Source organism: Dipodomys merriami, unplaced genomic scaffold (genome assembly GCF_024711535.1).
Source record: "Dipodomys merriami isolate MVZ:Mamm:240054 unplaced genomic scaffold, mDipMer1.0.p SCAF_13, whole genome shotgun sequence".
Taxonomy (NCBI): Eukaryota; Metazoa; Chordata; class Mammalia; order Rodentia; family Heteromyidae; genus Dipodomys; species Dipodomys merriami.
This window is the reverse complement of record NW_027202604.1, coordinates 4,893,006-5,001,801: the sequence shown is the minus strand read 5'-3', so window position 1 is coordinate 5,001,801 and position 108,796 is coordinate 4,893,006. Positions and strand designations below refer to the sequence as shown.

General features: G+C 46.1%; 4 protein-coding genes across 5 annotated transcripts; 2 read left to right on the top strand and 2 right to left on the bottom strand.

The window, feature by feature from the left end:
• Window positions 1-618: 618 nt before the first annotated feature.
• Window positions 619-14,532, top strand: Itih1 (inter-alpha-trypsin inhibitor heavy chain 1). Its single transcript, XM_070018543.1, has 22 exons — window positions 619-778; window positions 1,028-1,048; window positions 1,354-1,520; window positions 1,971-2,075; window positions 2,430-2,592; window positions 3,211-3,324; window positions 4,334-4,459; window positions 4,540-4,656; window positions 5,913-6,081; window positions 6,166-6,291; window positions 7,341-7,522; window positions 7,796-7,981; window positions 8,953-9,092; window positions 10,148-10,302; window positions 10,390-10,404; window positions 10,771-10,791; window positions 11,181-11,261; window positions 11,402-11,515; window positions 12,538-12,739; window positions 13,252-13,424; window positions 13,989-14,100; window positions 14,262-14,532. Exons 1-22 carry the CDS (start codon window positions 665-667, stop codon window positions 14,389-14,391), a joined length of 2,733 nt encoding a protein of 910 aa, XP_069874644.1. The 5' UTR covers window positions 619-664; the 3' UTR covers window positions 14,392-14,532.
• Window positions 14,533-17,190: 2,658 nt separating this feature from the next.
• Window positions 17,191-31,300, top strand: Itih3 (inter-alpha-trypsin inhibitor heavy chain 3). The gene is made up of 21 exons (XM_070018542.1): window positions 17,191-17,283; window positions 17,853-17,873; window positions 18,743-18,909; window positions 18,986-19,090; window positions 19,333-19,495; window positions 20,017-20,130; window positions 20,797-20,922; window positions 21,417-21,533; window positions 22,039-22,207; window positions 22,454-22,579; window positions 22,862-23,043; window positions 24,481-24,666; window positions 24,811-24,950; window positions 25,461-25,615; window positions 27,490-27,522; window positions 27,774-27,809; window positions 27,961-28,074; window positions 28,548-28,752; window positions 29,923-30,095; window positions 30,260-30,371; window positions 31,051-31,300. Exons 1-21 carry the CDS (start codon window positions 17,191-17,193, stop codon window positions 31,178-31,180), a joined length of 2,667 nt encoding a protein of 888 aa, XP_069874643.1. The 3' UTR covers window positions 31,181-31,300.
• Window positions 31,301-36,787: 5,487 nt separating this feature from the next.
• On the bottom strand, window positions 36,788-57,097 carry Itih4 (inter-alpha-trypsin inhibitor heavy chain 4). The gene is made up of 24 exons (XM_070018541.1): window positions 56,975-57,097; window positions 55,453-55,613; window positions 53,192-53,296; window positions 52,899-53,061; window positions 52,704-52,814; window positions 51,888-52,016; window positions 51,142-51,258; window positions 50,748-50,916; window positions 50,542-50,667; window positions 50,179-50,360; window positions 49,912-50,097; window positions 46,864-47,003; window positions 46,478-46,635; window positions 46,164-46,193; window positions 45,854-45,907; window positions 45,652-45,702; window positions 45,328-45,438; window positions 44,224-44,310; window positions 44,015-44,041; window positions 43,566-43,682; window positions 42,224-42,398; window positions 37,719-37,873; window positions 37,510-37,606; window positions 36,788-37,059 (listed from the first exon to the last, which is right to left on the bottom strand). Exons 1-24 carry the CDS (start codon window positions 57,062-57,064, stop codon window positions 36,990-36,992), a joined length of 2,811 nt encoding a protein of 936 aa, XP_069874642.1. The 5' UTR covers window positions 57,065-57,097; the 3' UTR covers window positions 36,788-36,989.
• Window positions 57,098-59,892: 2,795 nt separating this feature from the next.
• On the bottom strand, window positions 59,893-108,554 carry Mustn1 (musculoskeletal, embryonic nuclear protein 1). 2 transcript variants are annotated; one of them, XM_070018540.1, is made up of 10 exons: window positions 108,256-108,554; window positions 81,748-81,796; window positions 78,470-78,565; window positions 76,379-76,500; window positions 71,120-71,232; window positions 69,924-70,001; window positions 69,032-69,181; window positions 66,968-67,078; window positions 60,407-60,539; window positions 59,893-60,189 (listed from the first exon to the last, which is right to left on the bottom strand). In XM_070018540.1, exons 1-10 carry the CDS (start codon window positions 108,413-108,415, stop codon window positions 60,083-60,085), a joined length of 1,119 nt encoding a protein of 372 aa, XP_069874641.1. In that variant the 5' UTR covers window positions 108,416-108,554; the 3' UTR covers window positions 59,893-60,082. The 2 variants fall into 2 exon arrangements, with proteins under 2 accessions (XP_069874641.1, XP_069874640.1); XM_070018539.1 differs by lacking the exons at window positions 66,968-67,078; window positions 69,032-69,181; window positions 69,924-70,001; ... (3 more) ...; window positions 81,748-81,796; window positions 108,256-108,554 and adding an exon at window positions 61,830-61,961.
• Between the last annotated feature and the right edge of the window lie 242 nt (window positions 108,555-108,796).

The window sequence follows — 108,796 nt, the reverse complement described above, 5'->3', positions numbered from 1 at the left end:
TAAACCACCATGTCTGCCTCACTGGCCAGAGTATGGCCAAAAGGCTTAAAGAGTCTTGAAAGTAAAGCTTAATGGTTTACAAATCTACTTTTAACTGATTTCTTCCAAATGTGCACTGTATGACTGGTGCTAGACCCAGGACGGGATGAGCTGTTGGGAGTCTTCATAAAGTGCAGTTCTATATTTAAGGGCATAGTTTGGAGGGTAGTATAAACCTAGTACAGCCCAGAGTCAGGAGGTCCAGAGCCCCGCCCCGCACCCCCCTTTCCCGCTCCAGGAAGAAAACTTTTCTTGCCATTTTTTGTATGTGTGTGCCGTTCTTGGGGCTTGAACTCAGGGCTTGGGGACTGTCCCTGAGCTTTTTTGCCCAAGGTTGGTCCTCTACTACTTGTGCCACAGCTCTATTTCCAACTTTTAGGGGTGGTTAATTGGAGATAAAAGTCTCACAGACGTTCCTGCCCAGGCTGGCTTAAAACTATAGTCAGCCTCCTGAGTAGCTAGGACTATAAGTGTGAGCCACCAGTGCCTGGCTTCTTGCCCATTTTTTGATTCTTCTAATTGTACTGTTTGCCTTCACTGTGTCTAATGTTTAATCCATGTTTTTCCAGCACAGTATTGACTAATGGTCAGAGGGAAGTGACAGGACAGTGGGAGTCTGAAGACCATGGATGGTGCCATGGGGCTTCGAGTGCTGTTGTGCGTGTACCTGATGTCCCTCCTTGCCCTGCAAGCCATTCCCACTCTGGGCCTGGAGACTCGCAGGCCCAAGGGCAGTGAGGTACGTGGCTAAGTCCTCAGGGAAGAGACAGGAAACTGTGCTTTGGCAGGGCCCTGGGGAGACACAAGGCCACTACTTCAGGGTCTTGGGCTATCTCCCATTGGCCAGACCACCCTTGGAAGTGGTGACCTCCAAGCAGCAGGGAGTGAGATTGGGGGGTAGAGGACTGAGGCTGTACCTCCTCCCTTAATAGACGGGCCACGGTTCCCAGCATTCCTACTCTCACTTAGTCCTGGCTTTGTTTTGCAGAAACGGCAGGCTGTGGACACAGTGAGTAAGATCTTGGCAAAAGGGTCTGTATGGGGCCCTAATTACAGGTTTGTTCTCTACCACCCCTCAGGAGTAAAAACCCTCTTGTCAGTGCTGGTGGAGGTGGGCAGCTTCCAGCTCCCAGAAATGGGAGATCGTTTCCACCTTACCGTGTGTTCGACTGCACAATCTCAAGAAAATATATCCTTCTGTTCTTCCTGCCTCTGGACATCCTGTATCAGAGCTGGGTGCAATGAGGTCTCTTACTGGTTTAGAGGCTCCTGTCCCAGCTTATATCACCTCTCTTTCTCCCCTTCTTATTTCAGACAGTCAATGGTGTGATCATCCGGAGTTTGAAAGTCAACTGTAAAGTCACCTCTCGCTTTGCCCACTATGTCATCACCAGCCAGGTGATCAACACTGCTAATGAAGCCAGAGAAGTGGCCTTCGATGTGGAAATCCCCAAGACCGCCTTCATCAGTGACTTTGCCATGTGTGTGTCCTGTGTGACTCCCAACACCTCATTCCAGTGGTGTTCATTCACTAGAACCAGCCTAAGGCCAGAGAGGGCAGGCAGTGCAGGCCATTTCCTCACTTCTGGAAGGGCGATGGCCAGCCCTTGCTCTGAGGGGAGAGGGGAAAAAGCCCTTTAGGGCTAATCTTAGCTTCCACCTTAGAACGCAAAGTGAGGACTCTTGGGATCTTAGGCTCCAAGGAGCAAAGGCTAGCATCTGAGCCAGCCTCTGTGACTGTGGCTTTCCACTACACTGCTATGGGTCTCCTGGACAGTGGGCAGTGGAAGGTGAGTTGGGAGATACTCCTACAAGGGTTCACATGGACAGGGCCTTCTCAGGCTCTAGGCTCAGTACATCGCCAATATAATGGACCTATGTGGTCAAGGATTGGTCCCTCCCGTCCTGAGGAACTACTTCTTTCCCTGCAGCACAACAGATGGGAAGGCATTCATTGGGAACATAAAGGACAAAGTGACTGCATGGAAGCAGTACCGGAAAGCAGCCATCTTGGGAGAGAATGCTGGTCTTGTCAGGTAAACTCTGAGCCCTGCTGGGCTAGCTCCTGGTTGGCAAGGACAACCAGGGCAGAGCAGAGGACTACCAGGTAGAAGGAAGAGTGAGGAAAACACCTAATATGGGCACACTGGGCGAGGCTAGGTTGCCCTTGCTCTTTTCCCAGATCTGCCTCCAGGAAGAAGTGAGAAGTCATCTTTGATCCTTGACCTTGGGTGGCCAAGCTAAGCCAAGTGTGAGAGTTAAGGAACCTTGGGATCAGAGTGGAAAAAGAGAAATTGATTCTAAAGTCTATGTTTTAGTTGACAATGACTTGTATATCACTTGTTCTCTGTCTGCTTGTGGTTGCCTGTTGCCTATTATGGCATGTCCAGGGCCTTAGGGAGAAACATGGAGCAGTTCACCATCCACATCACCATCGGTCCCCAGAGCAAGGCCACATTTCGGCTGACATATGAGGAAGTGCTGAAGCGAACACTTACACAGTACAACATTGACATCAAAGTCAGGCCCAAGCAGCTGGTGCATCATTTTGAGGTGGGTTGCAGGCCAATGCGGAGCTTCTCCCTCTCTCTTTCTCTTTCTTTCCTTCTCTTTTTTTCTCCCCCTCCCTTCCTCCCCCTCCCTCCCCTCTCCCTTCCCCTCCTCACCATGTCTACCAACACTGGCTCAACATACACCATCTGCCAACCTAGGCCTGAGAACATTAGCAAGGGGACTGACACTCCAATATGGGCCCCATTGGAGCTCCCCAGATCTTATAGGGGAGGGTGCGCCCTCGATCCTATCACTCCTTCCTTGTTTCGGAGCCTTTGCTTATCTGCTAAATAGGGGTTCCTGCATTTCTCAGGACTAACAGACAGATCACCAAAGATATTAAATATTCAGGTCACTGGTAAGCCAAAAATTCCTGGGAATCCCTAGGGGCTGCAGCTATTGCTGGCACCTAAATAGTAGCAGAGTTGAGGGGTTTGGGTCTGCACATCTTCATTTGATAGACATTTTTGGACTGCCTATGATGATGTTCCAGGCCTCATGTTAAGGTCTGGATGGGCAATGCACACAGTAGGTAGTCAGATCACACATTGGCTCTTGGCTGAGTCTTGATGCTGTCCTAAATGAGGATTTGGTACCTAACTGGCTTCAATGGTGCAGATTGATGTGGACATCTTTGAGCCCCAAGGGATCAGTAAGCTGGACGCTCAGGCCCCTTTCCTCTCCACGGAACTGGCAACTCAAACTATCAAGAAGTCTTTCTCCGGGAAAAAGGTAGGTGAGATGGCTGGGGATGGGGATGTCCCTGAGGGATCACTCATTAGGAATATCCAGGCTTAGCACCCTCACAATGGCTGCCTGCTTCCCTCAGAATGAGAGTATTAGACTTTTCATCATTGTGACAAATCCCTGAGAGGAACAATTTAAAGGAGGAAGAATTCATTTTAGCCCAAAGTTTCAGAGGTCTCAGTATACCATCATGGAGCTCTAGTGTTTACGTGCTATGATGAGACAGAACCCCAGGAAGGAACAAAGTTGCTCCCCTCCTGGCAGCCATGCAGCAGAGAGAAAGACAGATGAAGGGAGTTGGAGAAAAATACTTTTTTGGGGGTTGTGGGATTTGAACTCAGGGCCTGGGCACTGTCCCTGAGCCTCTTTGTGCTCAGGGCTAGCACTCTACCACTTGAGCCACAACACCACTTCCAGTTTTTGAGTGATTAATTGGATATAAGAGTCTTATGGAGGCTTTTCTGCCAGGGCTGGCTTTGAACTGCGATCCTCAGATCTCAGCCTCCTGTGTAGCTAGGATTACAGGTTTAAGTCACTGTCGCCTGTCTAGGGAAAAATACTATTCAAAAATGCATGCTCATGATCAACTTCCTCCAACTAGGTCCCACCTTTCATAGTTCTACCACCTTCCAATAGCCTATTCAATCAATTTTGAATTCATCAGTATATTAATCTTGTTTGAGCCAATCATCTTCCCAAACCCTCTGAATACAGCCTACATTAGGGAATATGCCTTCACTGCACAGAACCATATAAGATGTAACAGCAAAAGAGTAATAAAGGAGGAAGATTTTATTTTGGCTGACAGTTTCGGAGGGGTTGGTATCCCAGAGTAGTACAATTTCCTTCTTCACACAGCAATTTAGTAAAGTCTGTGTCCTGGAGTGAAGAACTCCAGATCCACCATTCATGAGCTGCCCGATCTAGGTTGAATTACTGGCTTGCTTGAGCCTCAATTTCCTCCTTGCCTACCTCATACTTTCTATGGCTCTAGGGTCATGTACTCTTCCGCCCCACTGTGGGCCAGCAGCAGACCTGTCCCACATGTTCTACATCCTTGCTGAATGGGGACTTCAAGGTGACCTATGATGTCAATAGGGGCAAACTCTGTGACCTCCTGGTAAGCCTAAGGCCCTGGCCCAAGCCCCAGAACACAGGCAAGGATACTCGAGAAGATTCACTTGTTCTCTTCTGTTTCAGGTGGCCAATAACTACTTTGCCCACTTCTTTGCCCCACAAAATCTGACAAGCCTGAGCAAGAACCTGGTTTTTGTGATTGACATCAGTGACTCCATGGAAGGCCAGAAAGTGAAGCAGGTATACTACAGCCTTGAGCAGCTCATCTAGCAGAAGCTTTTTGTCCCCCAGTGCTGGGGTTGAACTAACCACCTAGTGCATGATAGGCAAACACAATAGCACTGAGCTACATCCTCAGGCCCAGAAGAAGCTTCTTCTACCCCTTTAATTTTCTTAGAAACATAATTAATTTGGAGCCAGGCTGTCCTGTGAAGTGGCGATCTCCTTGTTACTGGAGGTGATTGACATTGGAATCCTAACCATTGGAAATGCTATTGGGGGCAGAAAGACTCAAGGTGAAAGACCGGTCTAAACAGCCTATTTGTCTGCCATAGTAGTTAGAACTTACGCTCTTCATTGAAAGCAGGGTGATTTATCTGGGAATCTCAATGGTTAGAGGCTGTGGGATCAGCCATCACTTCCTCACTGTGAAACATGACTGAGTACATTCACTTCTCTACAGTGTGAAAACTAAGCCTAATAGTAGCCAAGGGCTCATGGAGTTTCCTGACAGAGAAGAAGAAACCTAGGCATAGCCAGGGTGCCAGTAGCTCACATCTGTAATCCTAGCTACTCAGGGAGCTCAGATCTGAGGGTTGTATTTCAAAGGCAGCCCAGTCAGGAGACTCCTTGAAATTCTTATCTCCAATTAACCAGCAAAATGCCAGAACTAGAGCTGTGACTCAAGTGGTAGAGCCTTAGCCCTGAGCAAAAACATTCAGAGACAGAATTCAAGCCCTGAGTTCAAGCCCCAGTAATGGCAAAGAAACAACAAGAAGAAGCAGCAACTTAAGCATGACAAGTAGTGCTGGGAGTAATTAAAGTTAGTCTGTGGGGAAGTGACTTGTAGCAGGGCCCAGCCTTCAGCATGTACTCGGAGTATAATGAAACCATGGCCTCTAATTACTGAGATTCCCAGCTAAATCACTCTGCCTCCAACCAAAAATATAAGTACTAAACCACTATGGCAGATAAACAGGATGTTTAGACCAGTGTTGGACTTCACCTTGAGTCTTTCAATGGCATCTCCAGTGTCACCTTCAATGTCAACTTAGCCTCCAGTAACATTTAGTCATTTCTCCCATGCTGGTCCCTTTACTATCATGCCCTTCATCCGCCGGGGCCTAACAGGATGCTCCTCTCTTAGGGTCTTCTGGATGTCCAGACTGTCCCTCTGCTTTATGGATCTCTGAAATGGCTATCTGAAGTCGGCAGGAAGCACTATCCTGCAGTTATTCTGAAATCATGCTGCTCCACTAACTGTCCTGTCCTTACAGACCAAAGAGGCACTCCTTAAAATCCTGGAGGACATACGGCCAGAAGACTACTTTGACCTGGTTCTCTTTGGGTCTCAAGTGAAATCATGGAAAGGTTCACTGGTGCAAGCATCGGAGGCCAATCTGCAAGCAGCTCGAGAATTTGTGAAGCGCTTCTTCCTGGCTGGGGGTAAGGATGAGTATCACCGGACACTGAATTCACCTCTTTTTCCTTAACACGAGCAAACATTGGTTTGATTAATTTCCTACACAGCTACCAACCTGAATGGAGGTTTGCTTCGGGGAATTGAGATTTTGAACAAAGCTCAGGAAAGCCTCCCAGAAGTCAGCAACCATGCCTTGATTCTCATCATGTTGACAGATGGGGAGCCCACTGAAGGTAAGCACCTCGTAGGCTGCCCTGGGAGGTGATGATGTGTTACTGAGGTGGTTAAGTTGACATTGGAAACTCAACCACTGCAGATGCCAGTAGGGCGAAAAGACTCAAGCTGAAGTCAAACGCTGATCTAAAAATACAATTCAGATCATAAAATCCGTGGGAGTTTTAAAGTGTACCTCTGTCTTATGAGTTGGGAACTGGGGTTGTTTCTGCATGACATAGGGCTGAACAGGCTCCTGGAGGATCCAAAGGATCTGTAAGTCAAGTTTAATCAACTATTTTCTTTTCTTTTTTGGGTGGGGGTCTGGTTGTGGGCTTGAACTCTGGGCCTGGGCGCTGTCCCTCAGCTCTTCAGCTCAAGGCTAGCACTCTACCACTTGAGCCACAGTACCACTTCCGGCCTTTTTTTTTTCTGCTTATGTGGTGCTGAGGAATCGAACCCAGGTCCTCATGCATGCAAGGCAAGCGCTCTACCACTCAGCCACCTTTCCAGCCCACCCAACTATTTTCTTAGTATCTACTTCATGCCAAACCTAGGATGAGGGATTGAGAAAAAAATACCAAGAGAATGAGATGTTTCTCTGCCCTCAAGAAGCACAGGGCTCACCGGGGAAGGAGACCCAACAACAGAGGCTCTGGCAAGGGCCCAGAAGGAAAAACATGCTACTGGGTTGTAAGAAACCAAACAAGGGGCACTTCCCGGATGAGATCTGGGAGGAGGTAAGACAGTATCTCTGACAGAGGGGGCAGCTAGAGACAAAAAAAGTGCTGCAGAGCCTGCCCTGGAATTATAGGGGGCATATATAGAATTGGGTAAAATGAGGATGGAAAGGTTGGCAGGGCCCCTCACAGGCCACAACAAAGAGCCAGAATCAGATCTGTCTAGAATGAAGCCATATGGATGGGTGGAGTCTCTGAAGAGGTCTATTTCCAGCTGTTGCCATGGACAATGTGAATAAGGGCTGGAGGAGGTCTGAGATGGGAGACTTGACCACCCCAGACAGTGCTCTGCAAAGTCTCCAGTCCCTTGTCTGGATGTGTGGCTGCAGGGGAAACGGATCGTTCCCAGATCCTCAAGAACGTTCGCAACGCCATTCGGGGCAGGTTCCCGCTGTATAACCTGGGCTTTGGTCACAACCTGGACTTTAGCTTCCTGGACGTCATGTCCAGGGAGAACAACGGATGGGCCCAGAGAATCTATGAAGACCATGATGCCAGCCAGCAGCTACAGGTTTCTCCTTACCTCCCTTTATCTCTTACAGCATGCCATAGGGAGGGCGGTATTCCTGGCCATTTGGCCATTCACCTAGAGGAGAAGATAAAGCTCTGATACAGAGTTCAAATCAGTTGTATGGCCTTGAGCCAGTTATTGACACTCTCTGGGCCTCAGAGTCTGCTCTGAGTGAACTCCTCTAAAATGGGGACCACAATACTCCATTTTGTTAGCCAACTTCCTAAGATACCAGGTACTCAGTACTGAGGCTTCTACCCCTTATTCCTGCAGGGTTTCTACAAGCAGGTAGCCAGCCCCCTGCTGACAGATGTGGAGTTGCAGTACCCTCAGGATGCCATCGTGGCTCTGACCCAGCACCGACATAAGCAGTACTATGATGGCTCAGAGATCGTGGTAGCTGGACGTATTGCTGACAACAAACTGAGCAGTTTCAAGGCTGATGTGCGGGCCCATGGGGTAAGTGATGGGCAGAGTAGGGTGGGACAGGACAGAAAGCATTACAACTGTACTATTCTCCACTATATCCATTCCCAGGATCCTGGTTTTTTTCCCCCAGAATAATGTCCCCACCCCCACAACAGGTTAAGCCTGGAGCTGCATGGGCTGGAATGGGACCAACATAACCTTAGTTAGTAGCGATCCCTTGGTCTTAAATGGATCATGTGTTACTCCTCATATCATTCCCCTCAGGGTATTTGAGAACAAGAGATCAAACTCTTGTTCTTACTTGATACCCACTTCCTGGACACCTCATGTGTGCCAGGCTTGGTGCCATAGTGCAATGTGTGCACATATGTTGTACAGTGTGTGTATAGACTCAAGACCACAGTGGGGTTAAGGGCTCAGAACCAGGACTTTGAGTGAGGAGAGCTGAGCCAGATCTTGTCTCTGGCTTGACCAAATGACTGGCCTTGGGCAAACAGGTCCTGCTCTCTGCATTTCGGTACCATGTGGCTAACTCTGCCTTCAAGTGTTGAGTGAGGTACATGCAATAATCCATATGATGCCCTGATAGTTCCTGGTGCATAGAATGAATACCTTGGGGGAAAAGGACCCATTCATGTGCTATGGCAAGCTAAATGGCACCTGGTAGAACTTGGTGGGCATTTGGACAAATAGATAACAGTAGAAACAGCTGGGTGATTGATGGCTTTCCTAGAGACAGTAATTCCATGAAGGTAGGGCCTGGTCCTCCATTCCAAAAGATCTGGATCCAGGATTTAGGAGCCCAGCTCACAGGGCATACTGGGCCAGCATCTGTAGATTGAATGAATGAATGAGGATGAGGAAAACGGGCTTGGAAAAGAAGTGATGCTGAAAATGCACGACAAAGACCAAATAATACTGGGGCTCCTTAGGGCCTCGGACACAAGCCAAAATTATGCTCTTCATGGGGCATCGCTTTTTCTCCTTATCTCCAATCTCAGGGGGGACAAGAATTCAAGGCAACCTGCCTTGTGGATGAGGAAGAGATGAAGAAGCTGCTCCAAGAACGTGGCCACATGTTGGAGAACCATGTGGAACGCCTCTGGGCATACCTCACCATCCAGGAGCTGCTGGCCAAACGGTAGGGTGCTGCCTATAGATGCCAGGAATGAGCACCTCAGAGTCCCTTATCCATGGGAGATGAACAGAAAGGGGTGATGATTCTGGGCCTTTGTGGTTGTGAGGGAATCAATTCTTCTGCTTTGCTCACAGAGTTCATAGGAACCAGTTGGTCAACAGCATGGATGGCATCCATTGGGGAGAGGGCAACCTCCTATTTGCCCCTCTGAGCATCCATGGCAGAAGCTGCCATTTGCTGTAGGGATACTGCATCTTTTTCTTTTTGACTAGTCCTGGGGCTTGAACTCAGGGCCTAGGCACTGTCCCTGAGCTTCTTTTTTTGCTCAAGGCTCTACCACTTGAGACAGCACCATTTCCAGCCTTTTATGTTTATGTGATACTGAGGAATCGAACCCAGGGCTTCATGCATGCTGGGCAAGCACTCTACCACTAAGCCACATTCCCAGTCCGAGGAATACTCCATCTTAACATACTCATTTAGTTCTCCCAATGTGTGGGAAGATTCCTTATTGTCTCCCATTTAACGGAGAGCAATCTGCGGTTCAGAAAAGTTAGACTACATATCCTAGATCTCACAGTTGTTATTTTTGCTGTGTATTTCTAAAATATACCCTCTCAACCCTGCCAAATCTCTGCAGACATTCATGAAAACTTGAGGACTCTGAGACTATTGCTGTTGAGCAGGGTACCTGGTTCAGTGTGTATCGAATGAGCAAGTGAGTAAGAATTGCATTGGTGGCTCATGCCTGTAATCCTAGCTACTCAGCAGGCTAGGATCTGAGGATCACAGTTCAAAGCCAGCCGAGGCAGGAAAGTCCATGAGACTCTTATTTCCAATTATCCACCAAAAAGCCAGAAGTGGAGAAGTGCTCAAGTGGTAGAGTGCCAGCCTTGAGTACAAAAGCTAAGGAGCAGCACTCAGGCTCTGAGTTCAAGCCCCAGTTCTGGCACAAAAAAAAAAAAATAGAGAAAAAGAATTGATTGGAAGATGAGGGAAAATAAATTCATCTCTACCTGAGTTAAAGTCTTAGAGCAGTATCTGTCACACATACACAGGATGAACATGGAGGGGGAGGAGAAGGCCAACCTGTCGTCCCAGATCCTGAAGATGTCACTTGCCTATCAGTTCGTGACCCCTTTGACCTCCATGACCATCAGGGGCATGACAGATGAGGATGGGCTGGAGCCTACCATTGACAAGCCCCCAGAGGGTATGGGCAGCAGGGGTCTGCCGAGGGGAAGGATGTGGATCAAAAACCTTCTGGGCTTTAATTCTCTTCCTCTTTTCTCCCTTCCAGATTCTCAGCCCTTGGGTGAGTTTTAAATTATGCTGATTTAATATGGGACTTCTGGTGGTCATGCAGATAGCACATGCTCCAGAACCTAGGCACACAACTCCTCATTTCCATATCTGCCCTAACTCCTGTCCTTCCCACATTTCTTCCTTTCCGACTGTACTTCACACTACAAAGCACTGCTTTGTGCTATGAGAGTCTTTGCACATCCTGACCCCTCCACCCTCTCCTTGGGCTTGGCTGGGTCCAAATGTGTCAGTGAGGGGGTCAGAGGCCCCCTGAGGAGACCCTCCAGGAACCAGTATATGGATGGGGCCATATGCCTTGTGGGTAAGAGGTGGGCAGGGAAGGTGCCATGGTAACACTGTGCTTTGTCTTCTACAGAGATGGTGGGACCCAGAAGGAGTAAGTGGCAGCCATCCTGGGAGCGCTCATGTCCGCTCCTCTCTACTCACACTACTGGCCCTCCATAGGAGCCCTCAGCCCTAACCCAAGCCCTGGATCACCACCAGTTCCAGCCCTCTTCCTTGCCGCCCTAGAAGTGTTTAGAACCATTCCCTCACTAGGGCTTGTCCATCTGAACTTGGATCTCCATGGCAGGAGGCAGAGGGGACCAGTCAACCACACAGAACCAAATCTAAGTCCCACTATCCTGAGGGGAAATTGAGAGCGTGTGATCCTCTATAGACCTTGACCCCTACTCCTGCAGCCGCAGGCCAGCTTACTGGGTACAAGGGCATCTCCAGAAAGGCCTAGCCATCTCCCTCTTCAATGCCATTCACTCTTACCCACAGCGTTCGTGCTGTCTGCATCACAGCCTTCTCCTACTAGTAACAGCCTCATTAGTTCTCATCTGCCAAACCAAGTGACAGGTGGTAAGTCCTTGAGAAGGGTTGAGGATGCCCCTGCTTGGCACCCACCTTGCCTGTCCCACTTGTCTCTGGGATCTGCCTCATTGAACACTTGCCCCAGCTGCACAATGCCTAATCTAATGGATTCCATGTTGTGCTCCCAGTGGACACTGATCCCCACTTCATCATCCATGTGCCCCAGAAAGAGGATGCCCTGTGCTTCAACATCAACGAGAAGCCTGGTGCCATCTTGAACCTAGTCCAGGACCCTGACACAGGTATGATGGTATCATGCCCTGCGCCAGACAGAGCAGGATACGGCCTCTTTCACCTTCTATGTTCAGCCAAGGTCAGGACTATGGTGTAGTCTCCACTGCCCACTGTTCACTTTGCTGGGGTCCCCTTACCTTCTTCTCTGTGACCCAGGCTGCCCTATTCAAGGCCCATCTAGTCTCACGAATGTGTGACTCACGGACGTATCGGACCTACATTTAAGGGCCTCATAATTAGTTTAAAGCTCAGCTCTTGCTTTTTTTTTTTTTTTGGTACTGATTATGAGACTTGAACTCAGTGCCTGAGCACTATCCTTGAGCTTTTGTGCTCAAGTCTACCACTCTGCCACTTGAGCCACAGCTCTGCTTCTGGCTTTTTTAGTGATTAATTGGAGACAGACTTTCTGCCTGGGGGTGGGGACTTCAAACTATATTCCTCAGATCTCAGCTTCCTAAGTAGCTAGGATTACAGGCATGAATCACCAGTGGCTGGCTTTCCTTACCATTTTAAAAGCGATTCTTATTTCCATCTACTAAGAATGTAGTATTCTATGGGGGTCCTGCCCCATCTTCCCTACTGCATGGCTGTACAGAGCCTCAAAGTACAGCTCTTTAGGAGAGCCTGGGGCAAGGAACACATCTCCTGCTCTCTCTAGTCCATGTGAGATATGTCATGTTGGGAAAGTGAGGCTATGGATGTGGCTCTTGGTTGTTCCATGAAGAGACTTCAAACAAACACTTCTAGCACTGTGAGTCTGCCCTGTGAGAAGGAGCAAGTCCTCTGTCCTGACCTCAAAAAGTCTAGACCACTGTCAAAGCTCAGAAGGGAGGGCTAAGTAGGGAATGTCTAGCATATCCAGGAGAGGTAGACAGGGAGGCAGGAAGGAAAGAGAGGTGCTCTTGTGAGCAGGACCAGTTTTGAAGGTCAGGTACCCAATAGGGCCCTCCCAGAAAATTGGCACAGCATGAGCAAAGTATTTTGGCTCCCTCCCTCTCCCCCAACTGGATGGATCTTCATCCTACCACAGGCTTCTCAGTGAATGGGCAGCTCATCAGCAGCAAGGCCAAAAGCGCTGGGCAGCATGAGAGCACCTACTTGGGACGGCTAGGGATTGCAAACCCTGCAACAGATTTCCAGCTGGAAGTTACTCCTCAGAACATTACACTGAACCCCAGCTCTGGTGGGCCTGTGTTTTCCTGGAAGGACCAGGCTGTTCTGCGACAAGATGGGTAACTAGGCCCAAGCAGGGAAGGGAGGTGGGAGAGGTGTGTTAAAGCCCAAAGCTCCTAGTGCCAGCTCTGCTGTCTGAACCTATAAAATCCACATCCCCCAAGCAATGTCAGGGGGGTGATGCCCACGGGGCCTGTGCACACAAGTCAGAATCAGGGACCATCCCATCTCATTTTCTACGTTGATGGGCCTGCGTGCGCTCCCAGGACACCCTCACCCTGAATTCCACTGCATCCCTGCCACTCTTTTGCTCTTTTGGCATCTGTCCCCGTTTACCCTGTCCTATGCTGTTCCTTCCTTTGTTCATTCATTTATTCAATAAATGCTGATGAGCACCACTGCATGATTCTGAGCAGCAGAACCATGTGAAAGGGGTATAGATAAGTAACACTCAGCCCTGTGGAGGTGAAGGCCTTCAAGGCAAGGTCGTAAGAGCTGTGTTGAAAAGATGAGCTGAACAGAAAGGGATGCAGTGCAGTTACTCATACCTAATAACCACTTGGCCTTGCAGAATTGTGGTGACCATCAACAAGAAGAGAAACTTGATGGTGGCTGTGGATGACAGGGCCACCTTTGAGGTTGTCCTGCACCAGACGTGGAAGGGGAGTGCAGTCCATCAAGACTTCCTGGGCTTCTACGTGTTGGATAGTCATGGGATGTCAGCTCGGACACATGGGCTGCTGGGTATGGCTGGCCAGAGCTATGGGTTTGAGTATTCATGAGTCTTGAGACAGTTATACAAGCCAATCTTTAACATAGTCTCCAAGACTCAGACCTCTGAAGATGAGCTGTCTTGATCTGAATCTTGCCCTCTACAAAACTGTGATCAAACATGCAATAGAACAAAACCTCAGTGAGCTTGCAGGTGTGATGTGAGCAAAGGCTTGATTAGCAAGCAGAAGGGTTTGGTGGCTCCAGCACCTCGTGAGTGGAGTCGGGTATCGGCCTCTCTGTTCCTGTGTGACCTCTCTGTTGGTCCTGCTCTCTAAGGGCACATGTACCTCTAACCTCTCTCCCAGCCAGATCCCTCTGGAACTGGATTTAAAAAAAAACAACAGGAGTCAGGACCACCTGGGACTATACCTGTTTCTCTACAGAAAGAATTAAGGTCGCTTTTGATGGATAGCAAGACTTCTCAGAAATATGCCCTTGAGAAAAATTCAAACAATTCGCTCAGCTCCTCCAGGACAAGTACAAGGTAAGAAAAAGTCTCTAGCAGTAACTGTTGCCTGTGATCTCTCTTTTCAGGACAATTCTTCCATCCCTTTGAATTTGAAGTAACTGATATCCACCCAGGTTCTGACTCTACAAAGCCAAAGGCCACGCTGGCATTAAAGAACCGCTGGTTAACAGTTACCAAGTAAGTGGGCTATTCTCCTGCACTTCTGCCCCGGCTGCTTTTTTGTTTCCTGTCATTGGTTTGGGCCTTCCTGCAGGTATTACTATGGTGGGGGTGAGTTTAGTGGGAGTTGCAGCCTTATCAGGCCCAAGGAGTGATTCTAGCTGATTTGTTTGTCCCAGGGGCTTGCAAAAAGACTACAGCAAGGACTCCCGACATGGAGCGGAGGTGTCCTGTTGGTTTGTCCACAACAATGGAGCTGGACTGATAGATGGCATTTACACTGACTATATCGTCCCCGATATCTTCTGAGCATCAGCTGGCATCCAGGAGCTCTCTTGAGACACTGCAGAGAAGGACAACATCCTGACCCACTATACCTCCCTGTCTGCACTGGTCCCTTGTGATAAAGCATTCTGTAACTTCCATTAAAGAGAAGCTGTGTCTATACCAGAGCTGGGTGGGTGTTTTAGGGGAGGGAGGATGTCAGGGAACAATCCAACACGTTGCCCTTCTGGGTTACTCTGGGATCAGGAGACCCAGAAATGAGAGGGCAACTCATCAGTCCTGCCCCACGTTCCCTGAAGCTGCCGGGTCTCCATGTCCTCTGTATAAAGCCCCCCTGAAGGCCAGGGACCTGTGGGGTATCTGGCAACGGTGAAAGTCACAACTGATCCAGAGTTTCCTAAAGGCAGGTACAAAATGCTTTCCTTGTATCCCCTAAATGTATGCTCCTTGCAGCCCTTTGGTATACTCTTACCAAGGCTATTCACAGTGGAGGTATCCAAAGCCACTCAGCTTACCAGTGGCAGAACTGGGATTTGGTCCCTTGCTGCTTGTCAAACTTCAATAATATGTGAATATTCCACTCCGCTGAAGGCGAATGGTTCAAGCTTGTTGGAACTCAGTTTTACATAACTTAAAATATGAAAATGCCTATTTCCAGGTAGACTTAGGGTCCAGAAAAGGTTCTACCAAAAACAGGAGGCTGTCCTGTTGAAGTCAAGGCCTCTACTTCAGTCTCATTTCCCGACATTCAGGCTGGTACTTCCCAAAAGCAGAGAGACAGCCATTGCTCAAGCCTGGGATTTCAGGTGTCCAGGTTTCGTCACCCTTTGTCTCTTTACACTGATGTCTAGAACTGTTGGCCTTTGGACCTGGTGGAAATGCAACATCACAAAGTACAAGGCAATGGAGCCAATGGTTTTAGAAGCCATTGACACTTCATGTAAAAGGGGATGGGTCTCTAACCACAAAGAGTTTCTGCTTTTTCCTCTGCTGGCTTCTGTCCAGTATCCACTACAACTGAGGCCTATGAGGACCCAGATAGGACAAGAACTAGTCTTGAAGGCCCAGATGAATAACATAAACACTGAGCTCAAAGGTTGTCCTGGGTCTAGGAACACAAAGCCCCTTAGCAGCAGGCAGTGGGAAGCCTCACCATCTAAAGCATCCCGGCCTTCTCCAGGAAGAATGTGGGCTACCAGATGGCTAAGCTGGTCTGGGCAATGCTTTGTCCAACTTGGGCCTCATTTTCTCCTCCTGTAGAATAAGTTCACCCTGAAGATATTTGAGTCCATGTAGTTCTAATTCTGCACAATGACTATAGTTAGCTCCACATTCCTGAGCATCCCTCATAAGTAGCCACAGAATCCATATTTCAAGTTCTTCCTAAATCTCCAAGTGTCTGGGGATGAAGCAATGGTTCAGATAAAAGAGGCAGGAAAAGCTCCACAGGCAGCCATGAGGCCATGAGGAGGAGCCATTGGACCACATGGCAGAATCAAAGCCCTTTCCTTGCCCCAGCCATCTAATAGTAATCACAAGTAGGAAAAATGGCCATGTGAACCAGATGTCCCCAGAGATAGCAAAGAGGCCCAGCCGTAGTTCTGAGGGGTCCTCCCTCCACTCCAGGTATTAGCACACCCTGGGCTTGGTCTCTGTTAGTATCTATTGGTAGCTTCTGCTACCAACGAACTCAGAACTCAGGAGGCCTTAGAACAGGTCCATCCAGCTGGGCCTAGGCAGTTGCTTATCAACAGTGACATCTGTCACTTCATTTTTGCTGACTTATCAACTCTATTATTGCTGTGTGGCTCTTGCCACTTCCAGCCATTAGGCCAAATCCTGTGGAAATACTGCCTTACAAGTTCTGCTTTCTACAACCAACTCTCTGAACATCTCAAGAGTTGGGCTGAGAGTTTTCAGCCCCACACACGGCACCATCCACAACCATGGGCATATCACAGCTGCTCAGAAGCCACCAAGAATTAACAGGGTCCAGATTTGGCTCAAGAGGCCTCAATCCCTATTGGGAGGCACTTTTAATCATTAAGGTTTAGGTCCTTCTCTAAAGTTGCCACTGCCCTGGGCACTGGAGCACCATTGTTACTAGAAACATTTAGGGGAATTACTCCCCAAGAGGCCGAGGCCTGGGAGCACAGAGGGAGCCCTGGGAGTGGTATTGCCTCCAGGAACTCTAGGTCTAGAAGAGTCCGTCAGACCTGAGGACAGAAAGCTCAACATAAAGTAATGACCAGGTAGGCTGACAGCGGAAGGACGAGGTGCCACATGTAGCCAGAGGAGAATAAACCCAGAAAAAAGCAAGTTGGAGCCAAAACCCAGAGAGAGCTGGGCTGCAGGACTTGCTCATGGGGCCCTGCCAGCTCTAGCAGGGTAATGAGGATGAGGCTCAACCATGAGCAAAAGATCCAACCTGAAGATGAGGGTCTAGCTCTGTGCCCTGGATACCTTTAGTAGGCAGGGGCGGGGCTGTGATCTAGGGGCAAGAGGCAATGATGCAGAGATGCCTTTCACTCTAAACACAACTCACCTCCAACTCACAACCCCTACCCCCACCAGGGAGCCTAGGGTCCACTTGTTGGCATAGTTTCTACTTTCCTCCATGTCCCTGGCCTGTCAGGAGTGAAGCCTCAACATTGTTAATACTCACAGGGGCTTCTCCATACACACATACCCAGGCTGTTATTCTACCTCCACTCAGCTTCCCACCTCCACTGCTCCAGCCCCATGCTGCAGGTCATTGACCCTGCTTGGAAAACACTGGGCTGGCTCATATAAGGAGAGTGAGCCAGGCCTCTGTGTTCAGCAATGGCGTTAGCTTTGTGGTCCTGTCTTGCGTTGGCTCTGCTACCTAATTTGGCAGCCTCCAGCTTTCCAAGAAGTCCCTTCCGGCTACTTGGGGTAAGTCTGTCCCCCATTTTGCTATCAGGAACCTGGGGGTAAATGGGCAGAAGGCACCAATCTGGGCAAGTCCTCTGAGTGGGGTGAAGGCAGACTAGGACCTATACTATACCTTCTAAGACCTCCTGGACCCCAGTTTCCCCCATCTATCCAATTGTTTCACCATGAATTTCTTGTCTCACTGAGGGCTATGAAGGTTCAAGTCTCAGACAGGTGCAGAGGCCTCTATAAAATGCTGAGCTGAGTCATTATGGTAGTAGGGGGCAGGGGTATTCTAAAAGTCTAAGGGTACAAGGAAAGTCAGAAGGAGAAGGGTTTGTAAGTCATGGAGAGAGCTCTGAGTCCTGTTTTTCCTGCCTTAATTCCTGGGTAACCTGGAGACCTGACCAACTGGACCACAGTGTCCCCAATTATTCAGTCTTTCCTACTCTGACATGTGTCTGGAGACCCCTAGGAGTGTGTACATGGCAAGGCCCCTCACTCTGAGTTCTGGCTGCAGCCCAGAACCTGCTCTCAGGTTATACTGGCCTTGCTCGCCACTTGAACTCTGCTTTTCTTTGTTTTTGCAGAAACGGAGCCTCCCGGAAGGGGTGAGAACTTTCACTGGAGTCCGGGCCAAGGGAGTAGGGAAAAATGAAGATGGTTACCTAATCACTAAACATGGGAGCCATAATGGCAGGTGTCCCACAGCTGCCAGGCCCCATGGCCTGCCAGACTCTCCTATGACACAAGATCCACAGGAAAGAACACCATGAAATCATGTAGGAAGTAGCTCAGGAGTGCTCCAATCAGTCATCCTTACTTTCCACAACACTGGCCAAGTACCAGCAGGTATTTGGCCCTGTGTGTGAAGCTAAGAACACAATGAAGTGCCCCCTGTCACTACCCCTGCTTAATCTAGTTGTCTCTATCATCCCTGTTGGATACAGACTCCAGAGGTGTCCAAAGACTCCCTTTGGCTCAAGAAGTACTTGTCTCTTGTAGGACAGTTACAAAGGACAAAGGAAGTAGCCGAGTAGGTAGGGAAAGAGGTTGTGGCAAGAACGATGCCCAGGAAGAGCTGGGCAAGGCCTTGGGCCTGGCTAGAGCTCAGGCTGAAGAAACAGGACTTTCCTGGAAGATCTTGGAGCTGAGGAAGATTGTTCTGGGGGCTATGTGGGAATGGTGGGAGGGCTTTACTTGGGAGAGGGGTCAGGATCAGATCCAGGCTTTTTATGATATATCATTGGCTGCAGCTATGTATAAACATATTCATGTTAAGGAGGCAGAATAAACATCAGGAGCAATGTTGGAGATCATTGGAATGTGGGAACTGGGGACATTGCCCAGGCTTCTAATATAAGTTACCAGGAGGTCTAAGGGACCCTGACTTCAGAACCTGTCAGGTTGGAGAGCTGGCTGTCCAGGATCAGAGTCCAGCTGGTCACCACCCAATGATCCCTGCCCACCTTTCTCACAGGTGGTTGATGACATTGAGATCTACAGTACTACGATCAGTTGCAAGGTGACCTCTCGCTTTGCTCACAATGTTGTCACCACAAGGGCCGTGAACCGTGCAGATAAAGCCAAAGAAGTTTCCTTTGATGTGGAGCTGCCCAAGACAGCCTTTATCACCAATTTCACCTTGTAGGTACCACCATAGCTACTGGCTCTGAGCTTGGGAGCGGAGGGCTGGCCCAATGTGACAAGTCTTTCCTCGCAGGACCATTGATGGTGTCACCTACCCTGGGAATGTCAAGGAGAAGGAAGCAGCCAAGAAGCAGTATGAAAAGGCTGTGTCCCAGGGAAAGACTGCTGGTTTGGTGAAGTAAGTGTAGACCTCAGGTCTGTGGAGAACTCTGGGATGCAAAGATCTTCAGAGAGGCAAACAATAGCTGTTATGATTAACATAGCAAAATGGTTGCATTTTCTCATTTGGAAGTTGAGGCAACTGAGACTCAGAATGCTGAGGGAACTCACTAACTATAGAACTAGAACTTGAACCCAGGGTTGAAGAAGGGTGAGTTCCTGCAGTCTTTGGGGGCAGACACTGACTTAAACACCATCCAGGGCCTCGGGGCGGAAGCTGGAGAAATTCACGGTCTCCGTTAATGTGGCAGCAGGCAGCAAAGTCACCTTTGAGCTAACCTATGAGGAGCTGCTGAAGAGGCACAAGGGCAAGTACGAGATGTTCCTCAAGATCCAGCCCAAGCAACTAGTCACGCACTTTGAGGTAACCAATCACTCCTGCCACTACTGCAGCCCCTGCTGAAACTGTAGAGGGGCCCAGGGAAGGACCTATGTCGCAGAGCTCAGAGCAAGGCCTGGGATCTAAAAGTTCTGGCCTTACCACTTCTTTGAGGGGGCTTGGGGGTGATTACAATGCCTTTAGCCACAGCATCTGGGGGCCAAGGACAGGAGGCTGAACTGGACTCAGCCGACCACTGGGCCCTTAGGGCAATACCATTAAAGTACCTCTAATGTTTTATAACTAAGTCATAGGCATTTTACCTCTGCCAAAGCTGCAAGGCAAAGGGAATGTTGTAATGGTTGAACTTAGGACACGTGGCAGATGGTGGAAACACTTTGGGAAGAATGTCTCTGTGGTCACTTTCCTAGTGGGTGGCAGCAGGCTTGGCCCCCAGCATTGTTCAAGGGGGTCCCTGAGTAATCACGAGCCCATATGTCTTTATCCCAGAGCCTCTGAACTCTCCCTGAGTGACAAAAACCTTCTCCTTGTTTTGACCTTTTCAGATTGATGCACACATCTTTGAACCTCAGGGTATTAGCACGCTGGATGCCACAGCCTCGTTTATCACCAATGACCTCCTGGGCAGTGCCCTCACCAAGTCTTTCTCAGGGAAAAAGGTGGTATAGATGCCTCAGGGACCTGGGGGTATGGGATAAGGGCATTGGCTGCAACAGGACAGGCTTACAGGTATGGGGCTGAGGGACTCAGGTTCCACCTGACACTTTTGAATTTGGCCACCAGAGTCAGCAGTGAGGATGATGAAGACAGGGAATGCTGATGGCCTGCTAAAGGATTTAAAGGTTTTATATACTGTATAGGAAGGAACAGATAGAGCCCAGTAGATAGGGCAGAGGTTGCTGTTCCTGTTCATAAAGGAGACTGAACTCAGATCCAGACTGAGCTCCAGCATGGAGCACACACTACAAGCTACTGACTTCTACAGGGCAGCAACCCTACACTAGGGTCCCTACCACTCCCACCCTTCTCCCTTCTGACACCAGTACTCCAGTTTGCAAAAGCCCAATGTGAAGTTTGCTTACATGAGGCAAGGATCACTTCTCTAAGTAGCTTCCAGTGCTGAGCTAGAAGATCATGATCATGCAGGATAAAAGATGTTCAGAAAGAGAGAACATGATGAGCAGGTATGTCCACCAGGCTCTGACATCCTACAGCATAGTGGGCCAGGCTCTGTGTACTTAAGTGCTCCTCAATGTGAGGACTTTCTAGGACTGTCTGCCAGTGGGCAGCCAAACTGAACAAGGTCTCCAATCTCCATTCCTCAGGGCCATGTATCCTTCAAACCCAGCTTAGACCAACAACGCTCATGCCCATCTTGTACAGATTCCCTTCTCAATGGAGATTTCACCATCACCTATGATGTGAACAGAGAGTCTCCAGCCAATGTGCAGGTAACCACCAATGGTAAAGACAGACAAATCACCACCATTAGTGGGAAGCAGGATGGTGTCTGAAGGGGCTACAGCTGTACCTTGTACTACCCTCCTCAATCTTCAACCCAAGCTGTTTCTCTACTTTTGCACAGCACCTTGTTGTGTGTTAAATAAATGTCTAAGTCAGGCGCTGGTGGCCCACACCTGTAATCCTAGCTACTCAGGAGGCTCAGACCTGAGGATCATGATTTGAAACCAGTGAAGACAGAAAAGTCATGAGATGCTTATATCCAATTAACCAGCCAAAAGCCAGATGTGAAGGGTGGCTCAAGTGGTAGAAAGTCACTTGAGTGGAAAAAGCCAAGTGAGAGAGAGTAAAGCCCTGGGTTCAAGTCTCAGTATGGCACAAAATGAATGAATGAATGAATGAATGTGTGGCTTCTCCCTGAAAGAGAAGCCCACCTGGTATTGCTAAAGAGACCATGGTCCCCATCTCTCTCCTCCCTTTGCAGGTGGTCAATGGCTACTTTGTGCACTTCTTTGCACCTGAAGGCCTTCCAGTGGTGCCAAAGAATGTGGTCTTTGTGATTGATGTCAGTGGCTCCATGTATGGTCGAAAATTAACACAGGTAGCTTTGTGGGGGTTGGGGACTGTGGGGAGGAGGGGATTTTCTTTTTTTGTTAGTTGTGGGGCTTGAACTCTGGGCCTGGGTGCTGTCCCTCAGCTCTTCAGCTCAAGGCTAGCACTCTTACCACTTGAGCCACAGTGCCACTTCCAGTTTTCTGAGTGGCTAATTGGAGATGAGAGTCTCACGGCCTGTCCTGCCTGGGCTGGCTTTGAACCTCGACCCTTAGATCTCAGCCTCCTGAGTAGCTAGGATTGCAGACGTGAGCCACCATGCCTGGCATGGATTTTTTTTTCCCCACACTGAAAATGCTGGTATTTCTGGTGAAAGAGGAGGAAGCGAACAAGGCATCAGAAGGATCAAAGTGTCTTCCCACTTTTGTAGAGAGTCTCAGGCAGCACTGGTCTGCTTGAGGAGACCAGCAGAGCCCCTGTTGCCAGCCTAGGTGGGAAAGAGACTTGACCTGCTGCTGCTTTGGCTCTCAGGTTCTTGTCCATATTATCCTTAGACCAAGGATGCCCTTCTCAAAATCTTAGAGGATATGAGAGAGGAAGACTTCTTGAATTTCATCCTGTTCAGTGGAGATGTGACCACTTGGAAAGACCACTTAATCCAAGCCACTCCAGAGAACCTGAAGGAGGCCAAGACATTTGTGAAGAACATTCGTGACCAGGGAAGTAAGAACAGAGGGAAGAGCAGACACTACCCTTCAGTCACCCCCTCTCCACAGGCAGCCTGTCTCCCTCCTTCTTTGGGACAGAGTGTACATCATTCAATTATGTGCCAGTTCTATACATATGTACACACTAGCAAATACAGGCAGATGGGGACTTAGGCACATGAGCAAGACCTGTTGTCTACTCTGGCATCCTTATATCCTGAGGACCCCCTCCCACAGTGCTGCCTTTCTGTCTCTGTCACAGTGACCAACATCAATGATGGACTGCTGAGAGGTATCAGTATGCTGAACACAGCCCAGGAAGAACACCTTGTCCCTGAGCGGAGCACCTCCATTCTCATCATGTTGACTGATGGTGATGCTAATGTCGGTGAGTGGGGAGGCAGTTCTGAACCACGCTGGGGGTCTGGTTGCTACCCTGGCTGCCTTCCTAGCTCTGAAGCTGGCTCACTGCAAGATTTCAAGCAGTTCTTCCCAGAGGGTCCTACTTCCTGTGAGCCCCTTCCGGACAGGGTCCTGCCCTCTGCCTCCACTAACAATCTGTACTATCTGCCCTGGCAAGAGCTTGGTGCCAACTCCACCAGCTGTGCATGTGCAGGAGTTGGACTTCCCTAGACAGTCCCCAGCACAAATACTCCCTGCTCTTCTGTAGGAGAGAGCAGACCTGAAAAGATCCAGGAGAATGTACGGAACGCTATTGGAGGCAAATTCCCCTTGTATAACCTGGGCTTTGGCAACAACTTGAACTATAATTTCCTGGAGAATATGGCCCTGGAGAACCGTGGACTTGCTCGGCGTATTTATGAAGACTCTGATGCCCACTTGCAGTTGCAGGTACACCTGGCCCTGTGCACTTCCAGGAATGAGGAGCTCGCTGCTTCTTCAGGCAGCTAGCCCATTGTGTAATAGCTTGAGGCATTAGAAAGATTTGGGGTTTCGAAAGACTTAGAGTGGAAATCTACCTCTGGCTGCCTCTTGTTATGATTTAGTCCTTGTACTACACAGAACAGACTTGTTTCCTCGGTAGGGTTGCCAGGGTTAAGTACATGACAGTTAGATAAATATGAAATCCTTATAAGCAATATTGCATAAGATATTGAATTAGTTTACGAATTCTGCCACATTACTGGGTGGGTTAAATAACAGGAATCACTGTCTCACAATTCTGGAGGTTGCAAGTCCAAGTTCAAGATCAAGATGTTGGTGGGTTCCCCTCTGAGGGTGGGGACCTTCTTGGCTTGTCCATGGCATCTTCTCCCTGCCGTCTGTCATTCCTCATTGTGTGACTGTATTCTTCCCTCTTATACAAGGCTACAAGTCATACTGGATCAGGGCTTACCTTAATGACCTCACTGGATTATCTTTGTAAAAATTCTATCTCCAAATAAGGTCACACTTGGAGGAACTGAGGATTAGGACAACAACAGACACTTTAGGAATGCAGTACACAATTCAGCCCATAACAGACATATTTATACTTAAAAAATTTTGTTTTTTTGGGGGGGGTGCCAGTGGCTCATGCTGTAATACTAGCTACTCAGGCGGCTGAGATCTGAGGACCATGGTTCAAAGCCAGCCCAGGCAGGAAAGTCTGTGAGACTCTTATCTCTAATTAACCACAGCTCAAGGGGTAGAGTGCTAGTCTTGAGCAAAAAGGAGTGCAGGACCAGCACCCAGGTCCAGATTCAAGCCTCAGGACAAAAAAAAAAAAAAAAAGCTTTTTAAAAAGCTGATATTAAAACTTAAATGTGCCTGTTCTTTTGATCTTTTTTTGGGGGGGAGGGGAGATCCGGTCGTGGGGCCTGAACTCTGGGTCTGAGTGCTGTCCCTCAGCTCTTCAGCTCAAGGCTAGCGCTCTACCACTGAGCCACCTTCCCAGCTCCTTCTTTTGATCTGTTTCCCTAGACAGGAAACAGTATCTCCACCTCTGCAAGTGGGCCCTTATGCCTTCCTCCTCTCTGTCCAACTCAGATCCCCAGGATTTTTATCCCTTTCTTTTCTTCTTCTTGTTACTTCAACAATCATTTCTCAAATATTTTTATAGAACTCTGCCAAGAACTCTGTCTTATTATAGTCTTCCTACAGAGATAGGTCAGGAAAAACTTCCCTAGAATGAAGGGCACAGTTAGGGCTGTGCTGAAGAGTCAGGACGAAGTACTACCCAGACCCGAGGGCTTTGGATGCTAGACTGTAGCCTTTGTGGGACTGACCCACTCTGGGCTTCTCCATGCTTGTCCTGGCAGATGACCAGATCTCTAATCTGAACTCTAGGGCTTCTATGATGAGGTGGCTAACCCACTGCTGACAGGCGTGGAGGTGGAATATCCTGAGAATGCCATACTGGACCTCACCCAGAACAGTTACCATCACTTCTATGATGGCTCTGAAATCGTGGTAGCTGGACGTCTGGTGGATGAGAATATTAACAGCTTTAAGGCAGATGTGAAGGGCCATGGGGTAAGAGAACTGGGCCTGGGGAATGAAAAGTCAGCCTAATAAGCCCTAACCTTCAGGCATCATGATGGTCCAGTAGTGGCAGCCCCTGATTCTGGCCCACCGAGACCCAGACTCTAACCATTGTCTGTCCCCACTTCTGCCTAGGCTATCAATGACCTGACCTTCACAGAGGAGGTGGATATGAAGGAGATGGAGGAGGCCTTGAAGGAACAAGACTACATTTTTGGGAACTACATTGAAAGGCTCTGGGCCTATCTCACCATTGAGCAGCTACTGGAGAAAAGGTAACCTGGCTCACCTCTTACATTGCAGGGCTTTACCCTGGGTACCTGGCTCTGCCAGCACCACACCTGTACCTGCCTTTGTGCTAGTGTGCTCTGAGGGAAGCCAAGGGGAATAAGGCTCGGCCACACCCAAGGGAAGGGAACCTCCACACCCATCCTTACTGCTCTACTATGTTCTTGGCTCAGCCAAAGAAATGTTTATCTGTATCCCAATACAGAAAAGCTCCCAGCATAGAATCTGGCACATGCTGGGCACCAGGCACACCAGATACTATCACAAACAATTGTTGAACATCCATTTCAAGCTCTTTATATTCTAGAGGTGGGGGAAATAAGGCCAGAGAGAAAACAGGGTTTATCTATATGTCCCAGGGAGCTGGTGGTGATCCAGTGGAGCCCCAGCAACAAGAAGCTACCGCTAGGGATCTTGTATTGTTTCAGAAGCCAGTACAGGGAGGGCAGGGCAGGGATGTTTTGTGTAAACTCTCTTTGAGCAGTCTATCCTCACAGCAAGAAGGCCCATGGTGATGAGAAGGAGAACCTCACAGCTCAGGCCCTGGAACTGTCTCTCAAGTACCACTTTGTGACTCCACTGACATCGATGGTGGTGACCAAGCCTGAGGACAATGAGGATCAGACAGCCATTGCAGACAAGCCTGGGGAAGGTGGGAATAGAGACACTGAGCCTTGGGTGCCCAGCAGAGCAGGTGGCCAGGCTGGGGAGACCACACCTCGGGAAGCGGGACATGTCCAAGAGCATTAGATGGAAAGTTGGCCAAAGGATAGGGAAGGGAGCGTGCCAGCAGTGAGACAGTCAGCAATGATTGGGGTGTAGGGTGAACAGGAACCTCTGGAGTCCCTCAGGGAAGATGGGCTCATATGGTACACTCTTGAAGGTCATTTTAAGGAAGTGATTTTAGTTGCAATATCAGAAGGGTTTTGTTAGGCAAGAAGAAGCACTTCCAACTGAAAGTTATGCCTGGAGAAGTCTACTGGGTACCTTGAGAGCTGGACACAGAGACCAAGTCTGTATAACCAGGCCTCCAGATTGTACTCAGCAAGGGGAGAGGGTCTCAATGCCTGGTTGTGCAGGGGGGGGGGTAGGGGGAGTTGGACACAAAGAGGCATGGGAGGTGAAGAACTGGTCCAGGCAGCAGGCTCTGAGCCCTGCTTGGGCCACTCTCATTGGCTACAATATTCCTGACTAGTGACCTATGTCTTCTAACCTACTTTTCCTCTTCCTTCCTTCCTTCCAGGTACAGAAGTTAAGCTGCAGAGAGAGGCCAACTGGGCATTGTGGGAGAACGATGGAACAGAACTGAGGGGGCATTTCCAAGCCTGCAGGGGTCACCAAAGTGGGGACAAGGGGAGCTCAACACATCTGGACTTGGGTCTAGCTCTGTTACTGCCCAAAATGGGCTACATGACTCTCTGAGCCTGAGTACTCATCAGTTGCTTGGAAGAGGTCTTTCCCTGTCCAAGGAGGGACAATCAGTATGACAGTATCCTTTGGCCTGCAAAAAGAAATGATTATCTGTGAGGCACTTATTTTGGGGGGTCCGGTAGTGGGGCCTGAACTCTGGGCCTGGGCGCTGTCCCTCAGCTCTTCAGCTCAAGGCTAGCGCTCTACCACTTGAGCCACAGCGCCACTTCTGGCTTTTTTTCTTATGTGGTGCTGAGGAATCGAACCCAGGGCCTCATGCAATGCAAGGCAAGCGCTCTACCACTGAGCCACCTTCTCAGCCCCATGTGAGGGCACTTATTTTAAACCCCACAGCAACCATCCAAGAGAGTCTTTTATGATTCCCATTTTACAGTGAGGGAACTGAGGCAGGAACAAGCTAAATCCATTTACTTAAGGACTCAGCAGGTAGTTGATTTGCGCTTAGGCCTAAGCAGCCTGGGCTAAGAACCTATCCTAGAAATCACTGGGATCAAAATGTTTGACACCAATCACCATAAAATTGTATCATTACCCACTGTCATCCAACTGCCACCAGGCAGGCTTCCCTGGCACCTGCCAGCCCATCCCACCTTCACCTACATGAGAAGCACATGTGAATTGGGCCAACCCTTTTCCCTCAGAACACCCCTTTCAAACGCAGTCAGTGGTGTGGGGTGTGTGTATGCACATATGTATTATATATGGGTTATGGGTGTTAGGTGTCTTACTACCAAAGAACAACAGGCAACTGTGGGCCTCAATCTAGCCTAAGTAAGGGGCTGGTGAGTCCAGAGATCTGAACATGTCTGCTGTGATCAATTCCCATGAAGGAGAAGCTAGTGACTGGATGGCTTAGTCACATCAAAATGTTGGGCTCCCAGCATCAACTAGATACACCGATTACCACTAGCCTTATAAAGGAGTTTCCTGGGCATGTCCCTCTTCTAAAGACTGAATCTTGGAGTCACATCCCAATATTTTGTGTCTCCAGTGTGAGAGCCCTCCTAGGACCAATGGCCTCAGGGCAAGCAGAAGGCACAGGGGGTAGAGGGACCTCCTAGACTCTCTAACCATAGCACTTTGGTTTCTTTTTAGCTACTTCAGTGACCTCCTCCAAGGCCTACCTGAGTAAGTACACAATGATTGCCACAACTCTCTTTGCCTCCTCTCTGGAGCTCGGTCCAGTCCCACCCTAGTTTGTGGTCTTTCCTGTGTCAGGCAGATGGATCTGGTGTCCTGAGAAGGCTGGGGGTTCTGGAGGCAGTATAAGGGTATGAGAGCAGTAGGAAGCAAGAAGGATCATGAGTCAAATCTGGGTGGAGGTCTCAGCCATCCCCAGAAGGGCTTGCTGGCTGAATTCTTCTCCCTTTACTCCACAGCCAGCTACCAGCCTCCTCAAAACACATACCACTATGGTAAGTCCATGGCTCCTCCCAGTTCAGGACTCAGGGCCCCAGGTACAGCACTGCCTGTCCAAGAGTTCCTCCTATAGGGCCAGGAGGCCAGGGGAAGTCCTTGGTACAGAAGAAGCTCTGAGTATCAGCCCCTTCTCTGATGTGCCCTCAGTGGATGGCGATCCCCACTTCATCATCCAAGTTCCAGAGAAAGGGGATGCCATCTGCTTCAACATTGATGAAGATCCAGGCACAGTGTTGCGCATCATTCAGGACCCAGTAACAGGTGTGAGCTGTGGCTAGGGGGCATTCTTGGGGGAACAGAAGTCCCTGGGAGGGTTCAGGGGTCTGGTGCTCCTCACTCTGTCCAGAAACAGATTCATCTCCATATGCAGAGCACTCTGTGGGCAGCAGTGGTGGGGTGGGGCACTGAGAGCCAGAATCACTATGTCCTGAGTGTTAGGAGAGGAGGGGAAGACTCAGAGGGCAGAGGGGAGGACCTAGCCTGTGTATGGAGCACTTTGTCTTCTGAGCGACACTCCTTGGCGCAGGCAGGGGGCAGGTCTACCATGCCCTAACATAACCCAACTATATCTAGGCCTGAAGTGTCTACAGCCAACAGGGCTGACACCTGGCTCTTTCCTTGGGACCCCATTTTGCTCCATACGGCAGGTGTGGATAAAAGGAAGGCAGATCTCTCAAGGAAGCCTAGACTCAGAGGACTTCATTGGTCTCTCTCCCCGCTCATCCCTCTGGCAGGTCTCACAGTTAATGGGCAGATCATTGGAGACAAGGGAAGCAGCACTGATTCCAAGACCAGGAAGACTTACTTTGGGAAACTGGGCATTACCAATACTCAGATGGATTTCCGGATGGAGGTGACCACAGAGAAGATTACGCTGTGGAATGGGGTGGCAGCAAGTATTTTCAGCTGGCTGGACACAGTCATGGTCACACAGGATGGGTAAGGTCCTTTGTGTCTCTAAAGGACATAGAAACTAGAAGGGCTTGAACTAATCCCAGCACAGAATATCTGCAGGTTTATAGGAGAGACTGGGAGTTTAATACCAGGGGAGGGTGATCACAGTAGGCCCCAGTCAAACTGGATCCCATTTCAAGAGCCAGACTTTAAACTGGGTGCTGGTGGCTCATGCCTATAAATCTAGCTACTCAGGAGGCTGAGATATGAAGCTCAAAGTTCAAAGCCAGTCAAGGTAGACATGCCTGAGAGACTCATCTCTAATTAGCCAGCAAAAAGGCAGAACTGGAGGCAGTGTGGCTCAGGTGATAGAGCTGTGAGTGAAAAAGCTGAAGCATAAAGCTTTTGAGTTCAAGCCCCAGTATTCACACACCCACACCCACACCCCCCCCCCCACACACACAGAGAGCCAGAATCTAAATGGGGATAAGGGATGGATCACACACACACACACACACACACACACACACACACACACACACACACACACACACACACACACACACACACACACACACACACACACACACACACACACACACACACACACACACACACACACAGCCAGAATCTAAATGGGGATAAGGGATGGATGATTCCATCCTATAATCTGTCCATTTGTGTTACTCAGCTTTCTGGACAGTTAATAGGAATCACTTTGAGGAGAGAGCTGAAAACATTAGATTGAAGCCAGATGTGGTGGCATCAAGCTGAACTTTCAGTACTCAGGAGGCCGAGGAGATCCCATAAATTGAAGGCTAACCTGGGAAATGAAGCAAGAAAGCATTCAGTGACAATAACAACTATCTTTCTACCTAAACTCCTCTGTTCTGAAACTCCCTAGCTCCTAGCTTTTCCTTTGTCTTTGGAATCCAAGAGGCAGAACAGGACTACTACTCCCACTGAGGTCCAAAATCTATCCGAGGTCATACAAAGTTAATGGCCTGGTCTTGGCCCCATGCCCTCTTTCCTTCTTAGAGGCAATTAGGTCCACTCGGTGGAGGGCATAAACAACCTACATGATTTGCCTTGTTTCCAACACTATTCCTCAGAAATCTGTGTGCTCTCAGGTGCCATATGCCCAGTAGGCTTTGCTAGAAGCCCTTAATCACAGTCCCTGGGACCCTACAGCCAATACGTCCTCTTTTCTTCTAGGCTGTCCGTATCAATCAACAGGAAGAAGGACATGGTAGTCTCCTTTGGAGAAGGAGTTACCTTTGTAGTCATCCTACACCAAGTATGGAAGAAACATCCAGTTCACCAAGACTTTCTAGGATTCTACATGGTGGACAGTCATCGGATGTCAGCACAGACGCATGGGCTTCTGGGTATGCAATGTTCAGACTGCAGGCTGTTTAGCTACAAAGCAGCATAGGAAACACACTCCTGCTCACATACGCAATGCAGCCTTTGCACAAACCCTGAAATCCTAGTGACCATGTTACTCATGGCAATAGGCAGGGGCTGACAGTGTGGATATTTTCATTCCCAGGGCAATTCTTTCACCCCCTTGACTTTGAAGTGTCTGACATCCGCCCAGGCTCCGACCCTACGAAGCCGGATGCCACAATGTTGGTGAAGAACCATAGGCTGACAGTCACAAGGTGAGGATGCACCTTTGTCCAGCAATTAGACAGGGAAAAAAAGCCCTCTCTGTTCTGGTACACTGCCTGGTGGGCTCTTCTTTTCTGTGAGGTATCCTTGTTTCTCTTTGAGGTTTTGTCCCTCCTAATCAAGGAAAAGCCCATACTTGGCTCTCTATAAGGAGCAATCATGTCACCTTATTCTTGACCTAAGAATTCTAGGCTTTTGAAATTTCCTGTTTCTGTAGCTGGGGTTACTGCTTAGTGGTAGGTTTTTATTCTTAGCACAAAAAGGAGAAAAGACGAATTTTCACTGGGTGCTGGTGGCTCATGCTTGTAATCCAAGCTACTCAGGAGGCTGTTTTGAGGATCATAGTTTGAAGCCAGTGTGGGCAGGAAAGTCCATCGGACTCTTACTTCCAGTAAACTACTCAGAAAAAGCTGGAAGTGATAGAGCACGAGCCTTGGGCATAAACTCAGGGACAGGTCCCGGGCCCAGAGTTCAAGAATTTCCAACTTCACCTTTCTTCAACCTTAAGCCCATGGCCACTGTAGCCATTCCCCCATCTTGATATTGGGGGATTAAACTCAAGGCCTAGCACCTGCTAGGCACTCTGCCAGTTGAGCCACAAACCCAGTCCCATTATAGCCATCTTGCTTGCCATGCACATTATAGTTTCTCTCTCTCTCTTTTTCTTAGGGGTTCCCAGAAAGACTACAGAATGGATGCCAGTGTTGGTACCAAGGTTATGTGCTGGTTTGTCCACAACAATGGGGAAGGATTGATTGATGGTGTCCACACTGACTATATTGTCCCCAGTTTGTTCTAAGCAAATATATCCGCTCCTGTTGAGACAGAAGGCCCAGTCCATGGGGCATCTGGAATAGGGGCACAGAATGGGGCCTATGGGAGGGACTGGGACAATAAAGCCTAATATGGAAACCAGATAGCTGCTAGCCTCTGCATGCCTTCATGAGCCACTGCTCCAAAGAACAGGCACAGTTTGGCAGCACTTCAAATGAGTGACAGCTGATAGGAAGGCAACTTCATAGGTGATACAGCTGATACAGCTGAGAGTGTGAGTTGGTTGGAGCAACACTTCAGAGTAAGATATATGACTTTTGAAAGGAAAAAATTCTACTATCAGCTCTGGAACAAGAAGCTCTGGAAAGTCAAGAAGGGTTGAGTGCATTTCAGAGTCCAGTAATGTCTTTTTTTTTTTTAAGTAAGGGGGCACAGCTCCTATCAGGACTGTCACAAGTAGAAAGTACTCCCTGGCAAACATAGTGTCATCTATCCCTCAACCTGTCCACCTATGTGAGTAAGCTTTTTGTTCCATAACAAGAAACAAGAAATATCAACTTAGAAAAGAGATTTATTTTGACTCATGACTTTAGGTTTAGTCTTAAACCTAAAATGGCTTGGTGCCATCACTTTAGGCTTATGATTGCACAGTACATCATGTTGAGACTGCATTGTGGAGGTTTGCTTCTGTTATTGTAGTGACCAAAAAGAAGCAAAAAGAATAAAAGGAAGGGCATGGTCTCCAGTGACTAACATCCTTCCTCTAGATCCCACCTCCTAAAGGACCAATCACTTCTCAGTAGTGCCATAGTCTGGCAACTAAGCTTTGAACACATGGCTTTTGAGGGCCATTCCAGATCCAAATTATCCATTCACTATCCTTCCAGCCATACATCTATTACCCATTCATCTATTCTACCACCAATCTGTGCCTCTTATCATTCCCCCCATTTACCACCTACCCAGTCACCCATCTATCCTTCCCTTGGGTTACCAAATTAACACAATATCGTAGGCCAGGATATGGGACACACAAATAGTAATCCAGTCCTTTTTTCATGGATCCCTGCCTTCAGCTGGGCCAGGTCTTCCTGGGATCCTCCCATCACTTCATGATGACCATTGGCTTCCCTACCAGTGAGCCTGGGGTGAGATAACAAGGCAGAGGGAGGTTCCTGGAGAAGCATTCTAGCTTGGATGGCTGCAGTTGCCTTACCTGGGTCTCATTGCCACCTCTCCTACCTCTCAGTGAGCTTCCCACAGAGCACCCTACGGGTGTCATCTCCTATTTATTGATCTTGGGATCAAGTCAAAAGGCCTTCTTTGACCTCTCCAGCTTCTTCTCATTCCTTTCCAGATGTTCCTCCTTGTTTTCTAGTCTCCAGACACACTGGCTGTTTCCAACTTCAAATGTGATATATTCTGTCCCAATCCTTTGCCTCTGCATAACTCTGCCTGAGGGGCTAGGAGCATGCTGGGAGGGGAGGGGGGAGACCCTACTGGAGGAGCAGTGGATTATTTGCTAAATCACAGAACATGGGGCACACAAAGGACGGAAGAGAATGGAATTAAATTGTAGAGCCCTCAATGTCAGTAGGGGTGGTCTCTATCAGTATCTCCCACTGCAAAGGGCTCATAGCCACTTCCTTCTGCTGGAGCCCAAACTAGGCTTTTCTAGAGCTCACACTGGTCTGGGACATGGAGAGGGGACTAAAGGGAAGGGAACTCCCAGGAGCCTGTGGGGCACTCTTGCAGTCTGATGGCTGTTTATGATCTAGAGAGGGGGCACTAGAGAGGGAACTAGAATGGCCCTCCCAATCTGATGGCCTTTCCTGGCTCTAGGATGAATGTAGCAGAGGTCTGGGTTAAATTGGCTAATAGGTCCAAACCTATGAAGGGATCCCTTAGAGAGAGCAGGCTGTGCAGCTCCATCTGGTCCTGAGTGGGTTGAGTGCTATAAGCTGTCAGCATGAGGTCCACATTTACATGTGTGCAATGGAGAGTTGTCCTGCCTAAGTGTGAAAAGGCATCTCCTAGCAGCAGAGCAGAGTGGGACTAAGAAAGGAGGAGGTGATCCCCAAACAAAATCCTGCCCAGAAGCCAGGTACTGGTGGTTCATGCCTGTAATCCTAGCTACTCAGGAGGCTGAGATCTGAGGATCACAGTTCAAAGCCAGCCTTGGCAGGAAAGTCCATAAAACATTTTTTTTTTGGTCGGTTGTGGGACTTGAACTCTGGGCCTTAGCGCTGTCCCTCAGCTCTTCAGCTCAAGGTGAGTACTCTACCACTTGAGCCACAGCACCACTTTTGGTTTCTGGTGGTTTATCAAAGGTAAGAATTTCACAGGCTCTTCTAGAGATTTTTGTCTGATGTTTCCTTGATTTTGATTGTTTTCTTCAGATTGTATTCTTCCCTTTAGTATTCTTTGTATGAATTCCATTAATTTTTGTTTGTCATGGAAGGCTTTAGTTTCACCACCAAATTTAAGTGATAGCTTCACTGGGTACACCAGTTTGGGTTGGCAGTTGTTGATCTTCATGGCTTGGATTGGGGATTTGTGTGGAGAGGACTGCAGAGATTCTGCCTTCTTTGAATTTTTTTTTTTTTGTTGGTCATGGGGCCTGAACTCTGGGCCTGGGCGCTGTCCCTCAGCTCTTCAGCTCAAGGCTAGCACTCTACCACTTGAGCCATAGCACTACTTCCGGCTTTTTTCTATTTATGTGGTGCTAAGGAATCGAACCCAGGGCCTCATGCATGCAAGGCAAGCGCTCTACCACTGAGCCACCTTCCCAGCCCTCCTTCTTTGATTTTGTAGTGTTTAAAATCAATTCCTTGCTATTCATGTCTAATGTTTTTACTATGATGTGTCTAGAACTGTTTCTTCTTGGATTTTGTCTACTAGGAGTTCTATATGCTTCTGTTAGGTGGGTAAGATTTTTTTCTTTTTAAAAAAAATTGTTTTTGGGGGGGTCTGGTCGTGGGGCCTGAACTCTGGGCCTGGGTGCTGTCCCTCAGCTCTTCAGCTCAAGGCTAGTGCTCTACCACTTGAGCCACAGTGCCACTCCTGGCTTTTTTTCTTTTTGCTTATGTGGTGCTGAGGAATCAAACCCAGGGCCTCAGGCATGCAAGGCAAGCACTCTACCAATAAGCCACCTTCCCAGCCCCACATTTTTCTTTCTTAAGATGGGGGAAATTTTCTGTTATTATTTTACTGAATAGGTTTTTCATGCCTCTGCTATTAAATCCTTCCCCCCTCACTGATCCCAATTATGCTTAGATTTGATTTCTTGGCTGAGCCTGTCAATCCTTGAATTTCCTTTGGTAAGTTCTGAGGGTTTTTCCCATACCTTGACTCTGTTCTAGCTCCTCTGTTTTATCCTCAACTCTTGATATTATATTTTCCATTTCACTTGTTCTGTTACCTATGACTCCCACGTGGGTTGCATTGTGGAAATTGAGCCTTTTATGCTTCTGATATCAGTTCTCAAAGTATTAATTTCATCTTTTTATGAAGTGTACAGTATGTCTATTTTTGTCTGCATCTCTCTTTTGGTCTTGGATTTCCTTTGTCATTTCTTCTTTGTACTCTTGAAGTTGCTTTTGCATTTCCTCTTTTGTCCTCCCTCTCTTCTTCACTTTCCTGGGGTTCTTCCCTGGGCTGTTGTTGACTTTTTTATTTGGTTTGTTAACTTGTCTATGAATCTTGTAATCTTTTGTTGTGAGTTGTCCATTTGGGTTCGGGATTGTCAGGATCATGGCCCGAGGTTGGCCTGTTTGCACCTGACTAGTGGCAGCCCTTCTTGGTCTGAGAAGGCTAGCCCACACTGGTTCCCAGGGCCAGCAAGTACCTGTGTACATGCTTAGCCCTGAGCTAGCTGAAAGCAGCTCAGTCCAGTCTGCAGAGGGGGCTGGGAAAGTTAAGATTCGGGCCTCCAGGATAGGCAAGGGCTTTGGAGGGTTGGGCTCCCCATGGGTGCACAGGATTTTGTTTGCACCTTGGCCCTGGGTTGATTATTTCCCAAAAGTGGCTGGTGGTTGGCCCACCACAGCTTGTGTGAGCGTGTGTGTATGCTTGGCAGCTCCAGGGATGCAGTCCACCAGCAGCTGTTTGATTGGAATGTCTGCTGTACAGTGCTGGGAGGAGCAGCTTCAGGTCTCCAGGATATAGCCATGAGGTTTCTGAAAGAGCAGGCCCTGCCAACAGCTGGTGTGTGCAAATGATTTATGGCTCATACTCATTTCTATGCTATTTATTTGTAAGCCATTGATTGTGTCCTTTTTTCCAGAAGCAGGTAAAGACCAGTGGCACTTGGTATATTTTTACAATTGGTTTCAGGAACTTTGAGGCTATCAAACCCCACAGATGCTCAAGTCCCTCCTATAAAATGGAATATTAAGCCGGGCTGTAATCCTAGCTACTCAGGAGGCTGAGATCTGAGGATCACGGTTCAAAGCCAGCCCGGGAAGGAAAGTTCGTGAAATTCTTATCTCCAATAAACCACCAGAAAACCGGAAGTGGAACAGTGGCTCAAGTGGTAGAGAGCTAGCCTTGAGCTGAAGAGCTTAGGACAGTGCTAAGGCCCAGAGTTCAAGCCCCATGCCTGACCAAAAAAAAAAAAGGAACAGTAGCACATGTAACCTGTTCCTATCCTCCTGTGTACTTCAAATTGTCTCTAGACTATTTGGCTAACCTTGGCAAAAAAAAAAAAAAAAAAAAAAGACTCTCTTTAAAAATAATGAAAGCAAAAGGGCTCAGGACATGGCTCAGGTGGTAGAATGCCTATACATCAGTGCCTATAGGGTCCTAAGTTCAAACACTAGTATCAACAACAAAAAAAAAAGTTTGAGAGTTGACCTATAAAGAACAAGCCAGAAAGGGGTAGCGTGGAGTCAAGGGAAAGGGTAGATGAATGAAGAGAAAAGGCGAAAAATAAAGTCAAGAACTCAAGATATATCCTACAAGATTAGGAAGAATGAGGGAAGGGATGAGGAGGAAAGGGACGGGAAAGGATGTTGAAAAGGGTGACACTGATCAAGATATATTGTATTTATAAACTCCTTTGTTAAAAGGCAACTCCTTTGAATCGCTACGTAAATAAAAAACAAAAAAAAACAACAACAAAAACCCAGGCCAAACAAGGGCATTGGTGTTTCATGTGTGTAACAGTATCTACCTAATGGCCTTTTCATCAACCTCTGCCTCCTTGCTCAGACCTCATAGAAACCCAGCTCATGTCCCACCTCTTTACAGTCTCCAAGTTACAAGGGAAGGCTGCGTCCCTCCCTGCTATATCTCAATAAACAGTCATTGCTTGTGGAAGATGAATCTGGCCTATTTCCTTCCTTTCTCCTCCATTTTCCAGACATAAGAAAAGAAAGAGAGAAAAGGTTAATCCCCACTTTTGGAGTCAAAACTGGTTTTTACCATCCAGGTAACAGTAAAGCAACCACAGTCTCTGTTCTAGGTGTAGGCCCCTGAGTGGAGGCTACATGAATTTTACACTCCTATTTCAAATGAGTGGTTTAGTCTTCATTTTCTTACTTTAAAAAATAAAGAAATAATGCTAAAAGTTCTTCATGGGCCTTCCTGGTCAAAGGAGATGAATAGTGAAAAGGTCTAAAGTTCCACAAGGCTAAGTGTTCAGGATGGGATCCTGAGTTTACTCATATAGAACCACAGACACATTCCCTGGGCTTACAGTACCTTTCTTTATTCAATGCATAGGATGCCCTCTCCCCATCATATCCAGGCCCTACCAGTGCCCCTCAGCCATAGACTGGAAGCTATCTTCCCATCACAAGATGTCATAGAGGGTACAGATACTCCCATCTGCACTACAGCTCCACCAACCAGCAGGAAATCTCTGTCCCTGGGGTCCCCTCTTGATAATCCAACTTGACCTCTCTGGCATGGAGAAAGAACAGACAGAGAGAGATAGTCAGCAAATCCGCAGGTGTGGTGGGAAGAGGTGGGATAGCTAGGGACAGGAGGTTTGGGAGTATTCAAGTCCCTCCAAAATTCCCTCTAGCACAGGCAAAGGAGGCCCAGTCATCACTGGGTTACCAAAGTGACCCAGTGTCTGTGGTCTTTATGGTCTAGGGCTCCGAGAATTGGTAACAGAGACAAGACTTTCCTACTGTCCCCAACCAATCCTAGTACTCTTGGGCCTGAGCTGATTGTCCTTTGTGGGGACATGGAGAGCTGGCTCAGGTATGTACCTAAGCTATTGGCCTTCCACTGTTTCTAGTTCCTGAGCCAGGAAAGAAAGAATGGGGTTCTGCAAGAGCCTAGCTGCTAGCCTCCGAGTTACCACCCTGTCCCTGGCTGGGCTCTGGCTTGCTTTTACTGCATCACCTGGTAGCAGAATAGTCTGTTCCCTGGACCCTCAATGTCCTTCTGCTGTCATCTTCTGTTTCTGGTGGGCTCCAAACTGGGTCCTTATAAAACTGGCCTGAGATATAGAGAGCAAATCATCAAGGAGAGACACACTGTGTGAGAGACTAGAAGAGGAGAGGGCGCTGCTTGTTCCCAAGCAGAGTAGTGTTTTAGGGCAGGTGGAATACCAAGGGTCCCGCTGATGAGGCTGGAGAAGCGGTCAGTGTCACGAAGAAGGAGCAGGAGCCCCTTCTCAGGGCCATGCCAGGACAATACACCAATGGTTGCTTTGTTTGGGCCACTGAGCAGTAGGAGGCCTTTCTTGTCCATGGTCATCTTCAGGCTGTGGAGAAACCCAACCCCCTGAGCAGGAAGGCAGAGAAATCTGCATGGAGCCTCAGATGGCCACATGGAATTGACTGGGGCTCCTCTCTTGTCTGGGAAGTCATAATGTAGCCTTGGGCAGGAAGTTACTTAAATCTGAGCTCAGCTTTCTTATTGGTAGAAAAGGACCAACATTAGATTAATGATATCGTTTCCCTGGCACTGAAGCAGGATAAATTGAGGGAAATGAGGCCTGATAAAGGCGACTCAGAAAAACAGAAGCAGTATCTTTGCTTCAGAGAGACAACAGGGTGCATTTCTCACCCCAAGAATTAATATCTTTTGGGGAGCATATATGCCTTCCTGAGAGAAAGGCTCCTCCCAAACCTACCATCTTACCCAAAATGTAGACAACAGGATGCCTTCCTTATCTCAAGAATAAGCATCTGTTTTTTGACCGGATGCATTCTTACATAAAAGAAATGCCCCCCAAACACCGAGGAACTGAGAAAGTATAAAACCAGGAATAATTAGAGCAAAGACAAAACATCTACCTTTGCATAACTTAAAGGCAGAACCCCTGCCTTTACAAAATTCCCTAACAGCCAAAGAGCTGTGTGTCTCTCTGTGTCTCTCTGTTAGAACACCCACACCATTAGTGTGTCTGCCTTTCTGTTTGCTCATTTGTCTGCATGCCTACTTGCTTAGTAAAGTTCTGCCAAGTTTTCTTCCTGTTAGCCCAGAAGAGGCTTCTGGGTTAACATGCGTAACATGCTCTTTCCCTAGGCAACACTAGGCCCATGTAGTAAAGGCAGCAAATGATTAGCCTTACCCCTATCCCTTTGGGATAGCTATGACCATAGAAGGCAGCCAAATTCCCCAAATCCCAGAGGTTATAAAAAGTCAGTCACCTGAGACAATAGCTGGCACTTCTTCTCACTTCCTCTCACCTGGTGAGAAGGGATCTTGCCAGTCCCTTTACTGGCATAAACCTTTCCTTTGTTCTTCGTACCTGGATGTCCGTGAGGTTTTCTGGCAGTCTAATTTACTCTAACACTTAACATCATGACTTATCTAGAGATTCTTATTCTGTGATAAAAGTCAAGAACCCTAAGTGAAGAGTCCCTACTTTTAGAGGGAAATGTCACAAGACTTCACCTGCATTAAGTGATAGCACTACTTAAAAACCTTCTGTTTTTAAACTTAGTTTGTCATGATTTTTTTTTCCAGTCCTGGGGCTTGAACTCAGGGCCTGGTTCTGTCTCTGAGCCTCTTTGCGCTCAAGGCTAGTGCTCTACCACTTGAGGCACAGCACTACTTCTAGCCTTTTCTGTTTATGTGGTACTGAGGAATCGAACCCAGGGCTTCATGCAGGCACTCTACCACTGAGCCATATTCCCAGCCCCTAGTCTGTCAGGAATTATGAGAGTATATGCTTTAGGAGCTGTAATAGTTAATGCTGATTATTAACTTGATTAGATTGGGAAGCACCCAGGACCTTATTACTAAAGCACATCTCTAGGTAAATCTGGGAGTTTATTTCCAGAAAAGATTAGGGGAAGGAAGGAAGATTAAAGGGGGAAGGCTTACCCTGAATATGGGTGTTACCATACCTCAGGCAGCAGGCTGGATGGAATAAAAAAGGAGAAAAAAGCTGGGCATAGGGACCCAAGCCTGTAATCCCAGCGACTAGGGTGGATCAGGGTTTGAGGCTAGCTCTGGCAAAATGTTATTTGCATCTCAACAAACTAACTAGGAGTAGTGAGTCACACTAGCAATCCCATCTACTTAGGAAGCATAGATAAGAGGATTGAGATCTGAAGATAGTCCCAGAAAAATGTGACAGACCTTATCTTAAAAAAAAAAAAAAAGGTGGGTACCTGGTAGCTCATGCCTGTAATCCTAGCTACTCAGGAGGCTGAGATCTGAAGATCATGGTTCAAAGCCAGCCCAGACAGGAAAGTCTGTGACACTCTTATCTCCAATAAACCACTAGAAAACCGGAAGCGGCACTATGGCTCTAGCAGTAGAGTGCTTGCCTTGAGCTGAAGAGCTCAGGGACAGCGCCCAAGCCCAGAGTTCAAGCCCCATGACCGACCAAACAAAAAACCTTCGGCTGAAGGACTGGTTTGGCTCTACTGGTAAAGTACTTGTGTATCAAATATGAGGCCCTGAGTTCAAGCACAAATACCACCAAAACAGCAACTTGTGGACAGGGATGGGAGGGGACAACTGGGGGAAAGCAGAGGAAGGGTTGATCTTTTCCTAAACAAGAACAATACTCATTACCTGACTTATGAAATGGTACAACACATTAACAATAAAATTATATTTTTTAAAAAGTGGGGAGGAGGGAGGGTAAAGAGAAAGCCAGAGTGCTGAGGCATTCTCTGTCCTTGCTTCCTGGCTATCATGATTGAGCTACTCTGTTCCACCACATCGCCATCATGTTGACTAAAATCTCTGAAACTGATTCAGAATAAATCTTCCTTCCCTTAAGTTGTTTCTCTCAGTATTTGGTCACAGAAATGAAAAAGTCTGATGAACAGTTTCTCTGATACACCTACTCTGTACCTTCTGTTTTTGTGTCTCATGCCACTTTCTTTTGATGATTAGTATTTAATAATGTGTTTTAATGGCTAGAGGGTAAGTCTCTTTTAAGTCCATACCTTCCTTTTTTTACTTAAAATAATCTTGAAATCCTTGTCCCTTTGTTTCTTTATGAATGTTAGGTTCCCTTAAACATGTGGAGTAAAACCCTGTTACTGTGAGGTGATGATGATGATGATGATGATTTTGTGCCAGTACTGGGGCTTGAGTTCAGGGCCTTGGTGCTGTCCCTTTGCTTTTTCACTCAAGGCTGGCATCCTATCACTTCAGCCATAGCTCTACTTCCAGAGTTGGAGTGGTGAATTAGAGATAAGACTCCCATGGGTTTTCTTGTCTGAACTAGCTTTGAATTGTGATCCTTAGCTCTCAGCCTCCTAAGTAGCTAGGAGTACAAGTGTGAGCCACTGGTGCCCAGTATCTTGAGGTTATTTCAAGTACAGTTGCTCCACATTTATATTACCCAGTGATTTAATCTAAAAGATGTACCTTAGGAATGTGGCTTAGTGCTAGAGTGTTTGCCTAGCATGCATGAAGCCCTCAATTTGATTCCACAATACCACATAAAAAGAAAAAGCAGGAAGTGGCACTGTGGCTCAAGTGGTACAGTGTTAGCCTTGAGCAAAAGAAGTTCAGGGACAGTGACCAAGCCCTGAGTTCAAGCCCCAGGACTGGCAAAAATAAAATAAAATATGTATCTTGACTTCTTTATGTGTATTTGGGCTATCACTACAACTGAACAGAAATTCTTGATTTCATTTTCTAGTGTGGGTTTCCAAGACACAGAAATGCAACTTATCTTTGTTTTTTTTGTTTTTTTTGGGTCCAGTCGTGGGGCCTGAACTCTGAGCCTGGGTGCTGTCCCTCAGCTCTTCAGCTCAAGGCTAGCGCTCTACCACTTGAGCCACAGCGCCACTTCCGGCTTTTTTCTTTTTGCTTATGTGGTGCTGAGGAATTGAACCCAGGGCTTCAGGCATGCAAGGCAAGCGCTCTACCACTGAGCCAACTTCCCAGCCCCTGCAACTTATCTTTGTGTATCTATCAGATAACAAAAAACTTGGAGATCTTTTATGAAATTGGAGGGTTTTCAAATGAAACTCCCTAATTTGTTGGGTATGCATTCATTTATCTGTGGGAATGAGACAAAATAAACCTTGCTTTCTTTTAGTTGTTTCTCTCAAGTGTTTGTCACACGGACAAAACTGTGACTAACATGGCACACTAAGGATAACATTCACATCCCCCATCCCAGAAGACAGTGATCTTGTATTTGCATGATCATCATCAGGACCTCACAGGCAGACATTGTTGGTCTCTGGTGTGCCTGGGAGGTGCAGCACCATCTGATGGCACGTTTTTCCAAGACTTCCTCTCACTGAATCCTCTAGCCCTCTGGCTCAGGGATAGAATAATTAATTATCTGTAGTTTTTGCAGTGAAGAAACAGAGGCTCCAGTGGGACTAAATGGCTTATGCAGAGTCACACAGGATTAGTACATAGTTAGCTTCAAACCACACTGTACTGTCTGCACATGGGAAAGTGACCTGAGTTAGGTTTGAGAGGAAGTAGAACCCAGAATGACTCCTGGGCAACCTCCAGAGTTACAGGGGCTCAGGGCTAGGCTCTGAATCTCTATCCCTATGGGAGTGTAGCCCACTAGCCCACTGCAGAAGATACCTGGCCATTCCATTCCTAGGTCTGTGGTTACTGTCAGCCAGTGCAACTGAAGGTCATCGGTTTTGGACTCCAACCCAGGACTTACCCAGGCAGCACCAAGTACAATGTCTCCTTCCACTTGTATGCAGAGTTTTTTCGGTTCTGAGTCACCACCACATGTTCAGGGGTTGCATGAACCCGCAGCTGGGGGTTCTTGAAGATCACCTTGATCCATGAGAATCCAGCCTTCTCCATTTCATACTGGCCAGTAACCTCAAGTCCTGAGAAGGTAGACTGAACAAGTCAGAACCAAGTCTGATCACTGACCTGAATCTGATTCCATGACCCTAGAATTGTTCTTCATCAACTAGTCTCCTAAGGAGGGTCATTACTTTCCCCATTAATTCTTTTTTTTTTGTCAGTTGTGGGGCTTGAACTCTGGGCCTGGGCACTGTCCCTGAGCTCTTCAGCTCAAGGCTATCACTCTACCACTTGTCATAGCTACCACTTCCAGTTTTCTGAGTGGTTTATTGGAGATAAGAGTCTCACAGCCTTTCCTGCCTGGGCTGCCTTTGAACTGTGATCCTCATATATCAGCATCCTGATTAGCTAGGATTACAGGCATGAGCCACCAGCACCCGGCTTCCTCAGTAACTCTTTACATAGCAGGCCTAGCTCTTATGATCTCTTTATTCATCTCTTGTCATATATAGTTTTGAAGGGGCTCCTGAATCCTTGGCAATGGCCATCCTTGGTAAGACTTCTAAGGAGCCTTGTCTCAAATTCATAAACCTTGGTCTAGTCCCTGAATCTGAACTAGCCGGATGGCCCAGGGTGAGATGGAAATTTCTGCTTCAGGAAGCAGACAGCAACTATATCTCAGTGATGAAGCAGGGGACCATGTAGTCCTGAGAGGAATGAGGTTGCTGTGGATGTCCCTTAGCTCTTGATATTTCTACTTGAATGTCCCTGAGAAGTGTTCATCCTCAAGGTCTGCCTTGCTACTTCTGCTAGACCAGGCTCTTCTAGGACTAGAAAGTAGAATTTGGCTGGCACACCCACTCCTCCCACTATATCCCTCCCTCCATGCCACTTGGGGCCCATGGAGATACAGGGGATCTGTACTCTGCAGCCATTATTCCTCCATCTTAGAACACCCCCACTCTTTCCTCTGCTTGTCTGTCAAGGCCCAGCCTTCTGGGATGGCTCTAGGCAGCTCCCCTGGATCCTCAGGCTCTGGTCCCTCACTCTGTGATCTGATGCTAGTATACACAGATCTTGCAGACCTGCATGTGATGCCCAGAGAGAGAACCAAGTTGCTGTGGGAGTGTCATGTTTGGACACATGGTATCTGCACATGCAGTGTGTATATCTCTGTGAGTATATGGTAAATGGATGTGAGTGATATCTGGGTCTCTCTCTAGGTCAATGACTGGGGCACCTCTCACCTTGGCCTTGGTCTGAGAGCAGGTTCAAGGGTCCTTGAGAGTGCTTGATGTCCACACAGAGCTGGTCTACTGTGGGCCCAGGCAGCGACATGGTGACAGCAGGAGCCTGAAAGGGGACTGGGACAGCAAGGACACAGTTCCTAGGGCAGGTAAAGAGTTCTAGGGGGAGCAAGACACTGGTGGCTTGTGTCTGGAATCCTAGCTACTTAGAAGGCTGAGATCTGAGGATCACGTTCAAAGCCAGCCTGGGCAGGAAAGTCCGAGAGACTCTTATCTCCAATAAACCACCAGAAGACCGGAAGTGGTACTGTGGCTCAAGTGGTAGAGTGCTACCTTGAGCTGAGAGCTCAAGGACAGTACCAGGCCCAGAGTTCAAGCCCCATGACTGGAAAAAAAAAAGTTCTAGGGGGAAAGGATAGGAAGGGGTACTGAGAGGATTAGCAACTTACCTTGGGAAGGGTGTATTTGGGTGGTTTCTAAAAGAAGAAAGAAAGATCTGGATTCATTCAGCCCTTTCCTGAGGAATAGGGCATTGTAGGATGGAGTACTAAACAAGTGTGGCCAGGACTCTCTTTCATTGAAAGCCTCAGAGTTCTCTCTTCCCTGGATCTTCCAGTTAGGACAAGAAGTTACTCCAGGGGTTCTGGCCTGGGAGTACCTTTGATTTGAACTTCCACACCATGTAATACAGTCTGATGGGGATCTGAGGGAGCCATCTGTGCAACAGTGGGGTTGGCTGCAAAAACTTTGGAAACAAAAAGGGAGCAGTCTGTCAGGATTCAGGGTTATCAGCACATCTTTCAGGCACCCCTCCCTTTTGCTACCCAGCAAATTCTAGTACACTCTGCCCCCCAGCAGTCATATCTGAGTCTAGACTAAGGGGATAAGAAACTACAAGGGAGGATGTTAGCTTTAGGAATAGGGAAAGCATTCCCTTCCTAAAAAGCTTTATCATGAGGAATGAATTTCATCCAGTGGGAACAATAGGTATAAAGCAACCTAAGGACAGTTAGAAAGCCACGAGAGCTTACATCAAAGGAGATAAAATGCAGAGGACAAGGCAAAGGGGAAGCTGGTGGACAACTGGCAAGGGCAATCACAGAAAATTCTATGCTCTAACCGTTTAGGGCAGAAAGCTAGAAGAGAGGATTCCTGGATAGGCTGGACCCACACAGAATGGGTAACTTTCCCTTTCTGGCCTGTGCTTAGTGTTTTTTTCTTTTTGCCAGTCTTGGGGCTTGAACTCTGGGCCTGGACTTTGCCCCTAAGATTCTCTTGCTCAGGGCTGGGAAGGTGGCTCAGTGGTAGAGTGCTTGCCTTGCATGCATGAGGCTCTGGGTTAGATTCCTCAGCACCACATAAGCAGAAAAAGCTGAAAGTGGTGCTGTTGCTCAAGTGGTAGAGTGCTTGCCTTGAGCTGAAGAGCTGAAGGGCAGTGCCCAGGCCCAGAGTTCAATCCCAAGACTGGCAAAAAAAAAAAAGGATTCTTTTGCTCAAGGCTAGTGTTCTACCACTTATGCCACAGTGCTACTTCCAGCTTTTTCTGAGTAGTTTATTGGAGATAAAAGTCTCAGAGACTTTCTTGCCCTGGTTGGCTTCGAACCATGAGCCTCAGATCTCAGCCTCCTGTGTTACTAGGATTACAGGTGTGAGCCACTGGCACCTGGCATACTTAGTGTTTTTTCTTACCCAACTCTATGGGGCAGGTTTAGTGACCTTCCTAGAAAAACTGAAGCCCACCAGGAGTCAGAAAGTAGCTTACGGAATGGCAAATCTACTGGATCTCTCCAGGTCTTTGTTGGGAGTCTGAGACGTTTAGAAGGAAGAAGAGGTCCAGGCTGTCCATTCATTTTAGAGAGACCTCTAGCTGCATCTTTGGAAACAGAAGAGACACTGTAAACTCCTAGTTTGGAAAGGTTGACACATAATAGCTTTCTCTGAGCTGGTAACATAGATCCTCATTGGGATCAGAGACCTTGTGCCATCAGTGAGATATAGAGAAGGCAGGTGGACCACTCCCAGCCTACCACTTTGTAGTGGGAATCATTCACTGCTAGAACTCCCCAGACAGCACTTTTCAAATTACCTGGTGTAGTGATTCTTCTTAGGAGAGAGGGAGCATATTCATAGCTGCTGCCTAATCAAACACATACAAGTTCAACTTCAGGCCTGTTACCAGCCATGTTAGCCAGGCAAACAATTTCCCCTCCACAATGGCAGAACCTAGTCTATAGCCAGGGTCATAGTTCCATTCACCATCCCTCCCCACAACAACCCTCCTGTGCTACCTGTTGGTCTGGACAGTCGGGCTCCTTTGGCATGAAATCTGGAAGGATTATAACCTGGAAGTCAGTGAGACTTGGGTTTGCTCCTTGGACTTACCTTTCTGGGGTCCCAGATAGATGGGAACTATGTCCCCAGGACAAGGCCTAAGGGACAGCCAGTATTTCAATGAGCAGGTGACTAAATGCACCAGCATGTTTGGCCAGACACACTGTTTCTAGGAAGTGGCAGGGTAAGGACCTTTGCCACCCTAGTGAGCTTTTTGCCACACTAGGAACCCTACCCAGGCCAGCCTTTGGGCCCAATAGGTCTTACCTCCTGAGACGACTGTCTTCTGTTTGTTCTCTGGACAGTGGGGGAAGGGGGAAAGAAGGAAGAGGGAAAAGGAGAGGGGAGAGGGAAAAAGCAGTGCTTTTGATCAATTTGATATGTTTATGCTTAAATTTGCTTCTCAACACTGAAACTACATAGGCACATGCAATTAATCTGGGGAGCCAGGAAACCTAGCCTCAGTTTCCCTGCCAATGAAACAAGTTGGGGCTGCTCCTGAGCTCATGGGAATCTGTCGGGGGAGGGGACAGGACTTGGTCTTGGCCAGAATACAGAGGAGGCTGGAGTCTTAGCCTCACCTTCACTGTTTTCCACAGGCTTCTCAGCAACCGACTCTTTTTGGCCTTCAGGCCTGGTGACCACCATAGATGTGAGAGGAGTGACAAAGTTGTACTTGAGTGACAAGTTCAGAGCTTGGGTCTGGAGGGCCTGTGATTCGGTATCTGGTGCAGAAATACTGTGGATAGAGGATATCAAAGCTCAGAAGTATTTGGTCCTGGACAGTCTCCCTTCCAGTGGGCCCTTCTGGGGGAGTCCCACTAGGAGGAAGTGGAGTTGACATGATCCTTCTCTCCACACCCAGGAGAATCCCATGCCAGCTATGCCTGCTTCACCAGAAAAGGGTTTGGGTAACACTGATACTAGGTGTACTCTACCCCAGTGGTCTGCAGTCAGGGCCACTCACATTTGCTCTAGCAGCTGCTGGATGGTCAGGTAGGCCCAAAGTCTCTCCATGAAGTTGTGGAAGATGTACTTGGGGCTCCGGAACTCCTCCTCCTGCTGGGTCACGTTGGACTCAATTTGGAAGGTGATGTTCTGCATGTGCTAGAAAAAGCCCAACCAGGGCAGAAGCAGTAAGGGCCTGAGGACCATCCCACCCTGCATGTACTTCTGAGCCCTGACTGGAAGTAGGGCCATTGGTGCATTGACCAACTTTCAAGGGCTGCTGTAGGGAACTCTGAAACTGAGCTGTAAAACCTGGAAAAGGTTTGAGAGGTTGGAATGCTGCCTCAGTAGTACTCAGAACACTGAGAACTGGTCATGGAAGGGTTAAAACAGACAGCTCTGGAGAGGGTTAAGAGACTGAAATGCCACCCCACTTCCTTAGTGCTGGAAGAGCTAAGACAAAGATCTGAGAGCTTGACTATAAAGGCTAAAGTGAAATTCATGTCTGGATCTTGCCTAGGGTTACAGTCTCCTTTCTCAAAACAATAAGGGAGCCAGTGTTTCTCACAAACTGTTTTGGCTCTGATTGTAATATTAGTACAGATGTTTTATTTTTTGCATGTATCCATGGTAACCTTCCCTGTTTGAACTCACATAAATATATCTGTTTGTGAGAACTCAGGGCCCAAGTACCAGTGAGCCTTGGGACCCCTGGGGCCCTGCTATTTCTCTATGTCTCTGTGTTCCAATTTCTTCAGCTCTGGTATTCCCATCGTGCTGCCTTGGATTGCAGCTAGCAACAGGCAACAACAGGCCTCATTTCTTTTGAATTGAGATGAAATATAAAAGGGGCTTAGGGGTAAGGTCTCTAAAGACAGGGAGATGGAGATAAAGGATAGCAGCAACTAACTGTCTAGGAGCAGCAAGATACACAGTCAAAAGTTGTGTTAGCTGACCCTTTAAGGGAAAAGGAAATAAAGATAGGACCTGAATCCCAGGCTAGCATCAGGAAGGACTTGCAAATTCGGTGAGGAGCAGAAAGAAACACAGAATATAGCACGCTCGCCTCTACAGATGGGGAAAAAAAACAGGAAGGAAAGGGCCTTCCATGGAAGTCAATGGAAGAGTTGAGAACAAAATGTATGGCTCCAAATTTGGGGCTTCATCTATTCTAACAAACTGTCCCTAAACAAATTGGCCTCCATGCTGAGGCTCTGCATGGGGGAACAATGACAGAAAAGCATGCACCCAGGCTTTAGATGGACTGGCTACTTTCTTCTGTGAGAAGTGCAGGGAGTTATCGTCCCAAGCTGGCTCAGCTAGCAGCTTGGAAAATAGGGGGTGAGGGCAAAAGAGCCCAGGTCTCCTTCACAGAGGTCTCTCCAGAAGCCAAGAGGCTCTTTACAATGCGACTCACTTCCTGCCTGCCCTGATGGCACTGGTCTCTCTGTTTCTCATCCAGAGCTTTGGCATATATAGATCACCTGCACAAAATTTCCCCTATCTACATGTACAGGTATATATTTGGTGTTTTCCTTCCCTTAAATGAGCACTGACTAGACAAATATTGTTTTACTTGGACTTATCTCATACAATAATATTTTCAAAAACATAAGGTCTGGGCTTGGAAGGTGGCTTAGTGGTAGAGTACTTGCCTAGCATGCATGAAGTCCTGGGTTCGATTCCTCAGTACCACATAAACAGAACAAGCTGGAAGTGGTGCTGTGGCTCAAGTGGTAGAGCGCTATCCTTGAGCAAAAAAGCAGCTCAGGGACAGTGCCCAAGGCCCTGAGTTCAAGTCCTAGGACTGGGGAAAAAAAAAAACTAACAAAATCTAAGGTCTGAGATAGTACTACTGAAGTAACTACTAAAACAAAGACATATCTGTCCATGAACAACCCTAAATTACCTTGGGTTCCATGCTTTGGCACCTTTGGCCTACAGGCTAATATCAGCTATTGACATGTATGGAGGGTTTATGCTTGGCTGGACACTGATTCCACAGTAACTTTATGAAGTGGGCCATGAGTTATTCTCATTTTTACACAGAAGAAAACTGTGGCATAGGAAGTTAAGGTGACTTTGTCATTTATCACCACTGGGAGGTGGCAGAGATAGCTTTGATGCCAAGTAAGCTGGTCTTACAGTCTGCATGAATAGTCACCATACTTGGGTATGTATCCTGAGTCTAGGCTTAGCCCCACTTGCCCACTGCCATTCTCTATAGAAATGCTGCCCTTCTGCTACACAAGTCTGGAATGCCTCTCTTTCCCATCTGGGTTTTGCCTGCTTCCTACTTATCCATCACTCTTAGCAAGTCTCCATTTCTAAGAAGACCATTCTGATCCTCAGCCAGCCTAGAATTCCCAGTGCTGCTTCATGGAGGCCCTGGGTTTGTAAAGACCATCCCAGCTGTAACTCCATGTTTCTATGTAAGCTATCTCTCTCTACTAACCTATCTCAGGGATAGGTTAGTCTCTTTCATAGAAACATTCCAGTACCTAAAGAACCTGATTCAGAGCATGTGTTGTTTTTCTGTGATATCACAGGGATGTACTGAGAAGAGATAGCACAGGCTGAGCCTCTTGGGGCACAGAAGCAGAGATAGTTGAGCAAGACTGGTCTCCTGATGCAGATGCAATGGAGCCCAGTGCATGTTGCTTTTCCTGCCTGGAGCTCAGTCTGGTCATCTGTGAACTGGGAATAGCCCTGTCTGGGCTATAGCAATGCCAGCAGCTGGTATAAAGACTGGTGGGGATGACAATTAGGAAGGAGCCCCTGCTATGATCTCAATGGCTAGGCAGTGGAAGGGCAGACTGACTGCGCAATGTCTACCTGTGCCAGGCACACACAGGTGCTCCCAGAAGCAACAATGATTCATTGAGGCAGAGTCTGGTGTCATCCATAGGTAGCTGAAGGGAAACCTAAAACCCAGGGCACTTTGAGTCTCACTCTAGATCAAACAGCTGGTGCTTGGCAGGGTTGAGACTTGAATCTAGGCCCTCTAGCTGAAAAGAAGGGAGTTACCAATCTATTCTCCACTTTAGTATGATTTAATCACACTCACCATCTGCCCACTGACTTTGGCTGAGAGAACATCAAGATCCTTGTCCTGGAGTTTCCCAGCCACCACCATCTCTGAGCCTTTGAAGAAGAGCTGGAAATTGTCCTTTGTGATGGCTTCCACAGAATTGCTTGAGTACTCGAAGGCCACGGCTGACAGCAGTGGGCTGGACACTTCCTGGTAGAAGTCCTACGAGATGGCAGGGACATGGGTCACAAAGATTAGTCTGGAACTGGCTAGCTCCACACTCCACTTGGGGTGTACAGACACCTGGAGTTGTAGGGCAGAGTCTGAATCCTCGTATATGCGTCGTGCCAGACCATTGTTTTCCAGTGCCATCTTCTCCAGGAAGGTGTAGCTGACATCAAATCCAAAGCCCAGGCAGAAGAGGCTGTACTGGCCTCCTATGGCTTCTTGTACGTTCTTCTGTATCCTTGTGGGATCTGTCACACCTGAACTCACAAGTTTGAATGAGAAAAAAAAAATTTGTTCAATGGGTAATTCTGTTACCCCAAAGCCTGAAGAGGTCTAAGTAACGCCCCCCCTCCTAGCTCCAGGCCCCACAGCAAGCCCAGACATAGCCCCAGCTGTGTCCCTCAGCAGGGTGACCTGCAGTAATTGCATTCTCCTCACCCACAGTGGGGTCACCATCAGTGAGCAGAATGATGATGGAGATGCTCCTTGCAGGCAGCAGCTCAGCCTTGTTGCTGCTCTCCAGAAGCTTCACGGCCATCAGCATGGCATCATTGATGTTGGTCCCTGAAGGGCACACACTTGAAGTAGCTCCCAGCTGAATATCCCAAAAGCTCCCTAGGCTTTGGGGCTACATAGGCACCCACCTCCCAGGGCATGGATGCTGGCTACATAGCTTGTGGCCTCCTTCACATTCTCAGCTGAGGCTGGCACCAGTGATGACTTCCACTGAGTTGCTTCCCCATTGAAGACAATGAGGTTGAACTGATCTTTGGGGCTGAGGTCATTCAGGATCTGGATTAGGGCTTCCCGGGTCTGGTTAGAGGGAGAAGAGCAAAGGGCTCAGAGGTGCTTCCTGAGGGTTCATGACACTTGAGCTGGCATCCTGGACAGATGTCTAGAGTGGTGACATGGTATGTATTTTGTGAACAATGTCAGAAGCCCCAACCCCACCTCCGAGGTGATGGACCAGGCAGACAACAGATGGTGGCATAAGGGAACTAGAGTTTTCAAGGGCAAGTTCCAGCCCTTGGGACCCACCTGCTGGATTTTCCTGCCACTCATGGAGCCGCTCTTATCAATGACAAAGATCACATTCTTGGGCATTGTGGGCAAGTCCTCAGGAGCAAAGTAGTGCACAAAGTATCCATTCTCAATCTGTGACCAGAGAGAGATCACACTGAGGTGATAAGAGATGCAGACTTGCTCTACCCTGGAAACCCTACCTTCATTTCAAATCTTATGAGCTCCTGTGTTCTATGCCCTCTTTTCCATCCCACTGCTAACAATCCCATTTCTCCTCTCCTTTGCCATCTTCATGGCTCAGCCTTTCTCTAGGAGAAACTTTTTTTTTTTCACATGTGAGCACTAGAACTCTCCCCAGCTTTGCCTCCTATTTGATTCAGCACTGGACTCAGCTATACTAAAAGGTTCAGGCATGATAAGCCTAATAGCTATCAAACAGAGGAAAGACTTAAAAAAAAACATGGGGCAAAAGGAAGCATAATGATGTCAGAAACTTGTGTGATAGAAGCTCTTATAGTTGAGTACAAAAATGAGCGATGAGCCTCCTGGCATCAAAGGCAGACAGGGAAATCTCACAGCAGCTCTTCACAGAGAAAATCTTTTTGTGCTTTGAAAGACAATGTTTCAAGGATGACTCTGTGCTCACCCCAGGTGCACACTAAGGATGGCCCATCAGATTTTTCTTCTAAACATTCATGCTCAGGAAATTTGTCATGGCAGACAGATTTCTAGGTTGCTTTTCTTGTCTAAAGTATACCCACCTGAATGGAGCCCCCAGAAAGAGTCCGGTTCACATCATAGCGGATGATCAAGCTGCCATCCAAGACTGTGTCCTCTTGATCTGGAAACTTTTGTTGCTGGGACAGTGTTGGCTTAAACCGGATGTGAGCCTAGAGGAATAACCTGGGCTGAAGTGGGGAGCAGGTCATGCCAATACCATCTGCCACCTCTGTAGGCACACTAGGAATCAGGATTCCAGCTACTGCTGTAGGTCAGTGTTCCAGGGGTTTTTCAAGCTGTGCTGTTTTCGTGTGTGTGTGTGTGTGTGTGTGTGTGTGTGTGTGTGTGTGTAGCTGGAAGAGGTCGGGCTCAGAACATGTGTGTGTGTGTGTGTGTGTGTGTGTGTGTGTGTAGCTGGAAGAGGCCAGGCTCAGAACGTGTGTGTGTGTGTGTGTGTAGCTGGAAGTGTGTGTGTGTGTGTGGTGTGTGTGTGTGTGTGTGTGTGTGTGTGTGTGTGTGTGTGTGTGTGTGTGTGTGTGTGTGTGTGTGTGTGTGTGTGTGTGTGTGTGTGTGTGTGTGTGTGTGTGTGTGTGTGTGTGTGTGTGTGTGTGTGTGTGTGTGTGTGTGTGTGTGTGTGTGTGTGTGTGTGTGTGTGTGTGTGTGGCTGGAAGAGGCCAGGCTCAGAACATTAGTCTGCTTCTCAAGTTCATCAAGCACAGATCTTAGAGTTTGCACACTTGCTCTAAGTGCCCAGTAGTGGCACAGATGGAGATCTCAGAAGCTCCTCCAGCTAAGAGTCCCAATTGTCATGGCTTGTGCACCAGTCCCAAAATGCTCTTGCCCTCTACCCTCCATACCTTGGTCTTATTCTGTGAGGTCATGAGGGCATCTTCCAGCTCATTGGTCATGAAAGTGCTCTCTGTCTCCAGGAAGCTGATTCCCTGAGGCTCAAAGATGTGAATGTCCATCTGGAGGCAAGATAATGGTCACCAGGGTAGCCAAGAGGCTGAGCTGAGCTCATGGGAGGACAAGCAGCAAGGAGGACCAGGTACCTGCAGGTGCTTGACCAGCTGCTGGGGCTGCACTTTTAGCAGTAGCTCATATGCTCCCAGATGCCGCCTAAGCAGCTCTTCATACACCAGCTCAAACGTGACCTTGGCAGAAGGAGCCACGTTGACTGATACCTGGAACTGCTCCGTTTTTCTCCCAGTGGCCCTGAGGGTGGGGTGGGGGGGAAGGACATCAGGCCTGCCCCTCCAGGTCAGGTAGGCTATGTTTGCTGGAGGAGAGCAAGGGAAATAAACAAGAGGTCTCTCTGTCTATAGCCCCATCCCAATCAACTCACTTGATAAGGCCTGCACTCTCTCCCCGCCTCACTGCAGTGCTGTACTCTTCCTGGGCTTTGGCCTTCTCCTTGATGTTCCCTGGGTAGGTCACACCATCAATGATCCTGAAGAAATGGAGTGAGAGCTGTTGAGAGCCTGATTATCTAGGACTCGTTGTGTTAAAAAAATTTTTTTTTTTTTTTACTTGGAGATACTGGGTTTTAAACTTAGGGCCTCATATTTGTTAGAGCTCTACCACTGTTCTTAGTTATTTTTCAGACGGGGGTCTTGTGTTTTTGCCTGGGCTAGCCTTGAGCCTTAATCCTTCTACCTATACCTTCTACATAGCTGGTATTACAGGCATGAACCATCATGCTGAAGCTGTTGATTGAGATAGGGTCTTAACTAACTTGCAAGAGTTAGTCTCAAACCATAAGCCTCCCAAAGGCATGTGGCCTTTTGGTATGCTTTTCAATACAGTGACATCTATCTTTCCCAGAGCCTATGGCCATTTATTATTTACGTACTGTGTAGGAATAACGTGTAGGAGGTTCCGGATAGGGTGTGAGGTGGGGCGTCCACCTCCAGGAGGCAGGTATAGTTAGTCCACATGGGTTTCATGGAAGGGACATCCAGAAGGTAGCAGAGGAGACAAGGCTGTCTTTAGTTAGCCCTCTCTTCACCCTTGCAACCTGGCTCCATATTCCAGTGTGCCTCTTCCCTCATGGGCTGTTCCCAGAGGCAGTGGGCAATCACCAGCAGGAGCTTTCTGAACCACATCTTGTCCAGCCCTGTATCCAGCCCTAAAGTTGAGAATCTGGGCAGAAAAGAGACCCAGGACTAAAGGCTGCCATCTGATCCTATTCCCTGAAGCACTCTCCTTTCCCTCCTGCTCAGGGAAGGTACTCTGCATGGAGCTTGGAATCTCTGAAAATAGAAATGGAACAACTAGACAAGACTCCAAGGTGTGGAACTGCTCCTAGCAGGCATAATTTGGGTTGAGAAAGAAGAGTCCAGGCCATTACACTGGAAGGAAAATACTCCAAGAGGGGTGAATAGGGACATGTCAGGTAAATGGATGCCTGCTCTGTCTGGCTGTGGTGTGAAAGGGTAGCAGCATATGGGGTAAGGAGCAGGACTAGCTCCTCCTCCACCTCCCTGGTCTAATGTAACTCTGGGCCAGGAAGCAGCTATGACGCCAACAGTCTGATGCCTCCTCCCAGATACAGTTCTCTCTTTGGATGTCTTTCTGGGCTACTGACCAGGTCAAGGAGCAGAGAACCTTGCCCTTGTGTCTCTATCTCATAGAGAAGCAAAGTGTGGGGGCAGAGGATGGTGCCAGACCTGGGCTATCAGCAGAGGCAGTGGCCTTGGCTCCTAGTGGAGGCTGGAAGGTTCCAGCCCAGGCTTAAGACTAGGAAAACAGAAGCTACTGTCTGGTATGGGGGGGATGATGAAGAGAAAAGGTGTCAACTACACGGACTCCAACCCCCAATGCAGTTCTTCAGAGACACCCTCTCTGTCAAGCGGCAGAGGCCAGGGACAGGTTGCTGAATTCAGCAAACATTGCAAAACTCTGTGTGTGCAGGGGCGGGGGGGGGGGGGAGGGGGAAAGAAGAGATGAGGGCACATCAGAGGACTGAGGACTGGCACCGGTTCCCAGAAGCATCCTAGGCATCTCCTGAAGTGACAGAGCAGATGTGTCTCCTGCCAAGGCAGCTCTCCACTATGGGGGTAAAGGGGTTCATAAGTCCTGTTTTTAAATCTGAGATGATTTGCCTTTGGTGACTACTTCCTGCCTGGCTCTGGCATTAGTAAACCCCAACTTTGTGCTCCTTGAAGACACACAAGTGCCATGGACCTCTGCCTGCCATCTGGTAGCACTTTTTCTTTTGTCAGTTGTGGGGCCTGAACTCTGGGCCTGGGCGCTGTCCCTGAGCTCTTCAGCTCAAGGCTGGCGCTCTATCACTTGAGCCATAGCGCCACTTCCGGCTTTTTTGCTTATGTGGTGCTGAGGAATTGAACCCAGAGCCTCATGCATGCAAGGCAAGCACTCTACCACTGAGCCACCTTCCCAACCCTGGTAGCATTTTTTGACAGCCTGGATGGCAGGAAGGATGGAGACATCTTTGAGCTCCTTAGTAACATTCTTGTCCCTGTAAGGCCAACAGGTGGAACACAGCTTCCTGTGTGCCTACCTTCTGGAAGAATCTTAAGGGGCCCAGGGGACATGGAGTTGCAGGACTGGTGTGGGATGAGGAGGGGTTAGGAAGGTACTTACATGGAGAAATTGGTGATAAAGGCTTTCTTGGGCAGTTCCATCTGGAAGGTGGCCTCCCGCACAGTATCGGCTCTGTTGACCACTCGGCTGGTGATAACCGTATGTGCAAACCGGGATGAAACCTTGGAGTCCACACTAAGGCTGTAGATGTCAATGTCATTCTGGACCAGCAAAGGGGAAGAGGGTTAGATAGTTTCAGTGCCACCAGAGCTCTTCAAGAGTGGGCCCTGACTCATACCTCAGACCAGTCTCCCAGACCTGAACTAGTCTCTGACTAGGCCTCAGGCTGGACCCAGAGAAGCATTTCCCATATGAACATTCATCTGAATTTAGAGGCAGCTTTGTGGTTCATTTCCCCATCCTATAGCAAACAAGGAAGGGGCCATATCCATCTTGTTCTATGGGGGCCTCCAGTGCCCCCTGGAGAACAGCTAGTACATAGGTATAGGGGGATCCGAAGTCCTCTCTTTTCAGATCCCTTGGTGGGATCAGGAGTTTTGTGTCTAGGCTCCAGCATCAGTGAAAGGGGAGTAAACTAGTTCTTTGATTTTCTGGTGACTTTGATCTTCATGAAAATGGGGGAAAATCCTCCCACCAGTCTTCTCTGAGGAGGGGCCCACAGGAGCTGGGAGAAATTTGGCAGTAGAGCAGGATCTAAAAGTTGAGAATCTTTGCCCATTTTTCCTATCTCTCCAAAAGTTACTTGTCCACACAGATGTTCTTTGACCCAGAGGTGTACAATCTGCTAGGAAAGACCACAGATAACATGTGCGTATACTGTTTGTTGCTTACAGTGTGCCAGGCTTGTGTCTCCACTAAGTTTGTTCATATGCTAATGGCTGCCAGCATATAGAGTTCAGCACAGAGCAGCCCAGTGGTTTTTAAGTTTAGCTTTGTGCCATATACTGCACAAAGCACTAAGCTTTTATCTGGTACTTTGTGCTTGGATTTCACATATCTGCATTATTACTCCTTTTTCATTCAAGGCTGGCACTCTACCACTTAAGCCGCAGCTCCACTTCTGATTCTTTGGTGGTTGGCTGGTGATAAGTCTTGTGGACTTTTCTGCCCTGACTGGTTTAAACCCAGATCCTCAGATCTCAGCCTCCTGAGTAACTAGGTTTACAAAGGGTGAGCTGCTAGTACCTGGTGTTTACCATCTTTTACAGATGAGGAAATAGAATTGTAGAAAGAACAGACAACTTCCTGGAAGTCACTCAGTCAGGGAGTGGAAGACCTGAATTCATAAAGCCATATTCTTATCTATTCTATTCCATTTCTAGCGTCAAAGGGCAAGTGGCTAAGTGCATGACCCATTCAAGTAAGTAGGGGAATACTTACCTGTAAGGGTGGTGTCTGGTGGACAATCAATACCATTTCTTTATACACACTGAGTTTCACACACTCTTAAACACTTTCATACCTAGAGGTTCCCTCCAGTTTCCCAGACACCTGCTCTGTTTTGCTAGTTCACATCACACACACACAAGGGCTCACACAGGCATCCAGAGGTACCTGATACCTTTTGTGCAGTAGCAGTATGGAGGACAGACAGCAGTAAAGGAAAGACCAGCACAATGCTGCAGCTGTGGACAGCAGCTGGGTTCTTCATTTTGGCTCTGGTGCCTGCCAGGCTGCTTCTGAACCTGAGAACAAGTAGGGAATGAATTAGTAACTTGCTTGCTGTCCCGCCCCTACGGGGGCAGGTTCTGGGAAATTGAGATCTCTAAGCCAAAAACTCCAGGTGCCTCAGACAAATGACCAATGTTCAGTGAACTATGGCTGGGGGCCAGGAACATATCTCAAAGAAAGGCAGGTTCTAGCTAGAGTTGGGTATTGGCATCCCTTCTGAAAGGTCATTTTTGGGTATTATCCCTCATATCCCAAAAACATTTCCCCAAGCCTAGAAGGCTGGCCAGGAAGACAAGGGCTAGAAGGCACTCCAGGGAGACTTCTGGGGAAAGGGGGATCTTGGCAGCCTATGTAAATGTGGGCAGCAGAGGGACAGTGGGGTGAAGGCATCAAGTACCCTTTGGAAGTATCTAAGCGAAGCCAGGAAGAACAGATACGCTTTATTTCTGAGTGAGAGTTGTTGGGCCTAAGAGCCCCTCTTTGCTCTCCTAGGTCTTAGGCTGCTGTTTGGGCCCCATTAATCTAGCTGGGGTCTAGGTTCAACCCCAGTGGGGCCAAAAAAGGCATGTAAATTGACGATGCACACCAAGTCACAAACATGAACATGCTATGGCCAGAGGTATGATGCTAGGAGTCTACTCATAAGAAAGCAAGGCAAAAAGGAGTGATGGGTTCAGTCAGGTAGCAGAGAGGGCATTATGGGTGGCCTGATGCTATCACACCAGGCATGTGGGGGTGCTGTTCAAAGGCCTTGGTAAGGTTTCTATGAGCTTTTATCAATTTGCCCTCATTACAGTTGAAGTGGGTTTTTTTAGCTTTTTTTTTTCGTGCCAGTCCTGGGGTTTGAACTTAGGGCCTGGGCACTTTGCTACCACTTGAGCCACAGCTCCACTTCTGGTTGTGATACAAGTCTCATGGACTTTCCTTCCTAGGCTGCTTTGAACCATGATCCTCATATCTCAGCCTCCTTAGTAGTTAGGGTTACAGGGATGAGCCACCAGCACCTGGTGAAGTACTACTTTTATAACAATAAGGTGAACAAATATTAGGCACTCAATGCGGCTGATACTTAGGTTTCCTGGTGATTTTGGGGAAGCCAGCTCCTGATCTGCGGACATACAAGGCTAAAGGTGAGTCAGAGTGCGGCTAGGAGCCAAGTCCTGGGTCAGGGAAGGAGAAAGGCTCAGAGACAGCAGTGTGGAGCTGTGAGGATCCACATAGGACCCTAGGCCAATAAGTTACTTCCAGAGGGCTGGGACACTATGCCCCTCATCAGCCCTAACACCCTCAAAGCTGGCAGCATCTGGCTGTAGGGATCATAGACTTAGAAGAAATTTCTATAGCTCCAAGTAAAATCATCCCTCTTCCTTAGCATGACTACAGCTAAAAGCCCGTATGCATGTGTTTACAGTTCACTCTTGGCTCTAGGAAGGCCTGGGGTTACACAGGGGGACATATCTTCAGTATTTCTGGCAAGAGCCTCCCAAAGGGACCCAGTAAACAAACCCAAGTTCTGTCCCCACAGTAGGTTTGCTCCCTTGGGTTACAGAGTATTTGCCAAGACTAAGCTACTTAAGGAGGCCAGGCTGGCTGGGAATGTGGGAAAGGCTGAGTAGCCAGTTCCCTCTGCCAAGGGGATGGAAAGGTTTGTCAGCAGGCATCATCCTTGAGCCCAGGCCCTACCAGTCTAGCCCCAGGAGTTAATAATCAGCCTGTATATGGTCTTTCCCTCTCAGCTGGATAGGCCTCAATAGTATCCTGAACCTGAAGGTTCAATGTTCATAGGTCTGAAGAGGGAAGAACTGAATCACGCACAGATGAGAAGCTGGTATTCCTAGGCTTTGGGCAGCATGATAGGAGCAGAAAATGGGCTCGCCCAGCTGTCTGGAAGAGACAGTGTTTAAGAAACTGCCACCTGGCTGGGAAGGTGGCTCAGCATGAGGCTCTGGGTTTGATTCCTCAGTACCACATAAGCAGAAAAGGCCAGAAGTGGCAAGTGATAGAGCACTAGTCTTGAGCTGAAGAGCTGAGGAACAGTGCCCAGGCCCAGAGTTCAGGCCCTATGACCAACCCAAAAAAAAAAAAAAAATCAAAACAACAACAAAAACTGCCACCAGCCAGAGAGGATTCTGAACCTGGCTTTATCTTTTCAGGGACCATAAACTGCCAAAAAGTCAGTGTAGACAAGGCTGCAGGAAGTATAGGCTTTGAGGGCCATGGCCCCACAGGGTCTTAGATTCTTAGAAGCATCTAATATGGCAGGGAGAGGTAAACCTAAGCCTCTACTGGCTTCATTCTGAGCAGCACCACTGTGTCCTGTTTTTTTGTGTTTTGTTGTTGGTTGTGGGGCTTGAACTCTGGACCTGGGTGCTGTCCTTCAGCTCTTCAGTTCAAGGTGAATGTTCTACCACTTAAGCCATAGTGCCACTTGCGGTTTTCTGGTGGTTAATTGGACAGTCTCTTGCCCAGGCTGGCTTTAAACCACAATCTCAGATCTCAGCCTCCTGAGTAGCTAGGATTACAGACGTGAGCCACTGGTGCCCAGCTTGTGGCCTGCTTTTAAAAAATAGAATAGGCTACAGCACAATTCAACTCTCCTAAGAAGACAATGAAACTTAGAAGAGAGTCTACAGTGATATAGGTCAGCACCAGGTCTCCATGCATCTCAGTGCCCTAAAAGCACCTACATTATCCTTTGTGACTTTTCAAAAGTCCAGATAGGGCACTGAATATCCCCTCACCACATCCTGTTCTCCCCTTCACCTTCAGTTAGTATTCATGACCAATGACTAAATGACACCTTCCCAATGCTGGGGCCACAGGCATCTTCTTTATTGGTGTTTTTTAGGCACTGGTACAGAGGGCTAGGGCTTTAGGGAAAGGTGGCAGTCTCAGAGATAGCAGGGATGAAGGGGTGATCTGGCATTAAAAAAAGAGTCCGTGGGAAAGGCTCCTGTGTCGAGGTGTTCAGGGTGGTACAGGGCATGACATGCACTTCTCAGCCAAAGACGCTCTTCGCAGGTCCAGCTTTGGGCTTCTCAAAAACTGTCTCAGTGCCTGTGCGGTTGCGGCTGAATACTGATGGGGCAGCTGAGCCAGCTTGCTCTGTGTGGGTAAGAGGTATAGAAGACACTGTCAAATCTGTCCTGTTCTGGCTTCTTTGGAGGTAAGGCCCCAAGTACTAGGGCAATCCCACCTAGACTGTGGAGTTCTGGACTCAGAAAAGAACCCCTGACATCCCCCCCCCCCCCCCCCCCCCCCGCCAAACACCACCAGCAGATTACCTGTGTCCCAAACCCCATCTCATGTGGAAGACACTTACCACATTCCTGCATGACCTGGTAGGTCTTGGACTTGATCTGCTGGTTCTTGGCCAGGTTCCCTCGGGCCCCCTTCAGATCCTCCTCTTTTACAGGAGGACGTTTCTTCTTAATGGGGGCTTCTGGAATGCCAGCCTTGGGGAATCCAGAGCCTTATATTACAACCCAAGGCTTCAAGGTAGCCGTTCTACCTTCATGCCTTAGCTGACACTCTTCCTCTTGGCTCATTGGGCCAATTCTAGGCCCATTCCTCTTCCAGGCCTTCCTGACAACATTCTAACTCTGAGCCTCAGACCTCTTGATCTGACCTGTACATTTGCCCTTCTCCTAAAGTCTAGGGAATGGGTTGGGGGAGTGTTGGGGGGGGGGACGACAGTGAACACGCTAAGACTTGGATAAGTTTAGAGTAGACACAATGGGGAAAGGGACTGGTCTGAGGCTGAGCTGCCTTACAGAATCTGTTAAAAAACTGGTTGGATGCCGCTGGCTCATGTCTGTAATCCTAGCTACTCAGGAGGCTGAGATTGGAGGATTGCAGTTCAAAGCCAGCCTGGGCAGCAAAGTCTGTGAAATTCTTACTTCCAATAAACCACCAGAAAATGGGAAGTGGTACTGTGGCTTGGTAAGAGTGCTAGCCTTGAGCTGAAGAGCCGAGGGACAGTGCCCAGGCCCAGAGTTCAAGCCCCATGACCGACCAACCCCTCCCCCAAGAAAAACCTCCCACCTCATCACTGGGTGCCTAGGAGTCCCTTAGGACTTGTATTTTTAGTGTTTGGGAGGGGAATGGATAGACAATTTAGATGCCCATAAAGTTAGTCCCAACTTGGCACTCACCCATAGAGCAGGCGGTTAAGGTAACCCCTTGGCAGGCTAATCTGTTGGTCCCTCCAGTACTGGGATAGCCAGACCAGAGCTTAGCCTATCCTCAACCCCAGGCACCTGTGTGTCTGAGGTCTTATTCCTTTCTAAGCCTTGAGAGCAGGTGCAGGGATTTCCTACCTCAGCCTGGGCTAGGCTCCTCAGGCAATAGTTCCCCATCCCCAGGCACATCCTGCTGGGATACAGGGGACAGAACTGTGCACCTAGAGGCACAGCCTCGTGTATACAAATATACATTCACACTGCACAGCCTCAGAGATCACAACTACAGTAAGTTATACAGTTCCATCATATACAAGGGCACAAGAAGAGTGATATAAGTACCAGACATTAAAGCCGACCTCTCCTAAGAAGCCAGGAAATAACAAGGCTTGAAGCAGTACAGGGATCCATCAGGGTGACTGGGTGTCCTGGAGCTCAGCCTTCTAGGAGCTGCCTCCTGTTTATGCTTGGATCTTAGCCCAAGACAGATGCCAAAGATGACAGAATCCAGGCTCCCACCCCTAATCCCTTGGCCCCAACCTGGACTATGTTGGACCCTCCTACCTGGGACATGTTGAGCGCTGAGCAAGAACTGGCTCTCCACAGGCACTTCTCTGGAAGGCAGTAGCAGAGGGAAGAGATCTGAAGAGATCCGAGTGGAGCTCAGCCCTCTGGAGCTTATATAGTCTGCTTGGCAGTCCTAGGAAGTCACTCCTCCTCCTCCAACAGGCTCCCTGATGATTCATATCCACACAGTCTGTTGTCCACACAGTTTATTCTTGGAGATGATGGGGCAGCAGCCCTTGTGAAAGCAGACAGCTGAGGAGACCCTGCACCGTTGGAAACAGCTGTTCTATCTGGAAGTGGGAGGCTCTGGCACTGCTGGTAACTGGCTGTGTGTTTATGAATGTGGGTCCTGGAATGTGACAGTCTGAGCTAACAATCTGCACAGGCCCATCTGAATGAGTATGTATGTATGTGTGTGTGTGGGGAGAGGCCTGTACCTGAGGGAAGGGAAGTTTTGAGGCAGTTGGTTGCTCTTTTTTCTACCCATCCTTATGGATTTCAGTGGGAAAACTTTCTATCTAAGTAGCAGGGCAGAAACTGTGCCTGTCAAATGGAAGCACTTCCTCATGGTAAGCTCCCTAGGCTGTAGCAGTAGACTCAGAGTAAGAGGTCGCCATTGGTTCATAGGTGAAGAAACTAAGGTTGAGGGCTGAGGGGAGCCAAGGGAGCTGTTTATCTTATTTTTGCTGATGTCCTCATCCTTTATGAAGCAATACCAGGATAAGGAGCCCAGGAAGGACTGGAAGGAGACGATACATACTTGTGAGAGCCCTAAGGAAAACCTCTGCCTGAAATAGGTCATGGAGAGTGAGAGTTCTAGAGCCCAAGGGCAATTTAAATGCTGCAGCAGGGCAAGTGAAGCCACTCCAGATACTGGTCTGTGGAGAGAAGAAGCCCAAAGGGACTCCTGGAAGGTTGCCTAGCTGTCCCCTCTGGGAGCTCCCAACATCCTTTCCTTTGCAGGAGAAATTCCTGTATGTCACATGACAAGATCCTAAACTTGAGGTGTGTGTGGCGGGGGAGGGATGGGAAGGTGGGAGTGGATGTGAATAGGAAGTCAGAGTTGTCTCCATAAGATCAGACATACCTCAACTCCTTCCCAGTTTGTGATGGAGTTTATTTTAATCCTTGTCAGTTCTAGGCACATGGAATTCAGTCAAGCACTGATAATCTGGTTATCCCAAATGCCAGTCTGTGGCTGGCATAGCTCAAAGCTCATCCCAGTCCCTCCTCTGGTCCTGGTCCCAGTGAGCACTGCCAGGACTGGGTGGAGATAGGTGCTGATCTAGGAATACCCTGGACTCAGAGGGGCCAGGAGGAGGTGAAGGGCAGGCCAGGCCTTGAGCAGGCCTTTCCATTGTGCTAGGGGGGTTACTGCAAGAGGTCCTTGCAACTTCAGCACTACCTACTGCTGGTTCTGCTCACCTGTGTGGCCTTGAGGACAAGAATGTGGATGTTTACTTCTTACTCTATTTCCCAACAACTTATTCCTTGGGAGGAAACTGGCTTAATTTTTTTTCTTAGTAAGGAAGTGGAAATGGCCAGAGTACATTTGGCTTCTTTCCTTGGCAATCTGGTTTCACTGCTAACATGAGGTGATACAAGGTTCATTCTCACTCCGCTTCCTGTTCTCTCACTGGGCAATATTTTTCCCCCTACTAAGCTTTTCCACTCCAGAGAACATACAACCAATGACCACAAAAGTGATGTTTTCTTTAAAAAAAAAACTGTAGTAAGATGTGAAACTTTATTGTAAACCATTTTACAATGTAGGTACATCGGTCTTCCCTTTCATTTAAAAAAATGTGTTGCCGTGATGCATAATACTCCCACTGACAAACATCCCCACTTGGATGGAAGCTAATGTGGGCATGGTTTTGCTCACACAACTTGCTTCTAATAAACTCCATGGAAAGAGAAATCAAATGTAAACCAACCAAACCAACCAATGAGTTAACCAACCAGCCAACCTTCCCACCCACCCGGAACTCAAGATGCTCAAAGCAAGTCAGATCACAAGTTCCTCACTGAACACAAAGACCCTCAAGGATTACCAACATCTCACAAGGACCCCTCAGGACACCTATTTTAGCTTAGCTGGAAAAAAGAAAGCCAATGAATTGCAGTCTGGAGGACTGTCCTGAAGCAGTCTTCAAATGAGGATTCTAGACTCAGCCTACAGTCTATACTATTGAAGGAAAGTTACAACTTGCATTTGAGACACTGTACATTTTCCCTGAAGAAAGAGGCATAAGAGGTGACATTATCTCCTAACACTTGTTGTGATGGAGGGCATGAGTTAAAGGTTGAGGCAGGAGGGCCACCAGTGTGCTTAGAAGGTGAGGCACCCATGGACCTTCACCTCACACATCTTCAGGCTGAACAGACTGAGAAGCCATTGCCCCCTTGACATTGTCCATGTCCTACTGAGAGTTGAAGGAATGAAAACTATCATCTCTTCCTATCAAATAAAAGCTCATTTGACTCATTAGTTTATTTTTACTGATAATAAGAAATTCCTTTATGACCTTGTTTTTCAAGTTTCTACCATGAGTGCCTTGGCCAAGGTCCAGACTTCGAAAAATCAAATTGACAGCATATAATAGTATTCATTCTGTCATTTTTCAAGCATAGTGCTGCTTGACATTGGCCAGTGAAGGGCTGTACCTCATAAGGCACTGTGGAGCAGGTGGTGAGGAAACTCATCCCAGGGAGGAAAGACAGTTCAGGAGAAAGCCCTGACCACAGTTCTCTACATCCACTCTCATGGGACAGTGATCACCAGAGGCTCTCCCAGGGATGTGTATGTATAACCATCCACACAGAAAGGTAAGGCAAAACATGTGATGGATGCCAAACTGCCCAAACCTGCAAACCAGGAGCCCACTGGTTTGATCAGACATCTGTTAGAATTCCATTCTTATTGCACCAACTAATTAGATGCAGTTCAGAGACTAAAGCCTATTTATTGAAGATCACAAAAACCCACAGGAGAATACCTGTGTTCACTGTCCTCCAAGCCACTGCTCAGCAGGAGTTGGGATGAGCCTGAAGATGCGGTCATCTGAAACCTATACAATCTGGAGTTGCCATGCTTCACAGTGTGGATCCCTTATTTCTATTCCTGGTTTAGAGACACAAAGAGTCTCTAAAGTGAAAGCCCTGACTCTGAAAGTGAAGTGAAGCCCTGACTCTGAGCTCCAGGAAGGTGTCAACAAAGGTGGCAGAAACAGCTATGTTACAGGTTGGCCAATGTATAATGGAACAGAAAGGGAGAACAAGCACTGCACCAGCAAAGCCACCAGGAACTGTCTCTCCAGACATGCCAGTCCTCTTCCCAAATACAACTTAGTAAGGTCTCACTAGAGATGGGGTGGGGATAGGACAGCCATAGGATAATAGTAGGTAGAGGGAAGAACTGAGAACTGGAGTAATGCAGGCCCCAGACAGATGCCATCTTACTAGCTGAGTGGCAGAGGATAGTCCCAAGTGCCTCATCTAACCACTTGGCTCACACAGAAGCATATCCAGACCCATGCTTAAGTAAAACATATTTTTACATAGGGCTTAAAAAGAGGGCTCTGATTAGAGTAATCTCCCTGTATACTAGTCTCATTTAAAGCCTGGGTCATCTCACTTCTAGCTAGCACTGTAGCAAAGCACTTTTCTGTTCCTAAATGTCCATGGCTGCTTCTTGGCTTGAACAAACAGTGGGCAGTTCCACCTTGTTGCTTCTATAGCAGGGACAGTTGCAGGGTTGCCCTGTTCCACCCTAAAGCAAACTAAGAGTACCAGTGGCCATATTGAGGAGTGGATGTCAACACCCAAGGGGGAGAGTGGGAGCACAGTCTAGAAGCACTTCATGTTCTTGTGAATTGAGACAGCTGGCTCTCTTGCCTCTTCAGCTACCTCGCAGCTTTGAGTGTGTGAAAGCAAGCTCATCTAGCCAAATGGATGTTCTTCAGTTGTTGTACAAGCAAGCAGATGGCAGCAGGTGACAGGTAGGGCAGAGGCTGGCTCTGTAGCTCCCACAATGGAGGCAAAGAGGTTGAGACTATGAAGAGAGACAGGGAATAAGCAAGGGTAGCCTGGTGGTTGTGATTCCTTGCTACACAAAGATCTAACTCCTGAACTCCTTTCTCAGTCACCTGTAACCAAGGTCTATAATCTGCCAGCAGAAATGCCAATGAGCTCATGGGCCCTAGAAGAAGCCTTCCTGATCCACACACTGGGGCACCCAGATCACCTTCAGAAAAGCTGCCTCATGCTCATGCTTCACCTTCACACATCACTAGCCTTCTATTTCCAGATAAAGGCTACCATTTATCATTTATCCCTCCTACAGGATCATTTACCTCATCTTATTACCAGACATTACTTAACAACAGTGCCAACAAAAAAACTCCTGACTTTTTCCTCTCTCCAGCTCATACCCCATTAAAGGCAAACAAATCCACTTCTTTGGGGTTTAAAAAGTTTTTAAATACAATAGTATAAAAATATAACTTAAAAGTATAAAAGTCAATAGCATACGGAAGACTTAAAAATCTGTTTTGCCCATTAGTGCGTAGGTATTTTGTAGGAAATAAACACATACTCAAAAAACAGTAACACTGTCATAGCTCGTAAAACAGGCTTTAGAAATCAAGAGTTACAAAAAGCCACTTGGAGTAAGAAAGCATTCTAATTCCAACTTGGTCAATGAATGACTGTCAACCCCAAGCACAACTTATGTCCATAGAGTCAGCAGCCTCGGTGTGAAGACCCACCAAGGTCTGTATGTGCTATGGTTTCTTCCACCATGCCACTCAGTCAGACATAGGGTCCCTCACAACACTGTTCAGGACAACAACAAACAAACAAAGCTCTTAGCTTGCATATTTGGTCAGTGTTTGTAGTGCAACTGAGCAGGGGCCCTCCAGCTGCCCACAGCATCCCTGGCCGCTGGTTCCTCTTTCCTCTTTTAAGTCACAGTAGTCTGGGGTAGGCAGAGAGCAGGAGACAGCAAGAGGAATGGAGGTAGAAGAGGAGAGGCAGAGAGGAAGGAAGGGACAATGCTGTGGGATGACCATCTGCTGATCCAGCAGCCAGGTTGGCCCCAAACCTGTCATCTCCTGCAAGGGAATGTGTCATACAGGCAGCCCAAAGCGATGCTTCTTTTTCTTCACAGGCTTAAGTGGGGTTAGTCTGCGGAGGTCCTCCTCTGCATCTGACTCCTCCATTTCATCATCTGCCGAGATCAGGATCTGAGCAACAGAGAAACATGGTCTGAGTTACTGTCAGCAGTGACTTCTGTGTTTATTCTCCTAGGACCCTGGGCACCCCTGGAAGGTGTCAAGTCTTATAATTCCTTAGAAAAGGGCAATAGGAAGACCCCTCACCTTATACAATGAGACATGCTGGTCTACAGAAACCCTCAGGCTCTGCTAGAGTTCCTCACTTCTCCATTCAACCTTCAGCTGGACCCAAAAAATCAGAGCTAACTCAGCAGGGAAAATACCTTTCTTTTTTTTGGGGGGGGGGGGTCTGGTCGTGGGGCCTGAACTCTGGAACTGGGCACTGTCCCTCAGCTCTTCAGCTCAAGGCTAGCGCTCTACCACTTGAGCCACAGCGTTACTTCCAGCTTCTTTCATTTTGTTTATGTGGTGCTGAGGAACAGAACCCAGGGCCTCATTCATGCAAGGCAAGTGCTCTACTGTTGAGCCACCTTCCCAGCCCCGATACCTTTCAACTTGATGTATGGAGTCCCAGGGCTTTGCAGCAGAAATAAACTGACAAGCCCCTTTCAAAAGGAAAAGAAATCATCAAGAGGGCACACACAGTACAGCAGGATTTCAGAGGGTCTGTCTCCAACCAATCTACAACATCTGAAGGCAAAGGCTGACATTTACTTTTCTGAGACCCTGGAACAACTCAATCATGAAGCTAGGACATTTAGGACAACATACTTGTTCAATTCCTACCAAATGGCCTCAGTCTTTGAGTACCACAGAAATACTGGACAGTCTACATTAGGTAGAGAGGCCCACAGCCCACTTGTACAGGGGAACACAAACTCCTACTTTGGAACAAGGGCAAACAACTTACCACATCTCTCCTGGACTGATCTCTTAAGGGCTTTCTCAACTAAAACTTTACTGGCTCCTTACTGCCTAGACAAGCATGTCCCAGTTCCTTAGCCTGGACCACAGAGCACCTTGCCATCTACCTCAGACTCTGGCTAAATCTCATTTCTTTCATCCATCCTACACTCTGGAATAAACGCTACTCTGGTCACCATGAATTTCACATTATTACCCAGATGCCACATCACATGATCTATTTATTGTTTTTGCCTTTAAGGCTGTCATTCACTGAATGTTCACCAAGTTCTTACAATGAGGCAAACTTGTGCAAGATCATAGAAATACTAAACTACAGAAGATAAGGGCTTTCTCCATCTTATCTGTGCATCTTCTGAAACTTTCTCTGGATTTCCCAGGGTCTTTATGGGGGTTGTTTATGCCTAATTCTCAGAATGCACTATGAACATGACAATGAATGAGCTGTTTACCTATCTACCTTTACATCAACCTCATTCGTGAGCCTGAGGACCTCTCAGGGAGGCATCAATCTCCATCATTTCTGTGGCTGCTCTCAAGAACACAGAGCCAGCATACTATAAGAGCTTCCTCAGACTCCTCTGAGCCAGCCTGCTGCATGCCACGGTGTAGAAGTACAGGAAGTACAGAGGGCCACCAGGACACATATCCTGGCCTCTTATGTTAATGCTTATCAATACCATTCTTTCTGAAGTCCAAATCTTTGGACTTAAGAGACTAAGAGATGAGGAGAAATGAGGCTATTCCTTCAAGGTCTGCCTATTCCTACATTTTAGAAGTTTCCTGCTGGTTTAGCCAACAGATCAATTGTCTGCTGATGGTGGGCAGGGCACCTTAGTGCTTAAAGATCAACCATGAAGCCCAAGGTCTTTGTAGCTTCCTAGAAATGAGACAGCTCCCCTCTTGCCATTCTCTGCTGGCAGAGGTCCCAGAGGCAAGCTGCCTCCATTATGTGTTCCATGTTCCTCTTTGGCTCATCTTTTTTCCCTCCCTCTGCCTGGTATTGTGATGCAATAGTCAGGTAACCAAATGAAGCACAAGACAAGTAGGGGCCGGTGGTATGACAGACAGGCCCTGGAGAATTTGGGAAGTCCCTACCTCAGATTCAGACTCTTCATGGGATGCTGCTCTTCGGTAGCGGACCTTGCTCCCATTCCTTGAGTCCTGGTTGGCTCCCCTTTCTTCTAGTTTAGCTTTCGTCTTCCCCTTTCTCATGAGGAAATTGTCTACTACCCAAAACATCAATGCCTGATGAAAGAAGAAGTGCAGGTTACTCTGGGATAGTCCACTTCAAAGCAAAGCAAAATGGCCCTTGTATGAACTTTTACCCAGATCTATTCAGTTTATAAAATGCAGAACTAGTGAAAGAGAAACCTTATCCAGTTCCCTGAAATCTTCCAGAAGCTTTGAGAGAGACTGCTAATCTCTATTTCCTTTGTTGAAGTTTAATTGTTACAGAAGAGGCAAGAAAACTTCTGCCCTATTCACTAATGAGTTTTTAAGTAACAGGCAGCCTGTCTTTGACTCAGACAAGCGTGTCCCAAATCCCTAGCCTGGACCACAGAACACCTAGCTCAGACTCTGCCTAAATCTTATTTTTTGCCATCCATCCATAACCAAAGTCTCTGGATACCTGTTCTGGATTCCCACAGGCCCAGAGCATATGGCTACACTTTCTGCCACATCTGCACACCCTGGTTCCTTTACCACTATTATCACTGGTTCCTCACCTTAAAAAAAAAAAAAAAAAAAAAGGCCATTGTGCTCTGGAGTTTCCCTAAAGTCTGAAGACAGAAATAAATGATTAGGGAATTCATCTTGATAGGGGAGCTGGAGTGGGAACCTGTCTTTTGAGGAATTAATCCCACAATCTCTAGGTATAGGAGTGAGACTGAGGAGCTGGCAAGTAATTTGCCAAACTCAGAATTATGAACAGGAACCTGGCAAGGCAAAGCATAATCTGGGGTAAAACAGGCAATATGGCACTGACATTGACAAAGAAGGGCACAATCAGCATGACGATGGCGAGTTTCAGGTCTGGGTTTTCAATAGGATTCAGTAGTGCCACCTGTAAAGAGAAGCAGACTCAGTGAGGTGGGAGACCATGGATAAGGTGCAAGAATCCCCAAGGGGGGCTTAGTTTAGATACTCCCCTAGAGCACAGTGGGAACAGACCTAAGGGTCCATGGCCGTAGAGTACCCTATATGTAACTGCTAACAAGGGACCCATCCTGAAGCCACTCTGAGTTGTTATTTGGTGTGAACTTGCAAAGCACAGTGGACTTACAATCACTGGCCCAGAGCCAAACAGTGCTCAAACCAAGTCGGGAAGGGCCCAAAGCCCCAAGGGCCAGTAGCTCTGAAACACCTTGGCTTATTTATTTAAAAAGTAAATAAGTAACACAGTCACAGATATAAAACCAAAGGGAAGGGGCTGGGAGGGTGGCTCAGTGGTAGAGCGCTTGCCTTGCATGCATGAGGCCCTGGGTTCAATTCCCCAGCACCACATAAGCAAAAAGAAAAAACCCAGAAGTGGCGCTGTGGCTCAAGTGGTAGAGTGCTAGCCTTGAGCTAGCCTTGCTAGACTTGAAGAGCTGAGGGACAGCACCCAGGCCCAGAGTTCAGGCCCCACAACCGGACCCCCCAAAAAACCCAAAGGGAAGCCAAGATTTGCAATGTTCCAGAAAGCTCTTCAGTGATTTCACTGTGGGAACAAGAATTGCACTGGGAGCAGATGGCAGAGGCTAGGCCAGGGAAATTTGTGGGCTCACCCAGGTATCAGCTTGTAGGTGGTCACAGACTGGCAGCTGCCTGTGATATCAAATGGCTTAAATCTGGTCAAGACAGGTACATGAGGAAATCTACAAACCCAGAGACATTGACAGTTGCAAAGTCTGAGGATTAATCAGATCATAGGCAACTCACAGAGACTATATTTCTATTAGTCTATACATCACAAAGTGTAGACATTTTTTTAAATGAAGCTGGTGGATGCCAAGTAAGAGAACAAGAAGTTAATGCTCTTGTAAATAACTGCCTGTCAGACCAAATCCAGGGTGCATTCATGCAGTTAAAACAAAAACAAAGTTGGTTTTCCAACCAGGCTGGACTGTGAGGGTGATTGGGCGGAAGGTCCTGTTTGCTTAGCTTATCAGGGAGCTGCAGAATCAGGGATGAGAGGCAAACCTTTTTCCACTGGAGTATGAGGAGAACGATGAAGACGACCGACTTTTCAAAGATCATGATCACAATGTAAAGGGCACACTGCCCAACCCAGGCCCCACACTGCAGAGGATCTCCTGCAGGGACAAGAAGATGCTTAGTTACATGGGCCCAGGCATCCAAGTGGGACATGCCCTCACCCAACTCTCTACAGCTTCCCACCACCCCTCACATCTGCAGCACTCTCCAGTACCCTGGCTCTATTAGTACTTCATGAGACCTAAAAGCTATTTTATCCCTAACAGATTTTGAATAGAATCAGAGAATTCCTAATTTGGACATACCAGAATGGCCTGCCTTTAAAGAGATTCTACGACAGAATTAAGAGATACTAATGTTAGTAAGTGCTCGTTGCTGGGGCTCAGAAAGATTGGCTCTCTCTGTCCTTTGGCAGCAAAAGCCATGTGAAGTAAGACTACTATTATTATCCACTGCTGAATTTTTCAATGACTAGTGAGCAATATCCTTCCTTTCCTCTGTGAATCAATAGATTGAAGATAGTTTTATGATGAAGGCAGATGATTTATGAAGGTAGTAGTCAAGCCCTTTGGTCATCTCCCTCTTGTCCATCCCTCACTACTACCCCACTCCCCAGCCATCTCTGTTGCCCGGAGAGCAGAAATCTGACCTGGAGAAATTCAGATCCATACTGTCTAGTATGGGTGATCCCCAAACACCCTGGGGCTAGGGACAGGAAGAAGACAGAGAAGCCTTCCTGTCAAGGAGGTGGGAGGTATAAGCTAAGGTATGCCACTGTGACAAGAGGCCCATCTGTGATCTCATTAGTCACTATACTTGAGAAATGGAAAAGTCTAAAAGTCCATTCTGGAGAACCTTCCCTGGGCCCTGGAGTGTTACAGAACACTGCAAAAGAGACTCAAAGAAGGGTGAAGGAGCAGCCGTTCCAGGAAATGATCTTGCAAGGTGATGAACCTGTGGCAGGCACATACACCTACCCAAAGTGATGAACCTGTGGCAGGCACATACACCTACCCAAAGTGGGAAATTTGGAAACAGTTGGCTCTGTGTGTGTGTGTGTGTGTGTGTGTGTGTGTGAGAGAGAGAGAGAGAGAGAGAGAGAGAGAGAGACAGACAGACAGACAGACAGACAGACAGACAGAGACAGAGACAGAGAGACAAAGAGAGAGAGACAGAGAGAGAACAGAGGGCTTACTCTGAAGCTGCCTAAACTTTGCTGCCCAGAATGGAAGCAGAGTAACAGTTTAGGGGCGGCAAAGGCCCCAATTCAGGCTATGAGCATATAAGACCCAAAGAGAAGTCTCCAGCTTCTCATGGATTCTTTTGTTTTCATAGTAACCTCTGTCTAGTCACCCATGCTGCAGCCTTGCCCAGGCCTGTCATCTATGCACAGTGGAAATACAAGTGAATGCCTTTACCCAAATATAATGGGAAACACACTGGACTAGGCTATTCCCTTTTCTGAAAACCATTGGGCGACAGGTGATAAAAAAGCATGCAGAAACACACCAGCTGCCTTTCTGGAGGTCTTCCTATTTCCTTCACCTCTAGGGTAGGGAATGTGAACCAGAGGGAAACCATTTCAGAAGCACAATGCACCTTTGCAAAGTTGTTAAAGGAATTTTGTAATGCTTTCAGTAAATCATGACGCTATTGAGAAAAGTTCTCAAAACCAGTAAACAAAGCTATTTGCTAAAATTATTAAGCAAGACTTAGGATAGCCTGACAGGAAGCACCACTGGGAAATATCTGAAGTGGGACTGGTGTGCCTGGAAATCAGAAGAGCAAGTGAGCATACTTGTTCCATTTGCTCTTAAACTGTGACTGATTAGTAAAAGAGGAAATGGATTTTCCTTCCATCTGCTTTCTGAGGTTCAGCTGCACAAATGACCTGTTACTACTGCCTTTTTTTGGGGGGGGGGATCCGGTTGTGGGGCCTGAACTCTGGGCCTGGGCGCTATCCCTCAGCTCTTTAGCTCAAGGATAGCACTCTACCACTTGAGCCACAGCGCCACTTCTGGCTTTTTTTTTCTTCTGCTTATGTGGTGCTGAGGAATTGAATCCAGGGCCTCAGGCATGCAAGGCAAGAGCTCTACCATTGAGCCACTTTCCCAGCCCCCACTACTGCCTTTTGTTTCATTTTGATGCAGAAATAAGAAGGTCCAGTTTGGTTTGGTGCCTCAGACCTGCTTTGGAGGTAGAAACTGTAAGGATAGTGGCTCAAGGCCAGACAAAGCAAAAAAGTTCACAAGCCACTATCTCAGTCAATGAAAAGCTGGGCATCAAAAAGCATACCTATAATCCTAGAGTAATCCCAGCTATGTGGAAAGTGCAAATAGGAGGATTGTGTTCTAGGCCAGTTTGAGAATAAATGGGAGACACTATTTGTAAAGTAGTTAAATCAGAAAAGGGCATGGCAGGATGGCTCAAGTGGTAGAGTGCCTGCCCAGCAATCACAGGCCCTAAGTTAAAACCCCAGTACACTCCTTCCCCTCAACATACAAAGTTCAAAACGATGAGGGGATAAAGAGAAACACAGCCTATGGTCTAGCTTTGACACATCCTCTCCTGTGAGTCCAGGCTACATGTCATCACAGCTGGACTATGCCCATGTATAGCTTTTTTCATTTCTGTTTGAGTCTTTCAAATATACCTCATAAATCTCATTTCTAACTGACAAATGTTCCAGGTATGGTTGCTGTCTCCTGCTCCTTTCTGTTCTAGACAAGCTCAAGGTTATGGGTATTTGGTTTTGGTGAATCATTCCCTCAGAAATTAAGTTGTAGGGGAAAAGGGCCCAAGAAACACATCTGTGTTAAAAGGCTTCTGGAAGGGAGTGTTTAGATGGGGTGAGTAGCAAAGCAAATGAAGCAGTGCCATGGACAATGACTTTATTTTCAGAGAAGGAGTAGCCTGGCTATCAGCCTGCAGATACTACATAATACCCCAGAACTACTCCTTAGGTCACACAAGTGTGGCATAAATGTCCTAAGTCCTGTGAAACTAAGCTCCTCTTCTTCATTTACCTCAGAAGAAGGCTTTGGTTATTGTTTTCTACTGAGGCAGGAATACATGGGTATTATTCTTGCCTCTAATTTATAGATAGGCTCACAGATACAGTGGACAGAATAATGGTACTGCAAAGATGTTCACCATCCTATTTCCTGGAACTTGTAGATACATGATACTTCCTAGCAAAGAGAGGAATCACAACTACCAAATGGGATCAAGATTGCTAATAAGCTGACTTAAAGATAGGGAGAGTAAATGAAGTGTCTAGATTCACCCAAGTTATCATATGGCACTTTAATGTAGAAGACAGCAGTGGAAGGTCAGAGCAAGGACAGAGCAGTGTGATGTGAGAAGAACCTGATCTATTGCTGGCTTTGAAGACAGAAGAAGGGAGCCAAGAGCCAAGGAATGCAGACAGCCTTTAGAGGCTGCAAAGGGCAACAGAATTAATTTTCCTAACACCTCCAGAGGATCTACTCCTAGTGATACCTTGATTTTAGTCAAGAGAACCACATACTAGACTTCTAAAGATCTGTAAAATAATCTGGATTATGTCAAGTCTGTGCTAATTTGTTTCAGCAGCAATAGAAAACAATAGATATTAACAAGTAGAAAACAGATAACTGAGGAGTCAGTCTGGGGAAAGAGTAGGCAACTTTCTCTGGAGATGCTATGTCTTGAAGACTGGTTCCCAATAGCAATGACTTAGGCAAGACAGGGGCCAAAGTAGGCAATATGGGGGGAGAAGGAGGTGCAAACACAGCCACTGCCTTCTTCCTATAAAATATGTCTGTGAACAGTTGGTACTTTAATTCATAGTGTATCAGAATCAGACCTGACCTTCACTCCCAGGTCACACAGCTAACTATGGGGAACCATGTTAGCTCTGGTCAATATAGCCTTCCAGAAAGGATCCTGGCAGCAAAGGAGTATGGTGAATACTGTTCATGGAGGTGAGAGGGCTTAAGAATCTTGCTGCAGAAGGTACACATTGGCTAGGTGTGCCACTTAACTCCTCTGGGTGGTCCACTGTGTGGACCATTTTCATCCTGCAAGCTGAGGAACTGATGGCTCAGAGCACCTCAGAAGCCTTCCCTGGAGTCCAAGGAGGCACATGTTGGTGGTGGACACTATCTTAAGTTAGTGACTCATTAGCATCAAGTAACTGGCTAAGAAAAGCCCTCCCCTGAACTCATCTCCCCCCAGTGGAAATAAATAATTACTTGTTCTTACAAATTCCCCAAACACTCACAGCTAGCACTGTGAGTCAGCTGTCCTTTTACACCTCAGTCCCTTGAGGATCTTCAGCCATTTAGGAGTGAGTGGCCACTGCTCCCAGAGCCATGAGTTGAGAGGCCTAACCAGGAAAGAGGATTGGGATCCAGAGTTCCATTCCCACTCCCCACCTCTTGTCCTGGGTGGCTGTGATTATAAAACTCCAGCTGAGAAAAAGAGCTCTTGCCTGCAGACAACAGGGCTCACAGGGATAGAGCTCTGACTCCTTAAACTTGTCCTGAAGCACAAGTGAGGACCCAAAGAGGGTGGCTGACCAGCAGCCCCATGAAGGCCACACCAGTTGTTTCTCATGCTCAGAGTCAGCATAAAGACAGCTTCCTACTCAAGCTGTGTCTCAGAGAGTCTGATAAGACAAGCTATCACCCAAAAGTCGTCTGTTTTAAGCCTTGATTGACATCACATCTCTGATGATGTGACTGGTACATCCAGATACCAACTGGAGGAAAACTGTAGAGGCACATACTTGGAAGAAAGCAAGGCAACTTGGCTACAGGTTGCCTTGGAGATGAACCCCCATGCCTGGCTGTGTGAGCTCTGTTCTATCAGCAGAATAGTCTAGCATCGGACAAGCACAAGTGTATTGCATTAAGGGGGAAAAAAGAGCTTTAGCAAAATGACAATTCCCAACAGGTAGGCAGGTAGGGTGAGCTCTATGGGAAATTTGACCCAAGGAGGTGGCTGTGCAGTCCTGAAGGTGATTCTGCCAGTGCCCTCTGGCAGAAGGAGCAAGTGTCTAGCCTCTCCCTGAGTTTAGGGTGTCTCTTGGCTCCTGCCACAAAGGTGAGGAGGAGGAGGATGTTCAGTTCTCAAAACCAGCTACCTCCTCCACATGCCAGAGACAGCCACCAGCTTCCAAAACCTGGATTCATTTACTTGGTGGGTTGCACAAAGCATGCTGCCCCTACCACGCCCCATCAGATGTATATGGTATGTTACCATATTCGCCAAAACGCAGGGATTCCCACTGCTGCCACTCCACCAAGACGCTGACAGCACGCACTCCCACATAGATAAGCAGCATGCCCACAGTGGCGTCCAGAAGAAAGTTGATGAGGTACCTAGGAGGAGAGGGTACTGGCATGGTCAGTGGGCAAGAACCATTGCGCTGAGACCTCAGTACAATGCTCACCATGGTAAGCCTTGACCTAGACTTGCTCTGGGGGCTGGCAGCCTTAAATGTACCCATACAAGAAGTTGCAGAGGTCATGGATGTCACTTCCAGGTGCCTGACAACAAGATGCTAATATTCAACAATTTGAGGGAACAATGGGAGGAGTAAAGCTTTGAAGAACTTCAAGTGGTCTTGACAAAGCCAAGATTCAAAAGAGGAAATGTACCTGGGAATAGCCAAGGAAATCAACAAGGAAATAAAACTTAATTAACAACAAAAATCCGCTCACTGAATTTGCTCTCTCCCTAATGGTCCAACCCATGAGGCCCCACAACAGTGCTGCTGTCCCAAGATAGTCAGCAAACTAGTCCCTGAAGTCTCTTACACAAAAAGGGCAGGCCATGTGGCCCTTGCTTATTTCCATCAGCAATCATGTGCTAACAACACTTTCATACTTCTTTTTTGTAGTGCTAGGTACAGAATCCAGGGCCTTGTGCACTTAGGGAAGTGTGCTCTCACAAAGCTTCCTCATAAGCTGTTACTTTAAAGAGAACTTTACTGATTTGGGAAAGGCCCAAGGATTGGAGGGAGGGCTAGAAGTCACGCCCACAGTGACCACTCTCTCATAAGGCCTATTTCCACTTTCCTTCACCAAGGAGAGGCCTCTTGTCCATCTGTCCTCCCTTGAAGGCCCTGTACCCAGGTATGGATGAGCACTGCTGGCCACAAACACCAGCAATCTGGAGGAGATAAAATGGGAAACAAGGTCATGACCTTAAAAACAAGCTCTAGGACATTGAGACGGACTGCAGGGAGATTCCAAGCAGTTGAGACCTCTACAAAGGCTACCATAGCCATATAAGCACAGCTCTCCAACATCAGAGAGCACATGCTATACTTTGTTCCCAGCAGGCCAGAAAACCAGCCTAAAGGGAGGATGACAGATTTTTCCTGCCTGCCTTCCTCTTTAACGTCGCAAGGTGTCACTCTCAGACCAGATATAAAATAGCACTGGCTTCCACAGCAATTTCTCCTCTGCCCCAAGGCTATGGCTCTCAGATACTCACATCTAATTAATGCCAAGGGCTACTCACACCTGAGTTCTCACATCTGAAACCCAGTCTGAAAACAACAAGGACAACAGATGTACCTGCTGGCATTACAGTCATTCATTCACTTGCTAAATACTTGTTGAAACTGCTAGGCTGATGCCTTGGGAAATGAAGACCAACCTCTATACCATGTATTCAACCAATGGGAGATGGGCAGATAGCAGGGCACCATGTGGACTTTGAGCCCATCACACTATAACTTAAGCTATAACTACTCTGTACCAACTATAATGTGAGGATAATAAAGGTATCTATAGGGTAGGGCTGCTCCACAGGTAAAAGGAGGCAGAAGAGAGCCTGGATGAAAGAAATATACCTCCTTTGCCACTCCACCTTCTAACAGAAGGACCGGCAACAAGGACAAAATTTCAGGGCCAGTTAAGGTTTCAGACAGATTGCCCTGGGTGCTATGTGGCACTCTTCACTGATGAGGCTGAACGACCTATATTCTTTAGGGTAAATTGTCAATAATGGCTTTGCCCCTGAATGGCTGAGTTGACAGGAAAGCTCTGTTCCAGCCACAGAAACATTCCTACAATGTTATCCTGTTTAGCCAGGAGCTGTTGGGAACTTTGGAGACAGAAAAACCTGGGCACAAAGGACAGAGTGAATGTCAGACAGTCGACAAATGGGGTAATTGTCAAAGCCCTGAGACCCAACTGATCACTTAGTATGAGTTCATGGCAGCATGCAAAGGAACACAAAGGAGAAAGGGGGCACTCTCCCCAAGCTAGAAGAGGAGGGCTAGAAGAAGAAAGCATGCTGAGGACAGATCCTGACCACATGTGAATATATGGCACTTACAGTGAACAAGGGTCCTCTTCAGTAAGGTCTGCTAGGTACACATTTGCAAAGTGGATGAATAGCATCCCTATGGCTTGTTTGGAAGTGTCTAAAAACCTGCACAAAAGAACCATTAAAGTTATCAACTGGACAGGGGGGGTAATAATTTGTGAAAAATGAACAGAACTAGAACTATCCAAACCAACTTTGTGACTGAGGCAGAATCCCTAAACTCAGTGGCAGAGGGGAGTGACTCAAGGACAAATGTGCATAAGACACAGGGGAGAGGGGCCACCAGATCTGATCTTTAACAGGTCCCTGCCCGGTCCTAAGGCAAAAGTTAAATACCCAGAAAAAAGAGAACCAGTAAAGGGGAAAACAAGAGTAAGAATTATCTACATTCAACAGTATGCCTATAAGAACAAGTAAATTAAATAGATGCTTAACATTTTATGGATTTTTATCACAAGGATTTATCAAGGCCTCACTTGAAAGGAAATGACTATTCTGTCAGCACAGAAGTGAGCTTAAGGGCTGGGAAGGTGGCTCAGTGGTAGAGCGCTTGCTTTGCATGCATGAGGCCCTGGGTTTGATTCCTCAGTACCACATAAGCAAAAAGAAAAAAGCCAGAAGTGGTGCTGTGGCTCAAGTGGTAGAGCGCTAGCCTTGAGCTGAAGAGCTGAGGGACAGCACCCAGGCCCAGAGTTCAGGCCCCACAACTGGACCACCCCCCCCCCAAAAAAAGAAGTGAGCTTAAGGCACCTTACAAAGGTGGCTTCTTATGGGCACCAGGCTATCCTGAAGGGGTCTGTTCTTCCAAGTGACTTACTATTTTAGACTTTTGTCCCTGGAATCTATTTCTTTTTTTTTTAAACTGTATTTTTTTCTTTTATGGTCCTGAGGATGGAACCCAGGACGTTGCACTTGCTAGGCAAGCGCTTTGCCACTGAGCTACATCCCAGCCATGGAATCTATTTCTGAAGCTCAGTTTTGTTCATATTATGAATAAAAAACTGCCACTGTCATTGTATGTGAAATAATGTCTGACAAATATGTATCGAAGTATCCGTAAGGAGATTCTTTCCTCATTTCTGACCCAGAGCTCCCAAACCCATTGAAATTTCTCATATGCCAATGATGCTAGGGGCATCTTTTGTCTTTCATGCTTGCTAGGCAGATACTCTAACACTTGAGAACTGGTCCCTAACTCTTTTAGGCTTTATTTTTTCAGATTGGCTCCTAAACCTCTCAAACTTCTGCCTAGGGCTGGACTCAAACAGCTACTTCCTAACTTCTACTTCTCAGGATTACAAGTACAGACCATTAGGCCCCGCTTGTTCTTTGAGATAGGATCTAACTTTTTGCTCAAACTGGCTTCAAACATCTTTCTATCTCTCTTCCCCAAGTAGCTAGGATTACAGATATGAGCCACTGTACTTATTTTTTGTTTTGTTTTGTTTTTATCCTAGTTCCTGTTAAAGGGCTCTTACTCCTTTGAAATGTTCTGGGTGACTGAGGTGACTATGGTACCAGGAGGGCTTCAGAAAAGGGAAAATAACCAGAAAGACCAAGCCATAATTAGAAGCTTAAAACTTTCAGCGCCCCCATCCTCCAGGGAAAGGAGAAGGGCTGGAGTCTGAGTTAAAAAAAAAAATCATAACTACATGATAAAGTTTCTATAAAAATCCTTAAATTCTGAGTGCTCTAGAGCTGGTGATGAAATATACATGCAGAGTATTTTACATCCCAAATCCATAGGCATGGAAGCACCTATGCTTAGCATCTATCAGGTTTTGTTTACTATATATACCTCTTCACTAGCTGTTCATCTTGTGGAAGATAATATTGTTCACCTGATTGTACTGAAAAAAACCTTAGATTAGAAAGGTGTACTGTCTGGATATATGTGGAGGAATTTCCAGAGATTAGGTGAGGACTCTGACCTATTGATGAATTAATACTGTGATGGATTCATAATATGATGGCATTATTAAAGGTGGTGAACAGAAGTAGGCTATTGGAGGCATGTCTGTTGTGGTTATATCCTGCATTTTCCCCTTCCTCTGTTTCCTGGCCACCATGATGTGAGCTGCTCTGTTATGCCATGTTCTCTGTACTATAATGGACTGGTGCCTCTGAAATGGTAAAAATTAATAACTCCTTTTTTAAAGTTGTGGATGTCAAACATTCTGTTATAGCCATGAGAATCACAATCTTTATTCTTCATAATGAACCAGTGTATGTGAATGTTTTCCTGAATTTTGAGCGCCTCCTCTGAGAGGGTTGTGGGGGACCCCCTGATTTTCTAAGTTAGGAATGTAGTTTCTGGAGGATCCCACCTTGTATGCTAACTCCAGATAGTGTTAGAATTAAATTAAAGTATGGGACACTTAGTCTGGTAGCTGGATTGTCAGAAAATCAGTTGGTGTAAGGAGAAAAGTTCCCACATATTTGTTTTAAAAATAGTTTTCTTTTATCCTAAAGTAGTTCTGAAGACAGAGGCATTTATATGATATGTCTCACTAATTTCCAAACTTCAGATTACTTTTTTCTGTACACATTTAAACTACTGAATCTAAGAACTGAAGCATAATCTAACAATGGTAAACCAAAGCCTGAAACAGAGACTGATGTACTATTTTCCATCTTCCAAAACTGGAAACAGACTGATTAGTTGAGTGCTAATGGCTCACCTCTGTAATCCTTTCTATTCAGGAGACTAAGATTAGAATATTCAAGGTTTGAACAAGCCTGGGCAAAAAGTTTGCAAAACCCTCTCTCAATCTATGAGCTATACATATGGCTACTGGTATATGACAGTCATCCTACTAAGATCAGAAGGATTCCAATTCCAAGCAACATGAGATGCCCACCTCAACAGAAAATGCTGGGCATGGTAACACATGCATCATCGCAGCTACTGGGGAAACATAAATAAGGGATTGAAGTATAGGCTGGCTCAGGTAAAAAGTGAGATCCTCTCTCAAAAATAATCAAAACAAAAAGGCTGGAGGCATGGTTCAAGTGTTAAAGTATCTGCCTAGCAACTAGAAGCCCTGGGCTCCAGTCCTAATTACTACCAAAAAAAAAAAAATTAAACAAATAAAGCTAAACTTAGTGCTTTGATATACATTGATCCTAATGATTAACTCAAAAGAATCAAATGTAACTTTTTGTTATATGTAATTTTCATATTCTATCCTCTAAGTACCCCTCTAAGTATCCTCCCCCTAAAACAAACAAAAACCCCCAACACAGTTAAAAGCATTCTAGGAATGTGTTAACATTTTAATACATACCATATCCTCCATGGTCGTCTTTCATGCTTTGGTTCTCTGAAGCGTTTAACTGTAAGGACAGAAAGGCATTAGTTGTTTTCCAAAGCATGACAAAGCAAAATGCACATACAAGTTAATTGGTTGTTAACATTACTATTTTTCCCCTCCCTCCCTCCTTCTGTCCCTCCCTCCCTCCCTTTCCTCTCTCTCCCCGTCCTTCTGTCTCAGTGCTAGTACTGGGGCTTGAACTCAGGGTTTTGTGATCTCATTCAGCTTGATTACTCATGGCTGTTGCTCGACAAATTGAGTATGCCTCCAGTCTTTTTTGCTGGCTAATTGGAGATACACAGACTTTTCTCTCTGGGCTGGCTTTCTCCAGGTCACAGCCTCCTGAGCAGCTAGGATTTATAGGCCAAGGCCTTTGCTACTCACTGGCACGTTCTTTTAACATATAACAACATACAGTAAACCCAGTGCAGCTCACAGAAGCCCTGTGTTGCTGAGGACTAGTACCATGGGTTATTCAGAAGTGGAAACTTATGAAGAATGACTCCTCACAGGTATGCAAACTTCTTGTGACAAGGCTTACTGAGATACTACTAGAAGCAACAAAGTAGAATGTAGTTGCTTCTAACTTATGGGACATACTCCCACTTATCCAATCAGCAGTTTTACAACATGCCCACTCCAAGCCAGACACTGGGGATATAAAAGTGAAGTCAGCTGCCTAGCAACTAGAGATCAGACATAGAGAAGTACTAGAGAAGAGGCAAGTCTAAGGTCGAAGAATGACCAGACCTGCCTGCCTGCAGGAAGGGCAAGCAGTTAGGACAGGCTTCTCTGATGGAAATAATCAAGCCAGGTCTTGAAGTCTGGGTAAGAATTTACCAAGCTAACTAGTGAGGAGATGGAAGATGTATTCAGATGTATTCTGGCAGAGCCAAAGGTAGAAACTCATAGGTACAGGTACAGAGCATGGAAGAGTATGTTTGTCAGAATCTAATTTGGCTCAATACAGCAGATTAACAAGAAAACCTGCTGGAGAAAGAACAGCTAAGAGGGTGACAAAAGGAGTAGGGCCACTTGAAAAAGTGTTTTGAGTACTTAACCAAGGAGTCTAGAGTAAATTCTATAGTAAAATAAGAGGCAGGGAAGATTCTAAGGAGATTCAAAGACTTGATGGAATTGATTTAGAAAAGCAGCTCTGATAATTGCAAATGACAGATTTCTGGAGCGGAGGGCACCACAGGAGGATGCTGGCTGTGCTCATAGGAAGCAAGACTCTAGTGTGCAAGAGTCAGCAGGCATAGGACACTCATTCAGCAATGACTTGCTTGACTTCGGTTGGCAAAGACTTCAACAAATTTGTACCTGCATCCTGGAATGTCTGCTGTCATTCTTCAATTCTGTTTACTGAAACAAACACTGAAAGTGCTGTTTACCTACGCAAAAGTATTGAAACAGACACTGATGCAAGGCTTAGAGTATGCTTCTTAACAACTGGTAGAAGGTCAGAAGCAACTTCTGGTGGAGTCCCAAGCTGCCAATGAGGTTTCGAGAGGAGCAAGGTGACAGGGAAGGAGAAAATGGTGCCTAAATAAACTCAACTCTCAATACATATAGGCAGTCCACATCTGGCAGAGAAAGGCCTGTCTATACAAGGAATTGAAAAAACAAGTCTGATGTTTGGAGAGACATGATGATATACAGACCAGAAAGCTGATGGAATTTCAAGGAGGTCTGTCTTTTCTTGACACATCCCAGATCCAAAACCTCAACAATGCCCAAGAATCGGAAGTGAGGCCCTGAGGTTCTGTTGGCCAGAACGGCACTCAAAAGCAGGAGGCTCCTTCCCACAAGTATACTAACTTTTAAATGAGGGACTGGGGGCTTGAGACAAAATGGTACCTCCAGCCAGAACCAGAGCTACATCATGCTCATTTAGCTCTTTGGCCTCAAGGAGACTGTGCCTGTCAATATAAAATAAGAAACATCAACCAAAAGAGGATATTGTCTTTCCTAAAAGATATACCTGAAGTATGAGTGGCAGCAATTTCCTATCAAATAGTTTAAAGGAGAAATGACGCATTATATATAATTATGTTTTAAATATACATCACAAATGATAAAATTATAACTACAAATAAATGGAAGTAACAATAAATCCACATTTACAGTTATACTATACTACTATGACTACACTACTGGCTGCATCCTCTATTCATATACTAATACCCTAACTGCTGCTGCCCCAAAGTGTGACTATTTATATATGAGGCAATCAAGGTTAAATGAGACGCTCACCCAATATGATTGGTATGCTTTTAAGAAGTGATTAGGATACAAATATGTGAGTATATAAAGAAAAGACCATACAAGGATTACAAGGAAAGGCCTCAGAAGAAATTAAACCTGCCAACTAATACCTCATCTAGGACTTCCAGCCTACAGAGAAAATGGACACCCAGTCTGATATTCTGTTGTGGCAGCCCAAGCAAATGAATTCATATGGAAACAGAATAACTGACAGACTAAGTGAAGGATATTAGGGATTCATTATAACCATTATTTAAGACTTCCTATACGTTTAACATTTTTCGAATAAAAAGTTACAGAGAAAACATACTCCAGAAGAGTAAACTAGTACAGCTATTCGAAGATCAATCTGGTAAGGTCTATCACAATTTTAAGTGCTCTTTAGCCTGCAATGTACTTCAAGGGATGTATTCTATAAGCGCTGGAGATATACCAAGATATTACTGCAATACTATCATAACAAAAACACTTAAAATTGAGGCTACGTGAGCATATTTGGTTGTTTTGGCTCTACTTAGGATTGAACTCAGGGTAGGTACTCTACCACTTGAGACATGCCTCCAGTCATTTTTTTGCTCATTGTTTTTGTTTTATGGTCTTGCTTTTGCCTGGGTCAGCCAGGACAATGATCCTCTTGTTTATACTTCATATTATAGCTTCATATTTTACCTCATCCAGCCTTTCCTATTGGACACAGGATCTCATAAACATTTTCCTCAGGCTGGCCTCAAACCACAATCCTGACATTTTAGTCTCCTGAGTAGCTAGGATTATAGGCATGAGCTATCATGTCCAGCTCTCTTGGTACTGTTTACTTGCTTGAGACAGAATTTCAGTAAGTAGCACAAGGGGGCCTCAAACGTTTGATCCTTCTTCCTGTGGAATGCTAGGATTAGAGATGTGTGCCACTATGCCCAGCTGGAAGGCATGGTTTCTGAATAATTAGTGCCATTAAGATGCTACTATTTTCCACTGTGTTAATAGGAAAGAAGTCTTGAAAGTATCTCAAGAATTGGTCAGATTCCACTCATCTCAGGCTACAGGGTATAAAAGTATCAACTTAAGACTGGAATGTGGAGGTCAGTTAATTCCATAGAGGGCTATCTAGAAAGTTGTTTCTCCAAAATTCATTTCACAATGAATATTCAGCCTCCTATCACTCAAAGGCCAGTACAGCTGTGGTCCGTAGGAGCCCAGCTATTGCAAGCTGTTATCCACATAGTACTGGTTTTGCAGAAATGCAAATAGAGACTTCCACTCAGATTTCAAAGGAAGGCTTGGGAAGTCAGGCAATATATGACAAAGTTGAGTTGGAGTCCTTGAATGCAGTCTTGAGAGGGTGATATGTGAAATTGGGAGTGAAGCTGAAGATGCAATAGGGACCCCCAAAAGACCATAGATAGCAAGCAGAGCCAGCCCAAGAAAGAGGCATGTGGGCCTGTGGTCAGCAAGGCCATAGGGTGAGGTTGCCAAGCTCTTTGGAGCTTGATATCCTATGTATCAGCGGACATGGGCCTACAGGATTTAGCGTTTATCCTGCTGGGATTCAGTTTTGCTCTAGTCTCATTCCTCCTTTCTATACCCTATTCCTCCCTTTCTATAGCCCATTCCTCCTTTTTGGAATGGAAATACTCTGTGATACTCTATCTTAGAATACATAACTTGCACTGGGCGCCGGTGGCTCATGCCTGTAATCCTAGCTACTCAGGAGGCTGAGATCTGAGGATCGTGGTTCAAAGCCAGCCCAGGCAGGAAACTCCCTGAAACTCTTATCTCCAATAAACCACTAGGAAACTGGAAGTGGCGCTGTAGCTCAAGTGGTAGAGTGCTAGCCTTTAGCTGAAGAGCACAGAGACAGCCCTCAGGGCCAGAGTTCAAGCTCCATGACCGACAAAAAAAACAAAAACAAAAACAAAAAAACCCCCCATAACTTGCTTTTTTATTTTGCAGCAACTTACAGCTAAGAATCTGTCCTGAGTCTTAGAGGAGACTTTAGACTTAAACTTTTGAGCAATGCTAGAACATTACAACTTTGGGGATTCTTGGACATGGACATTTTAATGATCTAAGTTAGAATGTTATGGCTCATTGTGTTGAAGGGTTGTTCTCCAGCTTGTGGCACTATTTTGGAAGTTGCTGAAGGAAGCAGGTCATTGAAGGTGTTTCCTTAGAGAGCTGTTTCTTACCATGGCCCCTCCCCATCTCATGCTTATTATCTGTCCTGAGGTAAGTAGCTCTGTGCCACAAACTTGTTCTGCTCCACCATGTTCTGCTTCCTGTTCCAGAAACAGTGGAGCCACCTGACCATGGACTGAAACCTCTGAAATGGAGTAAAATAAATCCTTCCTCCTTTAAATTGTTTCTCTCAGGTATTTGTCACAGTGATGAAAAACCAACCCCAAAATGTCTTTTTTTTTTGGGGGGGGTGTATGTGCTGGTACTGGGGCTTGAACTCATGATCTCATACTCTTACCTAGCTTTTTTGCTCACTGCTGTAGTTCTACCACTTGAGCCACACTTCTATTTCTAGTTGTTTTTGCTGGATAGAAGTAAGAGTCTCTAAAGTTTGTTTGTCCAGGCCGGCTTCAAACTGTGATTTTCAATCTCAGCTTGTTCCTTTTTTAAAATTTATTAAGTAGTTGTACAAAAGTGTTTCAATTCAACATGTCAATTTATGACTATGATGCAGCTTGAATCACCTTCTTGAGTTGCTATGCACCTAGCTATAAAAGGCTTTCTTTAATGAAAGGGATTATAGACCAGAAAGTTTATTTTATTTATGTGCTTACTTATGTATTTGTTTATATATTTGTTGTCAGATGTGGGGCTTGAACTCAGGGCCTGAGTCTTTTTGCTGAAGGTTCAAAATGCAGTGCTAGAGCACTTTGAACCACAGTACCACACTGAGTCTCTACTAAGGTAAGTTTAAGATCATCATTACACTGTTATCCCTGTGTAAATAAGCTCCTCAGACCCACCAGACAGGCCGGGGCCCCCTCCCATGCTAATAGGCACAAGTTAGAATAAAGTGTTCATGATGAGTATGATGGTTCATGCCTGTAGTCCCAATTCTTGGGATATAAAGGTAGGAGAACTGTAGTCTGACACCAACTTGGCAAAATTAACTCCAGATTCTATCTAGAAAAACAAAGTAAAAAGGCAAAGACTGTGTGTGTGGTTCAAGTGGTAGAGCATGTTCCTTATAATAAGTGGAAAGTGCTTTGTTTAATCCCTAACCCCCATAATTCATTACACATACACTTAAATCTTTCAGGATTCTCCAGTCTCCATGCCTATTAGTGGGATTCTAATAGGCCTGCTCACATGATGACATCCAACTACTAAGTTCTTACATTTCCATTTGTAAGTAGATAAAAAAAAGGGGGGGATCAACCTTTGCCCATTCAGCACACAAACCTAGGATAGTTGTTTGTTCAAGTAATCTGTTATCCTAAAGAGACTGCAGTCTCTTGGAGAACAGTGATGAATTTTCTAACTTCAGCTTTACTATATAGTTATATATAGTATATATATATATATAATATATATATAGCATCTATATATAGTATATATATAGTATGACTCCAAAATTCACTGTCTTAGCTGCATAGTCTGACATGAGTAAGTCTACAGGTTAATTATCAGCCAAGGCTGCATCATCTGAAGCCCTGCCTTAGGATCCATCCACTCCAGAAAAGGCTGTGGCCTGGAGTCCTTAGCTTCTCCCACATGGGGCTCTCCATTATACTGCTTGAGTGTCCTCAATCATGGCAGCTGGCTTTCCTCAAACAAGTGAGCTTACTGGGAACAAGCAAGAGGGCATACCCCAAGTTGGAAGTCCTATTAATAAGTTAATCTCAAATGCCAAGCACTGCTTCTGACATTTGATTGATCACACAGGCTAACCTTGATACAATGTGAGAGGAGACTGCCACATTTGCCACTCTAAGTTCTCCAGAAGTTTTTACTGATAATGGCATATGTATATTTTTCCAGGGTGAACTTGAAGCAAAAGTTCATGTTCTGAACTGCTTTCAATTTAAGAGTGAGCTGATCTATTTGGCTTCAAAGGCAGAAAAAAAGAAGATAGGACTACAAGTACATATTTACAATGTTTTTTTTCCATCCTTAAAGGAGACTTCCTTTGCGCTCTTCTCCCAAAACTAAACCTATGATTTAAGTTCAATTCTTTCTCTTATTCACCCAAACTAGAGAGCATCATATCAGTGAATTGAAGAATCAGCTTACAAGGCTAGAGGGTATGGTAGTAGTACTTGCCTAGTTCCACAAGGCCCTGGGTTTGACCCTCAATACTTCAAAGAAAACAATACTAACATAACAACCCCCCACCTCCCACCTGTGAAACATATGTTAACGGGGGCCGCTTGACCCAAATGATGCCATATAGGGCTAACTAGATGGGCTTTGGACCTGACACAGCACATGGAGAAAGACTGGAGATTTCCCACATGGCTTCTCTAGGAGTTGAAAACTGCACTTTTTTTTTTTTTTTTTTTTTTTGCTATTGTGATAGCAGTAGTTTTCAATGTTAAGAAAGCAACTCAATCTTTCCCCATGCAGGTAATTTTCTATCACACTTAACTGCTATGACTATCTAAAGATACCAAATGAATAATCAGGCTTAGGAACTAGGCTGAAGAGGTCACTATAAGAACTAGAATCACACCAGGTGCTGGTAATCCTAGCTACTCAGGAGACTCTGAAAATCAAGGTTCAAAGCCAGCCTTGACAAGCAAGTCTGTAAGACTCTAATCTCCAATTAACTACCAAAAAAGGGAGAAGTTTAGTTGTAGCTCATGTGGCAGAGCACTAGCCTTGAGCAAAAAGAGCTCTCAGGGACAGCACCCAGGTCCCAAGTTCAAGCCCCAGGACTGGCACAAAAAATAAAAAAAAACTAGAATTACTTTGTATAAGGAAGGATCCAAGTGATTCTATCCATTAAAAAAATCTGCCTTCATTTCTCACTGGATACAGAAATAAAATTGACAGGTTTTACTTTCTGCAGTTTAATGATGTTGTTTCATTACATTCTGATTTGAGTAATTTCATAAAAATTCTACATTAACTCATATTTATCTGCATATAATGCCTTTTTTCTTCTGGTTGCTTTTATAGTTTTCTTCCTGTCACTGTGAGGTTTTTTTTTTGTTGTTGTTGGTCAGGGGGCCTGAGCTCAGGGCTTGGCCACTGTCCCTAAGCTCTTTTTTGGTCAAGGCTAGTGCTCTACCACTTGGAGCCACAGCTCTACTTCTGGTTTCCTGGTTGTTAATTGGAGATAAAAGTCTCATGGATTTTCCTGCCCTGACTGCCTCTGAACTGTGATCCTCAGATTTCAGCATCCTGAGTAGCTAGGATTATAGGTGTGAGCCAACAGCACCTAATTGTGTCATTATTTTTCAATACTTTCATTTCACTATGGCTCAGTGTGATTTTCTTTGTGCATATCCAACCTGGAGTTCATTAAGCTTCTTGGATTTCTGTTTATAGGTTTCAACAATTTTGGAAAATGTGCAGTCATTACTTTTTCAAATACTTTTTTACTCTTTCTTCTCTTTTCTGGAAATCTAATTATATACCAGTCTTCTGAGATTTTTCCATGAGTCATTATTCTTTCAGTTTTTCATCTTTCTGTGCTTCAATCTGTAAAGTTCTGTTGTTAAATTGCAAAGTTCAATAATCTATTCTTCAACAGAGTTTAATTTTCTTTGAAATCTACCCAGTGAATTTCTCAAAAATTCCTTGTCTCTTTCTAAAAGTTCCATTTGTTTCACTTTAATATCTTCCTCTAATGCTACTCATTATGATCTATATTTTCTTTAAAACCTCAGTATACTTATTTTTAAAAGTCTCTTAGATAAATTGGACACCAGTGGCACATGTCTGTAATCTTAACTACTCAGGAGGCTAAAATCTGAAGATTGTGGTTCAAAGCCAGGCAGGAAAAGTCCATGGGACTCTTATCTCCAATTAATTACCAAAAAGGTGAGAAGTAGAAGTGGTGCTGTGGCTCAAAGTAGAGTACTAGCCTTGAGTGAAAAAGCTCCGGGAGAGCACACAGGCTCTGAGTTCAATCCCCATGACTTACAAAAGAAAAAGAAAAAGGAGAGAAGTAGAGCTGTGGTTCAAGTGCTACAGTGTTGTCTAAAGCAAAAATGCTCAGGGACAGTGTCCAAGCCCTGAGTTCAAGCCCTAGAACTGGCACAAATATAAATGAATACATGAGTAAATAATCTTAGCTCATTCTCTAATCTCTATAATTTTTTGGTCTACTTATTGTGACTGAGTCTTCTGACTATAGGTTAGAATTTCCTGATTCCTTTTTTTTTTTTTATTGTGTAATACAGAGGGGTTACAATTACATGGGCAAGATAATGAGTACATTGTAGCCTCCTCCTTTGTTTCCCCTTCCCATCCCTTCCCATCCTCCCTCCATCTCATTTTTTTTTTGTTGGTTGTGGGGCTTGAACTCTGGGCCTGGGCGCTGTCCCTGTGCTCTTCAGCTCAAGGCGAGTGCTCTACCGCTTGAGCCACAGCGCCACCTCCAGTTTTCTAGTGGTTCATTGGAGATAAGAGTCTCACGGACTTTCCTGCCAGGGCTGGCTTTGAACCTCGATCCTCAGATCTCAGCCTCCTGAGTAGCTGGGATTACAGGTGTGAGCCACCGGTGCCTGGCTTTCCTATGCCTATTTTTAAACTACATTTTGTCTTGTAAAATGTCTTTTCATTGCTTAAAGCAGGTGGTCATATCATTCATGTTGTAAATACTTTCACCTAGTTTGTAGCATGCTTTTTTCTTAAAAAAAATCAACATTATTTTTAATTGACAAGTCATAATTGTATTTGTAGGGTACAGCATAATGCTTTATATACATACACAATGTGAAATGACTAAATTGAGCTAATTAGCATATCTGTAACCTCACCATTTTTTGTAGTGAGACATCTGAAATTTACTATCGCTGCTATTCTGAAGTACTGGTTATGTATCCCTTATTGAAATGCTTGGGATCAGAAGTATTTCAGATTTTTATTCTTCAGATTTTGGAATACTTGCATAGACTTCACTGGTTGAGCATCCCTAATCCAAAATCTAAAACTTTTTCAGTGTCATGCTGGATTTTGGATGTTCACTCTATATATGATAAATTATTCCTGACTATAGTCACTTGCAATGCAAGGGGTCTCAAAACGTATCCTCCTGCTTGAAACTCTGTGCCCTCTGATAATAATTCTTCATTTCCCCCTCTTCCTTTTCCTACATTTTATTTCTTAATAGTTTTTTTTTTTTTTTTTTTTTTTTTTTGGTCAGTAGTGGGGCCTGAACTCTGGGCCTAGATGCTGTCCCTTGGCCCTTCAGCTCAAGGCTAGCACTCTACCACACTTGAGCCACAGTGCCAGTTCCAGCATTTTTTTCTGCTTATGTGGTGCTGAGGAATCGAACCCAGGGCCTCATGCATGCAAGGCAAGCACTCTACCACTGAGCCACCTTCCCTGCCCCCTTAATAGTGTATTTTGAGAAATACGAATTCTTATGAAATCAGGCTATTATGTCCTAAGAAATCTTTGCCCACGGTCAGAAAGATTGTTTTCTTTTTCATTCCCATTTCAACATGATCTGTGATCTATTCCTAGTCTATTTTTACAGTATACTGTGGTACACACACACGTACATACACACATACACACACACACACACACACACACACACACACACACACACACGCATCTGGTTCATAGTTCTTGGCTCATTACTTTCTTCTTCAAGATTGGCCAACTGGAATTTCTTTCTCCCAAGATGGGACAAAAAAAATCTAACTTTCTCCTACCTTTCTGTCTCTACTTGGTCATAAATAAATTCTTTGACCTACATTACCTGCCTGTAGATTTTAAGACTCTCATTTTAGAAGGAATCCTACTGAAGAATCTGGAAAGGCCTTGTTGGCTTTTCCTACTTGTGTATTAGGTCATAGTGTTTTTTCTCAATCACATTTCAACATGGTCATTCATGTTTCAACCATGCCTATGCAAAATCTCCATAAAGCCCCAAAAGTAGATTTGGAGTTTCCAGGTAACTGAATACCTGGAGGTTCCTGGAGGCAGTACATCTGCAAAGATCATAAGCATTCTATCCTAAGCATCTCTCATTGGTATCCTTTGCAATAAACCACCAGATCTAAGGATATGCTTTCCTGAATTCTGTGAGCTACTTAGGCAGCAAGTTAATTGAACCAAGGTTGATGGTTGAGGGAAACTTGATGTCTAGCCAGTGGGTCAGAGCCTCAAATATAACCACCAGGAACTTAAAAGCAATGGGACATGCAGTCTGAGTCACAACTGACACTAACTCCAAGAAGATAATGTCAAACATAATGGGACTGAATTTGAGGACAGGTATCTGCTGCTATGGAAACTGACTACTTGCTAGAACTGACTAATTAGGGAAGGGAAATTAGTTTCTTTGGCCCATCTGTCACTATCTTTGGCCTGGCCATTATCATTACAAAGAATTGTGATGTCTCCTGGTCCTAGAAATGGCTCCGCTTATGGCTACCAGCAGTTCTCTCCTTTGCTTCACTAGTTTCATCCCAGCCACACAGATGAGTATTCACCAAAATCTCAAGGAACCCCAGAGTAATGTCTAAAGCTTTTCCTCTGTGTAAAATCCCAGTTGCTCCTCCTCACTACCATGAGAGTAGAAGTTGCCTCTAGGCAGAATGTTAGGGGAAGACCACAGGCATACCTTCATATTTCCTTTCCCTCAGGAATTACTTGTATGAGCAGCTTGTCCAATGTTTACAAATATTTCATATATTTTTCTACAGTGGTTGTCCTCAAATGTTTCATATATTGTAGTCTCTGTCCTGGTTATTCTAAAAAAGGGCAAATTCCATACCATTTATTCCTTCATGAGCAAAAACTTCTTCATCCACTTGTGTACAAGTGCAAGTGTCAAATTTAGCTATACAGGAGCATTACTCTGGCTTCAATGGAATCCCCACTGGATTCCAATTTCAAAATGACAAGTCTTTGGCTTTTCCCACTCCATCTACCATATCCAGAAAAGACAGCACTGGTATTCTCAATGAAAAATCCAAGCAGGTCAGGGTCAATGAGCAAACAGTGTTGAAGATGACTACTTGTAGAGGGAAACAGGAGGCCTGCAAGAGTTAGGAAGTAGTATCCTGTATTATGTAGTGCAAGGGTACACTACATACAACAAATAGTAGAGGAAAGCCCAGGAAGCAATAAGATCCATCAGGTATGAATCTTGTTTTGCCATTTAAGGGGTTATCATAACCTTGGACAAGTCACTGAACTGCTTGGTGCCACAGTTTCTTAAAGTTTAAAATACAATAAAAGTATTTATCTTAGAGGACTAATATGAAGAGTAAAGGAGTTACCATATGCAAAAACTAGGCAATTAATAAGCCCTTTACAAATAAGTCTCAGTCATCAAAAGAGTTCCTAGATCCAACTGGCTACAGTACCTTCTCTCTGTTTATACCATAACTTTCCAACCAGGGAGGGTTTACAAACAGCACTAAGAATATATTTTGTTTGCAGTTTCAAAAGAACACTCTGAGGCTGTAGCTTAGTAGCATAGATGCTTGCCTAGTATGGGTGAGGACCAAGGTTCAATTTTCAGCATTGAAAGAAAAAAAACTCTCCTCCCTGTAAGTTACTTTTTAGTTACAAAAGGAAAAAAAAAAACACAACATAATTTCACTGAGGGACTTAAGGTTGGGATACATACACTAGGCTGCACCAACATCTCTACCAAAAACATGTAAGCTGGACATAATCACAAGAAGACAGATATCAAACAAACTCAACAGCCCAATCTAGGAATTCTTTAAGATCTCTGGCATGCATAAGGCCCTGGGTTCGATACCTCAGCACCACATAAGCAAAAAGAAGAAAGCTGGAAGTGGCACTGTGGCTCAAAGTGGTAGAGCGCTAGCCTTGAGCTGAAGAGCTGAGGGACAGCACCCAGGCCCAGAGTTTAGGCCCCAGGACCGGACTGGGGGGGGGGGGGGAAGGACAAAGAAAGGCTGAAGAACTATTCAAGACTAAGAAAGACTAAACAGATGTGGCAACTAGATGTGAAGTATGACCCTGGACCAGGAAAAATTAGCTGTGCCAGTCTTTAGTTGGCTGATGAAATCTGAATATGGATATACATTAACATATTAATGTTAAATTTTCTGAGTTTGTTTTTGCTTTTGTTTGGGTGGGGGGAGTACTGGGGTTTGAATTCAGAGTCTCATGCTTTGCTAGGCAGGCCCTCTACCACATGAGCCATGCTGAGTCCTTTGTGCTTTCAGTTATTTTTGAGATATGGTCTTTAATGTTTGTCTATGTCAGCCTAGATGGCAATTTTTCTATTTATACTTCCTGGGTAGGTGGAATCACAGACCTGAGCCACCATGTCCAGCTATTGGTTGACATAGGTTTCACGAACTTTTGTCAAAGCTGGCCTCAACCTTGATCCTCCCGATTACTGCCTCCCAAATAGCTGTAATTACAGAAGTGACCCCTATACTTAGCTAAATTTCCTGAGTTTTGACAACTGTACTGTGCTATGTAAGAGAACACTCATGTCCTCAAAAAATGCACATTACTTAGTATGCAGTTAGGAGACAAACATCTTGGTCTCCTTCTACTTCTCAATTGTTCCCTACTCAGGAGCATTTAAGAGGTAATCTAAAAGATGCTTTTGCTGGGCCTTGTGAATTAGCTAAAAGCTGAAAACTCAGTCCCACCTTCCTCATATGTGCCCTTTTATCTGAGATATTCCCTACTGCAATCACTTTACCATCACCTTGGGCTCCTCAAAGAATAAGATTCACCAATTCACTGCTAAATAACTTGTGACAAAGGATGAACTGGTCCTCAAACAAACAATGCTATCTTATCATCTTAAAAAAAAAAAAAAAAAGCAAAAAACTCAGAAGACTACCTACTAGTAACTTGGCTCTATTCTGTTCCAGTGGAAAAGTAATAACTTTTCCTGATCTGGTCGAAGGGCAAAGATTGAGCTAATGGTCAGTGAGACCACATCTGTGATTTTGGGAATGTTTTAACTATATAAACCTTTCTCACCCCCTGTCCCCAATTCTATTTAGACTACAACCAATGTTTATTTGTTGTAGACTGACTGAAGATGTTGTTAAGTGCTGCCATGTGACAAATTTTTCTCTGCTTTTTATGTCTCTTTATTTGGCATATAGGGGTGATTTGCTGGACCCTGGAATTAGGCCTAGGGTAAAAACCAGTTTCAAGCAGACTTGTTCTGAAGCACTTTCCCAAGCATCACATGCTCTACCATGTGCCAGCAGAGGCCTGGCAGGCAGACCAGATAGATCAGGGAATGCAGAGGCAGATGAAGCAGGGTCCTGGATATGTCTAATAGACTGGGAAGGTCCTACAGACTTCAAGGAGAAAGAGTAAAGGCTACTGTGGTTAGGAAGAGTTTCTTGGAAGATGATTAGGATGTGACTAGAGGGAAGGAAGATAAAATAGGTTAAAGCATCCCTGTTTACTCAAATTCAACAGAATTATATATATACATATTATAAATACTGACTGTAATATATAATATAAATATTAAACATATAAATAACATGAAATACTTAAATATAACATTAATATAAATATGTCATATATATCTTGTGTATTATAAATATATAATATATAAAATATATTTTATATTTAAATAATATGGAAATTTTATATAAATTATATATGTATGTAACTTATATGATATCATAACAGAAAAATCTAAGGATGGAATTATAAACTCAGGGTTCTTCAAAGAAAAAAATACCTCCTCTTACATTGTCTATAGGATTCCAACCCTTATTCCTGTCTCTAACCTCTCCTGAGATTCTGCATCCTGGTTTGCTCCAAAGTTCAGACCAGAAATAGAAACAGCAACTTAGAATCTGTGGTCTGATGCCTCAGACATCCAATGGCAAAGCCAGCAAGTGTAGAAACCACATGTGCGGCACATACCTGTTCAAAGGAGCCTCCTGCACACTCTATGCTCTGTCCACAAATGCCACACACACACACACACACACACACACACACACACACACACACACACACACACACACACACACACACACACACACACACACACACACACACACACACACACACACACACACACACACACACACACACACACACACACACGGAGTTAGGGTTCTCACTGTAATGGCCTCTAAGTATTTCAGACCAAATAAAGAGCATACTCAAAGGCAACAGGCCAATTTAGCCATGACACTTGTACTGTACAGTCTGTGCAGGAGGACACAGCATGTGTTGTGGCTCATTTTAACTAATTGTTTTTGTTTAATTTCCCCTTAATCTCCAGTTTTTTAATGCATTGTTAACTACTTTATATATCATTTCATTTTATTAATCAAATGTTTTCTTTGAAGACAGAAAAGTCCATGCAGCATATTTGCTTAAGAGGTCTAACAATACTCAAAGAAGCTGAGTAATGGTAGCTCATGCCTGTAATACGAGCTACTCAGGAAGCCGAGATCTGGGGATCTCAGCCAGCCCAGGCAGGAAAAATTCCATGAGACTCTTTATCTCCAATTAACGACCAGAAAATCAGAAGTACAGCTGTGGGTCAAAGTTGTCAAATGCTAGCCTTGAGTAAAGAAGCTCAGGGACAGTGCCCAGACCGAGTTCAAGCTCCATAACCAGTCAAAACAATAACAACAACAAAAACAAAACCACCAAGACCACAGAAAGACTAGAACAAAAGCTAAGGGAGAAAAATGTAGGTTTGAAGCTAGGTGTGGCAATACATGCCTGTAATCCTAGCTATTAGGGAAGCAGAAGCAAGAGTATCATGAGTTCAAGACCAGCTCAAGCATTTTTAATGGGATTTTATCTTAAAAACCAAAATAATAATAATTTTAAAAAAGATTGTGTGTGGAAGGAGCTCAAATAGTAAAGTGCTTGCCTAGCATGAAGAAGGCCTTAGGCTCAAGGCTCCAGTGCTGCAAAAAACAAATGTGTTTGGCTTCAAAAGACTCCTGCCCTACTGTCTACAGCTTTGTTTAAATAGAAAGAAAGAAAGAAAGAAAAAGAAAGAAAGAAAGAAAGAAAGAATGAAAGAAAGAAAGAAAGAAAGAAAGAAAGAAAGAAAGAAAGAAAGAAGGAAGGAAGGAAGGAAGGAAGGAAGGAAGGAACACAGGCAGGCAGGCAAGCAAGCAAGCATGCAAGCAAGCAAGCATGCAAGCATAACAGTATTTGACATCTACCAATGATTAGTGATAGTAAAGATACAAGAGTCTATATCAAGACTTTAAAAAGAAGTGTCAAAACTGAGAAAAACCCTGATTGGGTGTCCTAGTCTATTCCTTCTTTTGACCTCCTTTCTATATATCACTATCTCACAGCTTCAATCTCACAGCCTCCATGTGAAACTGCCTCGAATCCTGAAAGTCCTGAGCCTTGCCTCTTCATCTTTGAAGTGACGTGAGTGAAATATGCCAATGGCACAAAATACTCTTTAGAACGAAGACACACTTGAAACAGCAGGGAAGACATGTCTGCTAACATGGGACTGTAGTACCTCAAGTGAAAAGCTGTTTCTCAAAGGCATAAAAGTAATTTGAATGGTTCATAATTCTGCTACAGTGGGTTCAGGATTTCTAAAATATGTTGACACTGGCACTCAGAGACATTTTCATAGCAAAGCCCAACTCTAGGAAGGCTAGGACCTCACACACTTATAGGGGAGGTGGCAGCAATTCCCAGGATTTGTGCAACCTGACATGGCTCTCTGAGCCCACTCCCTGGGAGCGATATAGAATTGGGGATGAAATAAAGATGGAAGCATCTCTATTTTCCCAATATATCTGTTTAATGTGGTGGAGAATCAATAAGAGCTAGTTAACAGTAAGGAGGGACTTCATTTCTTACCTAAAAGCAGTTTCCAGAGCCAGCCTTTCTGGATCTACCATGTATTTGCTATATGACCTTGGGCAGGTTACATAACGTGTGACTCAATTTGCTCATCTATAAGACAAACAGGTATAGTAAGAGTATGTCTCAAGGTGGCAGTGAGGGATTATATACGTAGCACTGAGCACGTACAGCATGTTTGTCAAGATATCACCACTATTTAGCTCAGAAGGCACTGCCAACAGGATGAGGGGCTAGAGGGCACTGGGTCCCTTTCTTCTTGGGTCCAAAATACAAAAACAACTAGGCACCAGTGGCTCATGCTTTTAATTTTAGCTATTCAAGATACTGAGATCTGAGGATTGCAGTTCAAAGCCATCCCAGTCAGACAAGCTCAAGACACCAATTGGAGAGCAAAAAGCCAGAACTAGAGGAGTTGCTCAAGCGGTAAAGTGCCAACTAGGAGGAAAATGCTGAGAATGCAAGGATCTGAGTTAAAGTAACAGCACATGTGTACATGTACACACACACACAGAGTAAAAAGATAAAAACAAGCACCACACCCCGGGTGACTCACACCTGTAATATTAGAAACTTAGAAGGCTAAGATCTGAGGATCATGGTTTAAAGCCAGCCTGAGCAGAAAATGCCATGAGACTTATCTCATTAACCATCAAAAAGCTGGAAGTAGAGTGGTGGCTCAAGTGGTAAAGTGCTAGCCTTGAGCACACAAGTTCAGGAATAGCACACAGACCTGAGTTCAAGGCCCAGAATCAAGGCATCAAAAATTAAAGGTACAGTTTATGTACCTCAGAGGAACCACATGAGATCTAAAAGGGACATCCTGATAAAAACTGTTTTACAAGAAAAGTTCTCATTTTCCTGTTTTTTTTTTCTTTCATGCATGTGTTTCTAACGCATTTATAAGTTTATTTCTTTGTTGCTTTGTATGTCCCTCCCCCACAGTATAACCCCCGCTTTCAATATATTTGATGTCAGTATAACTTATGGAGGAGATGGGGAAAAACAAGTCATTTAAGGATTCAGGTGGACCTGTTGCAACAATGAGAAGTACAAATTGTCATGTCAAAAAGGAGCTTTACAAAGTCGGTGGGGGGGGAGCGGGAGGGGGGGAAGGGGGGGAAGGATTGGGTGGGGGGGGAGGGGGGGAAGGATTGGGTGGGGGGGGGAGGGGGAGGCTGGGAGGGAGGTGAAGGGTAAACAAAGGAGGAGGCAGCAATGCTTGGTAAGAAATGTATGCATTATCTTGCCCATGTAATTGTAACCCCTCTGTACAGTATGTTCACAAATAAAAATTAAAAAAAAAAGTTCTCAAATAAGCACTCCAAATGGTAGGCAAGTTAAGTACAGACCTGACTTGACAGCCAATAATCTTACTCACCATCCTCTGAAGTGCATGCTGTAGAAGAGGCCTGAAATGTACTAAGAAAGCTTTTCAGAGCCCCTCAGAAACACTGGCTGCTTTTTTGGATTTTCTGCTCACCACATGCTCCAGCCCACAATGAACTGCCATGCCCATTCCTTTTCAAGGACCCTCCATGTGGAAAGCTTTCTTGTCTATCTTCGATGCTGGGCTCAAGTGTATATATATCCATAAGCGTCCAGACAGGATCTGTCATCTCTCTTCTCAATGACCTGTCAGCTGGGACCCCCTCGAGGAAAGAGACAGTCTCAGCTCTTCTTTGTCAAGGTACTCCAGCACTCCACTCAACACCCAAGTACGTAGCAAATCCTACCAGTCCGTTCTCATATCCTGGGTCTTTAGTCTAAAGCTAATGAGTTTCCTGACGAGGCACATACTGAACAGATGCAGTGATTCTAAACAGGTTTCACTTTGTCCAGAAGGATGTTTGACAATGTCTGGAGACATTTTTGGTTGTCACCATGGGTGGCTGCTACTGGTGTCTAGTGGGTAGAAGCCAGGAGCTCCTTCAAAACAAAGAATAATCTGGCCCAAAAATCTAACAGTAATCTAAGAGAGATTCACTGACTACGTCTACACATAGAATAATTCATAGGAAAAGAACAACCCTTACAGGATTATTAATGATTCTCCTTATAGTTAGTTTGCATTAGGCAAACTGGGTGAAAATCACCCAGTTAGTAAACAAACTACTGTCTTCCCTTCCTCTGAAGCTCAGCTACAAGACCTCAGCCCTAGGGTAGGACCATCTTTTACACAGCTAAGGAAACTTTACAAACCCAACTGTAACTCATATTTTCAAAAAGTCATTTCAAATATACATACATATTGAAATAACACACATACATACATATGTATACATACCATATATATGTATGTATATACACACACACACACACACACATATATATAGTTTTTGTTTTGTCTTGTTCTCATGGTGATAGGGATCAAACCCAGAGTTGTGTGCGTGATAGGCAAGTATTCTACTGCCTATCTAAATGCTATATTCTAAATGCTATCAATAGGCATAAGATGATATGAAGCTCCAGATAATACTTTAGACATAAAAAATAATTGGGAGCCGGGCACTGGCGGCTCACGCCTGTAATCCTAGCTACTCAGGAGGCTGAGATCTGAGGATCGCGGTTCAAAGCCAGCTCGGGCAGGAGAGACCGTGAGACTCCTATCTCCAATAAACCACCAGAAAACCGGAAGTGGCACTGTAGCTCAAGTGGTAGAGCGCTCACCTTGAGCTGAAGAGCTGAGGGACAGCGCCCAGGCCCAGAGTTCAAGCCCCCACGACCGACAAAAAAAAAAAAAAAAATTAGGAAAGAAAATCAGCTTTGTTTATATAGCCAAAAATGAGATGAAGAAGCTACATACACAACTGTGTGAAAGAGGAGGGATAAGGCAGGCAGGATCAGAGGAGGGGCCTACAAGTGCTTGGAGTCTGAAGGACTGGCTTACATTTTAGCTCTGCATCTACTTAGAGGGTGACTTTATGCTGGTACTTCATGGGCTTACTCTCCTTTCTTATAAAATGATAACCCTTCCAGGGTCCCATGAGTACAAGTGCTGAGCACCAAAGTGGATATACTGTGGAATCAAGAGCAGCAAGCTACAAGAAAAAGCCCAGCTCTATTGACCAGAAGCACTACCCAAAATAAAAGCAGGAACATGAAGGCAGGTTCACTGCCTCAAAGTTGCAAAGCCTCAGTCCACCTGTGAATGCCCACATGAGGTACTGAAGGTGAAAAACACAAGAAAGGGTTAGGTAAAGGAAGGGAGTTATGATGTCTCCTAAAGGCATCTGGTTTGGTTATATCTTTTTTTTTTTTTTTTGGCTCAAACTCTGTATCACACACTCACTCATTAGCTGGCACTTTTGCTGGTTGGGATTAAGCTTCTTCCATTATGCACTCTATAAAGGAAGTTAAAGTAAAGCCATTATGCAAACAAAAGAAAAGGGAAATATTTAACCTAATTCAGAAGACAAGTTAGTACTTACTTGGAAAATGCTTTTCCACAGACCACCTGAATGCACATACTATAAAAATGAGTATTATGCTATCACATCCTCTCCATACATACGAAGGCCCTAACAGGTGCTAGACACTGATTCAGACATGCTTACAGACATTCTTTCTAGCCTCCTCAATCCTAAAAGAATGAAACGGTTCTCCTGTGCTACTGGGAAAGAAGACTGAAGCTTTGAGAAATATATAAGCTGCTCACTGGCACTATGTGTCAGAAGCAGAAACGGAAGCCTGGACTGGATCCATAGCCAGGTTTCCTGATACTTTTAACCTATAGTGAAACTCCTTCAACAAGACTTCCTCTTCATGCAAATATTATACCAATTGTAAAACATTTAAAAAGACCATTAAAGGTACAGAAGTCTGATAGGTGCCCCTAAGGCAACACTTGGCTAACAGAAGTAATTAACCATCTAAAAATTATATTTTCAAAAACTCCAAATTTGTGAAGATAATAGAGCAATATATCTATCATTATGGATAAATGCCATCATATAAATCAGGGTCTAGAAAATATGAAAACTTTCTAAAAATAAAGACCCCAAACCAGCCAGTATGTTGATACCATCTATACTTCTCTCCTCCACAGGCAACACACTAGCCTGGGACAGAAAATGGAAGGCTTTTCCTTTGTCGGAGGAGTAACTGCATAGGAGGAAAAGACATGGTACAGTGTGTGTCAGGTGCAGGATTCAGAGACAGATAACTTTACTTCTGACTTCCAGCCCTGAGACTGGTTTCCTTCTTTATCAGGGGAAGGTGATCACTGGGTGAAAGGTTATCACAAGGTAACGAAAGGATCTCAAAATACTACCAATGTACAGATCAGTCATTAACAAGGGGAAATGTACCTTTACTGGGAGAGATGAAGTCATCTTTTCTCCATCACTAACAAGTAACCCACCTTATTCTTTCTAATAGTGGGACAATCTCCTGAGGAGAGGGGTGAAATGGAACCAGAAACATATAATACAACTTATTAGGAATGTTACTCTACCTCTTTTCCCCCTCCTCCTCCTCTTCCTCCTCCTCGTCTTCTCTTCCTCTCTTGCTCCTCCTCATCCTCTTCTTCCTCCTTCCCTCTTTTCCCTTCCTCTCTCTCATACTGGGATTTGAACTCAGGGCCTCATCAGTTGAGCTGCATCTCCAGCCCTTGTAGTGTTCTTGTACAGAAAATTACCTGTATCTAGTTCCTCCAGACCAAACAGAAAAAGCAGAGGTCTAAACACCACAAGGAAACACTCAGATATCTCTAAGATTTGGACATTTATACAACCACTGGCTGTGACTCTTCCAAGAGATATAAAGTCATTAAAAACTTTAAAAAGGTGTGTGTGTGTGTGAGAGAGAGAGAGAGAGAGGAGATTCTTCTAGAATGACTGAAAAACATAAGCAATGGCACTAGAGATGTAGCTCAGTAGTAGAATGCTTGCCTAGTATGAGTTAGGCCCCAAGTTCAATCCCCAGCACTAAAAAAAAAAATTTTTTTAAAGCAGGAAGAGACAAATAATGTAACAAAATTTGAACAACTGCTTAATCCAGGTAGAAGGCAGACTGGTACTGGCTATATTTTTCTCATCTTTTCTATGTATGCCTGACATTTTAAAATATAAAAACTGGGATGGGAGTGAAAAGGTAACCAGAGAAAAGGTTATACAAGCTAGCATGAGAGAAAAACACCAGATTTGTAAGCTAGCAAAGATGAGGCCAAGCATGATAGTGCATACCTATATGCCCAGCTATATGAGAGGCATTTTTGTCAAATTCTGTCCACATTTCAGCCCAGAACCCTAACTCTACATAGTGAAGGAGGCTTGAATTTACTTTGCACTCAGTAAGTACTGAGAGTAAACACCCTCAAGTGCCAACACACACATGTGGGCCAATGCTGACCTTTGGCTGACAGCTGGGTGACTTTTCTGAACTGGAACAGCTCGCTGAGCTCCAAGACTGCTCAGGTCTGGTCTGCTGTGACTCCAGTCTGGAGCGACTTTGAGGCAGGATAGATCAGAGAAAATGCATGGAAAAGAAGCCAGAAATTCAGGAACAAAAGCATTAATAAATAGCTTGAGGCTGGGAAAGTGGCTTACTGGTAGAATGCTTGCCTAGCATGCATGAAGTCCTGGGTTTGATTCCTCAGTACCACATAAACGTTAGTTCAAGTGGTAGAGTGCAAGCCTTGAGCAAAAGCAGATCAGGGACAGTGCCCAGGCCTAAGTTCAAGTCCTAGGACTGTCCAAAAATAAATAAATAAATAAAAAGCTTGATTAAAAGCATACAGGCACTATTATCTTTGCTTTAAGCTTTACACTCCCTCTACAAGCTAAAATATTTAGTAAAAATTGGGAGGGAGAAGGAGAAAGAGCAGCTGCCTCCTTCTGACCTTGCCCACTTGCCCAAATAATTAGTGGGCTCTCAGAACTGAGCAAGGATTATCTTAAAAGATATTTATCCTGGGAATAAACCTTTGGAAAAATGACCCTCCTGAGCACAAAATCATTTGCAAAGAAAAATATTTATCTTAAGAATGGACACTTGAAAATCTAGCAAAACTCAACCTTAAAAGATGGTCAAACTTCTACAACATAAAGACCCAAAATTTAATTTGCACTTATTATCAGAGATGCCCATAATTATGTGTGGGTCATGTGCTATTTTGCTATCTTTCCTTTCGTTTGCTAATAAACTTTCTCAGTCTCTGTGTCCTCAAATTCTTTTTAGGAACATTACAACTTCAGTATCCAAGGGTCTTCTCTTCCTTGGAGCTTTACCAGTTCCTTTAACGTGCTGACACTGGGACAAGTCGTAACATGGCAAAATCTGAATGTTCATACCTACAGGACCAGCCTATGTCCTCTCATCTGTTTGGAATGACTCAGTCTCCAAATACTCCACATAAGGCAAGAATTCTATTAGAGCAACACGGTGAGAAATCCTGAGAACCCAAATTGTCCCTAGGAAATTAAGATAATTGAGAAAACTTCCTCCAGAACAAACCCTTCCCCCACATTAAAAAAAAAAAATCACAGCAACTGGTAAGTAGCGAAGCATAAATGTGGTGGACTGAGTAGTCACTGAAATGAGGGATGTGAGATGAGAAAAAAAATGACCTTACAGTTCGGCAGAGAAGTGGTCTACTGTGTTAGAGAGCTGGCCCAGAAGAAAACCAAACAGTCCTGGTCATCAGAACTGAGGAAGCACCCAAGAGTGAGACACTGAGTCCACTGCCTCAGAGAACAAAAGTAATGGAAAGGGGAAAGACTGTAATCTCAAAGAGGTTAGGGATTGTTAGTTCCAATTGCTCAGAACAATCTGGTATTTAAAATGGAGCAGACAGCTGGGCTGGTGGCTCACGCCTGTAATCCTAGCTACTCAGGAGGCTGAGATCTGAGGATCATGGTTCAAAGCCAGCCCAAGCAGGAAAGTCTGTGAGACTCTTATCTCCAATAAACCATTAGAAAACCAGAAGTGGTGCTGTGGCTCAAGAGGTAGGGTGCTTGCCTTGAGCTGAAGAGGTGAGGGAAAGTGCCCAGGCCCAGAGTTCCAAGCCCCACGACCAAAAAAAAAAAAAAAAAAAAAAAAAAAGGAGCAGACGAAGATTACAATGGGAATGATGGAGAAAGGAGCCTCATCTGAACAAACCAAGTCTTCCTTCCAGGAGCTGCCAGGTACTACACTGTGGTCTGGGAGCCATGCCCTTGGCTTCAGTAGCTCTGTCACCAATGACAAGTAGGCTCCATGAAAGACAAAATCCAGGGCTGGGAAGGTGGCTTAGTGGTAGAGTGCTTGCCTTGCATGCATGAGGCCCTGGGTTTGATTCCTCAGCACTATATAAGCAGAAAAAGCCAGAAGTGGCCCTGTGGCTCAAGTGGTAGAGTGGTAGTCTTGAGCTGAAGAGCTAAGGGCAGTGCCCAGGATCAGAGTGCAAGCCCCACAACCGACAAAAAAAAAGACAAAATCCAACTGCAGACAAAAAAAAAAAGACAAAATCCAACTGCAGACACACACAAAAAAAGACAAAATCCAACTGCAGGCAGAAGCTGACCCTCTCGTTCCCTTTTCTGTTTCCTAGCAAAGTCAATTCCAGAGCTCCTTTAGTTTCCTCCTCTTCCCACTAGTTCAAAAAGGAAAAGACCCCTGGTTTTGTCAACAAGAGCAAAGAATCTGAGCCCTAAGAAATGAACTTCTTTGGTTCTAGCTACTAGGATCTTCTCATGCAGTTCCATAGTTCCATCACCTTGACCTTGCTGTCTACTTCTAGGTAGAGGGATGAAGCTCTTGCTCTCATCTCTTTTCTGTGTCTAGGGCAATCCCAGCTCTGGCCTTCCAAGAGCTTCTCCCCATAACCTAGCGCTACTGTCACAAACCCCTTCTCCATCAAGTCTTTCACTTAGTAAGCTACTTTCCTATCCAGTCTTTCTTTGCACACAGAAAATATCAGCTGGAGTGGGATTTGCACCTGTTCTCATACTGGAGTAAAGAGGTAAGAGTGTCCCTGATGACTCACAGGGCCAGCATAACCACTCTGAACACATTCAATCCAGCATACTTCCCAGCTGGGAGCAACTCTGTTCTGTTATACTCACACTTAACTCTCTGAATGATAAGTGCCAACCTCTAGGGGATTTGTGGGCTATCACCACCCATCATACTCATGAAAATGCCCAGAGCCAGGCTCTAAAATCTCAGGTTAGAGAACAAAATAAACATGAAACTTAGATTTTGTTGAGAGTAAAGAAAAGTGGCTGGAAGGCAGAGAAGTGGGAGGAGGAAGTGGGAAGGGAGAAGTGGGATGAGATGGAGGCCAAATTCACAACGTCTTGAAAACATATACATTCGGTCCATGCACCCAAGTTGACAACTGATTTTGGCATAGTTATCATCAATTATTATTATGGGAACAAGTGAGAATATAACAAAGCAAATCGGGACTAAAAAGGATTGTAAAAAGTGGCATATACTGACATTTGTACACTTAGGATTTATCAAGGCCAGGCAACCAGAAGCAAGCAGTGTTCATGAGCACACCCCTCAAGGGCCACCAGAAGCCAGAGAGAATGCACCCAAAGAAATCACAAACAAGCATAAGCAGGGGAGTCATTCCATCAATAGGACCCTACAAGACATCTGCACACAGCTGCAGAGCCCTCTCAGAATCCCCTGCTCTGCCCACAGAACACAGTGGGGAAGTATTGGGAACAACTCATTTTTGGAATACCTCTTTACTGGTAGTTACAACCTTTCCTTCCCCAAAACACAATCACAGGAGTACTTCTATGTGCCACACAAAGTTTCTCCTTACTTTCACAGGGGGAAGTATGTGCACTTTAAGAAAACAACATGAGGGCTGGGAAGGTGGCTCAGTGGTAGAGTGCTTGCCTTGCATGTCTGAGGCCCTGGGTTCGATTCCCTAGCACCACATAAGCAAAAAGAAAAAAGCCGGAAGTGGCGCTATGGCTCAAGTGGTAGAGTGTTAGCCTTGAGCTGAAGAGCTGAGGGACAGTGCCCAGGCCCAGAGTTCAGGCCCCATGACCGGACCCTCCCCCCCCCAAAAAAGAAAACAACATAAAGCTGGGTGCCGGTGGGTCACGCCTGTAATCCTAGCTACTCAGGAGGCTGAGATCTGAGGATCGCGGTTCAAAGCCAGCCCAGGCAGTAAAGTCCATGAGACTCTTATCTCCAATAAACCACCAGAAAACCGGAAGTGGCGCTGTAGCTCAAGCGGTAGAGTGCTCACCTTGAGCTGAAGAGCACAGAGACAGCGCCCAGGCCCAGAGTTCAAGGCCCGCGACTGACAAAAAAAAAAAGAAAAAAAAAAAAAAGAAAACAACATAAGCCCCCAGGATCAAAAAAGAAAACAACATAAGCCCCCAGGATCATGTACACATGACCCTGCCACCCCACAGAACACAGGACAATAATATGGGCCACCTGGCTCTTCTTTTATTACAAAACTCTCAAGGAAGTGTCCCAGGTGGCTTAGCACAGAGATTCTGGACCTCATCCCTAGGTTGAAGGAGTTTTGTAAAAGAGAAAAGAAAAAAAGAAAAACTGAAAGTGTGAATAAAAAGTGGGTTAGGAAAGGAAACATCAGGGGAAGCTTGAGACATCACTCAATTAGGAAAGCTTGGGACAGTCAAGAGATGAACAGGTGGGTCTGTTGAGGAAGAAACGAGAGGAAGGAGATGCGGGGAAGAAGGCAGTCTGTAGAGGCCTTGCCCTGACTAAGCAAGGGAAAATAAAGCTGGAAAGGGCCACTGGGGTGGTAGAGGTCTTGGGAAAAGAAATGCACCCTCTAGACACAAAAAGGGTTCTATATAAAAGTGTAAGGTTTTTATATGCTAATGAGACGACAAATTCTTGAGGTGAAGTGCACCTGCATCAGACCAGGGGTTTAGAGGTGCGGGTCTAAAAATCTGAAGGAGAAAACTGCTCCCTTTGAGGGTCACGACTTCAGGCTAGAAAGTGTGGTAACCTTAATTTGGAATGGGGAAGTGGGAAGGGGAGAATTGTAGGCGAGACACACGAAGGTGGCAAGGGGCAGGGCCACTTCTGACTAGAATCTACGGTGGTAGGGAGAGGGCTCAGGACGCTGGGGTCTGCGCGGGCTCCCTTTATCTGGGAATGGAAAGGAGACAGCTCTGGCGAGGGGCTCCCCTCCCAGTTGGAGCTCTTCCGGCGGGAGGGTCCCGGGACGGGGCGCGGTGGGGCTGGGACTGGGCCGAGGGAGCGGGGCCCAGGGAAGCGGGGCCTGGGGAAGGGCTGGGGTCCGGGACTCACGCATCAACGTGCTGAAGGCCACGACGCCGAGCAGCCCCTGCAGGAAGATGCCGAAACTATGCATGAGCGCGCCGCTCTCGCAGCGGCCCGCCCCGGACGCGTCCGTGGAAGGCGGCCCGCCTGGCAGTCCGCGGCTCGCGTTCCCGGCGGGCCCCTGCATAGCGGCCTGGCGGGAGGGCGCGGCGACGCCCCGCCTCGTCTCAATGCTGCCGGGGCCGCGCCGCCGAGCCCAGGGCCGGGAGCCCGAGCCAGGAGCCCGAGCCGTAAGCCCGCGCCGGGAACTCGAGTCCGGAGCCTGAGCCGGGAGCCGGTACCTCAGCCGGCGGCCCACTCGGTGCCGCGCGTAACCCGACGTCCGAGATCGCAGCTCCTGATTGGTTCGGCCTGGCGTGGGGGCGGGCCTCCGCGCCCGTGCTCTCCAGGGGCGGGGCTCCGGTTCTGGCGAGAGGGCTCGTGGGTCGGGACCTGCAGGTAGACCAGGTGAGCCCAGCTGGATCCAAGAGAGAGCCAGAGTCGGGGCGGGGCTTCGAAGACAGCAGCA

Coding starts and splice junctions, on each gene's coding strand:
- Itih1 (XM_070018543.1), top strand. CDS start 665: ATGGATGGTGCCATGGGGCTTCGAGTGCTGTTGTGCGTGTACCTGATG. Junction 779..1,027: donor GCAGGCCCAAGGGCAGTGAG/GTACGTGGCTAA, acceptor TTTGTTTTGCAG/AAACGGCAGGCTGTGGACAC. Junction 1,049..1,353: donor AACGGCAGGCTGTGGACACA/GTGAGTAAGATC, acceptor TTCTTATTTCAG/ACAGTCAATGGTGTGATCAT.
- Mustn1 (XM_070018540.1), bottom strand. CDS start 108,415: ATGCAGGGGCCCGCCGGGAACGCGAGCCGCGGACTGCCAGGCGGGCCG. Junction 76,501..78,469: donor GAAGAGGACCCTTGTTCACT/GTAAGTGCCATA, acceptor CTCTCCTCCTAG/GTACCTCATCAACTTTCTTC. Junction 67,079..69,031: donor ATGAAGAGTCTGAATCTGAG/GTAGGGACTTCC, acceptor TCTGTTGCTCAG/ATCCTGATCTCGGCAGATGA.
- Itih4 (XM_070018541.1), bottom strand. CDS start 57,064: ATGAAGAACCCAGCTGCTGTCCACAGCTGCAGCATTGTGCTGGTCTTT. Junction 50,917..51,141: donor GTGGCAGGAAAATCCAGCAG/GTGGGTCCCAAG, acceptor CCCTCTAACCAG/ACCCGGGAAGCCCTAATCCA. Junction 47,004..49,911: donor CCAAAGTCAGTGGGCAGATG/GTGAGTGTGATT, acceptor GGCTTTTTCTAG/CACATGCAGAACATCACCTT.
- Itih3 (XM_070018542.1), top strand. CDS start 17,191: ATGGCGTTAGCTTTGTGGTCCTGTCTTGCGTTGGCTCTGCTACCTAAT. Junction 18,910..18,985: donor TTTATCACCAATTTCACCTT/GTAGGTACCACC, acceptor CTTTCCTCGCAG/GACCATTGATGGTGTCACCT. Junction 27,523..27,773: donor CTCCTCCAAGGCCTACCTGA/GTAAGTACACAA, acceptor TTTACTCCACAG/CCAGCTACCAGCCTCCTCAA.